The sequence below is a fragment of the Myotis nattereri genome (genome assembly GCF_964212035.1).
Source record: "Myotis nattereri genome assembly, chromosome: 9".
NCBI lineage: Eukaryota > Metazoa > Chordata > Mammalia > Chiroptera > Vespertilionidae > Myotis > Myotis nattereri.
Genome location: NC_138084.1, coordinates 45014957 through 45136852, shown reverse-complemented (window position 1 = coordinate 45136852; position 121896 = coordinate 45014957). Strand labels below are relative to the sequence as shown.

The 121896-nt window shown below is 48.8% G+C and overlaps 3 protein-coding genes across 7 annotated transcripts; 2 read left to right on the top strand and 1 right to left on the bottom strand.

Annotated features, from left to right (window-relative positions):
* Positions 1 to 2445: 2445 nt before the first annotated feature.
* MAP6 (microtubule associated protein 6) lies at positions 2446 to 82574 on the top strand (the record flags this gene model as incomplete). Of its 2 annotated transcripts, XM_081098733.1 has the most annotated exons (4): positions 2446 to 4084; positions 61269 to 61482; positions 63947 to 64149; positions 81028 to 82574. In XM_081098733.1, exons 1-4 carry the CDS (start codon positions 3165 to 3167, stop codon positions 82433 to 82435), a joined length of 2745 nt encoding a protein of 914 aa, XP_080954859.1. In that variant the 5' UTR covers positions 2446 to 3164. The 2 variants fall into 2 exon arrangements, with proteins under 2 accessions (XP_080954859.1, XP_080954860.1); XM_081098734.1 differs by lacking the exon at positions 81028 to 82574 and having other exon boundaries at positions 63947 to 64153.
* Positions 33966 to 36497, top strand: LOC308524690 (R3H domain-containing protein 2-like; the record flags this gene model as incomplete). Its single annotated transcript, XM_081099256.1, is given in 2 exon segments — positions 33966 to 36100; positions 36103 to 36497. Coding segments are annotated over 2 exon segments (2433 nt in total). The 5' UTR covers positions 33966 to 34062.
* Positions 82575 to 89148: 6574 nt separating the features above from the next.
* Positions 89149 to 98248, bottom strand: SERPINH1 (serpin family H member 1). 4 transcript variants are annotated; one of them, XM_081098735.1, is made up of 6 exons: positions 98161 to 98248; positions 97044 to 97087; positions 93979 to 94643; positions 92731 to 92829; positions 92390 to 92622; positions 89149 to 90159 (listed from the first exon to the last, which is right to left on the bottom strand). In XM_081098735.1, the coding sequence occupies exons 3-6, from the start codon at positions 94598 to 94600 to the stop codon at positions 89857 to 89859; spliced, it is 1257 nt and encodes a 418-aa protein (XP_080954861.1). In that variant the 5' UTR covers positions 94601 to 94643; positions 97044 to 97087; positions 98161 to 98248; the 3' UTR covers positions 89149 to 89856. The 4 variants fall into 4 exon arrangements, 3 of the variants coding, with proteins under 3 accessions (XP_080954861.1, XP_080954862.1, XP_080954863.1); XM_081098736.1 differs by lacking the exon at positions 97044 to 97087 and having other exon boundaries at positions 98161 to 98235; XR_013996402.1 differs by lacking the exons at positions 97044 to 97087; positions 98161 to 98248 and having other exon boundaries at positions 89175 to 89456; positions 89753 to 90159; positions 93979 to 95125.
* Between the last annotated feature and the right edge of the window lie 23648 nt (positions 98249 to 121896).

Here is a 121896-nt window from a genome sequence, read left to right as displayed (position 1 = left end):
GTTCATAGAAATGTATTTCCTAATGACTGGAAAACAATGCAGGCATCATTTTATTTGTGGAACTCAAATCAAATTATCCAGAGGCAAAGACCCAAGTAGGAGGAAGTCTAGCAGATAATTGACTAATCAGAATTGTCTTCTCATTCTGTTTGATTTCAAGGTTTAAAAAAAAACAACAAAACAGCTGTGTTTTGCAAATCAGTTCCCAATCTGAACACATAAATGACTTTCTTGCCCGGAAACACCAATGCCCCTGGCTTAGATGCTGCTGAAAACTCTGCCTGTGCTGGAGAGAAACAGAGCTGAAGGCTAGTGAATGAATCTTGGTGTAGGGAGTAGAAGACAGTGTAGGAGACACAAATGGAGGGACATCAATACGAGACCTAAAGGGACTTGGAAGAACCAGAGGTCTTTCTGGAGCAGGTGTCCAGGTGGCTGGCCTGCTTGGGAAGACGCTCCACCTACGGGTTTCTGGGTGGGTTCTTTGAATGCTAATAGCTACCACTTCCTGAGCCATTGCTATATGCCAGATGTCGTGATAAGCACTTTTAGTGCATTATCTCATTTTCTTACTCTGGGCTTTTAAAAATATTTATTGTTGAGAATATTCTAGATGTGATATATGTTTTTATTGATTTTAGAGAGAGGAAGGGAAAGGGGGCGATAGTTGACATGAGAGAGAGAAACATCGATTGGCATGCCCCCACCAGGAACAGAGCCTACAACACGGGCATTTCCCCCGACCAGGAATTGAACCAGCAACCTCCTGGCACATAGGATAACACTCAACCAACTGAGCCCCACCGACCAGGGCTCTTATTTTCATTCTTAGAACAATCTTGCAAGTTCATAAATAGTACTCCCATTCACAGATGAAACTAAAGGTCAGGAAGTTGCAGCTAAGAAATGCAAAAGCTAGGCTGCAATTTGACTCAAAGCTTCTGCTCCGAGTCCCTAACCATCTTCACAAAGCACTTTGAGGTAACTCTTACTTCTTCTGCTTCAAAAATGAGGAGACTGAGGTCCAGGGATGCCCCAACTTGCCCAGTGACCCAGGTAGTTAAGTGCCAGAGCCAAATCAAGTCTGTCTGACCCCAAAATCTACTCTACCACCCAGGGAGAGGAAAACCAAAAGCCAGGGTAAGGAACATGCCGGAAATCCCTTGCTGTCAGGCCTGCCCCTTCCCTAGGACACTGCCCTGCCAGAAGCCGGTCCATCCTTGCTGCTTGACACAGTCGCTGCAGGGAAGAAACATCTGCACAGCATATGTTTCAAGGGACCTGGCGTATATAGCATACTGTTCTTAATATGTTTGCTCCCCTTCTTGGCGCTATGTGTTTTAACCAAGGTCACCTCTCCAAGAAAGTTTGTTTCCCCAGGTAAGTATTTTTCCCTTAAGTTAGGGAGGGAATAAAACCCCTTAACTAAATGCCAGGCGGGTAGTTAATCACTTTAACTATGAACAATCATCCTTAAGCTACATAATCTTTACTCCCTGGAATGGAGATAAGAAACGCCCTAACCTTTGGAATAGAAATTGACAGGATTAAAATCAACTGGTATAAATACAGATGTAACAAGACAATAAAAGACTGAACTTGGCTGGAGAACCTGGACACACAACCTGGCTATGATGATCACCTGAATACTGCCTCCGTGACATTCCTTCTTCTCCGACTCCGTCCACACCTTTGGGGACCCCTGGACCTGTGGGGGTCGGACCCCAACACTGCCCCTTTGTTTCCCCTCCACCCCAGCTTCACCACCTAGGCCCCTTCCAAGAATCTTCTTTTCACTGCCCCTTCCATGGTGTCGCCCCTGGGCTGAATGAACAGGGACAGGGTAGTTCTTGGGAGTTTCTAAGGAAGGAATAGACAGGGTACCACCAGCCTGAGGTGACCCATTCCCACACATCTGAGCCAGGCCTGTGCATAAGACTGGTAAGTGCATGGATCAGGGGGCAGCCAAAATGGGTTCCAATTCAGCCTGGTGACTTTGGCCAATGACAGTAGCTCCCTTTTTAAAAAGTGTCTATCCTTGCCCTGGCTGGTAGCTCAGTTGGTTAGAGAGTCCTCCCAATACACCAAGGTTGCCAGTTCTGTCCAAGTCAGAGCACATGCAAGAATGAACCAATGAATGCATAACTGAGTGGAGCAACAAATTGATGTCTCTAACTCAAATCAATAATAATAATAAAAAAACAGGGTCTATCCTGGGACAGACATTTTACTAGGGTTTCCTCCATGTTTTTAAACTTTAACAACGCCCCCTCCCAACCCCACCCCATGACTGAGGAGCCTGAGCCCCCCTCCCGGCCCCCCCCCCCCAAGAGAAGCAACCAGCATAAGGACAGCAAATAGTCAGGAGCCTAGGACATGAACCCACCTAGGCCCGGTTCTGCTATTGCCAAGGAGCGGAGGAGGGAGGAGCTGCCGGAGGAGGGAGGAGAAAGAGAGAGGGCGAGCTCCCAGCAGCGCGCGCTGACGACAGCAGGTGATTTTTTTTCTGCAGCACGCGTTCTCCCAGCATCTTTCCTAGGTTTTTTTTTTTCCTGCTGAGCGGCTGAGAAGGGTGGGGCCGCGTTCCTGCAGCAGAGACGGCGACGGCAGCGGCTGCAGCAGCGTCTCTGGGAGCCGCGGCAGCCAGCAAAGCTCCGTCTCGCTGGAGGTGATCGCCTCCGAGACCTGCTCGTGGCCGGCGGCGACGGTCCGCCGGCGGGAAGGAGAAGAAAAGGCTCCTCCGCCGACGCGGCGGCCACACGGGCGGCCCTTCCTCTGCGCCATGGCTTAAGCCCGTGGCCCCTCGCCTCGCGTCGCCTGGCTCGCCGGGGTTTGCGCGCCGCCGCAGCCTCCGGGAGGGGCGCGTCCGGACGTCTACGCCGGGGACTCGGGACTCCGCATCTGTCACCTCCGGTGCCCGCAGCAGGCAGCGTTCCCAAGGCCTTTGCAGCCCGTAATCCCGGGACTTTATCTCGGCGAAAGCGTTGCCGCCCGACCTTCCTGGGTGCGATCTGAGGGAGGAGGCCGAGGCACGCAGTCCACCCAGGAAAAAACGGTGGGAATCAGATCGGCTGGCTGGTCGAGGGCCAAAGGACTGGAGGAAGATTAGAGACTCGCCCGAGTCCCACAGAAAAGAAGGGAGGACCAGCTTTGCGGCTAACATCATGGCGTGGCCGTGCATCACACGGGCTTGCTGCATCGCCCGCTTCTGGAACCAGCTGGACAAGGCGGACATCGCCGTGCCGCTGGTTTTCACCAAGTACTCGGAGGCCACCGAGCACCCGGGCGCCCCTCCACAGCCGCCGCCGCCGCCGCAGCAGCCGGCGCAGCCGGCACACGCGCCCCCCTCGGCGCCGGCGGTCGCCATAGAGACTCAGCCGGCCCAGGGCGAGCTGGATGCAGTTGCCCGGGCAACAGGGCCGGCGCCCGGGCCCAGTGGCGAGCGCGAGCCCGCGGCCGCCTCCGGCCGGAGCAGAGTGGGCCCCGGCCCGAGCTCGGGCTCCGGCTCCGGCTCCACCTCCGGCGCGGGCCCCGCGGACTCGGTGATGCGGCAGGACTATCGCGCCTGGAAGGTGCAGCGGCCCGAGCCGAGCTGCCGGCCGCGCAGCGAGTACCAGCCCTCGGACGTGCCCTTCGAGCGCGAGACGCAGTACCAGAAGGACTTCCGCGCCTGGCCGCTGCCGCGCCGCGGGGACCACCCGTGGATCCCCAAGCCCATGCCGATCCCCGCGGCCTCGCAGGCGGCAGCGCCTGTTCTCGGGACGCCCAAGCGCCGGCCTCCGAGCCAGGAGCGCTGGCCGGTGCAGGTGGCCGCGGAGGCCCCGGAGCGGGCGGCGGCCCTTGGAGGAGCGGGTGTCGTCGGGGCGGGAGAGGCGATGCGCTCGGACGAGCGCTACACGCGCAAGAAGGCCGGGCCGGCCTGGATGCTGCGTCGCGCCGAGGGGCTGGGGCCGGAGCAGACGCCGCTGCCTGCCGCCCAGGCCCAGGTCGCGGGCCCCGAGGGTGGCAAGGGGCGTGCGGCAGCTGACGCCCTCAACAGGCAGATCCGCGAGGAGGTGGCGAGTGCCGTGGGCAGCTCCTACAGGTGAGATGCCGGACACGGCTCCTGCGACGGGGCTGGTCACCCTGACCTACCCAGGACTCACGCTCCACCTCGCAGGCCTCACATTCAGCCTCCCCTCCCAACCCAGACCACACTCTCCCGGACCCTTCCCAGGGACCCTCCAGTGGCTGATTCCTTTCGGCACTTTCTTATGTGTCTTTCCCAACCTGCCCAGGTCTTCCGCTTGACCATTTCAGCCACCTTTTCCCCATCCCGCCCTACCTCGGGTCCCTCCCTGCCCAACAAAGACCCTTTGCAATTGTTTCACAGGCTGTGCTTCCATTCCGCCCCACCCAGCTTACCCACTGCACTAGTCTAGATGCGGCCCCTTGCTGGCTCAGTCGCCACCCACCAGCCTTCATGCCTTCCCCCAGGGCCCCATTCTTCCAGAAGAAGAATTCTTTCCCAGTGACCAATAGCCCTCTTCCCTAGCCCAATTCGCTTGGCCTTTGAGTCTTCCTTCCCCTCTCTCAGTCCCTGGGAGATACCCAAGCACCACACCCTTTTCTGGATTCCTTCAAAAATCCTTATAGCTCACCCTCCTCCTTCTACCACTGGGCTTTGAAGTCAGACTCCTTAGGTTTCTTACTGGCTGTGGTACATTGGGCAAGTTTCTTAACCTGTCTGGGCCTCAGGCTCTTATTGGATGTGATTGAGAGGTTGAGAAGTACTCGCTCATTTATTAATTTAATATCCAACTTATTTTTGAGCACCTACTCTATGCCAGGCACTATGCTAGACATTGTGAGGCTTAACCCAGAGGTGATTCAGCGGGGAAATTGTGCCTGGCACATAGTAGATGATTAGTACATTTTGGTCCTCTTCCAGCCTTCTGCAGGATGCTTCATTATTCTGATTTTCACTTTGTAGATATGTCCTACCCAGCCTTCTCTCCTTTCTCCTGTCTCTTTATGTTCTCCAGATGTGTTTCCCATTCTTTTACCACCAAGAACGCCTTTTTTTTTTTTTTTTTTTAACACAGTTAAATGCCCTGTAAATGAATGCTTTCAAGCAAGGGCATAACCTCTTTCTCTTCCCATTCTTCTAGAATTTTCCCTTTGCTGTAGTCTCAGCCCTTCCAGCCTGCTTTGTCATCCTTCATGCATCCAATATGTATTTTTGAATGCTTAGCTTTTAGTCCTGCCCTTATTTTTCAACTCGAACCAACCAGCTAGCAGATCACAGTTGACTCTGAACATGTAACATCGGGCATGGAGGTCTCTGGGGAAGCAGATGTGCATGATGGATAATTGAATGAAAGGTATCAAAAATGTGGCTTATGGGGTCCTTCATCAATGCCACAGCCAGTTGCCTCCTGCTGGCCAGAGGGTGTGGCCAGGAGGGCTGCAGAAGTAGTGTCTTTTGCCAAGACCCTGTGTGCAGCCTCATGTCAGACAGGTCTTCTCCAGTGAACATAACAAGCACTTCTTTACATGCCGAGGAAAGACTAGCACAGTTAACATCCTCTCTGTTAAGACAAAATCAACCCCTCTCCAGGTTTTAACTCTGGAAAGCATTTTCCACTGAGAAGGGGCAGCCACTCTGTTGGCCACTACTCCATCTTCCTGCATTCCACCTCCCACTTGACATTATTCTCTGGGTTTATTGTTATCTTGACCACAATGGTCCCCAAGGAGCATACTGCTTCCCTCTAAAGCTCTGGGTCATGCAAGGACACGTAGTCACCAGGAGGTAACATTTTCATAATATGTTTATGCTGCTACCAAGAGAGCATCAAAAAGAAAAGAAAGGGGCATAAAAAACAAAGCCAAGGTGTAGCTTGTGATTCTGCCATGGCTTTCTCATTTATAGGCCCCACTTCACTCCCTGAGAGCCCCAAAGGTGGCCCAAGATCTCAGATTCCTGGTCTGGCCTCTTCATCTTCCTACTCCCATTCAGTGACCCTGTGGCAGGTGGAACCTTAATACCCACCAGGCAGGAACTATCTCTCCTCACTTCCATAGAGTCAATGCCAATCAAGAGAGATTTCAGATTCTCAAATCTCCTTGGGTGATCCCACTCAGTTCATATTTCCAAGTTGGTGGGGCTTTCTTTGTCCATGGATGATTGGCCAGACAGTCAGGGAATGACCCACCCTTCAGATACAACTCACTCTAAATATTTTGGCTTGTACCTATGTGCTGTATAGCCTCTTCCCCCCCAAAAAGACACCTTAAATGTACAGTAAGCATGTCATGCTTTACAATTAGAATTATACACATACTGCAAGTGATTGGATTGAATAGCAAAAGGCTATACTCTTATAGCTGGTGAGAATGCTTATTTTTTTAAATTTTATCTTATTGTTTAAAGTATTACAGATAGTAGTACATATGTCTCCTTTTTTCCCCCCCCATTGACCTTCCCCCGGCCTCCCCTACCCCCCAGCACATGCCCTCACCCCCCCGCCAGTGTCTTGTGTCCATTGGTTATGTGAGAATGCTTATTCTTGATGGCTATCAAAACAAAAAAAAATCTGAGCACCTCAAAAATGTTTTTTTCTAATTTGGATCTTCTGTAAAATTTAATTATGCATATGATTCTGGGCAGCATTTCCATTTTGCTGGATAATCAGAATGGTTTTGAATCAGAATGAGTGTTGATGAGAGACATCAGTTTCTCTAAGGAACAATTTAACTGCATGACAAATTTGATGTGAAATTTAATATTATTTTTTGCTCCAGAAGAAAAATAAACCAATAATAGGGAAATGCACTTTGGGCGAAAGTAGATATGAAAAATCAGATAATCAATTAATGAAATATACTATAAAGAAAAAATGCCTGGAAATGGTAGGCTTATCTGGAACATTGATTTTCCTTCCCAATTGTCTCACATTCTTTGCTTTGGTATGAATCTGAATATCTGCTGAATTTAAATATGCCCTGTGTCTGCTGTAAAGGAGGCTTACCTTGCCTTAGAAGCCAAGTTGGGCTCCATTTCAATGATAATTTGATTTACAAACCCTTTTCTTCTGCCACTTTACATAAATCATGGTGGTTTACACTATGGTGACTGGCTTATCTCATGGGCTTTACAAAGGACATCTGTCACATGACATCAATGGGAGCAGTTTGCTTAAATAAAGAACACATAATCCATCAGCTTAATATGTTGGTATATAATACAAAATATACATTCAGCATCTAGAGTCATACACATATTAATTAGTTTTACCCTGCAATATACATTCGGTAGATAATATCAAATGTCCTTTGATGCTGTGGTTTTGTGAAACCTTCCCTATTTAACAGTTCATCTAATTCATAACCTACCCACACTAGCCTGAGATTTTTTTGCATTCAAATAGTATCTAAGGTACCTTTAGAATTATTCACAATCATGAAGTTGATTGATTTTTAATACATTCATTTTACACAGATGATATAAAATTGAGAAGCATTCATTTGTTATCATTTTTAATGTTAAAGATGTAAAATTGAGAAGCATGTCTTTTACATTTTTAATGTTAAGGATGGATTTCACTGGTGAGCCATTTGTGATTTTAGACCTAGCATTCTAAATTAGAAAATAGATGAGTCAGAAGGAGGGGATTAAAATTCCCCTCTTAGCAACCCATTGCCCTAGCCTTCAGTTAATAGGGATAGATGGGGTAGCAGGTGCTCCCCATAGAAATGCTAATGAAAACTTTTCCTGGAAGAAATCAGCTGAGGCACCAGGAGGTAGATTTAATAAACCAGAGGCAAAATACTTGAAAAATGAGAGTGGTCACAAGGAAATCAGAAAGAAAGGAAGCCTTTAATATCTGCCCAGCAGTCTTCCATTAAGGTTAGAGAAAGGCCTGCCTGGCTAGGCTTATGCTGTGCAGAATTCCCTGTGCCTATAGCGCAACTGCCCGTTTTCCGAATTTCTTCCTGGGTGTACTTCAAGGCCACTCTTCAATGATGCCTTCCAGATTCTGTCATTCAGAACCAAATTTTCTTTTATTCCCTTTTTTGTATTCTGTACACTTCTCATTGTCTGCTCAATTATAAAATACTTTTGCCTGTTTCTGCCTCCCCCACCAGATCATGAACAATTGAAGGGAAGAAGTATATTTTGTTCATCTCTATATCTCTCATAGCATAACATTGTGCTAGGTGCCATATAGGTTTGTTGAATCCAGTGGCATTTGGTGAAAATTCTATTCACCTACATATTGATTCACTTCATTCAGTTTCACTTAGTTGAATTTATTTCAGAAAATGACCACCGAGCCCCTGCTATGTATCAGACAGGATGCTGGGGATACCAAATGAATGTCATAACCCATATGGAAGGAAATTGTGTTTCCTTAATCAAAATAAAGTCCAGTTCCTACTAGGTTAGCACTAGGAGTAATGTTCAAATGAGGAAGGGCAGCAAACCTTCCAGACCTGATTCTAGTTGCACTCTCATCCAGGGTACTGGCCCTCCACCTGGGCTGCCCGTTGGAATCACCGCAGCACTTTTAAAATGTTGAATCTGATTCAGTTTAAAATTCTGATTCAGTTGTTATGGGGTGTGGCTCGGGCATCTGAATTTCAAAAAAAAACTGTCCCAGGTGAGTTTCCTGGGCAATTCAGATTATGACCTTCTTCCCTACGGCAAAGGACCTGAAACGTTAGTCCACAAAAGCATCATTTGGAGAGCTTTCTGAAATGCAGACTCCAGGGCTTCCTCCCCAGACCTGTCGATTCAGCAGTTTGAAATGGAGCCCGAGAATCTACAGTTTAAAAAGTGCTCTAGGTTATTTTAATGCAGGTGAACTTCAGACTTGGAAATCCACTTCTTGGAAAGATTTGCTATCTTTATGGTATTGAGTTTTCCCACATTCAAATATGGTATTCTTGCCATTTAAGTCTTTTATGTCCTTCACTTACTTTTTTTTTTTAAATATATTTTATTGATTTTTTACAGATAGGAAGGGAGAGAGATAGAGAGTTAGAAACATCGATGAGAGAGAAACATCGATCAGCTGCCTCCTGCACATCTCCCACTGGAGATATGCCCGCAACCCAGGTACATGCCCTTGACCGGAATCGAACCTGGGACCTTTCAGTCCCCAGGCCGACGCTCTATCCACTGAGCCAAACCGGTTTCGGCAACATTTTGTATTTTTCTCAAAAAATTCATGCACAGACACAATAGGGTTTAAATTTTATGTTACTATATTTAAGTCTTTAATAATCTAACTGGATTTTACATTTATATTGGGAATGAGGTAAGGAAGCTAATTTTTTCTTTTCCCATACCCTAACGCCCTTTTAAAAAGTTCAAATTTTCCCCACTGATACCTCCACTAATATCTTTTCTTTCACAATAAGGGTCACATATGTTTGCATATATTCCCAAGATCTCTGTTTTACTCCATTAGCCTGGGCTAATGCCAAATGATCATCTGTTTTTATCTATGCTATTTTAAATTATTTTTCCACTGTAAGGAGTACTTTTTTTACATTTTTCAATTTGTTAATGCTCATGTGCATTAAGTTTTGTATGTTAATCTTGTATTCAGCAACTTTACCACACTCTTCAATTAGTTTTGTCTGTAGATTCTCTTCGGTTGTCTGTGAAGATAATGTATGTTTTTAGCAAATACCAATTCATTATCTTCCTCTCTAATATTTATATTTGTGGTGTGTGCATGCGTATGTGCGTGTGTGTGTGTGTGTGTGTGTGTGTGTGTGTGTGTGTGTGTTTTGCTGCGCTGGTGAGGACATTGGTGTAATTTTGATAGTAGGTGATAAAAAGCATTTTTGTCTTGGGACATGGGAATGCTTCTCAAGTTTTATCGTTAAGTATGAGGTTAGCTCTGAGGTTTTTATGAGATAGCTTCATAACAGGTTAAGAAACTACCCTTTATCCTTGTTTACTAGGGGTTTCTAAAAATGTGGATGGCATTGAATTTTATTGAATGCTTTCTCTGCATCACTGAGGTGATCATATGATTTTTCTCTTTAATCTGTTAATAGATTTTTCTGATATTGAGTCATCTTTGCATTTCTAAAATAAACCTTGCTTAGATAAAAATCTATTTTATGATGCTGAATTTGGTTTGCTATTTGTTATTTTAAATGTTTGCATACAGGGAGGGGGGTTGGGTGGACTGGGTGAAAAAGATGAAGGGATTGAGAAGCACAGATGGGTAGTTACAAAATTGTCATGGGGATGCAAAGTACAGCATAGGAGATATAGTCAGTAATATTGTAATAAATATGTATGGTGCCATTTGGGTACTGGAAATATAGGATGGGGAAACACTTTGTAAAGTGAGGTGTTTTTACTGAGGAGTTACCGTGTGCAAAGCATCTGGCTAGATCATTGGCTGACCTTGTGCAGTTAACTCTCAGAGATACAATGCTGCCTGAGACTAACACACAAAGAAGAGTGGAGATAACACAATCAATTCTTGGTTGCTTTCTTAGGAAATATTGGAATCTAATGCATATATGAATTTAAAAAAAGAGTCAAGCCAATGATAGTTCTAAAATCAACAATCACTAAGAATCACTCAGTGTTCCAGACACAAAACTAAAATAATCTAACAAATGTTCACTAGGATTAAAGAGCCCCCTCCATATCAGTGCAGCTTGGCTTGACAAACTATGCCAGTTGTATAAATGTAGACAGATGTGCTTATAATTGTCTATTAAATGAAGAAAATTGTAAGATTGGCCTTGACCAACAAGCTAAAAATCCTCTTCATGTTCACTAAAGACGCTGGTTTTCACCACTAAAAGTAATAACAGTAGCTAATTGAATACCTACTATGTGCCTGGCAGGCTGGTAGAAACCTTAGGTGCATTTTCTCCTGCAATCTCTATAGTAGCCCTGCAAAAATGATACTATTATTTCCCTGCACAGCCCTTCCTCCATGTCATATTAGCATGTATTGTCTCAACTCAGTTTCATTCCAATAAACATTGATTAGTGTCTACTATATATCAGGCTAATTCCTAGTATGACAAAACAGTCATTGCTCTTGAAGGCTTATGTTTATTCAGCAGAGACCAGTGAAAAGTAGTAGGTACTCCAATAAAAAGTTTGTGCACAGAAGAGAGAAGGTTTAAATCTACTTGATTTAAGGGTTATCAGGAAGAGGGTTCAGTAAAGAAGGGACTAGTAGGCTGAATCATCAAAGATGAGTGGGCATTAAACGAGGAAATTGTAAGCAGTTCTGTGCGGGAAAACTTAGAGGTCTCATTGAGTGAGAATAGAACGGTTAGCGGCAGCCGGGGTAAGTAGGCTGGGGCCAGCTCCTTTACCATATAAGCAAAGGGAAGAAGAGGATTAGGTTTTGGATTTTAGAAAAGGTGACTGCAACAGCAGTGGGCAGGTTGGACTGGAGGGGATTAGACTGGGAGCATGGAATCCAGGAAGGACTGAGGTGATGAAGACCTCCAGCAAGGAAAGGATGGAAATAAGCACGGATGGTGCAGAATAAAATAATGTAGTTGCTAATTGAAAGTGGGCAGAAAGGGAAGAGGCTAGGATGCTTCCCAGACTGCATGCTTTGGATATCAGGGGAAATAATCATTCATTGAGCTAGATAGCACAGTTTTGGAGAAGTTGAATTTAAGGTGTCTCTTAAATTCATGATGTTCAGCGGAAAGTGAAACTAGAAGCCCACCCTGCTGGTAAGGGTACAAATTGTTACAATCACTTTGTAAAACTCTTTAGCTTTATCTACCCAAGTTAAACATATGCTTGACCCAGAAATTGCACCCCTGAGTATGTGTACCTAACAGAAATACGTGCAGAAGACTTGTACAAGAATGTATATAGCAGCTTTGAATAAAAGCTAAAAAGTAAAACCAGACCAAATGTCCATCAACAATAGGATAGATGAATTGCAGTATTTTCATACAGTGGAATATCACATGGCAGGGTGTGGTAGGTAGACTAATGTTCTCCTCCCTCATCCACATCCTAATTCCTGGACCCTGTGATTATATTATATTATATTATATTATATTATATTATATTATATTAATTATATTATACTAGAGGCCCGGTGCACAAAAATTTGTGCACTCGGGGGGAGGGGGGCCCCTCAGCCCGGCCTGTGCCCTCTCGCAGTCTGGGACCCCTTGGGAGATAAAGACCTGCTGGCTTAGGCCTGCTCCCGGGTGGCAGAGGGCAGGCCCAATCCCTAGGTGCAGCCCCTGGTTGGGCTCAGAGCAGGGCCGATTGGGGAGTTGGGGCGTCGCCCTCTGTCATACACAGAGCAGGACGGTCAGGAGGTTGTGATTCCACCCTCAGTCACACTCAGGGTAGGGCTGATTGGGGGGTTGGGGCACCATTCCCTGTCACACTCATGGCAGGGTTGATGGGGAGGTTGCGGCGCCACCCCCTGTCATGCACAGAGCAGGGCCAATCAGGGGGTTGGGGCATTTCCCCCTGTAACTCACAGAGCAGGGCCAATCAGGGGGTTGGGGCGCTGCCCCCTGTCACGCACAGAGCAGGGCCCATCAGGGGTTTGGGGTGCCGCCCTCTATCACCCACAGAGCAGGGCCGATCAGGGGATTGGGGTGCCGCCACTCTCACACTCAGGGCAGGGCTGATGGGGAGGTTATGGCTCTACCCCATCACACACAGAGCAGGGCCCGTGGGGGGGGGGGGTTGGGGTGCTGTACCCTGTCACACACAGAGCAGGGCCGATCAGGAGGTTGGGGTGCTGCACCCTGTCACACACAAAGCCACAGGGTGATCAGGGGGTTTGGGCGCTGCCCCCTGTCATGCTGATCCCGGTGCCGGGAGGCCTCGCGGCTCCACTGATCCTGGTGCTGGGAGGCATATTACCCTTTTACTATATAGGGTAGAGGCCTGGTGCATGGGTGGGTGCTGGCTGGTTTGCCCTGAAGGGTGTCCTGGATCAGGGTGGAGGTCCCCACTGGGGTGCCTGGCCAGCCTGGGTGAGGGGATGATGGCTGTTTGCAGCTGGTCACACACCCTTCAGGGTGGGGGTCCCCACTGGGGTGCCTGGCCAGTCTGGGTGAGGAGCTGAGGACTGTTTTCAGGCTGGGGGTGACTGAAGCTCCCAACCACTCCTTTTTTTCCTTTTATTCTGGGCCAGCTTTAGCTTTGAGGTTTGGCTCCAGCTCTTAGGCCTCCGTTGCTGAAAGTAGGTTTCTGGCCTTTGCTTACAATGTTGCCATCCTGCTGGCTGAAGCCTGGAAGGTTTCTGGGGTTTTGTTTAGCTTCTATGTTTGTTACATAGTTGCTTGCAGCTCAGAGGCCTGCAGCGGCAGGCAGGGAACGTTGGAGTCCTCCGTCACTGAAGCAAGCAAGCCTCTTGTTAGTTTCAAGCTGCCTGGCTGCCGGCCGCCATCTTGGCTGACAGTTAATTTGCATATTGCCCTGATTAGCCAATGGGAAGGGTAGCGGTCATACGCCAATTACCATGTTTCTCTTTTATTAGATAGGATTATATTATATTATATTATATATTATATGGCAAAAGGGACTTTGCATATATCCATTAAGTTAAGGATCTTCAGGTGGGGTGAGTATCCCAGATTATCCACATGAGTCCACTATAATCAGGGAGATCTTTATGGATGAAAGGGTTAATGTCACAGTGAGGCAGTGTGATAACGGCTTGGCCAGCCATTATTAGCTTTGATGACAAAAAAGACACATAAGCCAAAGACTGCCAGGAGCCTCTAAGAAGCTGGAAAAGATGAGGAAATGGATTCTCCCCTAGAGCCTTCAAAAGGAGCATCTTGCTTCTGTTGAACTGTGATTTCAGCCAGTGAGACCCATTTCAGACGCCTTAACTACAGAACTGAAAGACACTTAAGACAATGCATGCATGTTGCTTTAAGCCATTTAGTTTGTGGTAATTTGTTACAGCAACTATAGGGAAGTAATATACAGGGTTTCTCAGTCTTGGCACTATTGACGTTTTGCACCATTGTCTGGAGGAGCTGTCCCGTGCATTGTGAGATGTTTGGCAGCACCCGGCCTCTATCCACGCCATGCCAGTAGCATTCCCCACCACACCCACCCTGAGATGTGACAATCAAAAATATTTCCAGACAAAAATAAATAAATTTTTCCAGGCAATGCCAAAAGCCACCCCCTGGGGGTGTCTGTAGCAAAATTGTGTCAGGTTGAGAACCACTGTTACAGAGCAATAAAAAAGGAAATCACTGCCCGGCCGGCGTGGCTCAGTGGTTGAGCATCAACCTATGAACCAGGAGGTCACGGTTCGATTCCCAGTCAGGGCACATGCCTGGGTTGTGGGCTCAATCCCCAGTGTGGGGCGTGCTTCTCTCTCTCCCACTCCCTTCCTCTCCGAAATCAATAAAAGTTTTTAAGAAAGAAAAGGAAATTACTGCAATATCAATAATATGGATAGATCTCCATGATGATGAAAGAAACCCGTTACAGCTCACTTAATGATTCCATTTATGTGAATTTCAAAAATAGGCAAAAGTAGTTGATGGTGATGGAAATCAAAAGAGTGGTGGTCTCCAAGGTGGGTGGGTAATTGGCTGAGAAGGAGATGAGGGAATCTTCTGAGATGTTGGAAATGTTTTATAACTTGATCTGGGTGGTTAATTGTTAAATTAAGATTTATGGACTTTTCTATGTATGTTATATTTCAACAAAAAGTAAAAAACAAAATAAAAGCTAAGTGAATGGAGCTATAGGTTTGATGCTCAGGAGAAAGGGCAGAACAGAAAGATATATATGGATACTGAGCTGTCAGTGAGGGTCAGACCCATAGGTGTCAGAGTGGCTGGAGAGAAAAGCGGGTGAGCAGAAGAGAAGGCCAGAGCCCAGCAAGCGCCCACATATCAGGGCTGGGCAGAAGAAGAATCAAGGATGGACCTTTGGTGTCTGTGTGTCTGAGAGCAAGAGCATAGGCCTCACCATTGTCCCACTTCCCACCTCCCTGCCTCTGGTCTTGTGCATACCTGCAGGAACTACCCCACGTGTACTCCTGTCTGTTCTCTCCTCGCATAGTTCATTGTCATTGTGTATTTGTTTTCCAACTGAATGAAGAGGGTTTTGCAGGACCAAGCTGGTGCAACCATTTATGGTGGGAAAATTGGGCCCAGGCTCTTAGCCCCAAAACCCACCGTACGTGCCTTCCTGAATCACTGCCTCCTCCACTGTGCTGTTCGCTGTGGTCACTGGCTATTTCGTGCAGTGCCTTCAAAAAGTTGGCCCACGTTGTGGCATATCCTAGAGTGCATTTTTACAATCTTTTTAGCCCCTAAGAAATGTTCTCTATTAAACTCTAAAGGTAGACAATGGCAGAATGCAGAAGGGCAGAATGTGAGAGAGAAGAGAGACATAATTAAGTTTCAACCTTGTTTTGATTTGTGGAGTCCTTACTCTGTGCCAGTTGCTTTAACATATTTTTTCTTCCCCATTTAGCCTTCAAAATGGCCTTTTAAAGTAAACAGCTCTCTCTTTAAAGTTGAGTCTGGGAGGTCTGGGGACTGAGGTCACATAACCAGCCAGTGGCTGAGCTGGCTCAGAAACCTGGTTCTCTTCATCCCAGACTCCAGCTGTGTCTTACTTGTGAGCCCACATGGACCCCTTCCCTGTCCCTCAGTTCAACATGTCATTCCTGGGAGGGCTACTGTGTGTCTTCCCCACCCCACCCTTCATGTCTTTGTGGTTCCAGCTCTCCTAGGCCCAGGCCATTCTCCTTCACCAGCCTGTTTCTGCAGTGGAGAGGGGTAGGTGGTCTCACCACTCCTTATTCTGAATTCTCCATGGATCCCCCTCCTTCTCCAGCGCAAGACCCAGGCACGGTGCCTCAAGGTTTTCCAGGACCTAACCTCTCAGGTGCTTCCAGCATCTTGCCCACTACTCCTCACTCTCACCTGATGCCCTTTCCTGGGGGTTCTCAGTTCTGGTTCCACATTGAAGTCAGGGGGGCCTCAGCAGGTGACACAGCCCAATGGCAGCCTGAGCTGGGCCTTGACAGGCCGCACATGGAACTCCTGCTGGATGCTGCTCACATTTTCCTCTCCTCCCCTCCTCCTCTCATCCTCTTTCTAAATTCTTCCTATCCTTCGGGGCTTTTAGTCCATTGTGAAAGAAGCTTATACTATAAAAGCATGGCATTAGGTCGGCTTTATTGGATTATAATATCATCATAACAATGCAGTGGACTTACTATTATTTTTATTCCAAGTTCAATGTAGCGTCTTAAGAGCATGCAGTGGCTGGAGCTACGGGCTCTAAGGAGTTCGAGTGCAGAGCACATGATTCTGCTCACAGGAGCTGCCGTCTTGTGAGGGAGGTAACAGGGATGCAAGCATCTAACTTCCAGGCAGGGCCTGGTGAGGGTTAAAATCAGGGACCAGAGCTCTCTAGGGCCACAACAAGGGTTGGTGAAGTGGAGATTCATGGAAAAGATGGTTGTATAAGTCCTGGGAAGTGTCCTGTGAAGGATTTGGTGGCCATTAAAATGGTTTGGATCATCTCTCTGTAACTTAAAATCTGTGTGACCTTGAGATAATGACACAGTAGTGACTTCACAGAGTCATGATGAAGAGGGAGAGGGATAATGCTTTCACCCAGTGAGTACCCAGTCACAGTAAATACTGGCTACTTTCATTATTATAAGAGCAGGCTACCAACGAAGTCTTTCATTTGTTCATACAGTGAACGTTTATCACATCTGTATCAGGCATTATGCTAGGACCCGGAACACAGAAGTGAATTACACATGGTACTTATCCTAAAAGAGCTCCTGCTCTAGTGAGAGAAAAGATGCACAGGGTACTGAGGGGATGTAGAGGAAAGGGGGTTTTGACTCAGTCTAAATCAGGGACCATTCCTGAAGGAAGTGTACCTGTGCATTGGGTCAAGAGCATAAAGTTATTTCCACTGGGAAGGCAAAAATTAAGAACTCTATATTCCTTCCTTGAGGTCTTTACAAATGGTATAAAACCAAAGGCCATTTAAGAGAACACTCCTTACTAGTAATTTCAGCTTCTCTCAGACGTCTAGCTTTGCATTCAAATCCTGCTCACCACTTATTACTATATATCTTTGGGCAAATTACTTACCCCATCTTCTCTGATTTTGTTTCCTCATTGGTAAAATAGAACCAATAATTCCTACCTTGCAAAGTTGTTGAAAGACTAAACATTCCATTAAGTCTGTGACTCTCTTACCTGTCTTATTTGCCATTGCACCCCCAGCACCAGGCTTAGTGCATGGTATTAATAGATATTAACTGAACTAATGAATGAATGATGTATGTACAGTGCTTAGCATAGTGCCTAGTCCCTAGTAAGCACTCATTAGGTAGCCACTATCCTCCTTGTCATTATCCCCAGTGGGTTTGAGATCTGCTTGGCTAATATAAAGAGGTAATTTTGCACTTCTGTGTGTACATGTTCTGAATTTCTGGGAAGAGAGCCATGAAATGTTCAGATAAAAGATTCTCTATGAGTATTTCTAGTCGACTTGGAGGGTCAGGGAAGACTTCAGACAGGAGGGTAGCATCTGAGTGAGGCCTTGAAAGATTAGTCTGATTTCAGCCGGCAAAGCAATCAGGGAGTCAGGGAGTGGCATATTCCAGGCCCAACGGACAGCTGGCGCATGGAGAGCTGTGGGGCAGCCGCAGATACTCAGGTATGACAGGTGTTCCAAGTGTGAGGAGTGACATGGCGGACACAGTGTGGAAAGGCCTAGGTCAGTGATCAGCAAACCCTCTGTGAAGGGGCAGATAGTACATACGTTAGGCTTTGCCAGCTCTTAAATATTATATAAAAGAGAGAACAAATTTCCTAAAAGTTTTATTGATGAAATTACTATATAATAATAATTGAATGCAAATCTTTTATAATATAGGTCTACTAATGAGAAGATTAGATTTTTAGGGGAATAATATTTGCTGAAATGGGATTTAAAATTAGCATTCGCTTTCATCATATTGATTGCAAATATTTACCTGCAAAACCCTTCTCAGCTCATGGCTGAACAAAAACCGTTAGAGGGACAGATTTGACTCATAGACCATAGTTTGCCAATCTCTGATCTGTGTTATTGAGGACAGAATACTGTGATACCAAGTTTCAGACTCTGTGTTTAAGTAGCAAATGACCTCTTGAACAGAGTGCCTGAGAATACTCGGTTTGACTGTGCCTTATTAAAGCACATCATTTATTCTTCCCAAGCGACATAGTCACTCTCTTGTTTCCTGACAGCTGAAAGCAACAAGGCACTGATGTATGTGTGAGAGTTTCTTTGTCTTCATACATAATGGGTAACGAACCCGTCTCTCATGACAACCAAGGATACAAGGTACAGGAGCCGTCATTGTGAAATAATGTTAGTTTCTGGCTGCTATGACCATTTTGTGTGGGGTTTCCCCTGGAGCTGGAACAAGGCTTAAAAAGAAAAAAGGGGCAAGGAATACGTGGTATTAAAAGGTGCATGCAGCCATACTTCACTTGTCTGTGATTCAGCACCTAAGGAAAGCATGGAAGAGAGCTAGCTCTACCAGGAGAGGGTTGTTAGGACTCCTCACACAAGCCCTGACCCAGCATTTCTCCAGAGTCTGCCAAAGGCTGGCTGTGAACTGGAGAGAGACTGGGTGTTTCTCGCTGCTGAGAATCTAATCTAACACCATTCTCTGGGGGAGCGTTTAACACATCATAAAAGTCCTAAGCCAGACCACATTTGTGAGAAGGAGATACTTTATAAGTGCTTCTTTCATCTCTATCTAAATGGAAGGATTTTAGTACAGAGTATTACTTTGTGAATGAACAATTTTAATTCAATTCAATTCAGTCTTTATAGGGTGTCCCCCAGAATGTATACACACACTATGAATAATTATAAAGGCAGTGTTTATTAAAATACCTCTCATTTTCAAAATGGAACTATTGGCTGTTAAAGTATACATCCTGTGATTTTTGGGGGGGACACCCTGTATTTGTTGAGTACTTCCTATGAAGACACTGAGTTAAGCTCTGGGGATATGACGGTAAAGTCCGTGTTTGGGAGATCCTGATTTACTCTGTGTCCATTCCTACTTTAATAATAAGGATAAATGTGATGATGAAAGATGATGGCGATGATGATGATGATGATGGAGGAAAAAGAGGAGGAAGTAGGAGAAGATGATGCAGCAGCAGAAGCATGTATGCTTTTAACCAAGAAAGGTCTTCAGGGTTGGGGGTGGTAGAAGAGGGAAGGATTCTGAAGAAAAAGTGAAGAACCAAAGAGAAATTAGTAATAGTTACTGATCTAGTAGCCATGGTGCAGTGGGTCAACCAAACATCTTGGCATCAGATAAACTTCAGTTCAAATCCCAGCCTTTTTATTTATATAACCTTGGTAAAGTTATTTCAAGTCTCTGAGCTTCAACTTCCTTTTCCAGAAAATGGGGAAATATTTTATATATATATATATATATATATATATATATATATATATATACCTCATAGGTTGTGTGGATGTGAAAATGCTTTGTAAACATTAATGCCCTTGCAGTTGTAATTATAAATATTAATACTAATAAATGAGCATGGAATCCAAATGCATACCAGTTTAGGTACCAGGAGAGCAGTAACCCAGAACAGGCTGTGAACTAAGTTCTTGGATTACAGCTATGAACAAGGCAAAGTTCATTGTGGAATGAGCAGTGTAATGATAGATACGGTGTTACATGCATGCCAATGGCTCGTTATTAAATACAGCTGTGATGAATTTTAGGCAGGGAAAGTGCAAGGTGCTAACAGAGCCTTTAATGGGAGCTGACAAGCCTAACCTAGACCAGGAGTTGGAGCTCTCCTCTGAAGAAGTGGCATTTGACATCGATGTAGAGAATCAAATAAAGGCCAAGAGGGACTCTGGTGGCGAGGGAGAAGAAGGGCATTTACCACAAAGAAAATGTAGTAGAGAAATGAGAGACCAAGAAAGAGGAAATATGAAGATTAGTGGAGCCATTTTAGGAAAACACAAAATGAGCTAAATGATCCAAGAGGCTGTAGACTGACAACAGGTGAAGAGAAAACAAAATGGCCAGACACTGAGAAAACCACTAAAAGAGATTCAGTGGGTGGGAGGAATTACCGTATTTTTCCATATATAAGATGCTATTTTTTTCTAAAATTGTTAGACTGAAAATCGAGGGGTGTCTTATACACAGAAGTCAGTCGAGGAGGGAGCTTTGCAGGTGCGTAGCTGCCCATACCTTGTCAAACAGGCTTCCTCCAATCATGAGCCTTATTGTTACTGATGTCAGCTGATGCCGTAATTAGAAGTGGAGATGGAGGTGGAGAGTGTGACCAGAGGATTCTGAGCCCATAAAGATGTCAAAGATAAATACCGGTAAGCAATTGTCTTACTCTGTAAAATTCAAACTGAATATAATCAGCTATGCAAAAGAGCATGGAAATAGAGCTGCGGAGAGACAATTTGTACCTCCTCCCACTGAGTGTATGATCAGACAGTGGAGAAAACAGGAAGAACAACACCTTAAGATGCCAAAAAAGGAGAAGGCCTTAAGAGGAAAACCCAGCAATATGTTTAAAATATTGATTTATTAATTTTGGGTTGGCAAAGTTGGGGGGGCGGCAGGGGGGAGGCGTGGCGCATCTTATACTACATGGAAAAATACAGTAAGCTGGAATTAGAGTGGACCTGAAACCAGAAAAAAGACAAAGGGAGTGAAAACCCCAAGAATCAGCACTAAAGACTTCAGATCGCAAAAGCTTAGTGAGACCTAGAGCTCTAGCAAGTTATGAATCTAATAAGTAAGCTGTATGTCATATGGTGAGACTACATACATAGATTTTTAAAAACAATTTATACCTTAAATACTCTCTATATACTATAATCAAGTAATTTATTCTGTGTTTGCCTTGAAAGAATATATATTTGGTTGTGGGACACAGGGAGATTTGAGGGAGATGGGACAGACCACAAAGGGAAAAATGCTATAGTCTTAAGGGTATAGACACAGACTTTGGGAAAGAACTGCCCTGACCCCCATTCTCTCGGGCGGTAATGGTGGAAGAATCTAGCCACAAACTTTCTGTTCAAAAGTATCAACTTACCCAGATAAGTAATGTTTTCAGCTAATTCACACCCATCAGCATTGTGGAAATATTTGACTGTTTCCTGGTTATTGGCACCTAGCACATATGTCTGACCAGGAGCTAGTGAGAGAAACAGAGGTAACACCATGGTTACCTATCTGCTTTGGAACTTGAGAAATGCGTTCCCAAAGGAATAATAATCATAGTAAAAGTAGAGTCTGCAGCCCTGCCCTGGCGGGTGGCTCAGTTGGTTGGAGTGTCATCCCTTACACCAAAAGGTTTCAGGTTTGATTCCTGGTCAGGACCCATACCTAGGTTACAAGTTCTATCCCTGATCGAGTGCATACAGGAGGCAACCGATCAATGCTGCTCTCTCACATTGATGTTTCTCTCTTTCTCCAAAATTAATAGAAACATAGCCTCAGGTGAGGATTAAAAAAAGAACAAAAACAAGTCTGCTATCTATCCTATATGTATAATATGATCATCTGTTAGCGTATCCTATACCCAACCTTGTGGCCTGATTATTGAATGGTATCATTAGGATGATGAAGTAACATCTTAAAGAGGATGGTCAATATACAATTAGGAAAACATAGACCCTAAAAAGCTCAATAAAAAAAATACTAATACTGGAAAAAGAAAAGAGCACATGTGCTTTCATTTATTCAATTCCTGCCTACCTAGAGGAGGATGATTTTCGGGAACTAATTCCAACCAAATTCAAAATGTGAACATTTAGATGCATATGCATCCATTCCAGCTTGATGCAGAGCTCAAAGGGAAACTCTTAAATAACGAACACTTGTGAAAAACAACCCAGAAAAAACTATGTAGTCTTGAAATTTTGTTAGAAATCATTTGTTAAATAAAAATAATTTCTATACAAACAAACAAACCAGTGGCATTTGAGCTAAGACCAGAAGGACAGAGATGAGCCGTGATATCTGCTCCGTCTCCTGTGTGACCCTGGACAAGCTTCCCTTCTGGCTTCATTTTCCTCACCTATCACTAGGGCTTCGGCCCAGGCCCCTCTCACTCAACCACACTCCAGGATCCCCTTAGAAACCCCAGTGCATGATGCCAAAGATCGTGTGTATTTCAGGTTGCTGCAGATAACACAGGGTAGATAGAAGAGGGAGCGTGAGCATTGAAGAGGGAGTTCATGGCCAAGGAGTCTGTTTTATCCATTTGCTACTGCCTCCGCTCTCGTCTAAATATCTGGTGGTACCTTGTCTGAGAAATCTTCAAAGCACTTTTCTTTCTTTTTTCTTTTTTTTAGAACTTTAAAAGATATTCTACAAAGAATAGCATAACATCCATATTCTTAATTTAAAATTTTATTACATTTTCTTCTGGTCTTTTTTGTGCTAAAACGTTTCCCCTGTCCCACAGGAAAGTTCATTTTGCCCACCTGGCCCAGACCCATTCTGCTCCTCCCTCTGCCCCACAGGAGGTTGTCGTAATGTTGGTGTGCATACCTCTTTATCCATAAGCTACATGAGGCATTGCTGTATGTGTGTATATGATTACTTACACCATGTCCAACACTATGTAGCATTCTGTGACTTTTTGTCACTTGACATTATATATCTTTTTTATTTCTTACCCTCACCCGAGGATATGTTTATTGATTTGAGAGGAAGAGGAAGGGGGGAAGGAGGAGGGAGAGAGAGAGAAACACTGATGCGACAGAGAAACATCAATCATTTGCCTCCCATAGGCACCCCGACTGGATAGCAAACCTGCAACCGTTTTGGTGTATGGGATGACACTCTAACCAACTGAGCCACCCAGCCAGGACTCAACATTATATATCTTGGAAAAATACAAACAGGCATACATAAACCCCCATTTGTATACAGTGCCTCCTTTTTATTGACTGTATAATCTGCCAATATATGAATATGTCACATAATTATCTTTATTTATATTTAGGGTTTCCTAATTTGTAACTATCACAAGTAATGCAACAGTGAATATCCATATACATGTCTTATAAATAAATAGGTTCAAGAGTTAAGAGTGAGATTGTTGGATCTTGACTTATTCACATTTCACTGGATATTGGAACATTTTTCTTTTTACTGACTGACTCATTTACTACTATACTTCAACTAGTAGTGTATAAAAGTATCCTTTTTTCTTACAATGTCAGTTATAATTTTCTATGTTTCATAGTGTGGTAATGATATATTTTTAAATTCTTATTTCCCCGATTTTCAGTGAAATTAAGGTTTTCATGTGTTTATTGACATTTTGCATTCCTTTTCTGTGGATTGCATATTCGGACGCTAAGCCTATGGTCCTATAGGGCAAGCATGTCACACTCGGGCCCGCAGGCCCCATGCCTCGTTTATTTGGCCCGTGTTAGCCTTTGAGTTTGACATGCTTGTATTAGGGTGATATCTTTTTTATTGAGCTACATTGATTCTGATTCCTAATCTTTTCATCTTGTGGCTTGTCTTTTACCTTTGTTTATAGTGTCTTTTGTCACACAGCAATTTCTTATTTCAGTATATTCAGTGTGTTTAGTCCTTGCCTTTATGGCTTATGATTTTTTATTCCCAATTTAAGAAATACTTTACTATCCTGACGTGGTAGACACTTTTTTATATATATTCTTCTGATGGTTACAAGGTTTATTTTTTCACATTTAGGTTTGTGATACACCAGGAATTCATTTTTATGCATAGTGTGAAATAGGGATGCGTTTTCATGTTCTATTTAGAAAGCCAATGGTTCCACATCCATTTGTTTGACAGGTCATTCTTGTCCCCTGATTTAAAAAGCTCCCTCTATCTTATAGCAAGTTCCCTCTTTTGTGTGGATCTGTTTCCGGGCTCTCTATTTTGTTGCACTGGCCTGCTGTCTATTCCTAACAAATACCATGGATACCTAATTGTTATAGCCTTGTATTAGGTTTTGATTTTTAACAGGGCAGGCTCCTCTTTGGTTGATCTTTTTTAGAATTGTCTTGGTCTTTCTTAGACATTTACTCTTCCGTATTTAGTTTGGACTGAATTTTCAGCTGCCACAAAAATTATTATTGAGATTTTGAATTGGCTTGGGTTAAAGTAATGGATTAATCAGAAAATTGATATCTTTATAATATTGAACCTTTCATTGTATAAACAAGCTATGTCATTCCATTACTCAGGTCTTTGTTTATATCTTTCAAAAAGGTCCCTTTTCTCCCATCCCCACCCCCTCTGCCCCCAGATGTTTTCTAGATTTTTTTGCTGTTGCGAATGAGATTTTGAGATTTTTTTTGGTTATCTCTTCTGATTGGTTGCTGGTGATGTATGGACAGCGTATAGACAGGGCATGCCATGATGCTGCGGTGTAGTCAGCGAGGTTCCAGGAAATGGAGGTCGAGAGGTAAGGGTCATGCATTCCTAATGCCCCAAACAGCATGTACAAAGGCTTGAGGTGTGAGAAACCAAGCACAGGAAACAGGGGTAGTGTAAGAGGCCTTGGTATAGACTTCCTGCCGGGGAATGGCAGGGATACGACTAGAAATGTGGGCACTGTGGGCACAGTGGATGTGTTGGGTACGGTTCGGCTTATGGAGTTTACCGGCAGGAAGTGGAGTCACTGTTCTGCGCTCTCTCTGAATCAAACTGTTGAATAATTGCTAAGCCCTTTGGCTTACCTAACTGGGCTTTTGGCTGACCATCTAGGTTAGTGGTCCTCAACCTTGGCTGCACATTAGAATCACCTGGGAATCTTTTTAAAATCCTGATTTCTGGGCCTCATCCTCTGCAAATTCTGTTTCTTCGTTATGGGGTGGGGCCACAACGTTAGTAACAAAGAAACAGAATTTCCGGAGGATGAGGCCCAGAAATCAGGATCTTAAAAAGATTCCCAGGTGATTCTAATGTGCAGCCAAGGCTGAGAACCACTGATGTAGGTTCTTGTTACTCAAAGTGTGTGGTCCACAGACCTACAGCATCACCCTCACCTGGGAGCTAATCAGAAGTACAGCATCTCAGGCACTAGCCTGGGCACAGTAAGTCAGGCTGCACCTTAACAGGACCCAGGAGCACTGTAAAGTCTGAGAATACCTGAGCTAGGGAAGGTTTTCTCTCAAGCGGACTCTAGACCACCTGCCTTGGAGTCACATGGAGTGCTTGCTTACAGTGCGGATTCCTGGGCCCCATCCAGACTCCTGGGCCCTACCCCAGACTTCCTGAATCTGAATTTTAAAAGTCGAACCCAGGAACCTGAATTTTCAGGATGCTTCTGAGGCTATTCACATGCACACCAATTGTCCACACGAATCCCCAAAAAACTTGGCCCAAGCAGTCATGTTTGAGTTGGGTCAGAAAACTGAACTCCTTAAACTGGCCTGGTAAATCATTTCTTTCCCTTTGTATGCAAAGCGCTTCACAAGTTATTGTCTCCAAGAGGTGCTCAATAAAGATAAGCCATTGGTGTCGTATTTGTGATATTTGAAAGGCTATGAGTCCCTTGTCAAGGGCAGGATCTAGGAAAGGGTGTGTGTGTGTTTGTGTGATGTGTTGGGGAAGGGGTGAACAGGAGGATGCAGGGTGATGGATAACTCAGAGGTCCCCTCAGCCTGTTCCCTGACGAGTGCTGGTGACCATCTGCTCAGAGCTGCTGCCTGTCTGGGAGTCAGGGGTATCCATGGGAACCAGTATGGAGGTTGCCAAGAGGACTCCATGGCTACCAGCCAGAAGGGAGAATGGAAATCAAGTGGAACCAAAAGTGACAGACTGGTGTGTGTTTAATGGAGTGCGAGGCAGTCAGCTGTGAGAGCAAGGATGGGCATGAGCACAGCCAGCCTACCGTCCAGCACTCAGAGGAAACCTCCAGAAAACACTGACTCGCACAGCTGCGCCCACAAGGACCACTTGAGGCCATTTGAACAGCACTGTAGCATTTCTGTCTTTCTCCCACTCTTCCTCCTTCCCTCTCTCCCTCCCTCCTTTAAAGGAAATTCAGTTTTTTAAAAAAGTACAATTTAGTAGAAAAGTAGATAATGAAGATTTTAGTCACCTCAAATCCCACCACTCATAAGCAGATGCTTCAATTTTGGTGTTAGTTCATCTTTTTCTCTATACATATTGTTATATGACTGACACCATGCATTGCCAGTACTGTATTCATTCCACTTTTCTACAAAGTTCTTTTGAGTAAAGCATTTAGTTTTGAGAAAAACACGGGATTTTGTGTGACATGCCCTCTGCATTTGCATCCTGAATCTGCCTGATTGAAAATGAGTAACTGAGCCTGGCCGGTGTAGCTCAGTGGTTGAGCATTGACCTATGAACCAGGAGGTCATGGTTTGATTCTGGGTCAGGGCACGTGCCGGGGCTGCAGGCTCAACCCCCAGTGCGGGGCATGGAGGACGCAGCTGATCAATGATTCTCATCATCGATGTTTCTCTCTCTCTCTCTCCCTCTCTCTTCCTCTCTGACATAAATAAGAATATATTTTTTTAAAAAATGAGTAACTGAGGCCAATGAGACAGATTGATCCAAAGCTGATATTCCTGTGTAAACGCTCGTGTGCCATCTCAGCTAGCAGTGCCCATTTCAGTCGTTTCACCAGCGTTCGAATTGGTATTTCTTGGGTATTTAAGCAACGTTGGTAAGACCGGTGCCTAAAGAAAAAATGCTTCCAATAGGGAGAAAAGAATGAGGGATTGTTTTGCTTAGATATTTCTGGACAGAGCATTGCGATTTGAAATGCTGTTGACCCTAGAATGTGACATAATGGGGTAAGACGCATAGATCTGGATCATTCCTCCGTTTTGCTGGTGCAACCAGAGGCCTATTGTTCCTGTTGCCCAGAGCACTTATGCCCCACTGGCAGGTGCTGCATCCTTAGTGACCAGTCGTGTTTGAGGGGAAAGTGGGTATCACCAGCCGAAATGTGCAAACCTGTTGGGGAGACCAAGATGCCATTTCAATCGGTGTTTCTCAGATGGAGCCACTGTTTACTGCAGTTCTTTTTCTGGTCAGCTCACCCAGTTCTGCATGATCCTGAGCTGTAACAGGGCTAGCCGGGATGTGGGAGGGAGCTGCAGCGGACGAGGGCTTAATAAGGGCCTTCTTAGTGTATTTTAATTTGTCTCAAGGCATTACAAACCCCTTATTTACATCAGTTAAATGATTGCTTATTGTTCCAACACATGGATGTAGCACATTTTATTTAACCATTCTCCTATTATCGGACATTTTACTTGCTTCCAACTTTTCACTATTAATTCAAAACATCATAATGAATGTCATTTCTTCCCTCCCGCCCTTCCCTCCATCCTTCCTTCTTTTCCCTTCTCTCCTCTCCCCTCCCCTCCCCTCCCCTTTCCTTCCCTTCCCTTCCCTTCCCTTCCCTTCCCTTCCCTTCCCTTCCCTTTTCTCTCTCTCTCTCTTTTTCTTTCTTTTCATCTTTCTTTTCCTCTTTCCCATTTCAAAGCCTTAAATCCAGTGGCAGTTTGGTGACCCGAGGGAGTTTGAGAAGTAATCTGTTTTGACCTCGCATTTTACAGATGTGACAGCTGAAGCTGACAGCTGCATTTGTGATCTGCCTGTGAGTGGCACACAGAGGTGGGCTTCAGAGCAGGGAATTGAATCTGAATATTTTTGGACTCCTGATCCAGTGCTCTCTTCTCTCTCACCAAGCAGCCAGCAGCTCCATCCTTCTGTTTTGCTTGCTCACATATTTCACATCTCATCATTTAAAAGTATTGTAAAGTTCGCTCATTCAAGACACTATAAATAGCTGAGTTTATTTAATTGGATGTGTTTCTGCCCTTTTAAATATTTCTGTCCTTTTAAATGTTTGTTTATGAATGCTGTGCAGATGTTTCTATCCTGTAGCGACTGTGTCAAGCAGCAAGAATGGACCGGCTTCCGGCATGAGTCACTACTGTCTGTTTTTATGGCAAACTGGAGAGGAGGAACTGTGTCGTTTTCCACTCAGCATCAGTAACTACTTTCCTTGCATGATTGAAGGGAGCCTGTGATCACCCAACCACTCATATGGTCCACCATCCACTTTTATACCTTTGCTTGAGAAAAACAACATAAGCTTGGGAGCAGCTTAAAAATCAACTCAAAATTCTATCCCCTCCCCCCAAAGTGAACACAGTTATTGATAGAAGGCTTTAAGTTTCTTGACTAACTTTTTAAGTTCAACAAATATTTTTGAACACCCACAAGTAAACAAGACACTGAGTTCATCTAATAACTGTTCAGAGAGAGAACGGGCCTGTCTTCAGTTTGTTTGGTGTAGTAGCGGAGGCTGCTTTGCAATGTGGGCTTTGTTATCAGGTATGGGAAGCCAGCAGGTCAGGTCCACTGCCACTGAAAGGATACTTATTCTTAAGAGGAAGGGACAGGTCACCCCATGCCAAGCAGGGCCACCTGGGGAAGCACCAGGATTGGTCAGAAGGCAGGAGTGACAGAAAATGTGGGGGGGGAAGGCCTTTATTGTGGCTTTTCCAGGAAGAAATGGGTGAGGCAGGCTAAGCAGTTTAAGGGTTGGCTAGTTTGACTATACTCAGTGGGCCCTGGGGCCTGGGGGCTGTCTGTAGTTGTCTGATGCCAGGCGCTGGGATGATTAGGGCAAGAGAATAGAGAGCCCAATAGAGGAGGTGGTGAGTGGTCACTGGATTGGTTGGTTTGCATGTGAAAGAAACCATTACTGTCTTTAGGAATGGCTAGCCCTGGGGTAAGGGTGGGGTCAGTTTCCCCAGGGTCAGTGAGGCCACAGATGCCAAAACACCAGAATAAAAAGATGCGTATTAATGCAGAGGTGAGGCAGGCACTTAATCTAGCAGCGTAGAAGGTGGAAAGCTGCAAGGAACAAAGAAGCACACTTTGGGTGCTAAGAGGAAGAGATCATTTCAATACTTGATCTGACAAAGACTTAATGGAAGAAATGGCTTTTCAGCGGGGCGTGGTAAGGAGAGGGAGTCCCAGCTTCCTTCCTCCACTGGCTGGCAAGTTGCCCACCATGGGCCAATGACTGAAACCCTCTGAGCAATATTTATTCTGTTTACATCCCAGAGTTGTCGTGCAGATCAAGCAAATCCCTCCGTGCTTGTCTCCTAGGACACAATTCATGGGCCTGCATCAGAACCGCATGAGTGCTGGTTTAAAGTGCAGTTCTGGGACCCAGAATCAGACTCTGAGGCTGGGGCCCAGGGGTCTGCCTTTAACAAGCCCCTCACTCCACTGCAGCTGGAGAGCAGCCGAGAGAAGTCAATACTGGGCACAGTCAGACTCTAAAGGGTAAAATACTCACCATGTGTAAAGAGATCTTTCTGTACTTCCTAAAGCGTAGCCTTCACCACGCTTCAGGCTCTTACTGGTATGCATGTCCGCTCCTTCATCAGGAATTACGTTTGGGTTGCCTGCCACAGGTACCGTTAGCCGAGCCAGGTATGAAACACATGGGCAGCAGAGAGATCCACCCCGAAGCCCTGCCTCCCGCTGCTCCGCTGTCCTGTCCGAGGCCAGCCGCTGGGGAGGAAGGTTACAGATGCCCCCACAGCCTCTGGAAGGAGGCACCGAGCAGCCTCGTCCTCCTCCTGCCAGCGGGCTCCGCTCAGCGTCAGCGGAGCCTCCGACACAGCTGTGTGATTACAAACTCCATGTTTATCCCCATGGGTTCCTATTTTTACCTCAGTTTTTAAAAATAGGCACTGACAGGCTAACCGAAAGTCGTTTTGGCACTTTCAAGGGAAAACATATGGGTAAGAATTATTGAATAATTGCTAAGTCCTCTGGCCTCGCCTAACTGGGCTTTTGGCACACAGACGCTTTCCCACCCGGTGGGGATTGAAGGGGCCAAGGGGAGTGACTCAGGAAGCACCACTCTTTGCCCTTGGCGTTGATGGTTTTAATCCTCCCGGAAGACCTCCAAGGCACATTTCCCCCATTTTACTTCAATAAAGTGAGGCTCCGTGTATTCAGTCCCTCGCCAAGGCTTCCGGGGAGGGAGTGTGGGTGAGGTTTCCCGAAAGCTGTGTTCCAGTGCAGAAGCCCCTTGCTCTCCCTCCAAACGGCCTCCAAGAAGATGTCGGATCCCCAGGGGGAGGTTAAAAGCCTGGTTCCAGCGGATTGCTTTTATAGAAACCTTGGTGATGTATCTCTCCTTTTAGGAACTGGAAAACATTCCGTTTGCTGCCCTCCGTCGAGATAATTCTCACCAGATCTCTGACACAGCCCCCTCCTGGCTGCTTATTTCGCTCCACATTTTCTTTCCTACTCGCCTAGTGATCCTGCAGTAATTATTATGTTGGTAATTACCTCATTAGTAGTTTGGTGTGAGAAAGCTCAGTGAAAGAATAATAAGAGGGCATCTCTTTATAGCTACAAGATGACAAATAGAGTTTTAATAGCCCCTAAACCCTCATTAAAAGAAAAGGGAGACTTTTGAAGTGCCAGTGTATCTCTTCATCAATACATGTTCCTCTGAAGAGTCCAAGTCTTCCCTGTGGTTTGAAGAGCCCATTTCTGGGTGAGTGACGGCATTCTGAAGGCTCTAGGACAGAAGAGCAGCAGCAACCATGACCGGCTTCACCCGCCCATGGCTCCCCTGCCCAGGGCTTCATAAAGCTGGAAAGGACACGTGGCCTGACAGGGAGCAGGTCCCCAGCTGTTGGTCCCCAGCTCCAGCACCTCAATGTCCCTTCTACTGAAATTGTTGCAGAATTGACAAGGCGACCAGAAAATACATGGAGAGTACTCGGAGATATAGGAGAAACCCATTTATTTTCAGATGTTTTGCATGTACTAGTACAGTGACTCAGGGGAGACTGTTTCTCTCCAAATCCTGAGCAAACCAATATGGAGGAAGCTCTCCCTTTATATCCTTTGGTTTCTTTGTCCCCCAAATATGGATGGACTTCTGGACCTTTCGCAGGCTTTGCAAAAAGCCCCGTGTGTTGGGATGGGGGCCGTGAGACCACACCTAAAGGCCTGGCCTGGTACCAGCGCTGATAACCCCCTCCAGGGGTTGTGTATTATTCATGGTTTATGGCCTTTGTAAAATGTATTTAGGTAAACGGGTCTTGTAAGACCAGATTGTGGAGAAAGGGGCAGTGACTTAATTATAGGCTATCAAGAATGTACATTAGGTTACTGGCACAGATTCAGATTGCTAGCCCCCCAAAAATGTCTTATTTTCCCCATCAAAACCAGGTCGGAAGCCCCGAGGCAGAAACGGTGTCCTGAGCAGCCTACCTGGCCCAGCTCTTGACAGGAAAAGTGGAGACATGTAGTCAGGGCTTCTCAGCACGCAGTCCTGGCTCCCCTCCATTGGGCTTCCCTGACTGTCATGCACCCCCTTGTTCCCTACCCTCCCGGGCCCTGACCACAGCCACTCGTCAGGGGTCTTTGTGGAATTTGCCTTCTCCATTTTGGGCATGAAAAGCCCTCTGCCTCCCATCTTTGGTGATTTCTTAATTATCGAAAGTCAACTCATGTCCTCTTCTACATTTCTGTCCCCTCTCTCATAAGGTAGAGTAAACCCTGTCATTTGTTTGCCCTTAGGACTTTTTACAGACTTCCTGTGTAATATTATTCATTCAGCAAATAGTTTTTCTAAAAAAAAAAAAAGTTTTCAGAGAAACCAAGATGGCAGCATAGGTAAACACCGGAGATTGCTGCCTCGCACAACCACATCAAAAATACAACTAAAAGACGGAACGGACATCATCCATAACCACAGGAAGGCTGGCTGAGTGGAAATTCTACAACTAGAAGGAAAGAGAAAAGCATACCGAGACTCAGAGGAGGTGCGGTGCGGAAGTAAAATACAGAGGTACAGAGGCGCATGCGGAGAGGGTTGGCTGCTGAGGACACAGTTGTCTTTTTCAATCAGGAGGGAGTCTCAAGCTCTGAGCTCCAGTTCCGGATGGGTCTCTGGGGACCCAGACTCATATGGGAGAAACTGGACTGTCTGGCATCGGTCGGAACTCGAGGGCAGCTTTTTCTCTAGGGTGCTTGCAGCGATTGCCGGGACACTGAGAAGCAGGGCCTCTGAGGGCAGGACTGATGATCCCCTGGGACCCTGCCCTGCCCAAGCCACAGAGGCTTTTGCATATGAAAGGCCTGGCCCTTTGCAATCTGATAATTACCTAACAAACTGCAGCTGGCCCAAGGCCCCTCCTGCTGGATAGCCTCAGGCAGAAGCTAGATTAGCACCTCCTTAGAGATCCCGGAGCCAGTGTGCCCAGTGGTCAGAGTGGGACCATCTAGATTGCAGTTCCTCGGATTCATAAAGGACACACTCAGGGGGCAGACTCAGTGAGCACCAAAGCCCCATTGAAGCAAGTCTTGCCCCGGAGGGGTGTCTCCAGCACAGAAGTTCTCCCACTGCAGACACAGCTGATTCTCACAGCCAGTTGGCTTGGAGGTCAATCCCTCCAGTGTTACATACAACAATCAAGACTTAACTACAACAAGACTGTGCACAAAGCCCACAAGGGGGTGCACCAAGAGGGTCTACCTCAGGTAATTGGGGAGGCTGAGCCACTGGGCCCTATAGGACACCTAGTACAGAAAGCCACTCTATTGACACAGTGAAGCATAAAAAAATGCGGAGACAAAGAAAAAGGACACAAATGACAGAAATGGAGGAAAGCAAACTACTGGATATAGAGTTCAAAACCACACTTTTAAGGTTTTTCAAGAATTTTCTAGAAACCGCTGATAAACTTAATGAGACCCTCAAGAAATCGAATGAGACCCTTGAGGTTGTGATAAAGGACCAACTAGAAATTAAGCATACACTGACTGAAATAAAGAATATTATACAGACTCCCAACAGCAGACTCTCTAGATCGCAAGAATCAAGTCAACGATTTGAAATATGAGAAGCAAAAAACACCCAACCAGAAAAGCAAAATGAAAAAAGAATACAAAAATATGAAGATAGTGTAAGGAGCCTCTGGGACAGCTTCAAGCGTACCAACATCTGAATTATAGGGGTGCCAGAAGAAGAGAGAGAGCAAGATATTGAAAACCTATTTGAAGAAATAATGACAGAAAACCTCCCCTACCTGGTGAAAGAAATAGAATTACAAATCCAGGAAGCGCAGAGAACCCCAAACAAAAGGAATCCAAAGAGGACCACACCAAGACACATCATAATTAAAATGCCAAGAGCAAAAGACAAAGAGAGAATCTTAAAAGCAGCAAGAGAAAGACAGTCAGTTACCTACAAGGGAGTACCCATATGACTGTCAGCTGATTTCTCAACAGAAACCATGCAGGCGCAGAAGAGAGTGGCAAGAAATATTCAAAGTGATGAACAGCAAGAACCTACAACCAAGATTACTTTATCCAGCAAAGCTATCATTCAGAATTGAAGGTCAAATAAAGAGCTTCACAGATAAGAAAAAGCTAAAGGAGTTCATCACCACCAAACCAGTATTATATGAAATGCTGAAAGGTATCCTTTAAGAAGAGGAAGAAGAAGAAAATGGTAAAGATACAAACTATGAGTAAATCTAAAAAAAAAACCACACAAAAAAACCCCTTAACTAAGTGCCAGGCGGGTAGTTAATCACTTTAACTATGAACAATCACCCTTAAGCTACATAATCTTTACTCACTGGAATGGAGATAAGAAATGCCCTAACCTTTGGAATAGAAATTGACAGGATTAAAATCAACTGTTATAAATACTGATGTAACGACAATAAAAGACAGAACTTGGCTGGAGATCCTGGCTAGGCTGCTGATCAACTGAACACTGTCTCAGTGTCATTCCTTCTTCGCCGACTCTGTCCACACCTTTGGGGACCCCTGGACCTGCTGGGGTTGGACCCCAACAGACAAGGACAAAAACAAAGAAAAGGTTCCAAGGAAGATGCTGTCCAGAAACTCCAGCCAAGAATATACGGACTCCACTGGAATAGACCTACATGAATTTCTTGTAAACACAGTGAAAAAGAACCCAAGGGACAGAATGATGCTGCTAAAATTAGAACAGGAGATTCTGGAATTTATTAATGACAACAATAACCAGTTCAAGAAGTTCCCTCAGATGACCTCATATCACCGGATGCTATTACACCGGGTAGCTGCCTATTTTGGGATGGACCACAATGTTGATCAAACTGGAAAAGCTGTTATCATCAACAAAACCAGTAACACAAGAATCCCTGAACAGAGGTTCTCAGAACATATAAAGGATGAGAAAAATACAGAATTTCAACAGAGATTCATTCTCAAGAGAGATGATGCCAGTATGGACCGAGCTGATAACCAGGTCAGAGTTCCATTGCAGGACGGAAGGAGGAGCAAGTCACTAAAAGAGAGAGAGGAAGAATATCAAAGGGTCCGAGAGAGAATATTTGCCCGAGAGACTGGCCAGAACGGATATCTAAATGGCATCAGGGGGAACTGTGAGGGGCTAAGCCGCACCTCGAGCAGCCGCCAGAGCAGCACAGACAGCGAACTCAAATCCCTGGAGCCACGGCCTTGGAGCAGCACGGACTCTGATGGCTCTGTTCGAAGCATGCGGCCCCCTGTCACCAAAGCCAGCACTTTCAGGGGAATCTCTATCCTCACCCGGGGTGACAGCATTGGGAACAGTAAAGCCGGCAGTGCAGGAAGGATCTCCAGGCCAGGTATGGCTCTAGGTGCCCCAGAAGTGTGCAACCAGGTCACCTCATCCCAGTCTGTCTGGAGCCTTCTCCCTTGTACTGCCCAGCAACAGCAGCAGCAGCAGCAACATCCTGCTCTTCCACCCATGTCTCAGCAACAGCCACCCTTGAATAATCACATGATCTCACAGGAAGATGACCTCAGCAACCCCTTTGGACAGATGAGCCTTAACCGCCAAGGTTCTACTGAAGCAGCTGACCCATCCGCAGCTCTGTTCCAGCCCCCACTTATCTCCCAGCACCCTCAGCAGACTAGCTTCATCATGGCGTCCACAGGACAGCCCCTCCCCGCTTCCAACTATTCCACCTCTAGCCATGAAACACCTACTCAGCAAGTCCTGCCACCCCAGGGCTATACGCAGCCTCCTCAGCAAATCCAGGTTTCTTACTATCCCCCTGGACAGTATCCTAACTCCAACCAGCAATATCGACCTCTCTCTCACCCGGTCGCCTACAGCCCCCAACGTGGTCAACAGTTGCCTCAGCCATCCCAACAGCCTGGTTTACAGCCCATGATGCCTAACCAGCAGCAGGCGGCTTACCAAGGCATGATAGGGGTCCAGCAACCACAGAACCAGGCCCTGCTCAGCAACCAGAGGAGTGGCATGGGGGGCCAGATGCAAGGCCTGCTGGTTCAGTATACCCCACTGCCTTCTTACCAAGTCCCAGTGGGTAACGACTCGCAAAGTGTGGTCCAGCCGCCTTTCCAGCAACCCATGATGGTCCCTGCAAGCCAGTCTGCGCAAGGGGGTCTCCCAGCAGGAGGGGTACCAGTGTACGACAGCATGATCCCTGCGGCTCAGCAGAATGGCACGAGCCCTTCTGTGGGATTTCTGCAGCCCCCCGGCTCTGAGCAGTACCACATGCCTCAGTTTCCCTTTCCCTGCAGCCCACCACAGATGCCACAGCAGTTCTCAGGAGTGTCACCTTCTGGACCAGGTGTGGTGGTCATGCAGCTGAATGTCCCTAATGGACCCCAGTCTCCCCAGAACCCATCCATGGTCCAGTGGAGTCACTGTAAATACTACAGCATGGACCAGCGGGGGCAGAAACCTGGAGACCTGTACAACCCTGACAGTAGCCCGCAGGCCAGCACACAAATGAGTAGCAGCCCCGTCACATCTCCTACCCAGTCTCCAGCACCCTCTCCTGTCACCAGCCTCAGCAGTGTCTGCACAGGACTCTGTCCCCTTCCCGTCCTTACACAGTTCCCCCGGCCCGGGGGTCCAGCACAGGGTGATGGGCGCTACTCCCTCTTGGGCCAGCCATCACAGTACAATCTGTCCATCTGCCCTCCTTTGCTCCATGGCCAGTTGACTTACACAGTGCACCAGGGACAGATGGATTGAAGCATGGAAACCGGAGTAAGAGACAAGCACTCAAATCTGCCTCCACTGACCTGGGGATGACAGATGTCGTCCTGGGGCGGGTGCTGGAGGTGACAGACCTTCCTGAGGGCATCACTCGTACGGAGGCGGACAAGCTCTTCACTCAGCTCGCCATGTCCGGCGCCAAGATCCAGTGGCTCAAGGATGCTCAGGGGCTGCCTGCAGGGGGCGGGGGGGACAGTGGTGGGACTGCTGAGAATGGACGCCATGCAGACCTTGCTGCCTTGTACACCATCGTGGCTGTGTTTCCCAGCCCCCTGGCTGCCCCAAATGCCTCCCTTCGCCTCAACAACTCCGTGAGTCGCTTCAAACTTCGAGTGGCCAAAAAGAACTATGACCTGCCCTAACCGGTTTGGCTTAGTGGATAGAGCGTCGGCCTGCGGACTGAAAGGTCCCAGGTTCGATTCTGGTCAAGGGCATGTACCTTGGTTGCAGGCACATGCCCAGTAGGAGGTGTGTAGGAGGCAGCTGATCGATGTTTCTCTCTCATTGATGTTTCTAACTCTCCCTCTCCCTTCCTCTCTGTAAAAAATCAATAAAATATATATTTTTTAAAAAGTTTTCATTGATTTTTAGAGAGAGAGGAAGGGAGAGGGAGAGAAAGAGAAACATTGATGTGAGAGAGAAACAATGATCGACTGCTTCCCACACACACCCTGACCTGACCAGGGATAGAACCCACAATCCTGGCTTGTGCCCTGACTGGGAATCAAACCTGCAATCTTTTGGTGCACTGGCCGATGCTCAACCAACTGAGACACACCAGACAGGGCTCAGCAAATATCTTTACTCAGAGTCTCTTCTGCTTGGCCTGGTGATAGGACACAGCTACGATGGCCCACTCCATGGTCAGCTCTCATCTGGATTACTGAAGTAGCCTCCTATCCAGTTGCCCTGCCTCCTCTTTACTCAAGCAGTGCCTGTTCTTAACCTCCTGAAACAGAAGGCAAAACATGTGGCTCAGCGCTAGATGGGAGTGCTCAAATCCTCCAGTGGCTCGCAGTCTCACGCAGAATCAAATCAAATCCCTCACTCTGACGTGCAAGGCCCTACCCCATCTGCCTTCGTTCTCTGATCTTATCTCCACTCCTCTCCCTCTTCCCCTCATTAGCTCCAATCCCCTGACGCTGGCCTCAGTTCCTCACTCACACCTCTGGCCTCAGGATCTTAGCATTCTGCCTGGAGCCCTCTTCCCCCAGATGTCCACAAAGCTCACTTCCTTCAGGTCGCTGTTCACACATCACTTCACCAGAGAGGCCACCCTGGACCCTAGGTAACACAGCACATATGTATACACATGGCACAGCACCTGGGACTCTGTCAGCCTCTGTCTTGTTAGAACTTAACACCACTTGACAATATAGAACTGCTCATTGATTTATTGTCCATCCCCCTCACTGGAATGTGAGTCACTGCTCTCAGGACAGCAAGGACTTTGTTCTGTCCTCTAGTGTGTCCCAATCTCCTATCCACGGCACCTAGGTTAATATATGTTGAATAAATGAATGAGAACATTATTGAGCACCACCCTCCAATCACTCAACAAACACTAATGGAAAATCATATGTTTTGCTCATAGTATTGGCCAGAGGAGGGAGATTGAATTTCAAGTTATGTGAAGGTTAACATAAAAGACAACAGGCAGCTGGACCTGTTGGAAAGGTCATTTGCCTTCCCAAGTCCTATGGAATGGGGATTGATGAGCAAACACCAGGAAAAGTGTAGAACACGGTGGAACAATTTTAATTGCCCTGTAAATGGTAACCGAAATGAAATGCTTATGTAATGGCACTTTGCAAACTGTTAGGTTTTGTGCAGATATTATATATTGTTGTTTGTGATGACAGTATATATTAGCAACTTTAAGATAATCAGTCTAGTCTGGTGGGGAAAACTGGACGAGGACATGAGAGGCTTGAGCGTGGTTCCAGCTTGGCCACGAGTTTGCTGAGTGACTTGATGCGGTTACTTTTCCTCTCTCCACTTCATCTCCCCAACCTGTAAAATTACCGTACTGCTTTAAATGACCTCTGGAATGTCTACCTGCTCTAAAGGTCAGGGCTCTAGGAATTGCTGGCTGGCCTGCTGGCTGGAGGGATGGATAGAGGACTCTAACTTCCATGACGCTTCCCCAGTCTTAACACTCTAGTTTCTTCCTCACACTCTCTTTCCATTCTTTCCTAGTCCAGAAGAGCCATGCTCTTTATCTGAAAAATTTTTATATACACCCCTGAGTACATTTTAGAATCATAAAAGGCAGAAATGATGGTAACTGAGGATATGTATTCTGTGAGAAAGGAAGAAGAGAGATATATTTACTTGCATCTAAGAATTGGGGGAGCATATAAAGTTCATGGAGCCTGTTTCACTTGTGACTATCTGTTCGTTTTTAAGATTTTAAAAATTTGATTCTTAGAGACAGGAAGGGAGAGGGAGAGGGAGAGAGAGAAACATCATTGTGAGAGTGAAACATAAATTGACTGCCTCCTGCATGCCCCCTACTAGGAATCAAGCCCACAACTGGAGCATGTGCTCTGATCAGGAATCTAACCGGCAACCTTCCAGTGCACAGATGATGTCCCACCAACTGAGCCACACCAGCCAGGGCATGACTACCTGTTTTTGAGAGGCATTTCTTTACACACTTTCCCACAAGAATTACACATTGAGTCTTCCCTCTGGCAGATTATAACTTCAAATGGTTGGACATGAAAAGACCCAGAAGATCATCTGGAAGAGAGCTCTTGCCCACCTAACTTGGTGTCCTTGGGCAAGTCCCCAGAGTTGGGATAGATGAGAACATAGAGCCTGCTGGGGGTTACCAGTAGGTCTACCACTCACTAGCTAAGTGACCTTGGGTAAGGCACCCCCACACCTCTTTTTTTCTAAAAATAGAATAGAGTTAATAGTGTTGAAGTAAGAATTAAATAAGTGAGGTAAACTAACTTGCCCCCAAGGTCACAGAATTAACCATTTGAACCCAAAGCCCTAGTAGGAAATGGATATAAAAAGAATCAGAAGAGACTCTCTTAGCATTTAAAACTATCTGTTGATAAAATTAATGAGTTTAAAGTAAGAGATGTCTAGATGGTGCCCTAAGAGCTAATTCCGCCATGGGTAGAAATTTACTCATTCACACACACTTGGTGTCCCTGGCAGCAAAATATACCAAAAATACCTTTGCAGGTGGCATTTGCTGGATGGAATTGTATTATTCCCTGTAAGTATCATAATTGGATACCCAGTGCCTTTCTCCTGGGGCAGCAGAAATAATCGCTTTTCATTGATCTCCTTTTAGACCTGACCTTGATGGTCCTTCCTGTCTCCTCCTAAATATATCAAAGCACCTGAGGAGAAAAGCATGTTCTCCTTTGGCTGGAGTTCACTTGGCTCATGTTCAGGTTTGTGTTCAGAAGCACACAATGAAAGAAAGGATCTAGATGTGATCTTCAAGTCGCTGTGACCTTCTAGTCACCAGCCTTCGAATCTGCCTCTCCCCCGCCCTGTTCGTATTTGAGTTTTGTTAGCTAAGACAGCACCTGACAGCTGTCTGTCCCCATAGTTGTGAAAGTGCTTCTGTGCTATGATCTGACCCTCCGTTAAATAATCCCATCTGCAGGAGGAAGTGTGGGAAGGGGGCTCGCAAAGGGCAAAGGTCCATTAAGAAACATGCCGCCACTGTGTTTCATTAAATCCTCACATTGCCGCACAGGGTAGGTGATGTTACCCCTGCGTTACAGATAAGGAAACTACGGTTTAGAAAGGTCAGGTGGCTTTCTTGCAGTTACACAGCTGATAAATGGTAATTTGGGATTCCAAACCCAAGCTCCTTCTGATATGCCGTGCTTTGTTGTTGTGGAGAATGAGTGGGGATTGTGGAACAGATATGGCCTACAGTCCCACCAATGGTTACATTTTACTCAGATGCAACCTTCTTCAAAGTAATTCAGATTGTACTTAAACTAGTCACACTGGCACCCAACGCCTGCCGCCTGGAGCCAGATACTGTGCCAGGCCCTTTACAGAACCTGTTTCATTTATTCATCACCTTTCGTCCAAAGCTTTAAAGTGGTCTTTCTCAAAGTGTGTTCCTTAGAATCACCCAAGGAACATGTTACAATACAGATTCCAGGGCTTTACCCCAGGGGTGGAAAGAGTGGAACTCTCTAGTAATGTTTGACACTCAGAGTTTGAGAACAATTATTCTTTTTTTTTTTAATATATTTTATTGATTTTTTACAGAGACAAAGGGAGAAGGATAGAGAGTTAGAAACATCGATGAGAGAGAAACATCGATTAGCTGCCTCCTGCACGCCCCCCACTGGGGATGTGCCCGCAACCAAGGTACATGCCCTTGACTGGAATCGAACCTGGGACCCTTGAGTCCGCAGGCTGACGCTCTATCCACTGAGCCAAACCGGATTGGCATATTCTTAAAAGGCAATAGATCCTTGTTATTAATGGAACACTTAAACTCACTCACTACCTTTTTTGAAGCCTTTCTAAGTTAAGCATTTTGCGTGTAAAATGTGGTTATGAACTCCTTTAATGAATACTGAGTTTACGAGGGATACAGGTAGGAAGCTGGAACTCAGTGCAGGACTTGGTTGAGTGAATTTCACTGGGCACCCAGAGGGATTTGAGGGAATTTATTTTTAGGACTGATTAGTAGGTCACAACTATAAAATTCAACTATAAATAGTCTGAAATCTGGCCTCCAGTCCAGACTTTTGTAGTAGTCTATCATATATCAAGTAGACTCTTTTAAATATTTAAGTAAAATATTCATAATAAATTACATCAGATAAGATACGAATCTATAGATTTATTTCAACTCAACATCCTTTGTCAACGTCAACTATGCACTAGGTACAATGGTTTACAAAAACAAATAAGCTGGAGCATTCTACCAAACATTCAAAGGAGAATTAATACTCTTCCCCCCTCCCCCCTACAAACTCTTCCCAAAAGTAGAAGAGAACACTTCCCAGCTCATTCTGCCAGGCCAGTATTACTGTGGTACCAGACAGACAGACGCACGAGATTTACCCCGGAAGGTGGGACGTGTTTAAGCCCACGTCACCTGCTGGTTCTCCAACTGTGGCAGGCGGATTTCAGGGAGAGGACTGGGACAGAAAGATCAGTTATGCACTCAGACAGTGATGGTGATGGTGGTGATGACAGTAGTAGTGACTATAATTACAAGAGCACCTGCGCATGGACTCACAGAGACACAGAGTTGAAGTCCAGCAGTGTGTCTGTCAGGCATTCTCCTCTAAGGCAGGCCCTGGTCTTTTCCCTGCTCTAGGTATCTCATTGCTGTGGATATTTAAACTGTATCAATAGGAGAGACTGAAATCAATGCGTACCCTATGAACAGGAATTGGAGCTTGTGCTCCTGTGTCAATAAGGTTTACACTCACTGACTTCTTTTTTAAAAATATGTTTTTATTGATTTTATAGAGGAAGGGAGAGGCAGAGAGAGAAGCATCAATGATGAGAGAGAATCACTCATCAGCTGCCTCCTGCACGCCCCCTACTAGATCGAGCCCACAACCCAGGCATGTGCCCCAACCTGGAATCAAACCCTGATCTTCTGGTTCCTAAGTCAACACTCGGCCACTGGGCCATGCTGGTCGGGCTCAGTGACTTATTTTCTCTTCTCCCATTCACCCCACTCAGCCTCAGCCAGCATTCCTCCCCTTATTCTCTCTCTCCCTATAGGAACTCCCTCCGTGTGACCCACCATCACACACCCAGGGTGTCTCCGGCCTTTTTCACAAACTTGAATTCAGATCTACATCTAGCCTCTTTGATCATTTTATTTGGTTATGACAGCAGCAGTTTATACTAATCCTTTGACAAATAGTCAAATGATGGCAGCTGTGAAATAAACTGTTTTCTTTCCAATCCCTTTGATCGCAAATCTTAAAAGTACATTTTGTGTCTCTCAGTATTTAGAGCAAAGCCTTTTAGTCTTTGTAGTGAAATCTTTATTGGACGCATGAGAATTAATTCAGAAGAAATGTACTTGTGATTTCAAGATGCCAAAAAAAGCTCCCATATATAGTTCAGAAAGGAAGGGAGAGAGAGAGGGAGGGAGGGAGGGAGAGAGAAAGAGAGAGAGAGAGAGAGAGAGAGAGAGAGAGAGAGAGAGAGAGAGAGAGATGGAGAAAACCATCAATGATGAGAGAGAATCACTGATTGGCTGCCTCCTACTGAGGATTGAGCCCACACCCAGGCATATATCCTGACTGGTAATCAAATCGTGACCTCCTGGTTCATAGGTAGATGCTCAACCACTGAGCAACACTGGCCAAGCTGGGAACCCCCTTTTTTAGGCACAGGTTGTGCTGCCAGAGTCCCAAGCAAAGACAATATAAAGAGTCAGGCTTGGAGTCTTTGTGAGTTTGGGTCCCGGCGCCACCACTTACCAGCTCTATGACTTCAGACAGGTCACTTGACCTCTCTGAGTCTCCATGTCCTAATCTGTAAAATAGGTTAATAACTTTTATTTCAAAGGGTGGGTTTGAAATAGATAAAGTATGTAAATTAATTATTTGAGCTTCTGGTATATGGTATGTTTTCACTAGTTGTAAATGTAATGTTTACATTGAACAAATGCAACTCAGGACATAACTGTAAGGTGACTTTATCTTTGCTTTCCACAATCCTTTTAAATTTATTCAGTGGGGCAAGTTCTTCCCCCACCCTTACATGAAATTTGGGGCAAGTTCTATAACTTGTTCAGCAAATTTCATAGTAAAAGTTCTCTAATCATTAAAATGTCTAGTCCCATGTTATAGTCAAGATGTCTGTCTACTTGAAGTCCAAACTTTCTCCCTTCTGCACTCTGGTCTGCTCCAGGGGTGTCCAGGTGCTCTCTGGACTCTGTCTTGTGGGTGTTTTGCTGGGTTCTCTGGAGGCCCGTACTCATCACTGCGACCTCTCCCTGCAGGTACGTTGCTAAAGGTGAATCCCTCTTGCTGGACCCATACTCTTTCCTCCACCCTGTACATCCTATAGTCCCTCCAGCTTCTTCCTGCTGAGATCTCTTTGCTCCTGGAAGTGGCCCTCTTGCCCATCTGGCCATGGAAACTGCACCATGCATTCTTTGACATAACCAGCAGCACAAGTCACCCCAACACAGCCATTTCTCCTCCTCTTGCTCCTGGACAGACTAGCCACCTGTCTCTGACCCTTTCGGTGTCTTAGGAGAGTCACTGTTGGTTCACCAAATCCCCCAGTATTTACCACCCCAAGATCCCGGTGTCCTTGAGCCTCTCTCTCAAAGCACAGCACAGAGAGTTCTCCCCTATATCCTCTCCCTCCTTTCCTCCCAGCCTTTCCTTGAAAATCCTGCATTGTGACCGCATGCCTTACTCTGGAACATGGTATCTCAGTGCCTCAGCTGAATTTTCTATTCAGTCCTGACTATTACTGCATTATTCTCGATTCATCTAAGCATCTCTACTTATTGCTGTCCAAGGTCACACTTAACCACCCTCAGTTTCCCACCTGTAAAATGAGAATGGTAATAATAGTGCCTGCCTCAACGTGTCTGTGGGGATTAAATGAGATAGTGCATAAATGTACCTCATGCAGTTCCTGGCACAGAGAAGGTTCTCTGTGATGTAAGCTGCTTTCATTATCATCACCATTATTGTGATTAAACTCAAAGCAAATCAATTTCTAACTGCGAAGGATCCCTTATTTACATTACTGCCCTCCCTCTTCTTACTGCTCGGCTAGAGCGCGTGCGCGCGTGCACACACACACACACACACACACACACACACGGCACATACATATGAGCCTAACTACATGTGCAGAGTGGTGGCTGTTTGGGGGTGTCAATCCGTGACCCCCTTTGATACTGGCTCTCCTACAACCAGCACCCTTGGTGCCCTGGCACCCCCTGCCCCCAACCCCAATTCATTTATCTTTTTATGCTGCCCCTCACAGCAACCTGATTAAGGGGTGGGCCTGTGTGGGGCCATCTGCTGCTGGATTGCCTGCCATCTCTCCCCCGGGAGCCCTGGGAGTCCCCTAATGGCCCCAGAGGTTCCCGAGGCAGAAAATGGGGCTAATCCCATTGTTGGGAAATCACAAGCAGGAGCTTCGGTGTTAAATGATTACAAGCGTGAAGACGGATTTTGAATCTTACGCAGCAATACTCTGCATGGTTTTACTTCTGCTTCCAGTCATTTCTTCTCCGGTTTTGCATAGTCTAGTTTGGTTCCAAAAAGAGAAAAGATAAGCAATAGGATGGTAGGCCTGTTTCCAACTTGTGATGCTTTTTCTTGTCACCTAGAATAATAAGACTCCCTCCATCACCCCCTAAGAGTGATTACAGGCCCTGCCTGGGGGCCTTTCCAGCCTCGTGTTTCTCTCTCTTATCCCACATGACTCAGCTCTATTTTTCTCCTCTACCCCTCACTAGACGGTGAGGTGCTGACACTGTGTCTGGCTCATGGTCTCTCTGAGGACTTAGGCAGCAACTTCACCTCTTTGAGCTTAGTTTCCTCATCCACAAAATGGAATGTAATCGTGTCCATCTCGAAAGGTGGTTCTGAGGATTAAATGAAATAATGAGGACAAAGCACCTGACAGATTGTAGGCCCTCGGTAAAGGGTAACCATCTTATAGATGTTCTAGTCACTTGGTAAATGAATGAATAATTTGTTAGAAGAGTTGACCCTGAGCTTTAATTCAAGTCATTATTAAACAAAACACATTCGAGTCTCCAACCTCCAGTCTCTCCCTATCCCCGCCTTTCACTGCCCACGTGGCCCAAGTCACCCGACCACAGTCCCTTCCAGGCCCCATCATCACACCGCTCCCCTGGTTGCTGGCCCAAGCCAGTGACCGACAAGACTGAGTTTTGCGCTGCATGAAGAAATTCTAGAGCCCGTTTTGGAGGAGACCCCTCGATATTCATGGCCTGGAAAACATTCTCACATTTTCTCAGACTCTGAGGCCTCTGAGCAGCCTACCACTTCCTTAGAGCTAGCAGGCCGCTGAGACTTGTGGGAAGTAAAGTGACACTGTAAAAAGGAAGAAAGGCACTGAAGCCATGGAAGGTTCGCTGTGCCTGGGTAAGTGAAGTCCCTGGTTCCCCTCACCAGACTGCCCCCCATTACTGCCAGGCCGACTTTCCCTGCTGAGCCCCTGCGCTTCTGTGACCCCAGGTGGGACAGAGCGCAGACAGCCAAAGGCTGAATTGAATGAGTATCATTTCCAGTGAATCATTAGCAACAAGAAACCAACATGACATTAAATGGCACCCAAAATGGCATCCTGGGGGTCCCCTATTTAATATTTATGGTCAATATTGTTTCATCATTTGAGATTTCATCATGGTCCGCGCTGTCAGGCTTAGGATACATTCTTGTTTCCAAGCCAGGAAGGGATTTGCAGCTTTACACATGGTGACCATCCAGAGTTTATCATACACGAAAAAAGGTGCTTTCCCCGTTATTCATGACAAGTTCTTAGAAATAGAATTGCCAGAGCAAAGAGTAGCAGTGTTAAAGGCTTCATTCACGCATTCATGTATTCAACAAATAGGCACTGAGCGCGGCTGAGGCACCAGGCCCTGCGTGCCCTGAAGTTAGGCGGTGCCCTGCTGTGCTGACCCGGCGGCACTCTCCCGCATCTGCTAACAGTGGGTGCTCTCCCCACTCGGGCAGGCTACATGACCATAGTAATATATTCCCAACGGCTCAAAGATTTAAATGTAATAAGGAAATACATAAATGTGCAAAGAAAAAATTACAGGAAGATATTTATATGATGGTGGCAAAAGGGAAGACTTTAAAAACATAACCTCAAGAGTAAACAGGCTCAAAGAAAAGATGAACAGGTTAGGCCATGTGTAAATTTAAAGCTTTTACATGGATACTAGTATACAGATATGGATTTGCATATATCCATATCTTATCTCTCTCTGAATATGTATGTGGATCCACATGGCGCTATATCCGTATATAAGGCAAAAGACAACCGGGAAAAATACTTGCAAAGAATTGTTATCTTGTATTTTTCTCTCTAACACATATAGATTACAAATTAATAGAAAAAAGAGAAATGGAAAACTGACTGTAATTGCTATGTGTTACTTTTATAATTAAAAAAGTGAAGTCAAGAGTGTTTGTTCAGCAACACCAAGGTCATGCTGAACTGATCCAGCCTCCAAACCAGGCACCAGGCACACAAAGAGGCTCGGAAGCCACCTCTGCCTTCCCAAGCCTCATAGATGGACTAGAGAACAAATAACCAACAGACAAGCTGGTACAGGGAAGTCCCTGGGCACCAGCGAGGCAGGGGCCGCCTCTGCAAGGGGAGGGATGTCAGGGAAGAGGATGTCCCAGCTGGATTTTCAAACAGCTTCATCAGGTTATCATTTACCTAACGCAGAATTCACCCCTTTTAAATGCACCGTTTGATGAGATTTAGTAATTTTATGCAGTGGTGCAACCATCCCTGAAAGATGGTTTTAGAATGCTGCCATTTATATGCTCAATTACAGCCAGTCCCCCCTCCCTCCTCAGGCCTAGGCAACCTCGGACCTTCTTTCTGTTTCTAGTGTCTTGTCTAGAAATTTCATGTAATGGAATCATATAACAGGCAATGTTTTCTGTTGGGCTTCTCCCGTTTAGCATGATATTTTTGGGATTCATCCATATTGGCTCATTTCCTTTTACTGCTGAACACTGTTGTGTGGATTAACCCATTTTGTTTATTCATTCATTATTAATGAACATTTGGATTATTTCCAGCTTTTTGGCTATCAATTTGTGTACAAGTTGTAGGTATATGTTTCCATTTTTCTTTGATGCTTCAGAGTAAAATTGCTGGGCCATATCGTAAGTGTAAAAGGCTAACTATAAAACGTGTTTGTTTTTTTCCAAAGTCACTGTACCATTCCCATCAGCAATGTTTGAGAGATCTAGTTCCACATTCTTGCCAGCATTTAGTGTTACCAGGGTTCTTTATTTTGGCCATTTTAGTGAGTATATGGTTGTATCTCACTGTGGCTATAATTTGTACTTTTCTAATGCCCATCTTTTTATGTGCTTATTTGCCATTTGTACGTATTCTTTAGTGAAGTGTCTATCAATATTTTTCCTATTTTAAAAATTAGTATTTTTTAAAACTCATTGGGTTTTAAGAGATCTTTATATATTCTGATACAAATCCTTTATAAGATATTAGTGGCCTGGTGCACAAATTCGTGCACATTGAACAGCAGTTAATTAGAAGAAATATTTTTTTTTTTTAAATATATTTTATTGATTTTTTACAGAGAGGAAGGGAGAGAGATAGAGAGCTAGAAACATCGATGAGAGAGAAACATCGATCAGCTGCCTCCTGCACATCTCCTACTGGGGATATGCCCGCAACCCAGGTACATGCCCTTGACCGGAATCGAACCTGGGACCTTTCAGTCCGCAGGCCAACACTCTATCCACTGAGCCAAACCGGTTTCGGCTAGAAGAAATATTTTAATATCGCTCTTCGCCCTTTCCCTATAAAAGAAGTGTCAACCAAATTCACAATCGACAATGACAGTTCAAAACACATGCGTGAGATTGGTGCCAGTGGGAGCTTTATATGTATCACGCATGTGCGAGTCAACTTAGCCTTTTATATAGAGAGAATAAACTTGCTTAATTAGACCTGATTTCTGATTTAGCTAAACTTTTTCCAGCCCAGTGAAGCGCCCTAACTTCTCTTTCAGGTAATTGTCAGCAACACAGCAGTAAATATCAACATGAAGCAGATTATTATTATTTTAGAACATGCAGGGAGAACAAAGGTAAAATATTTAACTGCAGTAGTGTTTGACTATATTCTGTGCACTGAGAAAACCTTTAGTCATTTTCAAGGTCCACATTTCTTCTTTTTAGTCAGGTCAAGTTTCTAAGCTTTCTAAATCTCCGTTTTCTGACTAATGAAAAGAAAATAGGATTCCACAGAGTCTCCTATCTACCTACTCCAGAACTTCTGTGAGGATCAAATGAGATGAAGCATGGGAAAATGCTTCACAGATATTTGGTTACAGTGTAACATGTTTCCACCTGGCTACAAAGCAAGTCATGTTCCTGGACTGAAGAAACTCCAAGAAGGCTAGTCACTAGGGAGAAGAAGCTGGGCGTTGCTACATGATGTCATTACCCGGTGCCCACAGAGACCATTTCTGGGCTGGGCTGTGGGCCGCATTTTGCACCATGGGGTCTCAGCAGCATTGGCTACGATTTGGTGGGCTGTCACCCTGGGGTGGTGGCAGGGCCTGTGTCCCACTTGGGGGAAGTTGAGTGTTGCTTTGTGGATGCCAGGTCCACGGTGCCTTTTCTCTGTAAATGGCCAGTGCGTGTCACAGCAGCTCCTGCGTTGAGTGTCTGCCCTCTGGTGGTCAGTGCGCGTCATAACAACCAGTCAGATGGTCAGATACTTAGCATATTAGCCTTTTATATATATAGATATGCTTTGCAAATATTTTCTGTCAGACTATGGGTTGTCTTTTCCTTGTCTTTATGGTATATTTTGAAGAGTAAAAATGTTTAATATTGATTAACTTGATTTTTTTTTTTTTTTTTTTTACTGTTTTTGGTTTTTGTGTCATATCTAAGAAATCTTTGCCTACTCCAGGGTCACAGAGATTTTCTTTTATGTCTTCTTTTGGAAGTTGCCTGGTTTCAGAGTTTACATTTAGGTCTATAGTCATGTCTTACTACTGTCATGTGCTGCATAATGATGATTCATCAACAATGGATGGCATATATGATGGTGGTCCCATAAGATTATAGGGAAGCTGAAAAATTCCTATCGCCAAGCAACATTGTAACTATGGTAATGTTGTTGCACAATGCATTACTCATGAGTTTGTGATGATGCTGGTGTAAACAAACTTACTGTGCTGCCAGTCCTATAAAAGTACTAGTATAGCACATGTAATTATGATAGTTGCTATACTATCTAGGTTTGAGTAAGTACACTCTATGATGTTTGGAGAATGATGAAATTGCCTAATGATGGATTTCTCAGAATATATCCTTTTGTTAAGTGGCATGTGACTCTAATTTTTGTGTGTATGTTGTAATCTCATGGTTGAGATTCATTTTCTTTTCCTATGGATATCCAGTTTCCCCAGCACCATTAGTTGAAACAATGATCCTTATCCCCATTGAATTAATTAACTTAGCACCTTTGTCAAAAATAAGTCAACCGTATATGTGAGCAGTGGTACGATGGTAAATGTTTAACAACTGGCTCTCTGGAAAAAGGAGGGCCCTGATCTGTAGTCCACTTTCCTGATATGAATACTTTCACATGGCTGATTTCCAGCTACTGAAAATTTAACAATCAGCTCTGTGAGCCAGTATAAATCAGTTCCAACACACTACTGTATGCAAAGATCTATTCTGAACTCCATTTTGCTCATGGAGCTGTGTGTCTATCTATATGCCACTAACGTACTCTAGCTGTATAATAAGTTTTGAAATCAGGTAGTGTAACTCCTTAGAAATTTTTTTTTCTTTCTCAAAATTGTTTTGGCAATTCTTTAAGATCAGCTTGTCATTTTCTACAAAAAGCCCTGGAATTTTGGTAAGGATTGCTTTGAATTTATAGACCAATTTCTAGAATTGCCATCTTAATATTAAATCTTCAAATTTTTGAACATGGTATATGTCTTTATTTATTTAGATATTTCATTTCTCTCAGCAGTGTTATATCGTTTTTAGTGTACAGACTTGCATTTCTTTTGTTAAATATTTTCCTAAGTATTCCATTCTTTCTGATGCTATTGTGAATGGGTTTTTAAATGTTTTTATTTTCCCAATGTTTGTTACTAATCTAGAGAAAGACAATTAATTTTTGTATATTGATTGGGTATCTAGCAGCCTTGCTAACTCACTCAGTTGTTCTAATACTTTTTGTAGGTTCCTGAGGATTTTCTGAAGTTGAAGGTCATGTTATACGCAAATAATGATATTTTTACTACTTTTCTAATCTGTATACTTTAATTTCTTTTTATTATTTTATTATACTAATTATGATCTCCAGTACAATGTGGAATGGAAGTGATGAGAGTGACATCCTTGCCTTTCTCCTGATCTTGAGAGGAAAGGGTTTAGTCTTTTACCATTGAGTATAATGTTAGTTGTAGGATTTTTTTAGATGTTGCCTATTAGGTTGAGGAAATTTCCTCTATTCCTAGCTTGCTGAGTTTTTTAATCATGGAAAGTTGTTAGATTTTGTCAAACATTTCTAAGTGTCTGTTATGGTGATCATATGGTTTCTGCTCTTTATTCTATGAAGTGGTATATTACGTTGATTTTGGATTTTAAAACTTGCATTCCTGGGATAAACCTCACTTGGTTGAGGTGCTTAATCTTTTTATATGTTGCTGGATTTGATTTACTGATAAAGAGTAATTAAGTGTTTTAATATCTATATTCATGAGGAATATTGACCTGTAGTTTTCTTATGTCTTTGACTGGCTTGGTACCTGGGTAATACATGATATTGCCCATCTTAAAATGATTTGGGAAGTTTTATCTCTTCCTTTACTTTAAAAAAGAGATTGTTAGAATTGGTATTTATTTTTTCCTTAATGTTTGATAGAATTCACCAGTGAAACCATCTGGGACTGGATTTTTTTTTGTGTAAAGATTTTAGATTACTAATTCAATTTCTTTTCTTGATATACATTCACTCAGACTTCTGTTTCTTTTGAGTCAGTTTTATAATATCCATCTTTCTAAGAATTTGTCCATTTCACCTATATTGTCAAATTTAGGACAACAAGTTGTTCCTAGTATCTACACTAATAAAAGACAAAGATGCTAACTGACCATACCTTTGCTATGCCCAAGCCACGCCCACCAGCCAATCAGAGCGACTATATGCAAATTAACCCAACCAAGATGGCGGCTGGCAGCCACGGAGCTGGAGCAAGCAGGAGGCTTGGTTGCCCTGGTGATGGAGGAAGCTAAGCTTCCCGCCTGCTCTGGCCAGCTGTGGCCTCTGCAAAAGGCAACAAAGTTTCAATTATAGAAGATAAATAAATCCCAGACACCTGCTTCCAGCCAGCCTCCACTGGGAGCTTGGGTGGCTGGGGGCTGTGGCCAGCCTGCAAACAGCCATCAGCCCCTCACCCAGGCTAGCCAGGCACCCCAGCAGGAACCCCTACCCTGAAGGGGCTGTGGCCAGCCTGTAAATAGCCATCAGCCCATCACCCAAGCTAGCCAGGCACCCCAGCGGGGACCTCTACCCTGAAGGGGCTGTGGCCAGCCTGCAAGCAGACATCAGCCTCTCACCCAGGCTGGCCAGGCACGCCAGGGGGGACTCCCACCCTGAAGGGGCTGTGGCCAACCTGCAAACAGCCATCAGCCCCTCACCCAGGCTGGCCAGGCACCCCAGCAGGGATCTCCACCCTGAAGGGGGTGTGGCCAGCCTGAAAATGGCCCTCAGCCCCTCACCCAGGCTGGCCAGGCACCCCAGCGGGACCCCCACCCTGATCCGGGACACCCTTCAGGGCAAACCAGCCAGCCCCCACCCATGCACCAGGCCTCTATCCTATATAATAAAAGGGTAATATGCAAATTGACCTTAACAGCAGAGCGACTGGGAATCACTGGTCACTATGACACACACTGACCACCAGGGGGCAGACACTCAATGCAGGAGCTGCCCCCTGGTGGTCAATGTGCTCCCACAGTGGGAGCTGTGCTCAGCCACAAGCCAGGCTGACGGCTGCCAGTACAGCGGCGGTGGTGGGAGCCTCTCCTGCCTCCTCAGCAGCGCTAAGGATGTCCAACTGCAGCTAGGCCTGCTCCCCACTGGCAAGTGGACATCCCCCGAGGACTCCCGGGCTGCCAGAGGGATGTCTGACTGCCAGCTTAGGCCCAATCCCCCAGGGAGCGGGTCTACGCCAGCAGATGGTCATTCCCCGAGGGATCCCAGACTGTGAGAGGGCACAGGCCGGGCTGAGGGACCCTCCTGAGTGCACAAATTTTTGTGCACCAGGCCTCTAGTTCCCTTATAATTGAGCTTCATTTAAAAGAGTAACTTAGCATGGCTCTCAAGATGGTTTTTGCAGCACCAGCTTTATTTGTCAAAAGGATATTTATAGTGCATAGTACTTCCTGTGCACAGAACACAGAGTGTGGAAGCCGACTTATTGAGCACTTCACTACGTATATCATACAGTGTCTTTGGCACTATGTACCGGTCATCTCATAGGAGTGTACTTCCAGAATTCCAAGTTTACCCCCCGCCCCCCGAAAGAGGTAGCGCTTCCTCCCACCTTTCAGAGCTCACTCTCAGCGTTCCCATTTCCTGTCTTAGGAACCATCTTTCTGCAAGTAATGGGCACAGATCCTTGGGGACCCAACTAGCCAGAAGATTGCAGCCTTCCCTCAACCTCAACCAGATCACGCTGTGCTCTTGCGGCACAGCCACTCCAGCATGGGAAAAGGCATTCCTGTGGCTAATCAACCAAGATCATAATGGGGACATGGGGGATGAGGCAAAAGGAGAAGACCGTGATTATAATTTTCTTATAACCTGTTATCTAGCTCTTATTTGTTTCTACTTGAGGTCTGTTTATATATGTACTTATTTTCATCACCACGCTCCCCCACTCTGACCCTCCACCTCTGCCAACTGTAAGTTTCTTATTTTGCACCCTTTTTCTTCCTTGCAGTTCCAAGCATAGTGTCTAGTAAACACTGCAACCTAAATTAATTTATGTAGAATTGACTCCTAGTTTGAGCAGATTCCATTTTTAACTAATTGTCCTCATAATTCTACCCATATTGTGCACATGGGCTTTCTCATGAGACGCTATTTCTCAGGTGCACAGGGGCCTGTGACTTCGCCAGCAGTGATCTGCAGAAGGAGCTGTTTTCCTAACAAAGGGACCCGCATCCTGACAGCTGTCACTGCCAACTGTTACCCACATCAACCTTTCCATGTAAGGAAAGGAGAGGATTCATTCACTCATTCTCTATTCTCATTAGATTAGCTTCAAACTTTTCTTTACATACAGATAGTTTTCGCCCAAATGTGTGCTTTTCTTACTTTACAAAATCATCAGCCATGGTTTTATTGGTGTGCACGTGCTTATGGGATAGTAATGGATGAGAAGAGCCATCCTACATGGTTAGCAGTCTCTGTAAGATTCCCTTTTCGCCCTTTCACACAAAAGAAGCTGAAAGATATGTTCAAGCATATACACATGAACAGATCTTAAAGCTCCTCTCTGGGTCCAGTTGTTGCTGCCTGGAGGAAGCGACTTACACTTAACCCCAGGCGATCCTCTACGCCAGTGGTTCTCAACCTTCCTAATGCCACGACCCTTTAATACAGTTCCTCATGTTGTGGTGACCCCCAATTTCATTGTTACAAATTGAACGTAAAGCACAGTGATTAATCACAAAAACAATATGTGATTATATATGTGTTTTCCGATGGTCTTAGGCGACCCCTGTGAAAGGGTCGTTCGACCCCAAAGGTTGAGAACCACTGCTCTAGGCTCAGGGATGTTCTTTCCTTTTTAATCTACAGACCCCACTTCCTTTAACCAACTCCTGACAACAGCCGGCAACTGCCAGCCTTCGGTGACTGCCTCCGTCAGCACCCGTGAGAGAGCCCGCTTCCCTTCTTGGGGAACACTTGACTATATCAAATGTAGGCACGATTTTTGAACAGAGACTTAATATGTTTCCATGACAACATAAATTGCCTATGAAAATCTGTAGGAAGATTTTAAGCCATTGAAATCTTAATGCACAGTTTTTTCTTCTTTCATAAAGCAGTTAAGGAATATTGAAAATGTTGTTGTAAAGAGGATGGGGAACTAATTTTATTTCCCAAGGACTGAGATACATAATAAATAAATCTGGGCTTATAGGCAGAGAAATGGAATTTACGTATGATTGTAGCTGGCAGTAATCCATTATTCTAAGTCTCCATTTTTGTTAAGAGGGGATGTGCACCAATTAACACATGTATACATTCATCACAGCAGTACAATTCTTTCTTGTAAAATTCTATTTCATTGTTCCTTGTAAATGTCAGCGTTTTTAAAATTAGAAATGAGAGACCAGCCTCTATTCTCTTCCTTACCACACTTTCTTCCCAAGGCCGAAACCTCTCTCCTGGTGCCTCCCCTCCCCCCTCTCCTGAGACCGGCTTCATCAATCACCGGCTCTTGCCTGTCTCAGCCTCTCCCTTTATAATTGCTCTTTCAATATCCCGCCTTGAATCACTGTGAGGAAATGTGCTTTAATGGGATGAGGCCTTAAGAAGCGAACATCTGTTTGTAGTGGGCACTCAGTATTGGAGATTCGATTAGTCAGCATTCGTTGGATGCTATTTTGTTCAAGTCTAATGTGAATTACATTCAGAAATAAACCTGGCATAAAAAGCTGATGCCCACATTTTGTCCACTCTGGACACAGACTGTTCACTGCGGTGACCATAAAGACGACAGTGGCTGGGCAGGTAATTTGATTGTCTGTGTAACTGCTTAAATGGCCCCACCTAATTACAAGGTCCGTGGAGGCAGGAGCTGCACCTGCCTGTTCACGCTGCCTTTCTAACCCCTGTGGCTGGAACGTAGAAGATATTCAATAATCGTCCTTGAACATACAACTCTGTGAGGAAAAGCAAATACATTAGTATACAGTTGTCCGCGGTGGACTTTGTAATTCTGATACAGACATCCAGCCTTCTTCGGAGGCCTGTGTCAGCCTTTTCCACATGAGCTCACTGAGTTCAGGACAGGTAAGGCAGTGAGTGGCCCAAGGGTTCGAGCCGGGATCCAGCCCAGGCTTATCTCATTCCACAGCCTGTGAACGACCATCTCTGTTCTGGCTCTGGCTCTGTGCCTCTTCTCGCCTGTTACCCTCTGCCTGCACTTGCCGAGCCGTGTGTGCTGCGTGCACTGGGACATCATTTTCCCGGATGAGGGCCTGTCTTTCCTTGTTTCTGCTTATGACCTGGCCTCAAGGCAGGTGCATGTTTACCAGCGTTGCTGCATAGGAAGCTTTTCTACCTTCTAGTGAAGGCTGCAAGATGTTCACCCTCAGTTCCTGATGACCAGAGCATGACCCGCTCTGTTAACTTGATGCCACGGCTCTGCTGGGAACTTGAACTTCCTGTGCTCTGCTCACACCCGTGCTTCTGCCTCGCTGACATGAAGCCTGGGTGTTTTCAACCCTTTTTTGTGGGGAAAAATAATTTCTGATTGAGGTGTGGGTTAGGATCTCTTGCTGTGTACCAAATTATTCCAAAATGTAGCAGCTTAAGCCAACAAACATTTATTATTTCATGCTGTTTCTGAAGGTCAGAAATCTAGGAATGGCTTAGCTGGGTGGTTCTAGCTCAGATGAGGTCATCTGAACGCTTGTCTGGGGCTGAGGGTCCACTTCGAAGATGGCTCACTCTGTTCCTTGCCATAGGCGCTGCTTCAGTGAGCAGTGAGCATGGAAGCTGACTGTCCCCACAGGGAGGGACCCAAGAGAGGCAAAGAGGAGGCCGCAAGGCCTTTTCTGGTCCAGTCTCAGAAGTTGCCTGCCATCGCCTCCACCGTATTCTGTTTGATGGAAGTGAGTCCAGTCACATCCAAGGGGAGGGGAATTAAGTTCCACCTAAGGGAGGAGAATGTGAACACATAGTGTAGAAAGTGACACAGATGTCAGCTGCCAGGAGATGCTTGTGTAGCAACCTTTATGCCCCTCCGTGGCTGGGGCAGCCCAGGAACTTCCTGCTCAGCTATTCACACGGGTGAGGGGAGGCTGCATTCTGAATTCCCGTCCTAGGCATGGTGGGGATTACACAGACGCACAAGGACAGTCCTGGCCCTCAGTGACTGCGGCCGGGAAGGGAAGAACGATAGCTACGCAGGTAGCCGGAGGTAAAGCACGGCCAGTGCCACAGAGACGAAAACGGGACAAGCTGGCTTCAGCGGTGGGACTGGGGCAGGCTCCCTAGAAGGGCGAGCACGAGAGCCTGGCAGGAGTGGCCATGCAGTGTTTTAGTAGCTGGGAGTGTGGCGGGAGGAGCTTGCCAGGACTGGGAACAGCATGGGCAAAAACTCGGTGGCAGGAAAGTGCAGTCTGTGTTTGGGGAAGGGCGGCACGGTGTGATCACTGGCAACATCAGTGCAGGGTTGTTGTGAGGACAACGTAAGTTAATGCACTTAGAGAGCTTGGCGCGGTGCCTGGCACACAGAAAATGCTCCCCGAATGCCGATGCGAATGAATGACTGAGGAGGATAAAGAAATAGGCTGGAAAAGTCATTGGGGCCAAGTCACACATAGCCTATGGGAGCTAAAAGGGACCTCAGTTTGGACTTGGTCCTGTAGGAAACTGGGATTTGTTGAGGTGTTTTAGTTGGGAGCGGTGTGCTCACAGCAGAGCGGGAGGACGGTTTCTCCTGCAGCATGTGCCAGAAGAACCAGAGTGAGGAGATTGGGACCAGGATCCCGATGCCATGGTCCTGATGCCGCGGCCCAGGGAGAGTGGGGGGGGGGGGGAGGTATAGAGGGCCCAGGTGAGATGGGGCAGAGGGACTGGGCAGGAGAAAATGAAGGCAGAGTATTTGTTGACTCCTTTAAAAACTTTGCCTGGTCAGCAAGATCCTAAAATCCTGCTTAAGCAGCTGCTCTGAACGTGACTGTGCAGCTGTGTAAAGGTCTCGAGCATCTTGTCCACCTGGTCTCCAGGAGATGGGCCTGGCTCTGCCACTCCTTGGGGAGGAGGCCGGAGACTGGCCCAGGCTTCACTTATAGATTTTTCCAGCACAGATGAGCCACCAGAGGGGTCATTGAACCCAGACTTGAACATATTGGTAGAGTGGTTTCTGTGTGCAGTTCACCCACCCACAGAGGGACGTCGCAGTACAGAGCCCTCCTCTGCCCCTGCAGGGAGTGTGCTCTGCAGGAGCTACATCCTGCGTCAAGCCTCATGGCAGGGCTCCACCCAGGGACCCAGTGTGGAAGGGACAGTGGGCGTTTGGCAATGCAGCTGGAGACCATCCTGTCCCTGACTCCCCCACATCATGACACAGGAGAAGCTATGGCATGTGGAGCACCACTGGGATGCAGGGCAGCAGCCTGCAGAAGGGGGCTTTCCCTGTGTGCCCAGAGCTTCACTGTGGTGTGTACCCATAATGATTGCTACGGGAGCCAAAGCTGCCATGAGCTTGAAGTAGGTGTTGGGCAAGTGTCAGTTAAGTTCACCTACTGCTCTGTCTACATTTTCCAGTGCCCCCTTCCCCACTTCCTCCCTCCAGAATTAAAGATCCTCTTGTCTTTCCCTCTGAACTCTGCCCTATTTGCTTAGGGTCACACATGGACAGATCCGGACCCACTAAACTGTCTGAAATCTTGTCACAGAAAGGGAAGTTCATGGCTCCAGGGGACCGTGAACTTGTGGCAAGAGGCACCAGAGATGACTGGCCTCAATGTGGCCTACACTGCTATGGGCGGAGCTTCTCAAAGCTGCAGGAGCTCAGATGTCATCTAGTCCAGTCTGTGTCATACGAACCCTCCGTGGCATTGCAGACAGCACCTTCAGTGAGGGCAGAGGGGGCGGGCTGCAGCTCCAGCACTCTGCCCAAGTGCAGTGGGAAGGACAGAGGCCGTGCGCTCCACTGACCTGGGCTCAGATTTCAACTCTGCTGCTTGCCAGCTCTGTGGCCTTACACAGGGCACTTAACCTCTCTGAGCCATGTTTCTCTCTCTCTCTCTCTCTCTCTCTCTCTCTCTCTCTCTCTCTCTCTCTCGTAAAAGGGATATAATACTACCTTCTTTCAAAGTTGTTGCAAGCACCAAGAGAAAATGCAAAAACAAGCAAACAAACCAAAACCCAACCCACCAACTTATTAAAGATGATTAATGAATAGTAGCTAGTTCTGTTTTTATGGCACATGATTAGTTGTTACTTATGGCTGGGAAAGGTGTTATGAAGAGTTCAGAGACAATTCTAAGGAACAGAATTTGTGTTTAAACCTAACAGTTTGTCATAATTAAGTGAACTTATTATGGGACTTATTAGCATAGTTTCATGGGAAGATGATGTGCCAAGATGTTCAGGCTCAGGGGTTACCAAGCTTTTCCCATGAGGACATGCCCCATGGAACACGTTCACAGTGAGTCATTTGCCAGCACATGGAGGCCACTGCAGAGACCTAGAAAGCTGCAGGCTGGCCTGGGAGAGATGGCCCAGAAACAGTGCTCCAGGCCAGCGCATGCCCATGTCAGTCCTAATTCTGGAAGCAGCCTGGGATAGGAGCAGAGGATCCACGGTGCTCCCATTATACATTTGGGAGCCAGGTTGTTACTGGTTTGGCTACTGCAAGTTTTAGGCCAAGTATTGGGGCCTCATCTAAGAAGAGGGCTTTGGTTCTGAGGAGTGGGAGGAAGGAGGTGTGGGGCCTTGGGCAGGTAATGGTGGCCAGAGCCCTAGGTGTCACCTGGGCCAGGCCGAAGCCTGTGTACAGAGCCAAAATGGTTCAGAAGTCAGGTCTTAGTAACTGGTTGAACCCATGGAAAGTGGAGAAGGAAGGAGGAGAAGAGAGGAAAGGATCAAAGAGTAACTTTGATGCCGGAGTGAATGGGTGCCTTTAACAATCAGGAGGGTCTCAATTCCATCCTAAATTCCCTTCTCCTCCCAGTTTCCCCATCACAGTCGCAATCAGTAGCACCTCTACCCACAGGACCAAAATGCTCAGATTCCACTCGTCACTCCGCCTGGAACCCGCTCCCTCCACCTCTGGCCAACTCCCTGCCAGCCGTTTTCAAGTCCTGCCCATGTCCCCGCTGCCACTATCCTGGCTCAGGCCTCCACTTTCCGCCTGACTCCCTGCACAATCTCAAGCCTGTCTTCCTGCCTCACCCCCCACCCCCGCCCCCCACTTCTGTCCACCATTCATACTGCTGCAGAGTTCTCGTCCCCAAAACCAATCTGGCCACACTCATCCTTGGTTGGCTTGGATTCATTTGGCAACTCTTGGTTACAGTCCAGAGCATCCCGCTAGCATGGCTGCTGCAGACCTTCATGCTCTGCCCAGCTTCCTGTGCCCTTCCCCACAAGCTTCAGCCCAGCCACCCAAACTGCCTGCAGGTTCCCTCTCTGAGCGTCTCGGTGTTCTCGCTCTGCCTGGAACCTGCTGCTCCCCGCTCCCCTGGCCAACTCCCTGTCAGCCTCTGACTCCACTCCAGAACCCCACCCCTACCCCTGACTCTGGGGCTGGCAGAGGAGCTCCTCCTCTGTGCTTCTCACTCCCTCCTCCTCGTGGCTCTCCCTGTATTGTCCTGGAGTAACAACAGAGCCCTCTGCCTCCCACATCCTGAGCCCAGGGTCTGCTCTTATTCATTTTCTGCTCCAAAGAGCTCAGCATCCTGCCAGACAGACCTGAAGCGCTCAGTAAATCCGTTTGTGAATGAAACTGAGCAGTGAGGGAGTTCATGAGAGAGGAGGGGGGACAACACAGTTAGGTCCTAGGGATGGTGAGTTTGAGCTGTTGATGCAGCATCTAGGTGGACGTCCAAGCTGTCCTGGGAAGGCGAGTGAAGCTTGGGAAACGTCTCTTAAGAAACTGTGTTCTCTGGTCAGAGATGAACCAGTTTCCCTAAGGAGGTCAAATGACCAAAAAGTGGCTCAGAGTTACCAAACCAGCTTCATCGACTCAGGGAGCCTCAGAGCCAGAAGGACATTATGAGGACATTGTCTGGTGTGATTCTTTTATTTAACAAATGAGGAAACTAAGACTCAGCAAGGGGAAAGGCCTAGCTCAGTGGTTCTCAACCTTCTGGCCCTTTAAATACAGTTCCTCATGTTGTGACCGAACCATAAAATTATTTTCGTTGCTACTTCATAATTGTAATGTTGCTACTGTTATGAGTCGTAATGTAAATACCTGATATGCAGGATGGTCTTAGGCGACCCCTGTGAAAGGGTCGTTCGACCGCCAAAGGGGTCGCGACCCACAGGTTGAGAACCGCTGGTCTAGCTAGAGGCAGTGCTAGGACTAGAACCCATGTGTCTCCACCACAGTCTAAGCTCTGTTTGCCATTCCCCATGGCCTCCTGTTCATGGCACTCATCTCTGGGCCCTGAAGGAGGGCGTTGTCACTGGAGATGAAAGAAGGCACTGGAAGAACCAACCCCAGCGATGTTCATACACTAACTCTTCCTTTCCCATAACACAGCTTCTCATGGCCCCACATGAGAACAGACCCGATAAGACCTTGGGAGCACAGAGCCTATGCACTGAATCCCACGCACCAACAAACAGGATGGACCCTGTGGCTTTCATTTCAGCCACAGCTACATCTGTTTATATTTGCCATGTGTTGTTTTGTTTAAAATCCTCACCCGAGGATGACCCACAGGTTGCGAACCGCTGATCTAAAGTGATTCAGACTGTTTAAGAAGCAAGCCCCCTGCTATCAAAGGGAGGAATTATCCTTAAGGATTCTGCATAGCAAAGGGTCCTCATCATGACAAAGTGGGGGAGGGAACTGGCGTGTGTCAATTGACCACAATCACCAGGCACGTGGTTTAACACAATGCTAACCTATTATCACATTTAACTTCTGTAATTCTTAAACTTCACACACAGCAGACACTCAATTATAAAGGGTGAGGCAAAAGTAGGTGTACAGTTGTGAGTACACAAAACAGAGCTTATTTGTGTATTTATTAATTATGGTATTATTTTCCATACGAACAATGGTAAAGCCACTTTTGCCCCACCTGTGTATGTTGAATCCATGAATGACTGAATGGACTGAGTTTTTGCAGCCTCATTTTGAATATTGGGAAAATAAGGCCCAGAGATTAGATGGCCCGTGCCTGATCACTCGTTGGGAGCTGGGAGCCTTAGCCCTTCCCCCAGGCACTATTGCCAAAACCACATTAAATTGGCAGAGGAAACCTGTCACTTACCCGTGAGGACAGAGTGGAGTTACCACTTCAGCCACCGTCCAGTCAGTACCACAAGGACGCATTGCAAGCTGGCTGAGTCTGCAGCCCCGTGAGGGCGCTGCTTCCAGGCAGATGATGTTTCATAGCACATGTGTTTTCTTTGATTCCCAGGAATGAATTCAGAGCATGGACGGACATCAAGCCTGTGAAACCAATAAAAGCGAAGCTCCAGTACAAGCCCCCAGATGATAAGATGGCTCACGAGACCAGCTACAGTGCCCAGTTCAAAGGGGAAGCCAACAAGCCAACACCAGCTGACAATAAGTTCATTGAGCGCAGAAGAATACGCAGCCTCTACAGCGAACCTTTCAAGGAATGCCCAAAGGTGAGGCAGGCCTGATGGGGAGCCCATCAGCACAGCCTGGGATGGGGGGTTCACTGCTGCAGAGCATGGGGCGGGGCCACTCCAAACCCTCCCGTGAGCCGGCGGCCGGGGTGGCTCGGTGGTTGAGCGTGGGCCTATTACCCAAGAGGTCATAGTTTGATTCCCAGTCAGGGCGCATGCCCAGATTGTGGGCTTGATCCTCAGTGGGGCGTGCAGGAGGCAGCCGATCGATGATTTTCTCTTATAATTGATGTTTCTGTCTCTTTCCCTCTCCTTTTCTCTCTGAAATCAATAAAAATATATAAATGTATATTTTTGAATCCTCCCTTATGCAGCTCACTGAGATAGAGGGGGCTTATTAATAAGAACCTTTGATAAATTCAAAAGGAATGTGTAAAAGGAACATTATCTAAAATAAAAACAGTGCAAAGACTGGCAGTTGTGCAGAAAACTAGCTTCTGATTTTTAGAAACCTAGGGGGAAAAAAGTGACAGAAAATCTCCTCTGAGCCCTAAACCCCTTGTCATAAAATAACTGTGCTTTTGCTCCTGCAGTGCTGGCCCAGTGTTGGAGGCATCCTTACCTGGCTTCCTTCCCACCCGGCCCCTGCCTCATCCTCAGCTCCAGACACTTCCTCACCTCCCAGTCCCTGAAAATCACCTGCCTTTTCTTACCCTTTCCCTTGATAAATGCCATCCACCAGCAGTCCTTAGTCGTCACAACACACCTGTCATGTCAGCTGCAAGATGTGTTTTGAGTAATTTGTTATTATAATGAGTAGTTTGTGAATGAATTACATTTCTAAGTAACTTACGTGGCTTCAGGGATTTTCCTCTAATGACACCATTTTGCCTTGTTTGCATCCCAGAATGCATTCATGAGAGGGAGAAGCATGTTGGAGATTCCGCTGCTGACGTAGGACTCATATATGCCAGAGCTTGTTCTCTGAGGTCAGGTCACATGGAATCGTGCAAATATCAGCTCTCCTATCTGTAATAGCAGAAAAAGTTGGAGACCCTAGACAGCCTTTTCTCTGCTTTTGCCCTAAGGTCTTGCACTCAGTGGTTTCGTATTTGGCCAACGCAGGTAAGATAACTAACCGAGCCTGTTTGCCTGGACTCCTCTAGTTGTAGCCCTGAGAGTTTCATGTTTGATGAAAGCTCTGTCCCCGGCAAACCAGGCCGATTGGTTACCTTAGGAACAGGTCTGGGGTGACAGGAAACCTCTGGCCCTCAGTGAGTGAGTGGCCCAGCCCAGGAGCCCAGTGGCATCTCTGTCCACCTTTCGCAGATGAGGTAGGACCCAGGGTATGGGGCTGGCTTTGGACAAAAGAAGATTCAAAGGGAAGAAGGAGGAAAGATTGGGGAAAATAAATCTAGAGATGGACGGGAGGTGGCGTACTGAGGGATCACACTCAGTGACCCCAGAGTTCTTGAGAAAGAGCAGGCAAGGCCATCTCCTAGGAACAAAGGGGCAGAGCTAGAGGAGGGAGCTTGGGGAGAGGGCATGGGCTTGATCAGCTGCTCGGGAAAGTACGGGCAGAGGAGCCAGCCTGAGAGGAGGAGCGGGTGCTGGGCAGTTGTGAAGGCCTCACTGAGACAAGGTGCCTGGCCTGAAGCATCTCAGTGAGGGCTTTTTGCCATCTGTGTGCACCATCCCAGAGACAGAAGCAAAGGAAAGGTGGGCTTATGCTAACAAATCATCCCACAATCTCTGTGTTTTACATCAACAGAGGTCTACCTATATACTAGTATATAAAAGCCTAAGTGACCAAATGACCAAACTACTGGTCGACCAGTCACTATGGTGTGCACTGACCACCAGGGGGCAAACGCTTAATGCAGGAGCTGCCCCCTGGTGGTCAGTGCGCTCCCACAGCCAACCTCTCACAGCCAGCCAGCCTCACACAGTCCCTCCCCCTGGCCAGCCACCCCAATCGGCCCTAATCACCACCAGGCTGTGTATGAATTCATGCACCGGGCCTCTAGTTTCTTATAATACACACCCACCATGGGTTGGTGCAGCTCTCCTTGTCACTTCTGCAGCCAGAGACTCGGAGTGAAGGCACTGGGAAGCACAGGCTGCCTGAGTGGGCCTGGAGGTGACCCAGGCATTTCTGCTCACATTTCACTGACTAGAGCAAATTATACCTGCCTGACTTGGACAGGGAGGGGAAACAGATAGTGCAAATAGTAGCACAGTCCACTTCCTGGATGTCTGGGGTGAGATGTCCAGGGCCCCATGTGACCAGTGAGAGTGTTGCCAATGACTGACCAGGGGGCGCAGAGGGTTCTGGCAGCCAAGTGGCCTGACTTCCCTGAGAACACTTTACTCTGCTCCCTCAGAGTCAAATGTCGGCATTCCCATTATCCTTTCATTAATTGTGTCTCCTCTCTAAATTTTCTCTCCCACTCCCTCTCCTTTTGTATTTCCGTATTTTCCGTCTGTCTGTCTCTCCGTGCAGGTGGAAAAACCTAGTGTTCAGAGTTCCAAACCAAAAAAGACCTCAGCGAGCCACAAGGCCCCGAGGAAGGCCAAAGACAAGCAGGTGGTGTCGGGCCGGGCCTTCAAGAAAAAGAGCGCGGAGGGCCCCAGCGCCGCCCAAGCCCAACCCGACGACAAGGAGCAAAGTAAAGAGATGAACAATAAACTGGCTGAGGCGAAAGAGTAAATTTCACTGCACTTTCCTTTTATTCTTCTCTCTCTCTCTCTCTTTTTTAAACCAACCAACAAAAAAAAGGCCACAAAATTGATTAGAGGCTTCTCGTCTGTCTTGGTGCTGAGTGTTCCAGGTGCCCTTTGGTTTGGTTTCTTTCAGTGGAGGAATCCTGTTTGTTTCAAAGACCTATGGCGTGCCTCTCCTCTGTGTGGCCCGTGCCATGCCCGGGGTCCTGGAGCCCCAGGCCGTGTGGCTCACTGGCTGTGAGACCACGAGCCGGGGAGGAAGGCAGGCAGGCCTTAGCGCACAGCGGCAATGCCCAGCCGCTGCGGAGGGACTCTCCCGGTTGTGCTTAGAAATGTCTGTGGGAGCTGTCCTCCTCCTCTTCCTCCCCAAGGTCAGTCAGTGATGCCAATTTGGAACTTCAGGTAAATGTGTTCTTTTCCAAATTCTGAGAGTTGTCATCTGCTATAGAAGCTTAACCTGGACTTCAGCAATGGACAACATTCGTGAAAATATTTTTTAAAAAATACAAAAAACACAAGAAAACCTTGGCCTTAATGTCAATACATTTAGTTGTGTCTGCTAAATTTAAGTCATTTTCTCATAGAATCTTCTATTAGAAACATGTGGCCCCATTTAGTTTCTTATCAGTAGGCGTTACATTGTCCACCCCCACTGATGACTGAAACTAGGTCAGGGTGAAGGTCGTGGGGAGGTGACGCAAAGACAGGGGTCGTTTCCTGTTTCCCCTCAGCAGGCTGCCTGCCCGGTGCTGCCGATTTTGCAGGGCAGCTGGTTACAGGTGACTGAGGAAGAAAGTTCAAGGTGTAGGGTTAGTGTTTAGAACGTGACTCTCCTGCTTCTGAGAAACAGGCAGGGAGTGGACGCAGTGACAAGCGTGGCAGTGTTTACTCTCCCTTCCCGACTGTTCCCGCGCTGCTCCTCAGAGAGGACGGAGGGCGCTGAGCTCGGGCTGGGGAAATGTCTGTGACTTAGCTAAGGCGAGGGGGTTCCCTGCTAGGTGGTTAGCAAGCATTCTTGACCTCATTAATGGGTAAAAGCAGCTCGCAGTGGACTGTGTGTTGTGTGTCTGTGTGGCCGAAGCCTCCAGGGTGGCCAGGGCCATCTTAGCTCTGCTAGAGTCGTGTCGTGTCGTAGGCCTTAGTCAGAGAGCTGTTGTGAAAACACCCCAAAATACCTGCCAGAAAAATTACATTTGCAAACCTGTGGCTCAGTGTGTATTGCTCAGTATGATTTATTTCTCGTGTCCTTCAAGTGCTCGCTGTCGCCAGCATTTGGAAATCGCTGGGCTGTTGTGTGACGACAAGCCTCTGCTCAGCCTGCCCTTCCTTGGTCAGGAAAGTCGCGAGGAGTGAGGTTCTCACAGCTCCGTCCCTCAGACGTTCCTTAGTCCTTCCGGTCTAGAGGAAGCAGGGCCTCCAAGTGCCGTCTCCTATTCTGACCATTTAAGCCACCAAGTCTGGGTTTGACCCCATGCTGTTGGTCACCTTGGAGCTGATGGAGAAGTGCTTGGTGGATTCTTGAACATGTGCCATGCGGGCCACATTTCCTAAGAGAACAGGACGGCGAACACCGAAGCCCTCGGCCAGGCCCTCTGCCGTCTCCCTTTCTACCTCAGGGTATGGAACTGTGAGGAAGGAGAGGTAGGGAAAAAGGTAGAAGATGGGAGGAGTTTCGTGTTTCTGAATCACAGATTTTGACGCCTACCTGGAAATGACCAGAGTCGGTCGCAGTACTGATCCCAGCTACTTGCTATCGAATCTTAATCTGAACCAGAGATCTCTATCAACATGATCCAGATAACTTTATCCAGATAATTATAAAGATAATTATCCATATAATTTGCCAATATATTCTCATTCTCTCAAAATTAGTCAGACATGTTGTTAGCCACAATTTGGATTTCTCCGTAGCATAGTCGTTTATTTTTTGCAGATCAAGTAAATCAAACTTTACAATGCACAGGAAACCATTCATTCAGTATTCACTTCCTGAATGCCTGTGTGCCAGACACTGTCCTAGACATGGTGAGTCGTGTAAGTAAATCTGTCTGTACAGCAGCACAACCAGGATACCTGTGACTTGATCCCTGTGTCTGGTTCAAGGGTGTGTTGCCCAACTTGTAGAGTTCGCCACCCACCTGGCAGCCCCAGGGACTAAGTTCCCTACCTTGCTGCACCTGAGTTGAGCTTGAGATGACCTGTATAATGTCTTTTCCCACCCTTCAGTTTCCCCAGCTTTTTCACACCTGTTTGTAGTTCACTTTGGAATATGTCCTTTCACTGGCAAGAAACTTCCTTTGATTTCTACTGCTTACAAGTAAAACTCAGCCATCTTGTTCTGTACCCCAGACGTACTGATGGAAACTGTTTTTGGTTCCACGAGCAGTGTTTTGTCTTTGCCTTTCTGAAGGTGACCAATTCCCAATGCCTGTTCCTCCCAGTTTTGTACATTTCCCTGTGGTTTCCTCAACTCCCCTGGCAAGAGAGCGAGGACTGAAGCTTTGCCACTCTCTGCTTTGCTTGCCTGCAAAATTAATCCCTGAAGCTGGGCATGGGCTCCGGCAGCTCTGTGGTCCCCGCTGGCGTGCCCGCTTGGTCCACTATGCTTTTGCCTCTCTGAGGCAGACAGGAGTGTCTAATTCCGATTTTGTGGCCTGGGTTTTGTTGCATACCACAGATTGTCTATGTGATGTGTAGCGCACACCTCTCTCGGTGCTATTTCATTCCTGCTGTTAGTACGAAAATGACAAAACTATTCATGTATAGCCAATTGATTGTGACGTGCTTGTGGTCTGTGCCTGCTCAGAAAAACAAACAAACAAACAAGCAAACCGTTTTTTCCAATTTTAAATAAATGCTAAAGTCGAACGCCACTTTCTTGATCTTATTTCCTTGGCAAGGCCCAGCTGAGTAGGTGAAGGACCAAGCTTTGCCATTTGAGCCACTCTCCACGAGAGGAGCTGTGCCCTGCAGTTTCTCTGGGGTTCTCCGTAATGCAGCTTGACTCTTTTAGATTGCCTCTCAGATACTAATTGCGAGCAGTCAGAGCTAAGTGTTGGGAAAGGCGAAGATGGACCGGGAGACCCACTGGCCAACAAGGTAGTGTAACGTTTTGATCCCTGACCCCGTGCTGCTGGGGGTGAGTGACCGCCGGCGCTCAGTGCCTCCTCTCCCCGCTGGGAGGCTGGGCCCGACCCTCTCCCTGCTTCCTGTCGACCAGCAGGACGGTGGGTTCCAGCTTTTTCTTCTCCCAAGGATTGGCAGAGATGCCTTCCCTTGCTCATTTCATCTGGTCATTGTGGAAGTGTCACCCTCGGGGGGCTGGCTCACTGTGTGGGGTGACAGTCTTGTGTGTGCCTAACATGGGGGTGTGGAAACAGCCATAAGAGAGGCCCACGTAAGGTAACAGCAGAGCAGGTGGCTGCAAGCTCAGGTAAAGGACAGGCGTAGGAGTCAGAAGGCTCATGGGGGAGGGAGCCTTGGAGTCTGGGTGGGGTGCAGGTGTGCAGGGGCAGGCCTGCAGGCAGAAGAGCAGATCTGGGAGGGAACCTCAGAGCTAGGGCCAAGTTTGCCCACTTTGATTTCCTTCTGCTAACGTGGGAGACAAAAGGTTCTATGTGGAATCCCACTTCCCTTTTCCAACATTAATTGAATACCTATTCTGTGCTAGGCACTGTGCTGGGCACTAGGGAACCAGGATGACTGAGCCCCCACCTCTGACCACAGTGGGGCAGCAGGAGGAATTTGTTCTAGCTGGTTCTGTGGATCAGGGAAGACCTCAGTGGATGGGCAGGTGGCCAAGACATGCCAGACAGAGGGAGTGCACAGCAAAGGGGTGGAGGGTTCAACACCAGGTGAGCTCAGGTCCTGGGGCAGCAGTTTGCTCAGGGAGGGTCAAGGCAAAGGCTGGGCAGTGGCAGAGGCTGACACGGGAAGGCCTGGTGCCATGTGAGCGGGCAGTTGCTAACTGGGATCTCCATTTCATACACCCAGATTGCGCCCCACACCCTTGCATGCTCCCTGCCATCATGCTTCTCACCCACATAGCGGGCAACAAGTATAGGTCCTCTCTTGCTTTACGCTAGGAGCTCTAGGCTGGGTCTTTTATCCTATTGCTGGCCTCCAATTTCTCGGTTTGGGGGAGAAGGTTTGGTAGGAATCAATCAAGGGTCATACATATGAAAATCACCATATATTTGTTTTCTGGATTAACAGAAAAAGTTATACCCCCCTGCCTGCCTTTGTATGAGGCAGAAAACAGAAAATACTGTTCAATCTATAAACCATACATAAAAACATATTAAAGTATATCATTCAGCTCTGTTTTCACCAGTTAAGGATTGTTTTGATCAAAACCAGGGATTGAGAGAGCTGGAAAGAAAGGCAAGAGAGAGGTAGAAATAGAAGCAGAGAGAGAGGAAAAACACATAAATAAAGACACAGAGAATAGCTCGAGAGAAGGTGAGACACACTCAGAACCAGAAAGAGGACCGGAGTTGACAACAGAGAAAGCAGGCGGGTGGGGAACCCGGCTACCTCTCCCTTTGCAGCCCAGCAGGCAGGGCTCTCCCAGAGCCTCAGCCCACACCCCTCACCGTGCTGGCTGATGCTGCCCGAAGCCCAGGAGGTGGATCCATACTCATTCCTAATACCACCTCCCTAAACCAGCAAACAGAATTAAAATCAGCCCTCTAGTTTTAAAATAGTTCAATATTACTAAACTAGTTATGTGTTTTTTAATTCTTCCTTAGTGTTTGTGTGTTCTTAGTGAAACTCTTCCCTTGGTGTTTTTTTGTTTTGTTTTGTTTTGTTTTTCACTTGGGTTAAAAATTTATGACCTTCTTCTCATAGCTTTGGGGAGTGTCAAGTCCCATTTCACAAAGCCTAGGACACCCCCCCCCACCACCACCACCCTTACCGTGTCTTCCTGGTTTTAAGTTCCTTTTACTGCTAAAATGTCTTAAAGCAGTACATTTTAGGACCACAGATATAAAAACATTTCTTTCAGGATGTAGCCCGTGGACCATCTACAGTTAAGGCAAGGCCCTACCCTAGACCAGCCTGAGACCAGCAGGGTTTGGGCAGCTGTTTCAACTGAATGGGGCCAACCCCCTCCTAGGCTCCACTCTTGCAGAACCAGACACCTAGTCCATCCTCCTCCATCCCACTGCCACTGGATGCGGAGATCCCTCTAACACCTAGACCATCCCAGAATACCCGTAATACCAGTTAACGTCATTATATACGGGCATGCCTCGTTTTATTGCGCTCCACTTCATCGCACTTCACAAATACTGTTTTTGGGGTTTTTTTTTTTAACAAATTGAAAGTAAGACCCTCTACCAGCAAAAAGATTGAGACTCACTTTATTACAATGCTCACTTCACTGTGGTGGTCTGGAGTGAAAGCATTATCTCCAAGGTACATCTGCCTGGGTTTTATTATTTGTCATGTGACTGCTGGTTAACATTGGCAGTGCACGTAGTTACCCGTTTCATGGCTGGAAATCAGTGCCGACTCTGCAACCTTGCCTCCCTACCCTCTTTGAGCCTACATCCTCAATGAGGGGACACTAATACCCACCTCAGAGCAGAGGAATGAGGATGAAGTGACACAATGGCTATAGGGAACCCAGAGTGGACACTAGATACAGGTCCTTTCAGACCCCTCCCCTTCCCTTTACAATACTCGCAGGGCCTGTGTTCACTATTAATGATGAGTACTCTCTGACAAAGCATGCAGTTGGGCAAACAATCGGATTAGGAATTCCAGCTATTGAATCATCTTGAGTCCAAAGACCTAAACAATAGGATTCTGACAATTTATATTCATTGATTGCTCACAGAGTATTCCTTTCTGTGCCGTTCTATTGACCCCTCCTGACGTTGTGGAGCAGGTGTTTGCCAGGTAGCAGACAGCAAAGGGAAGCTCAGTCATCAGCGAATCAGGTTGCAGACAAGCTGGACTCATGCTGTCATAGTCTGGTCAAGACGTACAGGCCCTCCAGAGGTCTCACCTAGATCCTCTCTCAATCTTGGGACCCAGATGTAAACAGGGGAAATAGGATTTGACCAGGGGTTCACACACAACCGGCTCAGACATCCTGACTGAATTGACCACTTGTCTCAGCCAAACACACCCGTTTTCTCCTTCAGGTACTAAATTGACTGGGTGAGTAACATGCATAGTTATTGAATACAGAATGATCCAATGGATTTGCATTCATAAGAAAAATCCTTGGTACAGGAGATACCGAGATGAACCTGGTGTCCATTGCCTGAGGCATTGGGTCAGGCAGCACCATTTTGTGCATTGTGTTTCAAACAGTGGAAGTGAGCTTAACTCTCTGGCCCTTGTCCTCATATAACTGGCCCTCCATCCCTTGTGAACTTGGCATTGTATTTTAACTACCTCAACCCAGACACCTTTTCTGGGGCCAAGGGAACTTCAGATGCTGAGAGAAGGACATGACTGGTTTAAGCTGCCAGAGGGGTCTTTAGAACATGCAAATCTGACCATATCACACCCTGCTTTCCACCATCCGGGGGCTCCCGGCGGCCTGCGGAGCTTCCTGTCCCCCAGTGCACCATGCTGCTTCTCACCTCCATGCCTTCCCCGCGCCGCCCCACCTGCTCAGATTGCCCTTCTGCTTCTCCACCCGGCTAACTCATCCTTCAAGACTCCGCTCAGGGGACAGCTCCAGGAGGCCTTTCCTGCACCTCCCAGGCTGGGTAAGATGCTCCCTGTGTGTCTTCATCATGGAACTTACCACATGAACTGTGTCACCTGCTCCTGTGTGTGTGTGTGTGTGTGTGTGTCCCACTGACTGTGCTCCCCCCAGGCAAGGACCAGATCCTTCAGTTCACCTTTGTAGCCCTAGGCTCTGGCCCAAAGCCTACCACAGAGAATGTCTTCTAAAGTGTTCATTGAATGGATAATGAGTGAAGGAATGAGTGATGACATTCACCATGTGCCTCCATATTCACTACAGTGCCTCCATAAGGCTTTATTTTGCCTAATAACTGGCCCTGCTCATATCAAAGAGGTGGTTTCCAGAGAGGTCACAGCAATAGCAAAGCACAGAGCAGTCCACAGCTGGTTCTATAATGCCCAGCCTGCTTCTGTACTTCACGTAGCCGCTTTTTCTAAACAGTCCTGACTTCAAAAAAACCAAGGACTCTTGGTTATACGGTCATCTTAAAGGGTGACGAGTCCCACCCCCTGCCCAGTGCAGAGCTCCCTACTCCAGAGAGGCGTCCCTCAGGGGCAAGGCTTAGGAAGAAGGGCTGGGCGTTAGAACCAACAGGCCTGGTTCTAAATCTAAGCTCTACTATTTACTAGCTGTGTGACCTTGGCTTCATTTCTTTGAGTCTCAAAGAGATAATAGTAATACAAGTATTCATCACTATCTAAATCTATTTGTTTCTCAAATTCAAAAAGTCTGAGTTTGGTCAGCAAGGGATGCAGCATTATTCGAACCTGTTTGGTCCCTGAGTTTGAGAGGGCAGGTGGATACCTGTTTGTGATTCACAGGCCTGGTCAGATGGCCCAGTGAGAATGCCTGTGAAAGTCCTCTGTAGACTGTAAAGTGGCAATAGTTCACGTAAGGGTCGTTTTGCTGACCACCACTTCCCAGTTATTACCACCCTTGGGCCCAATGGTGTGGTAGCTGGAGCGACATCTGGTGGATCCACTCCTTCTGCCACACAGCAGCCTGAGAGAAAACCCATCTAGTGTGGCTCTTGCTGCCCTGTCTCCTCCCCAGCCCTTCCCCTGGCCCCTCATCTCTGAGCACAGCCTATAAATCACCCGGTACAGATTCCATTTCTGCAATTACACGTTCATTTTCATTGATCCCCCCTGGACACATGGAGCCAATTTTGATTAATTGCTCAAGATCCCATCCTTTGCTTTAGGTGAGGTGGGAGGAAAGGACAGAAATTGATTTGCAAGTTCCCAGGAGCACAGAGCTAGACATGAACTGAACCATTACTGTCTGGTTGCCTTAGTCTAGCCCTCTGCATTTTAAAAAGGGTCATTAGCAGGATTACCAGATTCTTGGCAGCTCATTGAGACAAGTCAGCTATGCCCTTGACTTTGCCTTCTTGGTGTTAAAACAGCCAAAGATGCTTCCTAAAATATTTATTATACAAGTGGGAATTTATTCAGTTCTTCTTAGGAGGTTATATCTAGAAAAGTTATTTAACAGCAAAAAGGACTACAGCAACAGTAGCACAGAGCAGAAAACACAGCCATCGAGCCGCTTGGTGAGGCCATTTCTCTGAGCTTGGGGAGAACGCCCGCCTGCAGGGAGCCTGGGCTGGAGGAGGAAAATCCGAACCAGGAATCTGACCAGGTCTCTGGCTCCACTTTTATAAAATGCAGGTTGGCACAGCTTACGGGGAGAGAACAAACATTTATGTGGCCTTTACACACTTGTTCTCATTTAATCCTAGCCCTAGGGCTAGAGAGTCTGTAGGTATCATCCCCATTTATACATAAAGAAATCAAGGACTCAGTGAGTAAATGACAAAGTCACACAACTTGTAAGTGGTGAGCCGGGCTTTGAAGCCAAATTTGTGTGACAAAAACCCATTCTTGGTCCAGTCCCTGGGGCCATCCGTCCGTGGGATCCCTGTTATAAAGAAGGTGGGCAGCCTCCTGAAGTAGCAGTCGCTTCATCCTGTCCCTTTGCTCCAAAACTTCTGATGACTCTAACTACTCTTGTCTATGAAAAATGAGTCAGAAAAGGGGACACATGTAATACCTTAATCAGTAAAGAATTTTTAAAAAGAATTTAAAAAAAGAAAAATGAGTCAGATGAAGGTCATAGATGCTGAGTTGGGTCAGCAGTTACCTCACCCCCATCCCCCAGCCCCCTGTCCAAAACTAAGCCTTGTGGTGGCAGCATTCTCCCTAGCTGTGGTCCTACTTGCTCTTCCTGTGCAGTGAGGCCCTGGGCTGGTAGACCCATTGGCAGCCGGACAGGTAGGGCTCACAGGTGTGGGTGTGGATGGCACTCTCAGACCAGGGTGCTGCTCCTTTCTGGGACTAGCTTCTTTGCCAGGGTCTGCTGAACGCTAGGAGGTAACCCTTGGGACAGAGGGCGGGGGGTGGGGGTTCCTTGGGTAGTGGATACAGGAAGGGCAGGGGCAAAGGACTGGTTGTTGGAGAACTGGTTGTTCGGGGCCTTGGGTAGTGGATACAGGAAGGGCAGAGGCAAAGGAGGCAACTCTCTCAGGGGATGCAGTTGGGATCTCAGAGCTGGGGCCTGCAGGGGTCAGTGGCTCCGACCTCCTGCACCAGGCAAAGCCAGCCAGGGTGCTCTCAGGCCAGACCCAGTTCAGCGGTCTGCAGACCAATTTGGAATCTCTGTAGCTGAGGTCACACCCGTGAGGGATATTGTTACAGAGAGGAAAGAGCTTGACTGGAAGCCTGTCATCCTCGTTTAGGGACCTGACCTGGCCACAACCTCAGTATGTGACCGTAGGCAACTTGCTTCCCCTTCCTGAGCCTCATTTCCACCCATAAGTGGGGGTGCGGGCGACCCCTGACTGCCTGGCCGGCAGGGCTGCCGTGAGAATCCAGGGTGCACATTGCATACGAAGTCCTGTCAGAAAACCATAAAGAAGTTAGTTGGGGAGGACAAAAGGGCACCGAGGCATTTAAAACGAGGAAATCTTTTGTGTCATGTGAATGCGGTGCTTAGAATGTGATCTTGTGCAAGTTCTTTCTTCAGCTTCTCCTTTAGGATGGAAGTCTCAGAGTCTGCCAGCCCCGGGCCAGAGCTCACTGCCTCTCCACTCCTATCCAATGGCCTGGCACAGAGCAGGCACCTGCTAAATGTTTGTGGAAGGGGGAGGGGAGGGAAAGGGGGAGGGGAGGAAAAGGGGGAGGGGAGGAAAAGGGGGAGGGGAGAAAGGTGAGGGATGCAGGGAAGGACAGTGAGGAAGGATACAGCAGATGTGGTTTCTGCCCTCTAAGAGCCCCCATCTGGAGAGGCAGCTACTAAACAATTGGCCACGCCTCTGATGGGGCTGCTGTGAGGGGGCAAGGGATGGGGGATGCGCTGAGGGAACACAGGACAAGGAGGACCCGACCCTGGGGCTGGAGGGTAGGGTGAGTTCACCGAGGAAGTGACACTGGAACCAGCTCTTCAGTCGCTGAGGAGGGGTGGATTGGACAGCTGCACTGAGAGCAAGCTAAAGAGACCCCAGGGCAGGGCTGTGTGTCCCGCCCAGAGGACTTCTCCAGCAGGGCCGTCCTTGCCCCCGGAGGGACCTTGGGCCTCTCTAGTTGAAGAGACACAGGCTGGGGGAGGCTCAGGGCCAGGGCTGACGGTGGTGCGGGCGCTCTGGTGGCTTTTGAGTGCCCACGGCGTGGCTTACAGGTCTGCCTCCCTGCTCCACACAGGGCGACCCTCGGGTCAGGGCCCCAGGCTCAGTCACTCCGGGCCTAACGCAGACTTTGTCCAGTGAATGGATAAAAGAGAAAAAAATAGAATAAAGAGAAAAAGCTACACATCAGCCATCGGTACTCCCACATACGTCTGCCAGGTACTGCTACGAGCCAGACACTAGGTAATGGTGATGCAAAGATGAACAAAACCTAGCCCCCGATCTGGGGGATCGGCAGGTAGTTGCCAAGCACCATGATAATTGCTGCAACAGAGCCAGGCGGGAGCCCTGTGGGAGAGCCAGGGGGGAGCCCTGTGGGAGAGCCAGGCGGGAGCCCTGTGGGAGAGCCAGGCGGAGCCCTGTGGGAGAGCCAGGGGGGAGCCCTGTGGGAGAGCCAGGCGGGAGCCCTGTGGGAGAGCCAGGCGGAGCCCTGTGGGAGAGCCAGGGGGAGCCAGAGCTCTTGCTTCGAGAAAGCCTTGTTTCCCGCACATTCTTTATAAGAATAATGAGCCTTTCGAAGATGGTTTCCTAGGCACTCCCCCTGGGGTCTCTGTGGTTTCCATAACTGCGTTTGAAGCTTTGGTTGTGTCTGAGAAATGTGGATGCCTGAACAGGGTGGCAGACAAGAGGAGAGAGAAAACATAAAATCGCCCTGTCTACTGTCCCCCCCCCCCATCTCCACCCCCACCTCCTGCCAGAACCCCTAAGTGGCCTGGGTCCTGGCTCAGCGCTTGGGAGAGTCGCTTCCCCCTGGGCCCCGTTTCCCATCTATAGAGTAACACAATTAGACCGCTAAGTCCCTCTTAGGAACTAACGTTTACAAAACATCACCCGTATTCCATGGGTTATGTCATGAGCGTTCATGTAAACGAACCCTCCCCAGAAGGCGGGCACTGTGATCTCAGTTTATAGATTACGGAAACAGGCCTAGAGCCTGGCACGCCCATGATAACACCCATGGCTATGAAGGAGCTGGGTGAGAATCCAAACCCAGCTCTTCCGGCCTGAGGTCCAGTCAGTGTGCTTGCTCCTCCAGCAGGCTGCCCTTTGCATGATAAGAAATGATCTGTGTGAAACACCTAGCAATGCGCCTGGCATGTGCTTATTGCTCAGGAAGTATGAGTTTCTTGTAGGCTCTGGAGGCGGGATTCAAGGACAGGGTCCACAGGCCCCTCATTTCTGAACGTGGCCCTACGGCAGGAGCACGGCCCCAGCTCTGGGCTGCTTTGATGCTCCATCAGGAGACCGTCAGGGGAGAAACCACCGCCACCCCCCCTCGCCCCCACACACGGTGGATTATGGGATTAGAATTGTGTGCAAGGGCAGGAATCAGTGGGAGGAAAGGAAGCCCTTTCTGCAGATAGTCTGGGGCAGGGCTCGATGATCCAGCTTCCAGACTCTGATAAAGCACGGATCCAAAGTCAGTGTGTGTGTGTGTGTGTGTGTGTGTACCCAGGGGGCATTCCCTGTCTCCATGGAAAGGAGAGGAAGGGCAGAAAATCAAGTTCCTAAGACTCAGGGTGTCTCGTGTAACCTGGAAATATTGCATTTTGCAAATAGAACAGAGCCTGGCACAGAATAGAATCTCATTTACTCATCCATTGACCAGGTATTTATTTAGTCAGGGCCTTCCCTGAGCCAGGTACTGTTTTAGGTAGAGAATACAGTGATACGCAGATATGTGACATGGTCCTGCCCTCTGAATGCTTCAGTCTGGTAGGGGAAACATTAATCCAAAAGAATGAAGCAATTCCCTGTGAGAAAGGGTATGAAAGAAAGGGACGCGGAGAGCCTGTAGCAGGACTGGTCACATCTGTGGTCAGGGGAGGCTTCCCTGGGAATGCGCTCTAGGGAGCTGGGAGATGGAGGATGAGTAGGCATTAACCAATTGATGAAGGAGCAAGAGAATGTGCCAGGAGTGGCAACATGTGCTAAGCCGTAAATGGAAAGGAGCCGGGCAGACTGAGCAACAGAACCAAGACCTGCGAGGCTGGGGCACAGGCGCTGGGAAGGAGGGGGAGCAGGCCGGTCAGCCAGGTGGGGTATGTAACAGGTTTTACTCTTTATTCTGAGAGCAAGGAGAAGCCTCTGGAGGGTTGTAAGCAGGGAAGGGATATGCTTTTTTGAAAGATGATTCTGATTTCTGTATGAAAAACCAATTGGATGAGGAGCAGGGGATACTAGTTAGGAAGTTGACAGAAATAAGGGCACAGTTGGTGAGGGGAAGGGAGGGCGGGAAAGAAATGGGACCATTCAAGAGATACATGTTAGGAGCTGGAGCAGAAGGTTCTTGATAGTTGGGTGGAGGTTTTGAGGGGAGGAAGGTCTTCAGGGTGACCCTGGGTTTCTGGCTGGGGCCACGGGGTAGCTGATGAACCAGGTTTCAGCAACAATAATTTGTGACTTTTTCCATTTGACCTTCTTTGCTCCAGGTACTGTGCTGGGCATTGGGGCTGCAGGCCATGAGGATGGCCCCGGCCTTCAGGGAGCTCATGATCTAATTGGGGAGACCTGAGTGTAATGGGGGGCCCTGTGAATGTGGGGAGAGACTGTAAAATGGTGCTGCTATAAGGGAGATATGGAGAGATGCATCCAGGAGGCCTGGTGAAGAAGTGGAATCCGAGCCAGGCCATCAAGGATAGACAGGGAAAAGCTGATGAAAGAGAGCAATCCAGGTAGCAGGCGCAAAGAAATGAAAACAGTGGCAGGAGGACAGTGCAAGGAGGGTAAGGCTGCAAGGCTGGCCTCCACCTGCCCTGTCTTCCTCCAGGGCTGCCATGAGGGTCCAGTGTGTGAGCATTTAGTAAACTGTTACTAGCTATTATAGTACTGGACTTACTCATGCGATGCCCCAAAGCACTTTACAAATAATCAAGAATTATGATTTCAGATAATAGTCCCTGACATTTGTACTGTTATCCCCATTCTACAGATGGGGAAACTGAGAGCTATTGTGGTGGAGTAATTGCCCAAGACCTTTCAGGCAAAACCAGCACAGAAGCTGAGACAAACCCAGCAGGCTATTTTAGTCTTCGAGAGGGTACACAGGCTGGGAGGAGAGGGTCTGTGTCATATGCTGCCTTGAAAATATTTGCATGTGGCTCAAGTTGCCAGATTTGGTTGTGCAGGTTGGGCCATGCCCGAGGACAACTAGCCTGTGGGCTGCGTGGGCCTGAATCCAGCCCATCTCCACTGACCAGCCATGTGCCCAGTCCCCCCTCCTCCCGGGCACAGCTTTGTCTCCTTCACACAGAGGGCACTGTGAGTGCTGCATCTGCCAGCCTTACTGCGAGTGGTGGGGCATTTAACAGCTGGGACACTGACAGGCAGTGTGGAACCAAGTAGTGGCCAGTCAGCATCAATGAGAGTTTTATGTTGTCCTTGAGGGCGGTTTTGTTCACAGGAAAACCAACTGAGGCTGCTGTGGTTTTAAAAACGAATGCTTGCCCAGTCGGTGTGGCTCGGTGGTTGAGCATCGACCCATGACCCATGAACCAGGCGACCACAGTTTGATTCCCGGTCATGGCACACACCTGGGTTGCAGGCTCAATCCCCAGTAGGGGGCGTGCAGGAGGCAGCCAATCAATGATTCTCTCTCATCATTGATGCTTCTATCCCTCTCTCCCTTCCTCTCTGAAATCAATTAAAAATAGTAATAATAAAAATAAAAATGAATGCTTAATAGATCAAAGTAACATTTAAAAACCTAGTAAATTTTAATCAAAACATTTTAAGGGAGATTTTATAACTTAATTGCCCTGAATAATTTAAATTAACTTATAAATAATTTAAAATAAACTAAGCTTAAAATATGAAAACTATTGGATTGTCATAAACGTTTCATCATTGTTTACAAAATTTATAGAATTGCCTTATATCTCCCCATTTAAAATCACAAGTCTAAATGATTCCATTGCACATTTTATATTGGAACCACAAAGCTAATCTGTTACATATTCTAATATGCCAAATTATTTTTAAATATTAAAAATACTTTCAAACTAACTCTACACCGATTCTTCCTAAACATAGTACCAAAAAAAAGGTAAAACTATAGATTTCATTTAATTTACCATTTCTAATATTAATTCTAAACCTTCCCATGACCAGAAACACTCGCTAAAGAAACACTTTACTAAGCAAAGCGATGTAATATTTGCTTATTTTACTAAGCAAAATATCCAAGCAAATTTTGAGTTAGTTTATAACTCGCTAAGCGTACTCACTAAATACAATTTGGGTGTGACCTGAGAGCCACTGAGGCACTCAGGGAAATGTATTCGGTGGCTCCACTGTGGAGCTGGCCCTCCTTTTACTCTCCATGGCATCAGGGGATGCTGAGTCCATGCCCTGCCAACGGAGTAGGTTTTGGAACCCAAGCCCCTGAGATCAAGTCAAGCCCTGGTCACCTTTTTTGTCTCCTGTCTCAGCTTGATCACTCTGCAGGATGATCCCCCCATTCATTACCTGATGGGGTTCATCTAATCAATTTCCTGCTTGATTCAATTCTGAATTAGGTTTTTACTTTCCCTCTCTGGCCATCCACCAAGCACTAGAAGTATTTTAATCCCACCCTTGGGTTCTGTATGCCTCTGGTGGCCTTGCTGGCTCTCTCTACAAACACTAAGTTCTTATTGATGGTGGCCAGCTGTGTCCATCTGGCCAGAGCAGCTGTGCTCTGTGTCGTGCTGAGCCAGGGAGCCACCCTGGCTTCTCTCCATCCACTTTGATGCTTAGAGACATCAAGAGGGACTAGATGATAGGCTGCCTGTGCTGCCGTGTACTCTTCTGCTGAGAGATGTCAGTCTCCTGGAAGCTCAAGATTCTAACCAGTAAAAAGCTTCTGAGTCAGGATGCTATGTCCGAATTTTAAAAGTCCAACCATGTGTAACTTTACTTCTAAGTAAATAGAAGAGTAATTGTAATATTATATAGCAATGTCATGGTACATGATCTCTAATCATCATAAATTTCTAAATAAATATCATTATGTCCAATGAAATAGATGACAAACTTAAGGTCCAGAGAGATGAAACCATAGTGAGCTAAGAAAGTGTTACCAAGTAGAGGTCTTATTGGACCAGCTTTAATGAGCAAGTAAGACATAGTCCTAAAAGCCAATAGGAACTATTAAAATGCTAAAGTGGTTTTAACCTTAAAGACTTCAGTGGCCACAAAGTATAATGAGCACCCACTAAGTGCCAGGCACTATAGGGGACGAAACCAGGTTCCAGAAGGCAGACTAGGGGTCACGCAGATCCTCGAACTTTCCATATCACTTGCCCTCTCTGGACCTCAGTCTCTCCCTCTGACAAGTAAGGGTGATCAAACCCTCCCTGCACACTTAGCAGGGTTGCTGGGTTGCTGCAATGAGCTATGGAGAGCAGTGATTTAGAAAGTGGAATGAACTGTGGGTGGAATGAGCAAGGGTTTGTGACACTGGGTAGTGGCCACTCCTGAGTGGTGACTTTCAGCCCGACCTGCAAGGAAGGAGTGTGCATTCCAAACCAGACTGGCATGTCTGAGTGCGGCAATGTTTGCCCTTGGTGTCAGTGATGTCACCTGCTCTCCACCATGTGGGTGGGTCGAGGGATGGGGTGAGGTAGTGAGGTAGATGAAACAGCCTGTGAGGAGTCTGGTGAGGCTTGGGTTCTTGGCTACAGGGAAATCAGTCCCAGAGCCTTGGAGTAAAAGCGGACAAGGGCCCAGGTAGAGTAGAAGGAGCTGGAAGTGAGATGCAGCGAGGGGAGTCCAAGCCCGTCATCTAGCAAAGGTGCAGCAATAGCAGTGGCACAGGCAACGATCGGGTGCATTGTCCATAGAGAATTGAAAAGCAGTAATAAAACCAATTAGAAGCTGGTCTGCTTATTATCACCATGTGCTGGCTGTTCTAAGCAATGTCAGTGATAAAAACACCTTTCTGTTTGCAAGGGATGGGGGATGGGGGACATTCCCACTGCCCTCTTTCTTGGCATGCCATAGGCCCCTAGCCCCTCCCCACAGTTAGCCCTTAACAAGGGGCTCAGGAAGAAGAAGGCCATGAGGACAAGGAAAGAGCACGCTGGCCTATAGGGTTGTCTGAGTAGACAGCTAAGAGGGGCTCCCGGGATGGACCCAGCCATCCTGGAGGAAGGAAGAGCGGCCTCGGTGGAGTGTGAGGTGGACGGGCTGCCGGGCTGCCCACTGGAGGACCCTACGTCCCATTAGAGCACTGCCGTTTTCACTGGGTGCCATCCTCTGTGCCACGTGCAGGTTATAATCAATTGGCAAACACTGAATGACTGGTTCCCGAACCTGCCCCTCACCCTACCCCACATTCTGTACTAAGAGCATGGAAGTCAGATTCTCCTCCTGGCTCTCCAGCAAGAGCTGCCCTGCCCAGGCTCCACAGGCAATCTGTGCTCTGCCCCATCCCTGACCTGAGCTCTGGCCCTCACAGTGACCACCTCTCTCTTCTCTGCAGGAGCCAGGCCCATCCCACCAGTGACTCACATAAGAATCGAGGTCCTGTAGCCACAGAGCCAGACAAGAAACAAGGTCCCGTGGGCCTGGGGCCTCTGAAAGATCAAGGCCCTGTGATCCAAGAGCCACGGAAGGATCAAAGCCCTGCTGTTCCAAAGTCTCTAAAGGATCAAGCTCCTGCGGTCCCAAGGCCTCTGAAGGATCAAACTCCTGGGGTCCCAGGGCCTCTGAAGGATCAAGCTCCTGCGGTCCCAAGGCCTCTGAAGGATCAAACTCCTGGGGTCCCAGGGCCTCTGAAGGATCAAACTCCTGGGGTCCCAGGGCCTCTGAAGGATCAAGCTCCTGGGGTCCCAAGGCCTCTGAAGGATCAAACTCCTGGGGTCCCAGGGCCTCTGAAGGATCAAGCTCCTGGAATCCCTGGGGCTCTGAAGGATCAAGCTCCTGGGGTCCCAGGGCCTCTGAAGGATCAAGCTCCTGGGGTCCCAGGGGCTCTGAAGGATCAAACTCCTGGGGTCCCAGGGGCTCTGAAGGATCAAGCTCCTGGGGTCCCAGGGCCTCTGAAGGATCAAGCTCCTGGGGTCCCAGGGCCTCTGAAGGATCAAGCTCCTGGGGTCCCAAGGCCTCTGAAGGATCAAACTCCTGGGGTCCCAGGGCCTCTGAAGGATCAAGCTCCTGGGGTCCCAGGGCCTCTGAAGGATAAAGGTTCCATGGTCTCCACAGCAGTTAAGAATCAAGATCACACGGTCCCTGGGCCTTTAAAGAATGAAAGTTCTGGGATCTCAGCACCAGTCAAGGACCAAGGTTCCTTGTTCCCGGTGTCTCTAAGTAATCAAATGGTTCCAGCAAGAGTTAAGGATCAAGGTTCCATGGTACTAGAGACTCCAAAGGATCCAGGTCCTGTGGCCCCAGCCCCTGTCAAGGATCAGGGTCCTATGGTCCCAGAGCATCTAAAGGATCGAAGTGCCATGCTCATAGCACCTGTAAAGAAAGAAGGTCCTATGCTCTCTGAGCCTGCAAAGAACCAAGGTTCAGTGGTTCCAGAGCCAGTCAAGGGTCAGGGTGGCGTGGCCCCAGAGCTTCTGAAGGGTCATGATTCTGCAGTTGTAAAGAATCAAGGTTCTATGGTCCCAGAACGAGTCAAGGATCGGGGCACTGTGATCCCCGAGCCCCCAAAGAACCAAGGTCCTGTGGTCCTTGAGCCTGTGAAGAATCCAGTCCCTATCATCTCGGTGCCTCTGAAAGATCAAGATCCTCTAGTGCCACCACCAGCCAAGGACCAAGGTCCTATGGTCCCTGGACCTCTGAAGACTCAAGGTCCAAGGGGCCCGCAGCTGTCCACTGTCTCACCTCCACCCCCAGTCACAATCCCAACTGTCCCCCATGCAGAATATATTGAGAGCTCCCCTTGACACTCACCCCTTGACACCAAGGAAAGAGGTGGCAGTGAAAGTGCTCCCTCCCCAGGGTAGCAAAGTCTTACATTTAATCTGCATGAAACAGTATTGTATAGTCTTGCTGGAATCTAATAAAACAAATCCCTCTGGCTTAGCCGTGTCTTTCTCTGATTCCATTTGTGTGTGTGCGCGCACATCATGCACATTTTGTTGTTGTTGTTGTTGTTAATCTTCACCCAAGGATATTTTTTTCATTGATTTTTAGAGAGTGGAAGGCAGAGAAAGAGAGAGACATATTGATATGAGGGACACATTGATTGGTTGCCTCCCACACCTGTCCCAACCAGGACCAGGTATCAAACCTACAACCTGGATACATGCTCTTGACCAAGAGTCAACCCGTGCCCCTACAGTGCACAGGCCAACATTCTAACCACTGAGCACACCAGCCATGGCTGTCATTTGAAAGTGGGCATGAAGGACTCTTCATTACCCACCCAGGCAAGAGGAATCTGAGCAATTCCCAGCTCCTTTGAGTTGTCAGCATGAGATGGGAGTGGGTGGGAGATGTTAGGAGATGGAGGATAGGACACTTCTCTCTCACCCTCCTGCTCTTCACTTCTGACACCTGACGTGTGGGAGCTGGATGTCTCACAAGTTAACTCAACTATCTACCTGGAGATAGTCAGCTCCCACAGGGTAAGGGCGTCTCATAATACTGCTCCCCACCCCCGCACAACACATACACAATTCAGATGCAGACTTTCGAGTCCCAGGTTGTCACTTGTACTTCTGACTGAGTATGATTGGGGTTCTCACACCCCCTACTTAGTCTCAACAATTTGCTAGAATGGTTCACAGAAGTCGGAAACACTTACATTACTGGTTTGTCACAAAAGGATAAAGGATGCAGATGAACATCCAGATGGAAGGAAGGGGCGTGGAGCTTCTGTGCTCACAGAAGTTGGAAACACATTACTGGTTTGCCATAAAAGGATAGAGGCTACAGATGAATACCCAGATACAGAGGAAGGGGCATAGAGCTTCAGTGCCCTCTGCAGGCGTGCCACCCTCCCAATAGCTCCAGCGACCCAGAAACTCTCCAACCCTCATGCTTTTGGGATTTTATGAACGTTTCATCATGTAGGTATGATCAATCATTAACTCAACCTCTTCTCAGAAGATGCGGTGAAGCTGAGAGTTCCAAGCTTCTACTTGTGGCTTCATCTTTCTACTGAAGCTATCCAGGAGCCCACCAAGAATCACCTCATTAAAACAAAAGCATCACCCAAGAAATTTTAAGTGTTTTAGGAGTTCTATGCCGGGAATGGGGAACAAAGACCAACACATAATGTATATTTTCAATTATTTTCCAGGTCAGGTCCCATGAAAGCCTAGAAACCAGTACCAAATCACAGCAGGCTGAGCCCTTGGGTGGGTCAGAGCTGAAGCCTGTAGCGAAAACAGAAGCAGGGTCCCTGCTGGCTCAGGGTCATTCTGGGTAACAGTTGTTTGCCAAAGGCTCGGTCCTAAAGCTCATCCAAATGTCATGCTTCTTGAGAAAACCAGGCCTCTGATCAGAAGGGTCCCAGGACATCTGCTGATTCTCAGTAGCCAGGACAGCTCAGCCGGAGCTTCGAAAACAGTCCCTCAAGCCCCCCATTCATTCCCGCACACAGCCGACTTTTCCTTAGCAAGCACTTTGTGTCTTGCTCAGAGCTGATCTTTGAAGTCACTGTGGTAAAGGAGTCCCAGTGTTATGACTAGTAAAGGTTGCGTGAGGGCACGGGACGGCTAAAGGCCTGGTTTGAGAAGATACCTGGAGGGGGAAGCCAGGAAAGTTTCTCAGAGAAAGTGGCCATGGCGTTCAGACAGCCCGAGTAGGGGATGGGCAGGGGCGTCACATGTGTGGCTGGAGAACCAGAGTAAGCCCCTCCAGAGGTCCTTGAATGAAAGGAACCTGATTTGCATGGGGGTTTGACCAAGGGATGTAGCAGGTCTCTGGGCAGAAAACTGGGACCCAGCACAGGTGACCAGTTTTCTGAATCCCAGGACCTCGGGAAGGGAGTGAGGAGGTCCGTCTTGTGAGCGATGAGTGTGTTGCTGGCGGGCCCGGGAAGAAGGCTAGGGGCTGCCGAGGGGCTGCAGTTCTGCCTTGGTTAGAGATGTGTCCTGTGAGGATCCCAGTGTCTGGGCCATGATAGCTTCCCCTTTAAAACCCCAAACCCTCAGGGACCTGGGGGTGTAGGGGGAGCCCCACCTATTGCCCTCCCCAAAGCTGGCTCCCAAGGAACACTCATCCCCCTTGAAGATTTTCATGACCCTTAGGGATACTACCCCCTTTAAAGGTCGTTGTTAAAGGGCTCCCTTTAAAGGGGCTCAGCTTGATTCTTACAGAGAATCACCACAGGAAGCATTGAGGACGTCCAAATTTTCCTGAGCAACTGACCCCAGGCCTGTCTCCTCAGCCCTCTCCCAACAGAACCAGGGATTTCTGCTCCGGAAGCAGCCTCTATAAAACACACACACACACACACACACATACACACACACTGTGAGGATTCTTCCCGGCCCAACACAGAGCTTGCTGCCCTGTGCGTTCCAACAGGGCCCTGCAGACAAGAAAGGGCCACACTGAGGCTAAAGGAGTCTTGTGTATGGACACCTCCCTCCTTCCAGTCCTCCCTCTGACCCGCACACCTGGTCCCATTACATGCACATTCCCACAGGCCAGGCAGATGATGGTGCCATCCCTGGGATGTGTAACATCCTGGGGCAGATATCCAGGCCATTGCCTGCTAGGTTTCCGCCCCTGAAGAGAGCTGCCTCTGTGTTTGAGGGGGGGGGGGGTCCTCACTGAAGCCCCATGTTGGGGAGGGCACACATTGAGCTCCCCCAGGGACAGTGTCTGAATGGAAAGACAAGTGGGCCGAGCTCACAGCTCTGGAGGCCTGTCGGAGGTAGGAAAAGAAGTGCACAAAGGAACTGAGAAGGGCTGCCCTAAACTGTAGGGAGAACCCAGGGGCCTGCGGTGCCAGCAGGGGCTCCGTAAGGAGAGTGATGCTCAATGACACAAGCTGAGGGTGCCGATGAGGACCGGGTGGCTGTCAAACATGGCAGCTTCCACTTGGGAGAGGGCTGACCTGGGTTCCAGCCCAGCAAGTCACCTCAATGACCTCGTTTATCAAAGGGTCCTGGTCCTGACGATTAGAGGAGATCCTAATCGTGCAGGCAGCCGCCACATCAGCATCTCGGGCAGCTTCCTACCGCTTAGAAAGAAGGCCCAGTGAGGGAGGCGATGGCCAAGCCTCGGTCCTGGGCTGGGGCGGGGAAAGGCGGGAAATGAACTAGATTCTCCTCACCCTGTCCAGATGCAGACTTCATTCAGGCCTGGTTCTTCCCTGCTGCAGCCATTTCCCAGCCCCTCCTAGCATCCACCATCTCCAACCCCGCTTCTTGCTGTCCCTCCCCTGGGAGGTTTGGGGAACCCAGATACAGGCCAACAGCGACTCTGCCTGCGCCCACGTGGCCGCCTCGGGGAGGGGAGAGGAGGCTGAGAGGGGGTTGGGGGGATCTGGAGGGCCAGGGGGAGGGGTTTCTGCAAGGGGAGGTCCTGCTCCTGTTCCAGGGCCTAATCCGAGGGGGTTCAGCGTCTGAGCCCTGATCTGAGACTCGGATCCTGAAGATGCCCACACTCTGCACAAGACCCCCGAGCCTGGAGTCCTCCGGCCGGGCTCCTCCCTGCCCACAGCCCCGCCCGCAGCGGTCCGCGCACTCGCGCACGGCCACTCCCGCAGGCTCACCCCCTGCCCGGTCGGAACTGCCCGGCCTGGGCTCCGGGTTCTCTTCTGGTGCAGCCTGGCCCCGCGGGGCCCCGGGGCAGGGATTGGGCTGTGGGCTGGATGTGCTGGGGGGAGCGACCGGCGGACTTGGACCTGGTCGCTGCCACGCCCTCCACCCACCCGCTCTGGAGGTCGGCCTTGGAGACCCCCACTCCCCCCCCTCCCTGCCCCCGCCCGCAGGAGCTGGGCTGAGGCCTCGCGGGAGCCCCTGATGGCTGGTCCTGGGAAAGGCCGCGACTTTACTCACAGTGATTCTCTCCCTGAACAGCTACACAAAGGTGGCAAGGCTGATCCGACCTACAGCAGCCGGCCGACCAACAGCCGAACCCTGACTTATCCACCTCCACCCCTGCCCTGTGCCACCCTCCACACCAGCAGCTCCACTCATCCCTGCGCGGTGGGAGCACAGATCTCTCACCACCCTTTCCTGTGCCCAGGTGGTCGAGCCCTGCCTTCCCTCCCCCTGCTTTATGTCGTCTGGGCGGCCCCCACATCCAGGCCTGCCTTCTCACCACCCACTTACACCTGGTGGGGGAGCTGAACTTTGGGGCCCATCTCTGAGCTGCACCTGTATGGGTAGGATGACTTCCCACTTACCTCAGCTATTGTGGGGAGAAAGTGGGACGACAAATACAGAGTGTAAGCAGGTTAAGCACCTTTATTATTAGTATCTGGCCAGTTCCTCTCCTGCCCTTCCTGTGTGGCGTGGAAGAAGAACAATTATCCAACTGACTAAGAGCAATTCCCAAGCCCTCAGGCAGATCATTTAACCCCTCAGCCTCAGTTATCTCACCTGTAAAATGGGGATAATCTCTATGTAGCCAAGCTGTTAGGAGGCTGGGGTAATAAACATACCAAGTAACCGACACGGTGTTTGGCACATACAAGCAAAACAGAAAAGTAGTAGCAGCTGCTATTATTAAAATCATTATTCTGACCGAGAAATACCTACTCATCCTTCAGGACAGCGCACGTGTCACTTCCCCCTGGGAACCTCCCTTATTCCCCCCATGGCAGTCATGACTTCTGCCTCCGGATTCCCACGTCCCTGCTGACCTTCTACCACAGCCTTTTCATTTACTCAGCAAATGAGTGTTTAGTGCCTTATGTGTAGTGTATGCTGACTCTAGGTGTAGGACATACAGTGATGAACAAGAGATGAAGCCAATTCTCATAGTGGAGACAGTCAATGTGTGAATAGGTGGATAACTTCGTAGCACGAAGGAGTCAGTAAAATGAACAAACAGAGAAACTAAGGTGGGGGAGGAGCTGTTTATATTGTGTGGTCAGGGAAGGCCTCATTGAGCAGATGACATTCAAGCTGAGGTCTGGAAAAAGCAGCCCTAAGCTTGGCCAGTGTGGCTCAGTGGTTGAGCGCCAACCTATGAAACAGGAGGTCCTGGTTCGCTTCCCAGTTAGGGCACATGCCCAGGTTTCAGACTCAATCCTCAGTAGGGGGCATGCAGGAGGCAGCCAATTAATGATTCTCTCGATGTTTCTCTCTCCCTCTCCCTTCCTCTCTGAAATCAATAAAAGCAGCCCTGCAAAGATCTAGAACAGTGGTTCTCAACTTTCCTAATGCCGCGACCCTTAATACAACAGTTCCTCATGTTGTGGTGACCCCCAACCATAAAATTATTTTCGTTGCTACTTCATAACTGTAATTTTGCTACTGTTCTGAATCGTAATGTAAATATCTGCTATGCAGGATGTGTTTTCATTGTTACAAATTGAACATAATTAAAGCATAGTGATTAATCACAAAAACAATATGTAATTGTATATGTTTTCCGATGGTCTTAGGCGACCCCTGTGAAAGGGTCGTTCGACCCCCAAAGGGGTCGCGACCCACAGGTTGAGAACCGCTGATCTAGACGAACCACTTGCCACACGGAACAGCTAGTGGGAAGGCCGGGAGGCAGGGGATACATGTGGCATGTCTGGGAACAGACTGATCCAGGGACTGGAACACAGTGAGTACCAAGCACACTTGTTATTGCTTCTGTCTCTACCTCTAGGTGACGCCCCTTGAGGGCAGAGATCTAATTTATTGGGTCCACAGCATAGGACAGATCTGGAGCTCTGAACAGTTGTGCCAAATTACATTGTAGTAGTAATGGGAGTAAGTCAGCTGGCCTTTCTGCACTACATTCAGATCTTAGAGGACTCCAGCGAGACTGCCCAGTAGGCACGATCCTCCCTAGACCAACACTCCCCAGGGCAGAGTTGTTGAGAGAGAGAAGACAGAGATGTGCCTAAAGGGAGTGACCTGTTCAAGGTCACACAGCCAACAAGAGGCAGGGGTGAGGCTCAAATCCAGTTTCCTCTGCTCCCCTGCCTCCTCTGCCATGGCTCTTCTATCCTGTATATCCCACTCGCCCTCTCCCTCCCTGAGCTGCGGTGTCAGGAGTCCTGAGGACCATGAGCAGGAACCAAAGTGAGGACAATGTCAGGTCCCTCTTCTGCTACAAATGCAAACGCAGAGCAAAGATCCCACAAGCTCCTTCCTTCCAAAGCCTGCCCAGCCAGGCAGCCTGAGCTTGTATCCACTGGCCTGGATGCGTATGAGGGAGGTCAGCTCGAAGTGAGAGGTTAGGGGGCCACAGCCTGGTGCCCCTACAACAGGACTGGGATGCCCTGGGCTCCAGATGCAGCGTCATCACTCCGGCCCTGCAGCCACCTCTCCAGGGCCCCCAGAGCTGAGAAGCAATCTCCCGAGTCAGCATGTAGCAGGCCTGCCGCACGGTGTCATGGGCCTCCCACACCGTGTCATCTGCGGTTAGCTGCCAGCATTTCACAGCCTGGCATGGGCTGTTAGTAGCAAACCTGGCTGAACAGAAGGAGCTCTTGTCTCCGAGGAAGAATGACATGGGCATCTTTGATCCAACCATCTTCATGCTCCAACAAAATTTCATTGGAAAAGTTTTATTGAAAAAAAAAATTGTACAAATAAGTTCTTGTTTTGACAGCAACAAAGGCTCATGTTCTCCCTTCCCGCCCCATCTTTGAAATTCTATTAAAGGGAAAAAAGTTCATCCCCATCATACCTGACCAGAGTCTCCCCAGGAGCTCCCCCAGGAGCCATTTCCTGATCACCTCACTGGGGCCAGGGCTACTGTGGGGATGCCTACCCCAGGGGCTGCAGCACCTAGTTTTTATTGTTGAGGGGGGATGGGAGGAGATTGGGGATGGAGCTGGGGCGGGAGCTGAGGTGGTGGTGGTATTAGGAAAGGAGGGTCCCCATTCCAGGAGAGGTCAGCCGAGCCCTAGCTCCGCCTCACAGATGAGAAAGCACTGGCTATAAATATGAACACTGATTGAGGACTCGGAGGGTGGGGCATGACTACCGCTCAGGTCCCACAGGACGTGGGGCTGGGCTCAGCATCACGATTATCTGGGAGCCTATGTCCGAGCAGAGTGAATGGCGGCTGGGAAGGTCTGCTCTGATGCACAGGAAGCCTGCTGTTCCCCCTCCCCACCCCCACCCCACGGAATATCCAAGGTCAGTACCTCAGCTCTCCCCACCCCATAGCACCCATGTGTCTCAGGAGCCTCCAGTTGCCTCCTGCCCTCCCATGCCCACACCCTAGGGCCTTACAACTCGTCTCGCATCTTGTCACCCTTGGGCCGAACCAGGCGCCCAATGAACAACAGGGAGCCGGTCTGGGAATCTCGAACCAGGAAGATGAAGGGGTGGTCGGCGTAGAAGAGCTTGGGGCTGCGCAGCTCCTCACGCCCATAGATGTCCTGGTCAAAGGGGTTGCCCTCTGTGTCCCACTCGAAGGCGGTGGCATGGAACACACTGGCCAGGTACAGGTCCTTCTTGCCCGACATGCGTGACAGGTCTGCCTTGTTCTTGTCGATGGCCTCGGTCAGACCCAGGCCAGCCAGGTGTTTCTGTGGAACCAGGTGGGTGGGTGCCAGGTGAGGCCACCGTGGACAAGGCTTCCAGACCTTCACCCTCCACCCACACCGCCCACCATCCCCCGCCCAGCCTGTTCCTCAGAGCAGAGGCTACCACTCCATGGCCACCTGGTTGGCCAGGCACGGCGTGGGCACTTCGGCTCTGATGACAGCCCTGTAGGAGCTTGTGACCTCCACTTCACAGATGAGGAAACTGCGACTCGGGGGAAAGGCAGGATGCAGCCCTGGCCCTGCCGAGCAATCTTGAGCAGTGCGTCTCCAAGTGTGGGTGGGTGAAGAGCCAGCGTCAGCACCACCGGGAGCTCCTATGAAATACACACCCCCTGACCCCAGCCTAGGGCCCGGAATCAGAGTCTCTAGGAGCGGAGCCAGAACCTTTCTCAAGAAACTCTTCAGGTAATTCTCGGCACACTCAAGTTCAGGAAAGACTGATCTAAGGACAGCTATGACCACGTCACGCTGGGGCTTAAGACCCTTTCCGAGTGAAATGATGTCTGGGATGTGCTTCAAAATAATGTGATGAGGAGGAATGGGTATATATAGATGAATCCTTACTGGTCATGAGTGGATGACGGTTGAAGCTAGGTGATACATACATGAGGGTTCGTTACACTCATCTACTTTAAAAATCTCTCGATACATTTTTATAGTAAAAAGTTCAAGCACATACACCCTGTCCATGACTCTGCACAGCCCTGGGAAGCCAAGTACAAGCTCTTACACCACAGCCTCACCCCTAAGCACACCCCACCCTGTTCTCCGTTCCACAGCCCCACTGGACAACCAGCATCCTCGAAGGCATCTCGATGGCCACCCTCTCTCCCTGTAGGGCTCTTTAGATGCCACATCATCTGGGAAACTTCCCTCTCCCACAGGACTGGAGCCATACCTTCCTGGCCTCAGTCCCTCTGCCCTCCCTCTGTCTCCTTCCTGGCTCAGACCTGGCCTCAGTCCCTCTGCCCTCCCTCTGTTCTCCTTCCTGGCTCAGACCTCCCCCAAGGCAGGGCCCATGTCCAGGGCTCTCCCTGGTTCTCAGAGCAGAAGAGGCAGCAGTAAAGGGCTGTGGGCTGAGTGAACAGCAGCCTCCAGGGCCCAGGGTTGGCAGGGCCGTCTCCCTCCCCAGCATGGACAACTTGGTCCTGAGACAGGCATTCTAGGCCCAGCTATTTCGGTCCTGATGACCCTGCGCAGTCACTCACTTCGAATTCCCAACTGAATCTACCCCCTGGACCGGTGGGTCCCAGGAAGACACAGCAGAAAGAAGGGGAGAACGGTGTCAGGTAGCAGCCACTGGCGAAAGGCAGGGAGGGAGGCAGTGATCGCTCCTCACCAGACCCCTCAGTGCTATCTGCTGGACAGACCACCTGAGCTCCCTTAGTCTCTGGTTTAGAACCTAAGTCCCAATTCACCCCAAGTTTCTCTCTGCATGCTCTCTTAGCAGCAAGACTGAACCAGTTCTTGGGGAAGGGGCCTGCCAAGGAACCATGTTTGGCATCCAAGGCAAGAATGAGCTGAAAGTTTTCCCTTTGGGGCAGGTAAAAAAACACACCACCTCTCTCCTTATTGACAAAAAGGCCACCTAAGCTTCCACCTGCAGGACTAACTGCAGCTCCACCGCTTATCAGCCAGGGTGACCTCAGTCTCTCCAGCCACTGGTCATGAGGGGAAACCATGCTGAGCAGATAAGTTTCCAGCCATCCCAAGCGACCCATAGCTGAAAGCCATGGTTAGTCTTATCACTGCCTAGCGGACGGTCCTCTAGCTTGAACAGTCTACAGCTGGGGCATTCAGACGCTCAGAGGCAGCACAGGATTAAGGGCATGGCTTAGTGCCAAATGTCTGAGATACTGGTTGTGTGACTTTAAATTATCCAATCTTTCTGAGCCTTAGTTTCCTCATCTGTAAAATAAGGTTGACAGTCCTACCTCATAAAGTTGTTTTGAGGATTAAGAGTTTAATACATGTAGAGTGCTTAGACGAGTGCCTGGCACCCAGCAAATGCTCGATTATATTTAGGTACTGATGTTACCATCATCTTCCCAAGAGCAGGGCCGCTGCCTCCTCCACCAGTTACCCTGAAAGCAGGGCTCAATACGGCCTGGACACCCAGAGAGGCTCAGAACAGACTGGCTGAGCTGGTGATGGATGCCCCAAGTAACCCCCTCCTGTAAGCCCAGGGGCCCTGAGTTGGGCCACCCCTTACCTGAAGGTCATGGGTCACTTCCACCACACCCTTGGGCAGGGAGATGGCAACAGCCCTCTTCTGCATCTTCCCCATCCAGGCCTTCAGCTGCTCTTTGGTCAGCATCTTTTCAAGGCGCTCAAGGGGCTCCACGTGGTGGGGCATAAGGATGATGAGGCTGGAGAGCTTGTGGGCCAGGGGCATCTCCACAATTTGCAGCTTCTCCTTCTCGTCGTCATAGTAGTTGTAGAGACCTGGGAAAAGAGCAGAGGGGGCACTGAGCACACTATGGGGCAGCGGTGGGCCAGGCCCCAAGTACCCTGGGACCCCCACCTTGGCCCCCTGCTCTGCAAGGCGCCTACCTGTCCGGTGCATCATCGTGACACCCACGGTATAGGAACGGGTCACCATGAAGCCTCGGTTATCCACCATCTTGTGGTGGAATCTCTCGTCCCAGTGTGCTGTAGGGATACAAGGTCAGAAATAGATGTCACCTCCCTCAGGACACAGCCCTCTCCAACCACATACCCTGGATGTATCCCTATCACAGGCCTTTGTCCCAATCTTCAAGTCTCAGCTGCAGCCCACCTTCCCCTCCCCACCCTCCAGCACCCGGCCCACAGAACACGTGTGTCCAGCTTTGGGGGGGAGGGGTCCTGGCCCCAGGACAGGTTTCCTGCTTTGGCTCTCTACAGTCCCAGGGCCTGGCTGTTTCCATGTGGCAGGGAATTCCTTCGGAAGGACACTCAGCTCAGCCACTGCCATGTGTGCCCTCTGCCGTGGTGCCCCTGTCAGACATTTCGGCAACATGTGCTGAGCTGGACTTCTCACCCCACCTAGTAACTGAGGGGTGTGTGCCCTGGGCAGGGAGTGTCCCAAGACTACCCTTAAGTCTTGTCTGCAAGTCCTGTCTATGTGGCCAGAAACACGACCTAGAAAACCAGGCATGTGTGACAGTGGCCTGAGCCTGCCCTGCCTCACAGCCTGACCTGTGTTCAAATCCAGACACAGCCGCTGACTGGCTATGACACCTTTCACTCCGCCTACCCTGGGCCCCTTATTTGTAAAAAGGGGATTACCTCACAGCACACCATGAGAGGAACAATGAATGGTGTCCACATAGGTACTCAACAATAAGCATTAACCCCAAATCAAATCTTCACCTCCGCACAGATACACCTGGGCCTACGTCCTCGCTGAGCCTGTTTCCTCACCTGTGCAGTGGTGTTTCCAACACCGCCTGCCCCCAGAGTTGTTTTGAGGATTAGGCACGATCACAGGTGTGGGGCCTTTCTCCAGCTCACTACTGAGACACAAGTGGTTACTGAATGGTTTTGATTCCAAGACAAGCACAGCACTTAGTCGTGATTGAAACAGTGGGAGTGTCTCCGCCGGGCTTGCATCTCTGTCCCATTCCTTTAGACACAGCACTACACCTCTCTGGACCTAATGTCTTGTACGTGAACGGTTTAGTAACAGTGCCTGCCTCCGTGGTTGCTGTGAAGATTTAATGCCAAGCAGGCGGTACTGGGCACAGGAATACGGATCACCTTCTAGCTAGGGGCTCTGGGGACAGGGGGCCCCGCCCCGCCCCGCCCCGCGGGACTCACGCTTGAAGAACATGGCGTTGACCAGCAGCGCGCCGTCTGTGCGCTCCACCTCCTTGGTGACTTCGGGCAGCTTGCCGTCGGTGGTCTGTGAGGCCCACTCATTGATGGACTGCAGGGCGCTGCGCTTGTCGCGGAAGTTGATCTTGGAGTGCTCGCAGTTGTAGTGCAGCTTGCTGCTGCGCACGAAGTCCTCGGCGAAGCTCACGGAGCTGGGCCCGTACAGGCGGCTGCCCAGCTTCCAGGTCACGTTGCGCGCCGTGCTGTTGCTGAGCGAGCGCAGCAGCTCACCCAGGCCGGCGTGCACCTCCTCGTCCCGGAGCTGCTCCGCGCTCAGCACCGCCTTGGCCTGCGACGCGGTGGTGGCCTTGCCGCCCAGGGACACCAGCCCCAGCGAGGAGGCCACCACCACGGGCGAGAGCAGGATGTTCTCCACCGCCTGGTCCTTGGCCATGGCCTGGTAGAGGCTGAAGGCCAGGCCGGCGCTGCGCTCAGCGAGTGTGGTTGCCTTGGGACTCAGCTTCTCAGCAGTGCCAGGGGCTGCTGGGGCCGCGGGCTTCTTCACCTCGGCGGCCAGGGCCAGGGCCAGGAGGCAGAAGGCGCTGGTGAGCAGGAGGGAGCGCATGGCTGGGAGGTGGGTTGTGTGCGCCACGGAGGACCTGTGAGGGCTGCAGAGAGAGCGTGGCCCTGAAGCCCTAGGCAGCCCTCCCCAACAACCGTCCCTTGCCTCTGGCTGCCATCAAGCTCCCTGGAGATGGGACCAAGAAAATAGAGTTCAGACCTAACTCAGGATTTCCCAGATGTGTGTGTGTGGGTGGGGTGGGGGGGGGGATGCTTAGTCTGCCCATCTCGCAGAGGCCTGGTTTGGTGTCTCATCCAAAGCAGGGTTCCTGGGCAGTCATCACATCCACCCTAGTGATTGCTTGCACTGACCTGACAACTCGTAGGCTGATGTGATTCTTAGGTATTATTTCTATCCCTAACTAGTCTGTGACCTCCAGGAGGAACTCTAGCCAGCCTGGCTTCGCTCTAAGATCCCCAGTGCCTAGCACACAACAGGCCTCGGTTGTGGCTGAAAGAACAGAAAACAGGGCCACCGGGCCAGCCCTCGGGCCCTCAGTTTGTATAAAGCTTAGTTCTCATCTGATATAAATGTGGGGTCCTTTTCCAGTGGAAAAAAGTGGAAGATGGGCGAAGGGTCTGCCTGACGCCTAGGTATCCTGGCAAAGGAAGCCACAAAGGACAGAATCGTAGGCGCGTCCCTCCCCCCAGGCCTTTCATTCCGTCCTGGATGTTAATGAGTCATTGGCTGGTTCACTTATTAAATGGGAAAGCCCGATGCCCCACTCAGCTGCCCAAGGGTGACTTCAGAGTGTGTATGTGCACACACAGGTGTGTGTCCACCCCTCTCTGAGCCCCAGTCTCCACGTTCCAAGCTGTAAGGATCTCTGTCTTCATGCCCAAGGCTTCTGTCTTAGCAGAGACATGCCTGCCCATCTGTCCACAGCCTCTGGAGTGCTGGGAAATCCCCAGGACAAGAGCTAGGTTGGGTGGGAGAATAGGTTTCCTGAGAGGAAGGATACTGGGGGAGGGGGTAAGTTACAGTTCAATGGAGCAGTGATACCCCCTCTTCCGCCCTCCCCCACAGACTGGCCAGATGTATGTTCAGCCTCCCAGGAAGCTGGGGACAGCCATCTGCTTTGTGGGTTCAGGGATGCCCTTAGGTCCCCAAAGATAAACTTCACTCCTCTCTCTGGGGTCTCCAAATCAGAACAGTTTCTCTACAGTCCCCCTCCTTCAGGTCCTTTCTGCCTCTAGCAGGACAGAAGACTGACAGGGCAAAGGGAAGGGTCGGGAGGAACCCTGGGTCCCCCTGCTCTCACAGATGCCATCTCATGGTCCTCCTCAAGGAAGAGCAAAAGTCAGAGTCCTGGTGGAAGACCCTCAGGACTTGGGCCTGCCTGTGGGAGCACAAGTGGGAAGACTCTAATGCTGCAGCCACCCAGGGAACCCAAGCAGCCCACCCCCAACACTGGGCTGCTCCTTCCTTAAAGGTGCAGGACAAAGGAGAAGGATCCATGGAGAGAGGGAAAGGCCTGGAGATCCACAATGCCTGGGGGAAGGTATAAGAGAGATCTATACCCCAGAGGACAGCTTTTGGAGGTAAGAGAGGGACTCATCCTAAAGTACAGCTTGGGGAGAACATATCTCAGGGCCTGGCCACCTTCTTCCCAGCCCTAACTCCTTCCCTCATCAGGCCTGGAGCTGCAAAGGCAGTGACCATACAATTATCGTAAAACAAGGCCACTCAAGAGAGTAGAATGAGGCACTATCCATTATTATGCCAGGACAACAGGCACATGGTCACCCTCTTCAAGGCCCCCTCTGTCCAGACAGCTGATGACAGAGCTCAGTCCCCTAGAGGCCACCAGCATCTTCTTGGGAGACCGTCACGACGACCAGCACACAGCCCTGCCACGTGGCAGTCACCATCTTGACAGCCCCCGCTCCCAGCCAAGGGAACCTCAAAGGGCTGGGAGGGGCTTCTCAAGAAAGCACCAAATAACTGGTTTGGGATTCCTCAGGCAGCCACACAGCTGCGCCCCTGCGAGAATTCTCCTGCTGCTGCTGCAGCGACGTGGCAGTCTGGAAACGGAATCATCTCCAACCACTAGAGGGGGGCTTCCAACAGGGAAGCAGGCCCATGTTCAGGTCCCATGGGGTGCCGTGGAGCCTCTCTGCCTTGGCTTCCAGGGCACGCATGGGCCTCTGCAGGGAGATGCGTGGCCGTAGAGAAGGGCCGCCTGTTAACCCAGGAGCAGGATCGGAGGAAGGCAAGTTACTGCAAGCAAGCCGACCTCCCACAGCCCAGCCCATGTTTCCACAGAGAAATTCCAGCCCTTAGGCCAACGTTAGGCCCACAAAGAAAAATACACCATCAGGCGCTCACAGCAAGCAGGACTGAGTTGAGACTGTATTCCGGGTTTTTGTACGCAAGAGGGAAGGGAAGCAGCTGCCAGCAGGGCCACCAGAGAGGGTCTCAAACACTTGAGGGGGGTCTAAAGTACCTGGAAACTGCCTCTGGGGGAGGTCAATGCCTGCCTTTTTCATTCTGAAAGAAAACAGAGCGTGAGGAGGATGGGATAGGGCAGAGCTGGGGGGGGGGGGGTACGAAGGGCCTGGAAGGCCCAGTCCCCAAAAAGGACCCCATCTTCAGCCTGCCCTGCCCTGCCTGTAGCAGGGAAGAGGCCTTTCCAGTCCCGGATCTATGGGGACCTGGAGATCACCCACCTCACTGTACCATGGGGGAAACTGAGGGTCAGGCCTCGAGCACAGGGCTCCCTGCGAACCCCAGAAGCACCCACAGAGCCCCTTCGGAGGATGGAGGTGGCGTCCCGTTACACAGCCAGTAAAAAAACACCTCTGCTGGGAATCCTTGCGAACAGAGAGACAAAAGGAGGAGACCAGGAGGCCTCCGGAAGGGGGGATGGGCAGAAGGGTGGGGTCCCCTGCAGACTTCCAGGAACCAAGCCCCTCATTTCCCCGGGCCTCCATCCGGGCCCGGCAGCCCGGAGGGACCAGGCGGAAGCCAGGGAAGAGGAGGGGCCAGCCTGCGGCCGGGCTGGAAGCTGTTTCATTCTCCTTCCCCCACTCCAGCAGCCTCAGGAATGCCCCGGTTGGGGGCAGGGAAGCCGGCCTCTGAAGTAGCCTTAACCCTGCGGTGACTCCAGGAACCAGGTGGCAGCGGCCAGGGGGGCTCCATGCCTTCTCGTCAGCTTCCCCCCAGCACCCGGCTTGCAGGGCTGGCCGGGTCCCCCTGTCCCTGGAAGGAGCCCCAGGACCCGGCTCCTCGTTCCTGGTCCCTGGAGAGGGTCCAGTCTCAGCATCCCGGCGCGGGCCCCACCGTTTCCTCTCGGTCCTCACACCCCCGGCCACACTCTCGGGGAAGCCTGCACTTTTTCTGGATCCCCAGCCGGCTCCGGTCCCTGCCCTCTGTCCCGCCAGGACCACCTGGCCCCGGGTTCTCAATCGAACCCTCCAGCTGCCCCCAAAGTGCAGGGACTCGGGTTTGCAGGCTCTGGGCTGGCCTCCAACCCCTCCCGGGGGCCGACCGCCCCTCTCACTCCCTTTAGCAACCCCCACCCCGACCCCGACCCCGAGGCCCGGGCAGCCCCCGCCCCTCACCTGGGCCGGCCGGGCTGGCGGCGGGACAGAGCTCAGGCGCTGGAGCCGCGGGCGGACGGACAGACTGCACTCCCCGCAGCACCACCTATCCCCGGCTCTATATATGGTGTCCCCTCCTCCCGCCCCGTCCCGAGAAACTTCTGGAAAGTTAGAAAAGCTTCCGGAGGGCACTCGGGCTCCGCCAAAAAACGCCAAAGACCTCCCCCAAACCGCCCTGCGCCCGCCCCTCCCTCTGCGGGCGCTCGCCCAGCCCCTGGGTCCTACTGCCTCCGTCGGCGGGTGGGGCGCGGGGCAGACCCCGCCGCGGGGCCGGCGCCTGGACCTACACGATCTGCAGAGCTGGCGTCCTCCGACCCAGGGGAGACTCCGATCCTCCTTGTCCCGGAGTTTGGGGGGAGGGGGGTGGAGTGAGCTGGAGGGGGCCCGGGGCTCCTGGGCCCAGCCCCCTGCCCATCCCCAGGCTCTCCGCACCGGCCCGGCTGCCCCTCCCTCCCCCCACCCCCCACACTCACACACACACACATACACATCGCACATTCCTTCCAACACCCCTTTCCCTGCAGGGCTCTGCCGCGAGGGGTCCACTCCCCAGACCCCACCCCTGTGGTGGAGCTGAAACTTTTCTGGTTCCCCTACCTACACGCCCTCTCCGCAGTCAGGGCCCCTCTCCTTTGTCTCAAGGGCGATGGTCAGAGGTTGGGTGGCAGCTCCTTTCTCCATCCGCAGTTTATCTCCAACTCAGTTTAACCTCAGTTCCCAACCTGAGGAGGAGAGGGACCCGAACCAGACCCAGTGCCTGACCCTCACCCCGGAAAGTCTTGAAGTGATGGCGGCACAGATACGCGGGAACATCGGGTGGTCTTGTGGGGCCTGGAGGGGTGCACACTAAGCACTGTGCTGTGTGACCCCCAAGTGACTGTAACTCCTTTGCTGGGCCTTAGTTCCTTTGGCTGTGAAATGTGGTGCTAAGTCATTATGGGCACAGACCAGCCCAAGCTTTCTTCCCTGTCCGTCTGTTTTTTGTTTTGTTGTTGTTGTTTTTAATTGATCTTTATTGTTGAAAGTATTGTCCCTACTTTTCTCTCTCCTTGGTCGTCCCTGCCTCCCCCTCCCCCTCCTTGTCTGGGTCCCCTCCCGCAGGCCCAGGTCTCACTATCAACTATTCCCACCTCACCCTCCACAACTGATAGCACCTTGATATCTGAGCTGAGCTGGGGGTTCAGTTTTGTTCTAGGTGCTGAAGAGGGGCAAAGTCCCTGCCCTTGAAGAAGTACATCCTGAGTCGGGGTCATGAATGCTAGCAGGGAACTGAGGAAGGCAGAAGATTATTTCGGACACTCTTCCCCCTCCCCAATCTTCTTTTTTTTAAAAAAATATATATTTTTATTGATTTCGGATAGGAAGGGAGCGGGAGAGAGAGAAACATCAATGATGAGAGAGAATCATTGATTGGTTGCTTCCCGCACACCTCACACTGGGGATTGATCCCGAGACCCAGGCACATGCCCTGACTGTGAATGGAACTGTGTCCTCCTGGTTCATAGGTGGACACTCAACCTCTGAGCCCGGCCCCAATCTTCTTTAATAGTGGAATGAGAGGTAACAGACGGGCACAGTATGGAGCTGAAGGGACACTTCATTCACTCACTCAGTCAGTCAGTCAACAAACTGCTGAAATCTTTCTTCCAGGTGTATTCCTGGATCTTAGGGAGCAAATGAGTCCCAGCAATGGGGTGATAAAGCTTCCGGGGCCCGGGCAGCAGTGGTGGGGGACGGCCCTTCCTGGCCACCCCAGCCTGGTGGCAGCGACAAACTTCTCAGTCTGGGTCAGGTGGCGGCTCTAAGTCTGATTGCAAGGACTGTGGGAACTCTGAGATCCCAAGAGCTTCAGACTCTCAGAATCAGGGTCAGAGATTCGGAGATTACTTGAATCCTAAAGTGATTACCATAGAATATGACATCTTACTCAGAGACCCATGAAATCTTTGAATCCACCTAAAAAAATCTTAGAATGTTAAAGCTCAGAGTCAAAGAACCTTAGAACAAAAGTATTAAAGACTGTGGGCTGCAAGGCACCTTAGAGGTTGTGGATTCCTGTCTACAGCCCCAGGCAGGAGTTCTCTCTGTAGTTTCCCCAAAAAAGGCCAACACCCAGGCACCGGGCACCGCCAAAGATGCAGCTCAGTCCCGAGGAGGCAGCCCAGGATTCTTGCACAGGACAGGTCTGATCCACAGCAGATCTCCCGGTCTCAGGGTGTGGTCATCTCTTTGGAGCGGCCGTCCTGGTTCTCACGTGCTTCCCTCTTGCCTCGGTGTGTATTGTTTCTAAGGATATATATTGCTTATAAGGATAAGTCATTGTTGTCCAGGAAAACCATCTGCAGCCCAGGCCAGACCTCACCTTCTACCCACCACCTACCCCCAGTCTGGCCCTCAGATGGTAATTGGCCAGTGAGCTAAGGGTCCGTGAAAGCTGGTGTGATGAAGGAGGGGTTTGCCTTGGTTTCCAGCAGGTCCGCTTGTCAAAATCCCACAGAGATTTCCTTTCTCCCACACTCTTCTCTCTCTTAGCTCTCTGAGGCCTCGCCAACGCTTTAGGGGGAAGCTGAGGGCTATGACTCTCAGTGACTGCCCTGGGAGTGAAGGCTCCTGCTGTTGAATAAACCCAGAATCCTAGAAAGTCACAGTGGAAAGGAGCAATGCCCTCTATTTGCAGATGGGGGAGCTGAGGCCCAGGGAGGGGGCTGGGGCTGTCAGCCTCGCCAGACCCCTCCTGTAGCTCAGCCTCACCAGACCCCTACCGTAGCTCAGACTGGGTCAGAAGCCTCCTCTGTGCCACATTATCTGTGTGTCGTTGCCCTGTATTGTCCCCAGAGACTTTGATGGGCAGGGGCCTGCTTCTTCTCACTTGAGTCCCCAGTACCCAGCATAGGATATGGGAGTAGAGGCATGGGAAGGGTGGCCGGTGATGCCTCACTCACTAGTGATGGGAGGTGGCTGCCTGAGTCTGCTGGGCTCCAAGCACAGCCTCCCTGAAGAAAGAAGGGTAAGGCTCCTTTAAATTTCCAAGATCAGCAAAAAAAATGTCAAGAGCCTTTGCCACATTATTCTTAGCTCTGAGCCCAGCTCAGCTCAGGCCCTGCTGGCTGCCGCCCTCCCCCCACACTCCCAGGCTGCACTTTCTGGAAGAAGTGCTCTTTGGGGAGTGGGGAGAGGGTCTGAACTGCAGAGAAACTCGCGCGTTTCCTGCCTGGTTCCTCCAGTGCCTTCTGCGCCCTGTTGGAGCAGTTCCTGCTCTCCCCTCACCTCCCACACGGGCTCAGCAGGCTATTCTCTAGGTCCCAAGAGGTGTGGGCAGCAGGAAACAGAAAATCATCAAGTTCAGCTGTATTCACACTGTACGGAGGGGGAAAATGAGGCCCAGAGAGGGACAGAAGGCACAGCAAGTCCGAAGTGGAGCTGGGCCCCAGTGCCCACCCGCATCTTCTAACTGACCCAGCCAGGTAGGCAGGCCCAGTTCTGCCAGGTATTGCTAGCATAGACGCAGCGTTCTTTGGTGTCCATGGCTAGATTCATGCAGTCCTCGCCCTCTAGAATTCTAGGACAAAAGCTAACATCATTTAAGTGCTCAGTACATTCATATTCTCATATTGAGTACTTTCCGGTTAAGTAAGAATGTCCTCGTTTTAAACATGAGAAAACTGAAGATCAGGGAGTCTAAGTGTGTCCAAGGGCATGCTGCAAAGTTGCAGTCAGAACTGGGATTTGAACTCGGTGTGTGTCCACGGGGAGGTGGGGGAGGGGAGGAAAGGGAAGTGACATTTAAGGGCTACTTCCCTCAAGCCAGGCCCTGGGCTGGGCACCCTAAACAGTACCTCACTTTTAAATATAAGACATTCATTGAACGGAAGTGTAATCCCTTTCTCCTTTTACAAGTACATGTGATAGAACTGGGGCCCAGAATGGCACCGGTAACCCGCTGTCCTCCCTCAGCTAGCCAGGGCCACCGCAGGCCGTTCTTCTTTGAGACGCTGGCTGGGAGCCAAGAATGTGCTCGCAGCCCGAAGCATGAGTCAGGGAAAGGCAATTTCTGCAATCTCTGATTCTGACTGGAGCCTTCAACAGAAAAGGCTGTCCTGAAGCTGCCACGTTGGAGGGTGGGAGGCCGGTGAGGGGGCGGGCAGGCACATCATCCCTCCCTGCTCCTCCCAGAGCAGGCAGGACCCACCCCCACCCGTCTGCAGTCCTGGTGCTGAGAAAAGCACACAGTGCCTTCGCCCACACGCCTGCCACAACACCCGGGAGACACACACCACTGACAGGACACCGCGGGCACACATGTCCACACACTGTGGCCCTTCATGCAATGCGCGCGCGCGCGCACACACACACACACACACACACACACACACGTCTGCGTAACTTTTTAGCAACACGAATACACCACACATGGCACAGGTGCTGAATAGGTCGCTGTACACTGGCACAGACTCAAAGGGATGGGGGAAAGGGCAAAGCCAAGAAGTCGGAAGTCTGTGGTTCTACATCCATTCTCATTTTTTGTTGTTGTTTTTGTTTGTTTGTTCATTTTTTGTTAATCCTCCCCTGAGGATATTTTTTCCATTGCTTTTCAGAGAGAGAGGAAGGGAGAGAGGAGGGAGGAAGGAAGGTAGGGGGGGCACAGAGAGAGAGAGAAGCATCCATGTGAGAGAGACACATCAACTGGTTGCTCCCCACATGCACCCTGACTGGGGGCAAGGAGTGAACTGCAATCCAGGTCTGTGCCCTTGACTAGGAATTGAACTCACGACCCTTCGGTGCAGTGCAGGGCCACCCTCTAACCACTCTCATCTCTTAACCCCTATTACCTGTGAAGCCTTGGGGAAGTCACTTTCCCTCTCTGGGCTTCCATTTGCATTTGTAAAATGAGAGAGTGTGACTTTCCTTTGCACCCCACTCCCTGCCAGTTGGCATCTCCTGGTCTTCATCTCAAAACCTCAGGCCTTTCTTGAGCATCTCTTATGTGTGTGGTGCCAAAACCCCAACAAGGCAAGGACATAGAACCCATTGGGAAATGGAATGAGCCCGGGGCAGAACATAGGGACAGGGCTCCTGGGCCAGCCCGGGGCTCCAGCCATGCACCAGTTCAAAACCCTCTTGTGGCCCCCATGGTCCCTAGAGAAAGTCCAAGCCCCTTCATTGCCCTACACCAGCCGTGGGCAAACTACGGCCCGTTTGAAATGAATAAAACTAAAAAAAAAAAAGACCGTACCCTTTTATGTAATGATGTTTACTTTGAATTTATATTAGTTCACACAAATACTCCATCCATGCTTTTGTTCCGGCCCTCCGGTCCAGTTTAAGAACCCATTGTGGCCCTCGAGTCAAAAAGTTTGCCCACCCCTGCCCTACACCTTGCACCAGGCATGCCAATTTGCAAGGACAGGCGTGGGGTGCCCCTGGGCAAAGGTCTCTCCCTACTTAGGGCCAGAGCAAGGGATGATGCTCTTAAGAAAGCTTAGGTTTGGGGAGTGAGGAGTCCATTTTATTTTGGGTGGACTGGGAGCTTCCTTCATTCTCCAGCCTTGCCCTCCCACGCCTCCTCTCACAGCCCATGGAAACAGCTCCAGCTGCCTGCAAGGCCGGGCCTGGAGGGCTGGTAGCGTGGTAGAGTAGTTGCTAAATGCTGCCTTGTCTCTTCCCTTCACCTGGTGCCCAGCACCCAATTCTTCTCTCCTCCCAGTGACACCGACAGCTGTGACAATAATGATGCCCCAATCAGCCACAGGGCTGCCCTCCCTGTCTTAGCATCTCTGACACTCAGGAAAGGGACTGATGAGCTCTGATCCTACCCCCACCCCAGCCCTAATCTGCTTCAGCCCAGGGCAACCTTCCTAGAGTGATGGAGTACAGGAAGCCCTAGTTTGGGGGTCAGGAGCCACGGGATCTGTCCTAGCTCGGCTGTGCTTTAGCTATGTGCCCAGGATCTAGTACCTCTATAAAACAGGAATGATAATCTCGAGGATGATGAGAAGCACAGGTGAAACAATTTGGAAAGCACTTGGAGAACTCTCAATAATGTTAGCATCTTCACTCTACACGCTGCTCATCTCTTCTCCTCCTCATCAAATCCTACCTAACCATAAGAAGCCCCCTTGGACCACTCCTGCTCTGTCCTCTGAGCAATCTCCTGTCAGTTCCACTCACGCCTGGCCTTGTACATACATACACATTAGGACAGCAAAGGACTGACTAGTGTGAGCTCAACCCTGAAGATGACAGCCTGGCAGGCAAAGGGAAAAGGACCCAGCCTGGGAGTTAGGAAGTGTGGGTGCCACCGTCATTGAGGGACCGTGGAAAGTCACTGCACTACTCTGCGCCTCCGTCTCTTCATCTGTAACATGGAGATCTGAGCAAGATCTGGAAGAATCCGAGAGATCTCGTTTTAAACAGGAAGAAGTGTTCATCCACACTGTTGGCAGGAGGAAGAATTGGGACATCCTTTCCAGAAGGCAGTTTGCACCAGGAGCTTTAAAAATATGTGACTGAGCAGCCCAGCAGAGATTGGCAGAAAATGTTCAAAGTGATGAAAAGCAAGAACCTACAACCAAGATTACTCCACCTAGCAAAGCTATCATTTAGAATCAAAGGCCAGATAAAAGAGCTTTGCAGATAAGAAAAAGCTAAAGGAGTTTATCACTACCAAATTACAAGAAATGTTAAAGGGACCTCATGAAGAAGGGGGAGGAGGAGGAGGAGGAGGAGGAGGAGGAGGAGGAGGAGGAGAGGAGGAGATATGAATAATAAAATAGCAATAACTACATTTTTACTAGTATCAATAATTACTTTAAATGTAGGTGCATTAAATTCTCCAATGAACTATGTTCATAGCAGCACAATTCACCATAGCTAAGATTTGGAAACAGCCTAAGTGCCCATCAGCAGATGAGTGGATTAAAAAACTGTGGTACATCTACACAATGGAATACTACGCTGCAGTAAAAAAGGAGGACTTCCTACCATTTGCAACAGCATGGATGGAACTGGAGAGCATTATGCTAAGTGAAATAAGCCAGTCAGAGAAAGATAAATATCACATGATCTCAATCATTTATGGAAAATAATGAACAACATAAACTAATGAACAAAAACAGATCCAGAGACAGAGAATCATCGATCAGAACGTCAAACCTCAGAGGGAAGGTAGGGGAGGGTGGGGATAAGAGGGGGAGATCAACCAAAGGACTTGTATGCATGCATGTAAGCCTAACCAATGGACACAGACAACAGGGGGGTGAGGGCATGAGTGTGGGGGTAATGTGGGGATAAGTACACATATGTAATACCTTAATCAATAAAGAAATTTTTTTTTAAAAAAATTCTCCAATGAAAAGATATAGGATGGGTTCTGGTCAAGATGTCAGAGTAGGTAGATGCTGCACTCACCTCCTCCCATGATGACATGAAAATTACTACTAGTCCAGCTGGAATGGCTCAGTTGATTGGAGCGTTGTCCTATGCACCAAAAGGTTGCTGGCTCAATTCCTGGTCAGGACACATACATGGGTTGTGGGTTTGATCCTGGTTGGGGCATATACAGAAGGCAACTGATTTTTTGTTTTTAGAGAATTATTTTCTTTTTTTACAACATATATTTTATTGGTTTTTTACAGAAAGGAAGGGAGAGGGATAGAGAGTTAGAAACATCGATGAGAGAGAAACTTCGATCAGCTGCCTCTTGCACACCCCCTACTGGGGATGTGCCCGCAACCAAGGTACATGCCCTTGACCGGAATTGAACCTGGGACCCTTCAGTCTGCAGGCTGATGCTCTATCCACTGAGCCAAATCTGCTAGGGCAGAAGGCAACCAATTGATGTTTCTCTCTCACATCAATGTGTGTCTCTCTCTCTCTCTCTCTCTCTCTCTCTTTCTCTCTCTCTCTCTCTCTAATCTCCCTTCCTCTCTCCAAGTATGTCCCCAGGGAAGGATTAAATAATAATAATAATAACAACTAAATTATAAAACAATCAACCTGGATAACCACCTCAAGACTGTAAGTCCTATAACTAAGGATATAAAGAAGAAGCCATGTTGAGACCAGTAGGAAGGCAGAGATGCAAAACAGGCTGGCCCCTCACCAACGTGTGGCATTTGAGAACCCAGAGGGATAGCTCAGTTGCAGAGGTCCTCCCTCTAGCCCAGAACATAGAGCCAGGAAGAGGAGCCCACGTAACATCTGGCTGTGAAAATCAGCAGCGATTCTATCTGCCTGGGTGACACGGAAGTTTGCTGGAAACTCAGGCATCCTCTTACAGCACAAATTCTCACTGGCACATACTCACCTTGGATCCAGTGGAGGGACAGCAGCAGCTCGGGGGTGCCAGAGACAGAGAGAAATGGAGTTGTGTGGTTTTGGGGTGAAGGCAGGAGGGAAGGGGGCCATTATCCCTGCATTGAGCCATCCCACATGGCTGACGGGTGCCATCTTTCTTGTGTTGAGTCTTCCGTCCACATGGAGGAATCTGATTCTACATTAGCCTAGTCAACACCAGTAGCTCCACCCTGATGTCTTCCTAAGACAACTCACACACAGCCCCAGGCCCTCTCAGCACCAACCAGCCTAGGCTTGTGTTGTAGTCTTCCTTTAAAAACTTGAAGAATACTGTCAAGCTTGTGGGGGGTGGGCGGGAGGTGGGAGGGTTGCGTGCCAGAGACATATAGGGAGAAACTGAGTTGTGTGGCTTCAGGGTGAGGGCTGGAGGAATGGCTGCCATTGTCTCTGTGTGGAACCCTCCCCCAACATGACCAAATCTGAATCTGCATTAGCCTCGTGAACTCCACTAGCTCTACTCTGTTGACTCCTAGACAGCACCCCACCGCAGAGGTCCACAGGCCCCAGGTGGTTGGTGGCTGGCCTAGATGTACCCTAGGACTTTTGCTGAGTGGCCTCAGGTCCAGCACTGGCGCCAAATCTGAATCTGTAATAACCTGGTGAACACTACCACTTGCCCCATCCTGGTGACTCCCTGAGACCCTGCCTCACACAACAGGTGTTCTGCCCGAGTCTTTCAGGGCTGAGCCTAATGGCAAGCTGGCAGGTGGTAGTAGTTCATGGGATGCCCTGGGTCTTTTGTTGACTTGCCCCAGGCCTGGTACTGGTGGCAGCCAGTCTTGGTTTGTATCATGGACTCTCCCACATGCATCTAGACCCAGCACAGGCAGCTACAACCACAGAGCACTTTGTAGCTCCTAACAAGTAGCCCTAGGCCAGTCACAGGCAGAGTCTGACATTAACCTACACCAGACTCCTTCCTGAAAGACTCCAGAACCATAAACTCCAGTGGCTGGCTTCAGACCCCAACAGAGCATCATCAGATTAGCTCCCCAAGTGGCACACTCAGGTCTCAGCAGACACCTGACCTTGCTGGGAAGAATCCCACTCTGTGAGGTCAGCCCCAGCACAGCAGCTCAGACACTGTGGTCATGGCCCATCCTCACAGCTAGCCAGCCTGAGGATCAATACACAGCACTCAAGGATCAACTACAACAGAAGGACACTCATCTCAGGTGACCAGAGAGACTGTAGCACTGGACCCCCCAAGACACCCACTATATAAGGCCACTCTGCCAAGACTGGGAGACATTGCAGATTTGTCTAATACATAGAAACAAACTCAGAGACATCCAAAATGGGGAGACAAAAAAATAAATAAATAAGTCCCAAATGAAAGAACAGGAGAAATCCCCACACACAAAGAAAACTAAATGAAATGGAGGCAAGCAATCTACTAGATACACAGTTCAAAACACTGGTTATAAGGATGCTTAAGGAACTTAAGGGAAGAATGGATAAACTCAGTGAGAACGTCAACAAAGAGATAGTAAGCATTAAAAAGAACATAGGAACCATAAACACACACAGAAATGAAGACTATAATAACTGAAATGAAGAAGGAATCAACAGCAGATTAGGTGAATAAGAGGATCAGATCAGCAATTTGGAAGATAATTAAGCAAAAAGCACCCAATCTGAACAGCAAAAAGAAAAAAGAATCCAAAAAAATGAGGGTAGAGTAAGGAGCCTTTGGGACAACTTAAAGCATACCAATATTTGCATGACGGGAGTATCAGAAGAAGAAGAAGAGAGAGAGAGCAAGAAATTGAAAATCTATTTGAAAAAGTAATGATGGAAAACTTCCCTAAATTGGTAAAGGAAACAGATATACAAGTCCAGAAAGCACAGAGAGTTCTAAACAAGATGAACCCAAAGAGGCCCACACCAAGATACATCATAATTAATATGCAAAAGGTTAAAGACAACAAATCTTAAAAGCAGCAAGAGAGCCCTAACTGATTTGGCTCAGTGGATAGAGTGCCAGCCTATAGACTGAAGGGTCCCAGGTTCAATTCTGGTCAAGGCCACATGCCCAGGTTGCGGACTTGATCCCCAGTGTGGGGATTGCAGGAGGCAGCCAATCAATGATTCTCTCTCATCATTGATGTTTCTATCTCTCTCTCCCCCTTTCAAGAGAAAAGCAGTTACTTAGCTACAAGGGAGCTCCCATAAGACTGTCAGCTGAGCCCTAGTCAGTTTGGCTCAGTGGATAGAGCATTGGCCCTCAGACTGAAGAATCCTGGGTTCAATTCTGGTCAAGGGCACTTAGCTGGGTTGCAGGCTAGATCTCCTGCCCTGGTTGGGGCACATGTGAGAGGCAACCAATTGATGTGTCTCTCTCACATCAATGTTTCTCTCTCTCCCTGTCTCTCCCCCTCCCTTCCACTCTAAAAATTAATGGAAAAATATCCTCGGGTGAGGATTAACAACAGCAACAAAAAAAAAACAACAAAAAACATTTCTGCTATTTGGAGGTGTATTTCTTTTCTTTTTTAAAAATATATTTTTTATTAATTTCAGAGAGGAAGGGAGAGGGAGTGAGATAGAAACATCAATGATGAGAGAGAATCATTGATCGGCTACCTCCTGCATGTGCCCTACTGAGGATCAAGCCTGCAACCCGGCATGTGCCTTGACTGGAATTGAACCATGACCTTCTGGCTCATAAGTGTAAGCTCAACCACTAAGTCACACCAGCTGGGCTGGAGTTGTTCTTCTCCCCTCCCCCCCCCAAATAAATGTGTGTTAATAATAGATAGAAAAATAGATTTAATACTCAGAGAAAAAAGGCCAGAAGTAAATATTCTTTATCTTTCTTTTATTTATTGTTTAGGGGAGAGTGCGAACGCAGTCCCCCACTACCACAAATCATGCAGCCAAGTTTCCCACATTTGGAGAAATCTCAGGGGTCAGCACATCGGGGTGCAATGGATAAGCCTCACCCTGGGAAAACCACCTTTGTGATCATGGCATCTCCCCTGCCAGGTAAGTAAAGAAGGAAATATTCTTAAATGGTTCAAAACTGTGCATCTTTGGAGATGAAGATACACGTTATTTATATGTTCTCCTCTCTGCCTCTCTGAATTTTTTCAATAGCATACTTACTTTTATAATCTGGTTTTGTTTTTTTAACCAATAAACTTAATAGAAAAGAAACATCCAGTGGGCGTTGAAGATCTGAGTGGGGTCTGGGGACCTGGGGATGGGACCGCTCCTGCAGCTCTGGGGGAGATGGGAGCCTGGGGCAGGAGCCCCTCTGGCCAGGCCTGGCATTCTCCACCAAAGGCCTGCTGGCTTTAGGTCTCAGGCTAAAATGAGCAAGACCCTTATAGAGTTTCCTGGGAATCAGCCAAGGCAGGCAGGCAGGCAAGAATCCCTACAGTGTCACCACGCAAGGGGGCAGGGGTACGTGTGGGTAAAGATACAGAAACGAAGATGGTCAGCCTGCTAGTAGGAGCTCGAGAGCCAGAAGCTCAGAGCTTCCTCCCGAAGACAATTTAGCAGGGAAGTGACGAGGTCACGTTGATGTTTATGTGTTGTTGTTTTTTAATATATTTTTTTATTGATTTCAAAGAGGAAGGGGAAGAGAAAAGAAACATCACTGATGAGAGAGAATCACTGATGGGCCACCTCCTCCATGTCCCCCACTGAGGATTAAGCTCTGCAATCCGGGCCTGTGCCCTGACCAGGAATTGAACCGTGACCTCCTGGTTCATAGGTCAACGCTCAACCACTGAGCCGGACCACATTGATGTTTTAAAAGGAGTTCTATGCCTGTTGAATGGAGAATGACAGAGGGAGGTCAGAGAGGAGAATGTCACAATAACCCAGAGATGCTAGTGCTTAGACCTGGGCAGGGGCCATGGGGCTAGAGAGGCCCCAGGAGGAGGAGGAGGAGGGAGACTCTTGTGTGCCCAGCCTGGGCGAAGGGGTGGCAGATGATCCCTTCCTAAGACGGAGGTTCTGAGGGAAGGTGTGAGCTCCGTTGTCCATAGATTGGAGACATCCAGGAGGCTGTAGCACCCACGAGTCTGGCACTAAGGAGATAAGGCCACACTGGAGAGGACAATCTGGGAGTCACGCACAGGAAAGTAATGGATGCCATGGACGGTGGGTGTGAGTAAAAGCAGGCGCAGAGGGTGAGAAGAGCAGAGGCTGGGGGAAAACAGGCCCACGCCAGGCAGAAGGGCACCTTTGCCACATCCAGGAAGGAGAATCAAGGTGAAACTGGCAGGGCCACGGACGGGGCAGGGCAGGAGGGAGGAAGGCCGGGTGGGATGCGATGGAGCGCTGGCCCCTCTGCCCCCACCGCCCTGGCTGAGAATGCTGAGGGAGGACCAGGCTGCCTGCGTGGTGATTCTGTGGCCCGTGGGGCGGGTCAGAGCCTCAGAGCCGGGATCTGTACACTCGGCCAGGCCCCATTGGCTGGTGGGCAGGAGCGGGCGCAGAGACAGGCCGAGCTGATGCAACGTGGGCCTATCGTTGCAGCCCTGCGGAGGGGATGCAGCTGTGCTGGCCGCTGCCCAGAGGTTCCAGCAGGGAGGGGGGAACCACGCTCGGGGAAGGCTGGGGCTCCGGGACTGCAGCCCAGCCCAGCCGGGCCCCACAGCCCTCTGCTCCGGGTTGGCTCTGACTCAGGAGGGAAGCGCGCCTTTCATGGAAGTCCCTGAGCCCTCAGCTTTGCGGCTGTGTGTGTGTGTGTGTGTGTGTGTGTGTGTGTGTGTGTGTGTGGTGGGGGAGGGCCCCCAGCTGATGCTGCACGCACAGTTTCCCTCTCAGGCTGAGCATTTTCTAGGCAAGATGGGAGCCAAATGGGAAAGGAGGAGCCGGGCATCTGCAGAGCCCAGGCTGAGAGGCAGGTCCTGGGTTCCAGTCTGTGCTCAGACTCTGTACGCGACTTCCAGCAAGTCTCTGATTCCTCTGAGCCTCGGTTTCCCCATCTCTTTAGAGAGTTTCGAAAAAGAACGCAGAAGTTGGGGGCTGGAGCAGGAAGGAGGTCACCAGGGGCACAGCTGACAGTCTGGGCACCCAAGCTAGGCATAGGAGAATGGGAACTGGTATTCATTCATTCATTCATTCATTCATTCATTCATTCACATATTGGAAGGGGGAGAGAGAGAAACATCAATTTGTTGTGTTTTTTGTTGCTGTTGTTGTTAATCCTCACCCAAGAATAGTTTTTCATTGATTTTTAGAGAGAGTGGGAGGGAGGAGGGGAGAGAGGGAGAGAGAGAGAGAGAGAGAGAGAAACATTGATGTGAGAGAGACACATCAATTGGTTGCCTCTTGCATGCTCCCCAACCAGGGCCCAGATCGATCCTGCAAGTACATGGCCTTGACCCAAGATCCTTTAGTCTGCAGGCCTACGCTCTATCCACTAAGCCAAACCAGCTAGGGCCATTGGCTGATTTCTATGTGCCCTGACTGGAGATCAAACCCTCAACCTTGGCATATCAGGAGACACTCTAACCAACTGAGCTACCAGCCGGGGCTCAAGACCCATATTTTAATCACATCTGCAAAGTTCCCTTTACCATGTAAGTTAACATATCCAGTGGTTGGGACATGGACATCTTTGGGGGCCATTCTTCTTCCCACCACAGAGGCCAACCCCTTGAAGGCCTTGGCGTGGAGGCGAGCACCCCAAGCAGAGGGAACTGCGTGCGCAAAGGCCTCAAGGCTAGAATGGACTGGGCGTGTTCTTGGAACAGCAAGGCCACTCTTCTAGAAAGTGATAATACCGCTAGCTTGATCCTAATCAACTTCCTCCATGGGGTCAATCCCACCTCTGAAGGTAAGTGTGGGGCACTCCGTGGACCCCGAGCATCCAGGACAACCCTTGTAGAGCATCCCCCCGCTTCTGGCTGGCCAACCCTCCATATGCTTAGAACGAGAGCCCTGGATGTTTGAAGAGGGTTCCCGCCTGGGCCCTCACCTGGAGCTGGGGGCAGGCTGACTCTGGTGGAAGAGTGGGCCCAGCTCCTGGTACCTGCATATAATCCTGCTCTTTCTCCCACTGAAGGCCAGGATTGTGTGGCTGGGGGAGGACGGGGGCAGGGAAGGTTGGACCTTCATCAGTGGCAGCAGCCATCAATGGCCGTATTGTTAGCTCTGGGCTGCGATGGGGAGGGCGCCAGGCTGGCTGAATGAGGCTTCTGTGCTCACTGGGTCAGGGTTCCCAGGTCAGGGGCTCTCCTGAGCGATGCCTCCCACCCTCGACCACTGTCCAGACCCTGCCATTCGTCTTTCTGCGCATCCCTTGTACAGCGTGGCTCACTATGCCACTGGCTTCTGGATGGTAGTCTCTGTTGTTAGAATGTAAGCTCTTTGAGAAGGCAGGAATGGTCTGCCTTGATCACACCAAGTTCTAGCACCCAGCCCAGGGCTTAGCTCGGAGAATTTGTTCCATAACGTGTGCAATGCATGGATGGATGGATGAATGAATGAATGAGACACTGTTGCCGTTCTTGCTTCCTCTTCCTGGACCATTGCACCAGCCTCCTCACTAGCTTTCCTGCCTCTGGTCTCTCCTCCTCCTCACAGGTGCCAGGGGATCATTCTAGCACACCTTCTAGTTAAAACCCCCTGGGCGTTCCCTGAGACCCTCAGGATCCAGCCAAGCCCCTGCCAGCCTTGCCAGGTGTTCACCCACCGAGTCTCATCCCTGCCCCTACACTGCTCCTTGAGCACACCTGACACTTCTCAGCCTGTGTGCCTGGAACTTGTGGATGCCCTTCCTCTCACGTGACTCCTACTCATGGTTCAGGTGACAGGCTCCTGATTACCACTCCCAGCCTCCCCTGAGCTCCCACAGCCTCCACACTCCACCCCACTCCATGCTTCCCACCACCTCAGCACCAATTGTAATCGCCAGTTAACACCTTTGTCTCTCTCTGCAGGCCCTGAGCTCCTCGAGGGCAGGCGCTAAGTCTGACCCATGTTGTTGTTTTTGTTTGTTTGTTTTTAATATATTTTTATTGATTTCAGAGAGGAAGGGAGAGTGAGAGAGAGATAGGAACATCAGTGATTAGAGAGAATCATTGATTGGCTGCCTCCTGCACGCCCCACACTGGGGACTGAGCCTGCCACCCAGGCATGTTCCCTGACCAGAATCGAACCATAACCTCCTGGTTCATAGGTCGACGCTCAGTCACTGAGCCATGCCAGCTGGGCTCTGACCCATGTTGGCTGGGCTCTGAACCATGTTTTGTTATAGCCAGGGCCCTGGACATGGTCAGGCACAGAACACACACTCAGCAAAGGTGTCATCTTAGCCTCGAGGTTGTGGGTGCCACCTGAGGCCTGACTAGTGGGCACTTCTACCCTCTAGTGGTAACATTGGGTCACTGCACTTTTCTGTGTCCTATTTACTGGTATGGGTTTCACTAGGGTGATAGACAGTGGTTCTCAGAATGGGTCCCCAGTGTCAGCATCACCTTGTAACTTGTTAGAAATGAAAATTTGTGAGCTCCGCCCCAGATCTGTGAGTCAGAAACTCAAGAGGTTGGGCCCAGCAATCTGTGTTTTTTTAAAAATATTTTTTTTTTTATTGATTTCAGAGAGGAAGGGAGAGGGAGAGAGAGCTAGAAACATCAATGGTGAGAGAGAATCACTGATCGGCTGCCTCCTGCACAACCCCCACTGGGGATTGAGCCCGAAACCCAGGCATGTGCCCTTGACTGGGATCGAACCCAGGACCCCTCAGTCCCCAGGCCGACACTCTATCCATTGAGCCAAACCAGCCAGAACCCAGCAATCTGTTTTGACAAACCCTCCAGGTGATTCTGATGCAGGCTCAAGTTTGGGAACCCTTCTTCCAGGAGCCCCAGGTAATGGAGGAGACAGCAGGGCCCACTGGGTCGCATCGCCCGCCAGCTAAAATCCAGGACTCCCAGTTAAAGTGGAATTTCAGACAAACAACTGTTGATGTAAGAAACATCCAAACCTGTAAAGAATTTTTATGAGTTTGAGCCAAACTGACAATAATTACTGGGAAGCAAAATCTCAATAGATTGAGAAAATGGGAGTTTTACCACTTACTTTACACATCATAATCAAAGGAGAAAACAGGGGGGTTACATGAAATCCACTGGTGATAGATTAGGGAGTTGGGAAGAAGCAAAGTGGGGAGCCCTCTGGGATTGGATAAAGAGTAAAATGAAGAGACACATGCTTCTTTTACATTGGTGGGCATAGGACAGTGACCAATTAACATTTACAGCGCATAGAGATGGGGGGCAAGATAAGAATGAGGGGTTCTGTGGGCTCTTATTCTGGGGGGTGATTGTGCCCGGAGGGATCTGGAATACAAAGGGGATTACTCTGACCTCCCAAAGGTAAGTCATTGTAGATCCAAAGAGACAATAGACAGGCTCCGTTAAGGTAAAGAATGACCTTTGTCAAGAAAGATATCAGCTTAGGACGTGACAACCCGCCATGACTCGCTTGTAGTTAAGTGGTTTTAATTTCAGACCATGCTATGCGGGTTACTTTCCATCTGAGTTTGTAAGGCTACCACCCAGGCCTCCCCTGAGCGTGTCAGCTTTAGTATGTGGCCCCTTTTTAGTCCACACAACAAAAGATTTTTTATTGCAAATACTGCACCAAACACATTTATTATAAAACATTATCTGAAATCCAACTTTTACTGGGAGTCCTCTTTTTCACCCCCTTCTAAATCAGACAATAATTGCGCATTACTATCAGATTGGCTCTAAGCTAAGGACTCTGCTCTTGATTTTTAAAAATATTTTATAAATAACTGGGGTTTTTTTTAAAGACTTTAAAATTGATTTTTAGAAAGGAAAGGGGAAACAGTGATCGGCTGCCCTCTGCACACCTCCTACTGGGGATTCAGTCTGCAATTCAGGCCTGTGCCCTTGACCAGGAATCGAACCAGTGACCTCTTAGTGCATGAGACAATGCTCAACCAACTGAGCCACACTGACCAGGGCTCTGCTCTTTATTTTATTTTAACATTTATTTATTTATTTATTTATTTTAATCCTCACCCAAGGATATGTTTTTCATTGATATTCAGAGAGCGCAGAAGAGAGAGGGAAAGACAGAGAAATATCGATGTGAGAGAAACACATCAATTGGTTGCCTCCCACACAGGCCCTGACTAGGGCCTGGGCTAGGAGGAGCCTGCAACCGAGGTACATGCCCTTGACTGGAATCAAACCTGGGACCCTTTGGTCCACAGGCCGACCCTCTATCCACTGAGCCAAACTGGCTAGGCCTAATTTTATTTTATTTTTTTATATATTTTATTGATTTTTTACAGAGAGAAAGGGAGAGGGATAGAAAGTTAGAAACATTGATGAGAGAAACATCGATAAGCTGCCTCCTGCACGCCCCTACTGGGGCTGTGCCCGCAATCAAGGTACATGCCCTTGACCCGCATCGAACCTGGGACCTTTCTGTCTGCAGGCCAACGCTCTATCCACTGAGCCAAACCAGTTAAGGCCTAATTTTATTTTTTAAAATATATTTTTATTGATTTTAGAGAGGAAGGGAGAGAGAGCAAACCATCAATGATGAGAGAGAATCATTGATTCCCCTGCCTCCTGCACACCCCCTACTGGGGATCGAGTCTGCAACTCAGGCATGTGCCTTTGATTGGACTCGAACCCGAGCCCCTTCAGTTGCAGGCTGACACTCTGTCCACTGAGCCAAACCAGCTAGGGCTCTGCTCTTGATTTAATGCTCTGGTGTCACCATTTTGAAATTCCTGATAATTTTTGGACATGAAGCCCTGCGTTGCCATTTGGCGTGGGTCGTCAGTCCCAGAAAGGGCCCTTACAGAGCCTCACCCTGAACATTCAGGACCCCGAGCTCGGAGGCAGGCGGGGTCAGGCCTCCAGCAGCTGAGTGGTGCCACTAGGTTTCCCAGCCCCGTCTTCCACATCCCCACTGCCCCCTCCTTCATCCCTTCCCGGATTTTGGTAACTATCGCCTCACTTTCTTGCTGCCTCTGTTCTCACCCGTTCTATTCCACCTTGCACACAGTGAAGTTCCTAAAATGTCTGCCCACGTCTCCTTCATGCTCAAAATTTTCTCTGGGTGTCTCCTTCCGCTGCTTTTATTATTAGAGCCATTTGCCGTTACAGAGCTCAGGGCTGGGCACTTCCCTTCATCGCCTCCTGTGTTCTGCCAAGTAATCCGCCTCGGGCTGATGCCTGGGTGAGGGGGTGCCGTGGGCAGGACCTACCTGCAGCGTTGGGTATGAAATAGGGAGTTATTGCTTAGTGGGTACCGAGTTTCAATTTCACAAAATGAAAAAAGTTCTGGAGATGGATGGTGGTGACGGTAGCACAACAGTATGTATATACTTAATTCCACTGAACCGTACACTTAAAAATGGTGGAAATGTAAATTTTATGTTATGTTTGGCTTTTTACTACAATATTGTTTTAGAGCTTTATTTTTTAAAATGTGTCTTTTTTAATTTACTTATGGATTTTAGAGAGAGAGAGAGAAACATCAATGTGTTGTTCCACTTGTGAATTCATTGGTGGATCAAACCGCAACACTGGCATATTGGGATGATGCTCTCACCAACTGAGCTACCCGGCCACGGCTAGAGTTTTATATTTTATTTGTGTGTGTGTTTTGTGTAGGTAATTTTTAGTAAATACTTAACATTTTTCCAGTTTAATTATTATTTTTATTTTATTTTATTTTTTAATATATTTTATTGATTTTTTTACAGAGAGAAAGGGAGAGAGATAGAGAGTTAGAAACATCGATGAGAGAGAAACATCGATCAGCTGCCTCCTGCACATCTCCCACTGGGGATATGCCCACAACCCAGGCACATGCCCTTGACCGGAATTGAACCTGGGACCCTTCAGTTCTCAGGCCGACGCTCTATCCACTGAGCCAAACCGGTTTCAGCTAATTATTATTTTTATGCTTGAATGTGAACTGGTCAGTAACTCTGTAACAACTTTGCTATCTTTCATTAATTTTATCCCCTACGTATAATAATCTTTTCTTTAACTACCCAATGCCGGGAGTCGGTCCATCCTTGCTGTTTCAAGGGACCTGGCATATATGGCATACTGTTCTTAATATGTTTGCTCACCTTCTTGGCACTATGTGTTTTAACCAAGGTCACCTCTCTGAGGAAGGTTGTTTCCCCAGGTAGGGATTTTTCCCTGAAGTTAGGGAGGGAATAAAACCCCTTAACTACATCCCCACTGCCCCCAGGCGGGTAATTAATCACTTTAACTACGAACAATCATGCTTAAGCTACATAATCTTTACTCCCTGGAATGGAGATAAGAAACGCCCTAACCTTTGGAATAGAGATTGATAGGATTGGAATCAGCTGGTATAAATACAGATGTAACAAGACAACAGGACACAGAACCTAGACACAGAACCTACACAGAACCTAGAGACAGAACCTAGCGAGAGAACATGGCAAAAGATCCTGGGCAGAAACTGGCCTCAGAACCTAGAGACAGAACCTGGCTACAGAACCTGGATAGAACATGGCAAGAGAACCTGACTAGAACCTGGTGACTGAACCTGGCTGGAGAACCTAGCGAGGGAACATGGCTACAGAACCTGGCTGGAGATCCTAGACAGAGCTTGGCTGGAGATCCTGGCTAGAGATCCTGGCTAGGCTGCTGATCAACTGAATGCTGCCTCTCTGTCGTTCCTTCTTTGCCGACTCCGTCCACACCTTTGGGGACCCCTGGACCTGCTGGGGTTGGACCCCAGCAACCCAACACTTTTTCTTTTACTTTATTCCCACCCCCCACCTTTGGCAGCCACCCGCTTGTCCTCTAGAAGTATTCTTTTGGTTTTTGTTCATTTATTTGTGTGTTTTTTTTTTAAGATTTCACATATAAGTGAGATTAGACAGTATTAGTCTTTCTCTGTCTGACTTATTTCACTTAGTATAATACCCTCTAGGTCAGTTCTCAACCTTCCTAATGCTGCGACCCTTTAATACAGTTCCTCATGTTGTGGTGACCCCCAACCATAAAATTATTTTCATTGCTACTTCATAACTGTAATTTTGCTACTGTTATGAACCATAATGTAAATATCTGACATGCAGGATGTATTTTCATTGTTACAAATTGAACATAAGTAAAGCATAGTGATTAATCACAAAAACAAAATGTAATTATATGTGTGTTTTCCGATGGCCTTAGATGACCCCTGTGAAAGGGTTGTTCGACCCCCAAAGGGGTCGCGACCCACAGGTTGAGAACCGCTGCTCTAGGTCCATCCATGTTATTGCAGATGGCAAGATTTCATTCCTTTTGTTGTTGTTGTTGTTAATCCTCACCCAAGGATATTTTTCCATTGATTTTTAGAGAGAGTAGAAGGGAGGGGAGAGACAGAGAGAGAGAAACATCGATGTGAGAGAGGCACCTGGAATTGTTGCTTCCCGACCAGGGCCTGGGATTGAGCCTGCAACTGAGGTTCTTGCCCTTGACAGAGCTGAACCCAGGAGCCTTCAATCCAGAGACCATGCTCTGTTGACTGAGCCAAACTGGCTAGGGCAAGATTTCATTCTTTTTATTGCTGAGTAATATTTTATTGCATATATGTACCACATCTTTTTTTTTAAAATTATTGATTGATTGATTTTAGAGAGAGAGAGGGAGGGAGAGAGAGAGAGAAACATCAATTTGTTTAAAGACATTTGTAAACATATAAAACAATGCCACTCTTCTCAATAATTGTTTGTTTTTAGAAAATATGTGTCTCATAAAAATATATGTTAACATTTAATAAGATTGCTATTGTTAAATTAAATTACTTAAAATTTAATTTATAATACTTTAAATACAACACAAACTATATAAAATAATTTCTCTATACTACATAAAATAACTAAAATTATTAATTTCAATCATTTTGGGGTATGAAAATGGTTCTGAGAACAAGAAGTTTGAGAACCAGCGCTCCTGTTATTATTCTGCACTGACCCGTATTACCCAGCAGGGGGCAGCAGAGGCGGCCAAATGAACATGTCCCCTCCGCATTCCTTTAGCTGAAGGTATTCAGCCCCTGACTATTGGGTGTGACCCTCACCCTGTCTGTGCTAGAGATGCAGAAGTAAATTCGTGAAGTTCAGTCCTGCAGGTAACAGACCCAGGCAATTGGCAGTGGTGGGGCTACACCAGACATTCCCTCTTGTGAGCATTTTGGGGGGCGGGGGGCGTGCTGATAAACAGTAAGCTTGAAGTTACCGCGATTGCCGCTATTCCCACTCTGAAGCTCCCACCCTTTCAAGGCCAGGTATCCTTTTTTATGAAGTTGACACGGGCATTTCGCGAAGCCACCCCCAACCCCTCCACCATGGAAAAGGGGCCACCACAGAGTGTGGCTCCGACCTCAGGTGGCCTTGTTCCTCGCTGTCCACTTTCCACAGCCACGGCGGCAGCTTCCTGCCTCTCCTCATGGCCCCTCTCCCCCTGGTCCTCCCCTGGAGAGCAGACACCTTGCCTCCTGCTTCCCTGAGACCTCCCGGCTGGGCCTTCAGCGGCCCCATCCCCTCCCCGAAGTGGACGTGCTGCCTCTCAGCCTCAGGTCTGTGCCAGCCCCTCCATGACCCTTACGGTGACCTCCTCTCTTTCACATGGCCTTAACTCCTCGGCAAGCCTCCACTCGGCCCCCTCCTCCAGCTGCCGCCCAAGCACGCACCCTTTGGCAGCTACCCTGGGAAAGGCAGCCCTCACCGGCTCCAAGTGCACCCGTCCCCCTGCCTCCACCTCTCCCGCCACCCTCACGCAGTCCCAGCTGTGGACCCCGGACACCTCAGTGCTGGTGCGCTTGGTCCTCGCTATCCTCTCCGTACAATCCCTCTCCTCCCCTTTTGTGACCAGTCCTTCTCTGGCTCTTTCCTGGGCTCCATCCCCTGTCCACCCCTCTCCCTGTGGATTTTCTGCTTCCTCCTCGCAAGCCCACTCCCTCCCTGGGGCTACTCTCCTCTCATCCCAAAAGCTGTCCCTGGCTGAGGCCCCACGCCTTGGCCCCTCTCCTCAAATTCTCTATCTCCCTGACCCCACACACCACACAGTAACGAAGAGCTAGCCTCCTTCCCCTAAATGTTCCAGGTTCAGACACCCATTTCTCTTGTCATCAGACTCAAAACAGGCTTCAAACAGATTCCCTGCCTCAGCCTCTCCTCCAAAGAGTGACCAGGGCGAGCTCTGAAGGGCAAACACGACCTGTAACCCCTGCTTAAACCCTCCAAGGCTCCCCTCTGCCCCAGCACAGAAGCCAAACTCAGTGACAGAGACGTGTGACATGCCCCCTGCCCACCTCTCCAGCCACAGACAGACTCTCCTGACGTTTCTGCCTCGGTGCTGTGGATCTGACTGTGGTCTACACACACACACATGCACACACTCACTCACACACACATGCACACACTCACACACACGTGCACTCACACAGACACACATACACACACAACACATACTCACATACACATACACACATACATACACACACACAGAGACACACACACATACATACCCACATACACACTGAGACACACATACACACACATACAGAGACACACACATACACATGCACGCACACTGCTAACTCTGGCCTGGCTGACTGAACACCAGGTCTCTCTCTCTCTCATTGATTTCAGGGAGGAAGGGAGAGAAACAAACATCAATGTTGAGAAAGAACCACTGATCAGCTGCCTTCTGCATGCCCCCAATTGGGGACAGAGCCTGCAACCTGGGCATGTGCCCCTGACCGGAATCGAACCTGGGACCCTTCAGTCCGCAGGCTAATGCTCTACCCATTGAGCCAGCACAGCTAGGGCACCAGGTCTCTTTTAATCCGTACCACCTTTGAGGGGCCACTACTTTCATCTATGCTTTAGTCAGGAGGAAGCTGAGGCATAGAGAGGGTAGGTGACTGGGCCAGGATGTGTGTCTGGTGCCAAACTCAAGTGTCACTTTCCCTGTGAAGCCGCCCTCAATGCCCCCTTCCCCTCCCCCTGCAGCCTCCTGTGTTCACAGGGCAGTCTGCACACACCACTGCAGAGAGCCCTCGGACTGGGCACCCCTTGCCTGTCCAGTCCCTGGATGCCCAATGTCTGTTCTCAGCTTAGAAACTATTGGTAAATGTGGGGTGAGCTTGGGGCATAGAGAGACACTCCATTCCTCGCTCTCTAGAAGCTCATACTCTGGTGGGAAACCTGACCCACAAACAGTCCAAGACCCAAGGGGTCAATGTCCCAAGAGAGGCCCACAGAGCCGGCAGGGTCACCGGCTCCAGTGGACAATACTGTGCTCCCCCCAGCGGAGTTGGTTGGGCAGGGTCCCCAGAGGGGTCAGCCTGTGT

Coding starts and splice junctions, on each gene's coding strand:
- SERPINH1 (XM_081098735.1), bottom strand. CDS start 94,600: ATGCGCTCCCTCCTGCTCACCAGCGCCTTCTGCCTCCTGGCCCTGGCC. Junction 92,623..92,730: donor CACGATGATGCACCGGACAG/GTAGGCGCCTTG, acceptor CTCTTTTCCCAG/GTCTCTACAACTACTATGAC. Junction 90,160..92,389: donor AAGTGACCCATGACCTTCAG/GTAAGGGGTGGC, acceptor CTGGTTCCACAG/AAACACCTGGCTGGCCTGGG.